Source organism: Thunnus thynnus, chromosome 4, assembly GCF_963924715.1.
Source record: "Thunnus thynnus chromosome 4, fThuThy2.1, whole genome shotgun sequence".
NCBI lineage: Eukaryota > Metazoa > Chordata > Actinopteri > Scombriformes > Scombridae > Thunnus > Thunnus thynnus.
In genome coordinates, this window is record NC_089520.1 from 16,610,935 (window position 1) to 16,730,527 (window position 119,593).

General features: G+C 40.8%; 10 protein-coding genes across 12 annotated transcripts; 9 read left to right on the plus strand and 1 right to left on the minus strand.

The window, feature by feature from the left end:
• The first annotated feature begins 5,490 nt into the window (after positions 1-5,490).
• Positions 5,491-11,780, plus strand: mrps16 (mitochondrial ribosomal protein S16). Its single transcript, XM_067586955.1, has 4 exons — positions 5,491-5,650; positions 6,631-6,661; positions 9,637-9,903; positions 10,711-11,780. The coding sequence occupies exons 2-4, from the start codon at positions 6,649-6,651 to the stop codon at positions 10,845-10,847; spliced, it is 417 nt and encodes a 138-aa protein (XP_067443056.1). The 5' UTR covers positions 5,491-5,650; positions 6,631-6,648; the 3' UTR covers positions 10,848-11,780.
• Positions 11,781-20,941: 9,161 nt separating this feature from the next.
• On the plus strand, positions 20,942-23,560 carry LOC137180801 (uncharacterized). The gene is made up of 6 exons (XM_067586047.1): positions 20,942-21,236; positions 21,464-21,588; positions 21,742-21,806; positions 21,911-22,113; positions 22,255-22,499; positions 23,381-23,560. The coding sequence occupies exons 1-6, from the start codon at positions 20,972-20,974 to the stop codon at positions 23,558-23,560; spliced, it is 1,083 nt and encodes a 360-aa protein (XP_067442148.1). The 5' UTR covers positions 20,942-20,971.
• A 7,284-nt stretch (positions 23,561-30,844) lies between these two features.
• LOC137180802 (mucin-21-like) lies at positions 30,845-36,423 on the plus strand. Its single transcript, XM_067586048.1, has 8 exons — positions 30,845-31,191; positions 31,418-31,542; positions 31,696-31,760; positions 31,865-32,067; positions 32,208-32,887; positions 34,684-34,843; positions 35,337-36,001; positions 36,241-36,423. The coding sequence occupies exons 1-8, from the start codon at positions 30,927-30,929 to the stop codon at positions 36,421-36,423; spliced, it is 2,346 nt and encodes a 781-aa protein (XP_067442149.1). The 5' UTR covers positions 30,845-30,926.
• Positions 36,424-43,603: 7,180 nt separating this feature from the next.
• Positions 43,604-46,950, plus strand: LOC137180803 (uncharacterized). The gene is made up of 6 exons (XM_067586050.1): positions 43,604-43,868; positions 44,096-44,220; positions 44,374-44,438; positions 44,556-44,758; positions 44,901-45,124; positions 46,768-46,950. Exons 1-6 carry the CDS (start codon positions 43,604-43,606, stop codon positions 46,948-46,950), a joined length of 1,065 nt encoding a protein of 354 aa, XP_067442151.1.
• Positions 46,951-49,382: 2,432 nt separating this feature from the next.
• Positions 49,383-51,517, plus strand: LOC137180804 (uncharacterized). The gene is made up of 6 exons (XM_067586051.1): positions 49,383-49,982; positions 50,210-50,235; positions 50,488-50,552; positions 50,670-50,872; positions 51,016-51,236; positions 51,338-51,517. The coding sequence occupies exons 1-6, from the start codon at positions 49,535-49,537 to the stop codon at positions 51,515-51,517; spliced, it is 1,143 nt and encodes a 380-aa protein (XP_067442152.1). The 5' UTR covers positions 49,383-49,534.
• Positions 51,518-58,647: 7,130 nt separating this feature from the next.
• Positions 58,648-60,652, plus strand: LOC137180805 (uncharacterized). The gene is made up of 2 exons (XM_067586052.1): positions 58,648-59,669; positions 60,473-60,652. Exons 1-2 carry the CDS (start codon positions 58,683-58,685, stop codon positions 60,650-60,652), a joined length of 1,167 nt encoding a protein of 388 aa, XP_067442153.1. The 5' UTR covers positions 58,648-58,682.
• Positions 60,653-60,846: 194 nt separating this feature from the next.
• LOC137181336 (uncharacterized) lies at positions 60,847-66,242 on the plus strand. Its single transcript, XM_067586957.1, has 9 exons — positions 60,847-63,645; positions 63,874-63,998; positions 64,152-64,216; positions 64,322-64,524; positions 64,666-64,831; positions 64,953-65,117; positions 65,315-65,385; positions 65,492-65,574; positions 65,704-66,242. The coding sequence occupies exons 1-9, from the start codon at positions 60,849-60,851 to the stop codon at positions 65,746-65,748; spliced, it is 3,720 nt and encodes a 1,239-aa protein (XP_067443058.1). The 5' UTR covers positions 60,847-60,848; the 3' UTR covers positions 65,749-66,242.
• Positions 66,243-69,673: 3,431 nt separating this feature from the next.
• Positions 69,674-111,765, minus strand: errfi1a (ERBB receptor feedback inhibitor 1a). Of its 2 annotated transcripts, XM_067586961.1 has the most exons (5): positions 111,681-111,765; positions 109,573-109,864; positions 73,348-73,554; positions 73,083-73,174; positions 69,674-72,758 (listed from the first exon to the last, which is right to left on the minus strand). In XM_067586961.1, the coding sequence occupies exons 2-5, from the start codon at positions 109,698-109,700 to the stop codon at positions 71,650-71,652; spliced, it is 1,536 nt and encodes a 511-aa protein (XP_067443062.1). In that variant the 5' UTR covers positions 109,701-109,864; positions 111,681-111,765; the 3' UTR covers positions 69,674-71,649. The 2 variants fall into 2 exon arrangements, with proteins under 2 accessions (XP_067443062.1, XP_067443063.1); XM_067586962.1 differs by lacking the exons at positions 109,573-109,864; positions 111,681-111,765 and adding an exon at positions 76,142-76,374.
• On the plus strand, positions 103,832-109,584 carry tas1r3 (taste receptor, type 1, member 3). Its single transcript, XM_067586960.1, has 6 exons — positions 103,832-106,757; positions 106,905-107,205; positions 107,571-107,927; positions 108,043-108,459; positions 108,561-108,764; positions 108,967-109,584. The coding sequence occupies exons 1-6, from the start codon at positions 106,555-106,557 to the stop codon at positions 109,141-109,143; spliced, it is 1,659 nt and encodes a 552-aa protein (XP_067443061.1). The 5' UTR covers positions 103,832-106,554; the 3' UTR covers positions 109,144-109,584.
• Positions 111,766-111,800: 35 nt separating the features above from the next.
• On the plus strand, positions 111,801-118,444 carry odad1 (outer dynein arm docking complex subunit 1). 2 transcript variants are annotated; one of them, XM_067586958.1, is made up of 15 exons: positions 111,801-111,896; positions 112,239-112,327; positions 112,435-112,534; positions 112,626-112,815; positions 112,932-113,057; positions 113,202-113,315; positions 113,433-113,500; positions 113,585-113,772; positions 115,013-115,147; positions 115,360-115,442; positions 116,818-116,986; positions 117,070-117,233; positions 117,344-117,447; positions 117,550-117,640; positions 117,729-118,444. In XM_067586958.1, exons 2-15 carry the CDS (start codon positions 112,261-112,263, stop codon positions 117,831-117,833), a joined length of 1,704 nt encoding a protein of 567 aa, XP_067443059.1. In that variant the 5' UTR covers positions 111,801-111,896; positions 112,239-112,260; the 3' UTR covers positions 117,834-118,444. The 2 variants fall into 2 exon arrangements, with proteins under 2 accessions (XP_067443059.1, XP_067443060.1); XM_067586959.1 differs by having other exon boundaries at positions 111,802-111,896; positions 112,438-112,534.
• The last annotated feature ends 1,149 nt before the right edge of the window (positions 118,445-119,593 follow it).

A 119,593-nucleotide genomic window follows, 5' to 3' on the forward strand; every position in this document is an offset into this window, starting at 1 on the left:
GCAGATGTGCGAAAAGGCAGACCGAGCACTATTTTCACAACACCACAGTTTGCGTCAGTAAAATAACATTCTTACTACATAATTATTGACCAATACATGCTTCTCAAAATAACTAAACCAGTGAAACCCTTAGCTCAAAACAGAGTATTAGAACTTTAGTGAGTTCGTCAAATCAAAGTTTGCATATTACCCACAACATTTACTACTTTGTTGACTGAGACAAGCAACCACATGCTTCTTAACTCCAAAGAACACAGAGCATTTTGCTTTAACCAGTGGCTGCAAGAGTAGACAAATCTTAGGAAAAAAGTAACAGAAAAAGAAAAAGTCTCTTTGTTAATGAAGATAAAAGTAATGCCTCCATTTTGCATGCTATCACAATTAGTCTCACCACAACCATCTGAAAGATCCTTCCAGAGAAGGGAGATCACTTGACCCCCCATCTGTGACCAAATCCTGTCTTTCCATTAGGTGCTCTCCGCAACCATAACGTCTATCTCTGCTGAAGCTGGACACAGATGCTTAAAAAAGCAGAGGGCGTCACAAAGAGCTCACAGACTAGAAGTCACATGGCGCCTGTGATTGAAAAGATCCATTATTCCGAGTAACCGAGCTGAGGAATCTTATGCATATGTTTCTTTCAAAAAAAAAAAAATCAACTTAAAACAACATAAAACTGTCATGTGGTTGAAAAATGCACAAGTTTAAATGTAAATTGACATGCACGCTTTCTTTAAACTGCATGTCAATAGAGCATCGTAAGTTTAGACCAACACCTGCATAACAGCCTTAAAAAATTCAAAACCATGCTGCTCTGAAAAAATATCATTTTTTAAATGTAAATTTGACAGAAAAATCCTATTCTGTGTAGTCAAGTCTTTGATGTGTCCGACAAAGTCTTGGAGATAAAGTAGGCAATTTGTTACTGCTCAGTGAAATCCATCTATGTCCAAAATTGGTGATAAACTGAAGCATTTAGTATTTATTTTAATGGGTTGAGAAATTCCCCCATTCCTTAAGCGACATAAACAGTTTAAAAAGCTGTTGGATTATATGAAAATGAATTGTCACACAGCTGAACACAGATTGGGTTTTTTTTCCTAGTTCATGAAATTTTGACATTTTGGAGGTTTCATTGGATAAAAAAACAACATGTAACTTCTTTCTAATAACCTTAAAATCAATATGGAGGTTTCCGTAATGAAACATAAATCTTAACAGAGGAGATAATTTCATTTTAATAGGGCAATCAGAAAACTTGATCATCACTGAGCACAAGCTCTTTGGCCCTCTGTTTTCCTGATAATCTACCTTAGAAAATGTATTATTTGGTGCAGAGATGGTGGTTAAAAGTAAGTAGCATAAAATAGTTTAAGCCATTAAAGAGGTTGGGGTGACACAGTGATTCAGTGGTTAACATAAGGACGCAGGTTTGAGCCCCAGCTGTTTGTACTGTATGTGGTAATTCACATTAAAATTCTTGTCAACATTTTAGAAAATGGGATTTAGATCATTTCTCATGCCTTCTCTTGTGGTGGTCTGGATGATGTTGGGATCTGCACCATTTTGAGTAGTGCATGTAAGTGTTTCCATGATCTCCTGGTGTTTATGTGGGTCTCATGTGCGTACTCATATGGCTTCATACCACATTTCAAAGACATGCTAGTGAATTGGAGAGTCAACATTGCTCAGCCTGCAGAAAAAATGTCTTTATAGTATTTCTGTGTTGGGAAGTCCTGTCCACGGTGTCTTCTTACCTTTCATTTAATTGCTTTGAGTTGCTTCAACTCCTTGCAAGATTCATTTTTTTTGTAGATTTCTTCCTTTTGTTAAGATTTTATTTTCAAGCTTCCAAATTTGAGCAAAAAACATCAACAAATAAACAGACACTGTTCCAGACACTTTCCAACCCACATAAAACAGAAAAAAGGGGTCATACAGAAGAAGAGACACTACAAAAAAAAATTAAAGATGATGATCAAATTTGTGTCACTGATATACAGTAGGTAATGTGTCTATATAAATACTGTTTCAATTGTTTAAGAAGGTATTCCTTTGTAAAAATGTACATTATCTTTTTAAACAGGAAACAGTTGATCACATCAATATTTGTAAAATTTCCCAATAAACAAAAGTTCTGCACCTAGTAGAAGATTAATTCTTGTGATTTTCTTGTGATTCTTGTGTTATAGAAAAAAAAATCATACTGAAAAGTGTAAACTTTGATGCACAACCAGGTGTATAGAAGATTCGCCCTCAGTTCCACATCTGAGACACATTTCTGGTCATTCAGGTTTGAATTTATTTCTTCTGGGTGTGAGGCAGAGTTGATGAAGGAAGTTGTACTGCATAAATCTTCATAGATACGAGCTGACACACTATTTTTACACAAGTCAAAGAACAAAGTTCCGCATCAGTTGGAATATTTAGGTCAAGATGTCCCCTTATGTGAACAAATATCTCAAACAGATCATATAAATGTCTTCAATTTTAGAGATACCTGCCAAAACTGATTTAAAACGAACCAATTCTGATGTTCTGTACTCAAAGAAAGGTCTATTATGTTTATATTACATGCAGAGACAACGGACATATCAATTTCCCTGAAATCCTACAAATCTACACTAAGAGCTATGAAAGAAGATGTATGTAAGTATGGGATATATGATGACCCCATGACCCCAGAGCATTAAAATGTTGTTTTAAACCAGCTAACAGATGTAGTGAGAGTTGTTTGTAAGCGCCCAGTGTAATAGCAAGCTCAGTGTTTAGAAGATATTAGTAGCATCTTCCACATAATCAAATTAAATTCAGACATCTTCAAATACAATGTCTCAAGGAGGCTTCTTGGTTTAAAGCAGACTGCTGTTGCTTTTTTCCTAGTAAAATATCTGGTCATCTGAGCGTCTCTAACCGAACTGTCACAGATGATTAGAGGAGGAACAACTCGTATTGGTATCCCAAAGAGCATGGGGTCCTCACGAGAGAGTGAGCCACAACTAGAATCAATGTCACCGTTCAGATAATCACGCATTGCAGATTCACCATGTAAGATGCATTTTGTTTGCTGCCTTACTGTGTAAAGCCTCTATTCATTTTCAAATTTTTCCGAAGAAACTTGGTCAACCTAATGATGATGCTTTCCTCTTGAAATCTCAGCTCTGGCTGTTAAGAAGAAAGTATTTTGTGTCACGTTGTTTGTCTGGTTGCTGAAATTACTTCTGTGACAAACCAAACTGACAAAATTTTCAAATCTTTTTAAACTAATAGCCTTGTAATTTTGTTATTCTTTTCAATTAAAGATGTGTGCAAGTGTGTAAATAGTGTCAAACAATAAGTCAATTAGATCTATTTTAAATAACGCTGAATGTGATCAACAGCGCTGGTCATTAAAGTATTTTGTCTTTAACCTTTCTTATGTTTCCCTTGAAAATTTGTTATATAACCTCTAATAACATCACAGCTTTGCTGTATTCAGAGTTCATTATTTTGTTAGACTACATTGAAACAGACAATGTATAGTTTAAAATGGCAGCAATACAATCTACATACGTATATACACATAGATGTATAAAGCCTGTCAAATAAATTTGATCAAACAGGGGTATAATCAATTCAAAGAAAAATGAATATTTTACAATCATGTTTACACATTACTAGCTTTATATATGAAGAGTCACGCAGGGACAGTAGGATATTTTCAGAATTACAAACAAGGGCACATCTCTTTTGTGTGTCTTCAGTGACCTCTCCTCACAGATAACCATGTGTTTGTCATACACACGCACACACACACACAGAAAAACAAGCTTTACACAACAGGAGTGTGAAATCACCATGTTCCAAGACTGGGGGGGTAGTTGTGCTCCCGGTGGGTAGAAATCTCTGTGCACTTGGATGACATCAGGCAAAGCAATGACCCCTGAATTCATGACCGCAGTGTTTCATTACTGCTGGGGTCAGCAGTGGAAACTGATTTAAAACTCAATGCGTTTGCTGGCGTAAGACACACAACACATGATGAATAGAAATGACAGAAAAGAGAATGTGAAAGATTACATTTCTGACAGCACAGCTGAAAGTGAAAGAGTCCCTACCTCAAGTGATAGCTCATAATATTACGAAACATATCATTATAAACTTGTAAGCTGGGTTGGGTTGTTTTTGTCATGTTTATGATGTTTATTCCATTACCTGGAATAGAAACTGGATTATTCATGTGTTTGGAGCATTACATTTGAGTGCATTGACACATTTAAGGCATTTATAGCTAATCTACTTAACTTCACTGAGACATTAAATGAGTGCAATAGTAGAATAAATGTAGCTACTACACACTAGTAGGGCACCAAAATATGTTTATTTATCACCAAAAGGAGCAGGAAAAAGTATACATTTAGCCAAGGACTGTACACTACATTTCAGAGAGTAATATTGTAAAAATATTATATATTGTGTTAATACTGTACTTTTTATCCTACTATCTATCTGACAGCTGTAGTTACAAATTAATTTACTACGTATGTTACAGACGAAACATATGATCAGTTTAAGAAATATGACACAAATTAAACTACCCAACAGCATGATTTGTAGTTTAAATTAGAGCTGCAATGATTAGTCAATTAATAGATTAGTTGCCAACTATTTTGATAATTGATTCATCTTTTTGAGTAATTTTTTAAGAAAAAAATGTCCAAATTCTCTGATTCAAGCCTCTCAGTTGTGAATATTTTCTGGTTTCTTTAGTTTTCTATGACAGTAAAGTGAATATCTTTGGGTTGTGAGTGGACATTTGAAGACAGTGGGCTCTGGGAAACAATGATCAACATTCCTCACCATTTTCTGACATTTTATGGGCCAAACAACTAATCGATTAATCAAGAAAATAATCTACAGATTACTCGATAATGAAAAAATCGTTAGTTGCAGCCCTAGTTTAAATTAGCGTCACCTTCACCAGCTATAAGGTTAAAATACGGCTTATATGTTAAAGCTCTGATAAAAATAATCTAATAGTGTAATGTTGTAGCTATAATATATAATAGATGCCTAACATTCGATATAATGAGTTGTACTCTAGATACTTAAAGTATATCTGGCATGCTGGTAATATTTCTGTACATTTACTTGAGTAAAAATAGTAAATGCAGAACTTTTATTTGTAAATGGTTATTTTTTACAGTTTCATTTTGTCTTTTAGCCTACTTAAGAATCTGAGTACTTATACCACCTCTGACCAAAAGAGATGAAAATGAAAAGTATAAAAAAAAAACTTGTGTTTAATTTCCAAGAGACATTTTAAAAGCTGACATTTATTCATCAAAATAGTTGTAACGAGTCAGAAATTACTTCAGACTGAAACATAAACGTTTACATTGGAAATGTTAACATCCTTGCACAGTATGAGTACATGGATGCATTGTACAAGTAATGAGCGATGCAGCAGCGCCATCTTGCGTCCCGGAAATGCAATAATCCGAGGATGCATTCACATATGTCACTTCCTGTTAAAACATGGCTGCGCACTGACAAATGTGACATTACTTCATCTGCTGAGACATATATGAAACAACGTTAATAATATCATCTGTTCCAGCGAATAAAAAACAGGGAAGATTCTGCTTTACTTCGTTCAACGTCCTGAAAGGTATTCCGCCAAATTTGGCTTATTTCTAAACAGATGATACTGTTGCAGTTAGCCGTTAGCAGCAGCTCCGGAGAGCCCCTTATTTCACTGTCGATGTGATAAACAGTGTTGGAAGAAGTATTCAAATCCTTTACTTAAGTAATAGTACAAATACAGCAATGTAAAAATTATCTATTACAAGTAAAAGTCCTGTAGTAAAAATACTTAAGTATAAGCATCAAAATCTACCTAAAGTATTGCAGTAAGAGTAGTGGTTTGGTCCCTCTGACTGATATATTATTATATATGACATCATTAGATTATTAATACTGAAGCATCAGTGTTAGAGCAGCATGTTACTGTTGTAGCTGCTTGAGGTGGAGCTAGTTTATATACAGTTAGCGAGTTTAATCCAGTGGTTCCCAACCTAGGGGTCGGGGTCCCTCCAAAGGGTCACCTCTAATCTTTGATTTTTGATGAAATATTGGATCATTTGAACATTGATTGAAATGAAACCATGTGAGAAGTTTAGAGGGAAAAAAATCACTATTTGGTGGAGCTGTTAACAACTTTCAGATAGACATCTGAAATGTGACCCTGACTACACACTGCTTTTTGTAAGACGTCAAAAGCCAAAAAGGTTGTAAACCACTGGTTTCATCTTTAATAATGTGTTAAAGATGTTATATGGTTATATTATCCATTGTGTCAAATCTGCATCTGAAAAGTACGTAAACTGTCAAATAAATGTAGTGGAGCAGAAAATACAATATTTCCCTCTGCAGTGTAGTGGAGTGGAAGTATAAAGTAGCATCAAATAGAAATGCACATGTAAAGTACAAGTATCTCAAAAGACTTTAGTACAGTACAGAGTAAATGTACTTAGTTACTTTCCACCACTTGTAATACATGTGCAACAATATGAGACTTACTGATGTTGTTGTGTATAAGTTAAATATAATATACACTTTGTTTTAAAGGTGACTTTTTGTTTGTTGCAGGATTATTCAGCTAGCATCATGGTCCATCTATGTAAGTACACACTTGGTCCCAGATCGTGTTTTTCTTGTATTACTTAGTTACACATCCCCCTTTTTCTGAAAAACTTATATCTGGCGATGAGAAACCTATAAGGCTGTTTAATAAAACTGTTATGATGGTTTTTCCAAAATCAAAGACTCTTTCATCTAAATGTAAAAATATTGTCTTTGCTGCACGATAAAAGATTTTTAACCATTCTCAAGTTGCACCCGTATTTCATAATCCAGGTAGCCTGAAATGACATTTCCTTGCGTTTTTTGTAAAATACAATATCAGGACATTATGTAGTGTGAACAAAATAAAAACAATAAAATATTGAAAGGAAACATCAATATACAGTACTGTGCAAATGTTTTAGGCACTAAAAGTAAAGTGCTTTCAAAAATAATGCTTTGAATAGTTTTTATTTATGTATTGCATGATGTATAAGAATCAAACGTCTTAACTGCCTGAAACTTTTGCACAATACTTTACATGCCAATATAAGTGATAATATTCTTTTTATATTGATATTTTAGTTGGTGATGAAGAAATTGAATAGGAAATATGTCATTTTTGACACTTCGTTTGGATCTGGCAAAAGGGTTACACAACTTGGGAAAGGGTTAAAAACTATTAAAAAAAAACTTTTTTTTCCAATTGGTTAGAGGATTTGGGGGATTCTGGAAATACCTTCAATACAGTGTAAGTGTTGTGAAACAATTGTTTAATTTTCTGAGTTTTTTCAGTTCTAGGCACAGACTGGTGTTCACATCCTGATGTTTTTGTCAGCAGGTCCTGGTTTAGAGTTTTATCAAGATAAATAAATATAACATCTAAAGTAATACTTTTAGCTACATGTTTCACATGTATTTTGTAAGAAGTATTACATTAAGCATAAGCAGCAGGTATAGAGAGCTTTGCTACACGTTGCTTTCTCAACAGTCAAAACACATTAGCTTTCGAAATGTCATTTGCTGTAGGCACATTTTAAAGAAGAGCCCACTCACTTGTTTTGTCTGGCCAACAGTCCAAAATCCAAAGACATTCAATTACAACTAATACAAAAGGAGCAATTCTTGACATTTGAAAAGATGGAATTATATCATATTTGCCATTTTGCATGATTAAGCAAGAGTAATGAATACTCACTTTTCAAAGTCGTTTCATCTTAATTTTCTGTTGACTAATCAGGTGATCAAGTCATTGCTTCAGCTCTACATGAACATATGATATATTTAAATGTACACTCAGTTGCCAGGTTATTAAATACACCTAGCTACAACCATATCATAAATACATTTATTTATTATGTATGTATGTATTTATTTGCACAGTAAAACAAAGCAGCATAACATAGCATAGCAGCAAACACAATAACAAAAGAGAAGAAATAAATTGTGCAGGTGAGAGTTAGAAAACTCCTATACGCTTATGGAAGGAATCTCACCTCATTACTCATTATAAGTAAATACAAAAGCCATGTAATCCACAAAAATAAGCAAACAAGCAACCACAGAATCAAAAATCAAATATAAAGTAGGCAGCATAAATCAAGCTGTCAAAAAGAAATAAAAGAAATAAAATAATGTAATGAGGGTGTGTGTGTTTTAGTGTACGTGTGAGTGTGAGTGTGTACGTGAGTGTGTGAGCGTGTATGTCATTGAGTGCGCACGCTCACTGAAGCACACTTGTGTTAAGTCAACTCGTTACGACAGAGAGAGAGAGAGAGAGAGAGAGAGAGAGAGAGAGAGAGAGAGAGAGAGAGAGAGAGAGAGAGAGAGAGAGAGAGAGAGAGAGAGAGAGAGAGAGAGAGAGAGAGAGAGAGAGAGAGAGAGAGAGAGAGAGAGAGAGAGAGAGAGAGAGAGAGAGAGAGAGAGAGAGAGAGAGAGAGAGAGAGAGGCCATTTATATTCAAATATGATCAGTTTGAATAGTTAAGTTTGGTTGATCAGACAGATACTAAGCTTATATTTGAAATTCTGGAGAGAAGTAGACTGACACGCAATTTGATTATAACTGTTCCACAGCTGAGCCCTCTTATATCTAATGGAGAACTGACAGAGCCCAGTACAGAACACTGGGAGATGTAAACATTTGGCATGTCTTGTATTATAGTTTTGGCTGGAAAAATGCTTTACAAGGCAAGGGAAGTGAAGCAGACTGATGCAAAATTTTTAAAACGAAAATGCAGGTTTGGTATTTGTTTATGTTAAAAATTGTCAGGATCTTGAGCTGATTGAAGAGAGGGGCTGAGCGGTCAGCCCGTCTGCTTACTGTAGCAATTCTGCAAAACTTTTTTTGCAAAATATAAAGCTAACAAAGGTAAGCTTAATCCTACCCTCATAAAGGTTATGATGGTTATGAGAGGTGGTGATTCAACTTTATGGTAAATCAGATCATAAATCAGATCAGACTACATCAGTTTTTGTTTGGTGTACCTAATAAACAGCACCTTTCTAATGCAGACATAAGTACTTTGCAATAAAAGAGAAAAGCAATAGACAGAGTATAAGACTCAAAATTAAAATAAATAACTCTAACCTAAAGCAAGTGGTAATATTGCTCCTCCCCTCACTTCTCTTCCCTCCATCTTGTTCAAAGAAACTGTGAGTGGGGCAGCATGGAATCAATTAATTAATCCATCTGTGGTGTAAACAGGATTTCATGCTGTCAAAATTTGGGTTGCATCTAATTATGAGTTTTAAATCATTGATAAACTTGCCATTTAGTTTCCCAATGAATATAATTATCAATCAGTTCATTATTTTAGCTGTAATAAAAAAAAAATCTTCTCAGAAAATGCCTTGCACAACGTAGTTAAGGCCTTTGACAGTACAGTCTTTACTTGGCTAAATGTTGATAACACACAAAATGGAAAAAGCAGGTTATGAACCTTTCACTGATGCAGAGAAGTGTTTAACAATCACAAGATACTCATTTTGTTCTCTCAGTCAATTCTTACTGTCCTTTCATTTCCTTCTGCAGCATCACACCTGCTGAAGAAGTACCACGGGGGGTACGTTGTCATCCGATTTGCTCTTGCAGGCCACAAACAAGCAAACAGACCCTTTTATCGCATTGTGGCAGCATTCAATAAAAGGGCAAGAGATGGTAAATATATAGAACAACTGGGCTCATATGACCCCCTGCCAAACATCTACAACGAGAAACTTGTCAGCTTCAACTACGACCGAATCAAGTACTGGATCGGCTGTGGCGCACATCCCACAAAGCCAGTGGCCAAACTTCTAGGTGTGTATTCAGTGTTGTGTTAACATGTTCTTTTAAGGTGGATCAACATTGCACAATTTTATTTTGTTGACCTGTTCAGAGAATTGTGTTGGTCATAGTAATTTGTTTAATCAAGGAGGTCCATATAGCTTTAATGAGTACCTCCACCTTTTCTGCAATATTCATGTAAAGATATTCTTCTTTGTATTGACTCTTAATTGACATCTTTGACTTGCCTCTAATGCATCACTCAGTTGATTTTCCAAAAATCCATAAGTTGGGGTAATGACATGTTTATCATTCAATTAAATTTAGAAGGGCTTCAAGGATTTCAAATGATCTTAAAGAATAAGGCTGCTGATTTTCTATATTTTTCTTATTCTTACTAACTAACTAACTAACCAACAATTAACAATCCTATTAACAAGTATTGTGTGCATCTCTAAAGCCTGATATATCATATTCCTTTGTGCCGTAGAGCTCCATTGTCCAAAAACTACAAAACAAAAACACCGTAGCACTCGGTGAAATGTTCCTTCACCATGAAGATTATGGTCACGTCAGTTTGTTTCGAAACTGCTCCGTTTCTGTTCCATTTACAGAGCTTTGCTAGCTTGTTGTGCTATATATCATATCCTCTTGACTTTGTACTACATTGTATATTTCTCAAAGAACTTAGAGACAAAGTCAAGAGGTAGAAAATTGCGAGCCCTATTCTTTAAAATGACAATGTATTACCTAAATATTCCTAAAACATTTTGGCAACCCTGGGCAACGACTCTGTAATGAAAGATGTATTCTTCTCCTCTTATTTCTCTCTTTCTGCAGGGTTGGCAGGGTTCTTCCCTCTGCATCCCATGACGATAACTGAGGCCGAGCGTCGCAGAGCCCAAATGGAGCCGACAGACACAGTGACAGAATCGGAGGAAGGTCCGGAGGAAGGACAGAAGCAGGCTGAAGTGTGAGACTTACAGCTGGGGACTGTGTGTCACTGTCCAGGACAAAAGGATCAGTCACAGTTATTTGGAATGAGAACTGATCAATTTGTTTCCTGACTCGTTGGATGGACCTCTTGTAGCAACTTCAGATATTGCATATTGTACAGTAGTTCTTGTTTCTTCAATGGTCTCTGTGAACTATTCATATTAAAAGTGATGTTTCATAAAATTCAAAAGGTTCGGGTTATGTTTATTAGTGTGGAGTGTTATAACAGTCATTTGTTTGTATTTACTGACTTATGTGACTTCATTTAAGTATTTCAATATTATTGCATTTTTGAGTTGAGGTGCAGATTTTTTCTGTCATTTATCATTAAATGGATGATAGATGAAGAATGCAAAGAAATTGATTCATTGTTTGGTTTCTCTTGAACCTGACTTGTGAACCTTGTAACCTTTCCTCCTTTCTTTTGTCTTTGTCTTTCTTTTTTTAGACTGCATGTATTTGCCTATGCACACATTTATCAGAAGTGTACGTCAATGATGTCAAACAAGAAAAGAAAGAAATCAGAAGTGGGTGGGTTTGTTTATTTGATTATTGGCAAGCTTTTCAGCATTTTCCTTTTTGGTTCAATATCACGTTCTCCACCTTTACTTACACTTTACTGGGTGTGATGGCAGCCTTTGTCAACTGGAAACTTACTTTTCATTTAGAAAAGTTACGTTATGTGTTCAACAGTGCTTTATAAATGATATAATCAATCATCTGTTTAATGTTTCAAAGACAGGTGCGAAGCCTTGTGACATTTTTTCACAGATCATTTACAGATCAAATTCAGGTATCATCTTGGCCATACTGGGAGCTCTAACTTGTATCAGTGACCACCAAAATGCAGTAAATATATAATCTGTTTCAGAATAGATTTTACCAAATAAATATGGAACTTGGTTCAATTTGCATCCTGATCAGCAAATGTTATCTTGTATGAACTCATATTGTACAAAAAAGCTTGCAGACAACTCCACATGCACACATCTTGTTAAACATAATGCAGAGAAAGCATTCACTTATATACAATATGTATATGTTCATTTCTGCACTTAATTTTCTTCTCACAAAAAGGGGTTCACTGTCAAGGTGACTGTTCTACAAATCATTTAACGAACTATCACAAAACGCTGTAACTGAACTGAAATATAATTCATACTTCGATGATGAATTTTCTTCTGTGTGTATAAACTGCTGTCTGGTGTGCCTGTCACGAGGTTGTCCTTGCATGCTTGTTTTATCTCAAACACATCTGTATTCCAGACCTTTTGTGTCGCTTGCGTCAATCAGTAAGTGATAAAAAGACTAATTTGAGCCAAGATACACTTGACAACACCCAGGTTTCCATATGAAATACTGCAGAAACAAATATGAAACTTAAAATAGTTCTGCTGTTTATATTGTGTCATTTCCTTTGTGATTGTGCAAGAAAGGTCAGTTTGATTCTTTAACCTTTTGGTAAACTAAGCGTCTGACAGTAACTAAATTACAAAGCAGAAAAAATGTAGATCAGTAATTCCTGTCAAGGTAGTTGACAATCAACTGATCTAATTTATGTATTTCTAGCACACAATAGATTAAATTTAAAAACATGTCCAAAGTAATTTCAACTCTATAATGAAATTATTGCTACTGTATCTAGTATGACATGGTGAGCAGGAAATATTATGGTTTTTTTTAGTTGTTTTTTTCGTTGCCTAGCATTTCAGAAATGAACTTCTATTAAGCAAACAGGGGTGTGGAGAGCTTTACCCAAACCGCCTGAGGTTTCAAGATCAAGAGAAATTTTGAGTTTAACTTCATCACAGCGCATTTCTTTCTGGTGCTATTGAGTCCGCTTATTAACCCTGCTGGTATCATGACTAACAGTCTATTTATAGCATGACTTTTCAGTTCAGTTTAATATGTTATCAATAAATTGCTCAATGTCATTTCTTAAGTCAGAGTCATATGACCTTCTCAATCAAGTCCAGCTGATTGCCACAGTGCTGTCTGTAAATAATGGATTGAAATAAATGTCAGTAGCAAAGAAAACAAAATACTATTTGCCACCTTTATTGTAATAGAACAACTAATTCAATACATCTTTAGAAAAAGCAAAACAATACATGTACAGTTATATGACACTATTTTCATATTACATTCTATTAACTATTTGAGCTCTAAGATATTTGCAGTAAAATAAATGATAGGATAGCTAAAATGTTAGCTGTTTATTTTCAGATGTGTAATAGATGTAATAGAATATCACACAATTTCAGTATAAACCTAGACCACTTCAATGCTATGTGACACTGAACGCAGAGTTTATTGCAGTAATGCAAATTGAAACTAATGACTTGTGGATGAAAGCATCACAAAATGTATCTTGGGAGACAATGTAATATTTTGTGCCAAATTAAAGAACATTTAATGTAAAAAAAAATATGAACATAATTATTTGGGGGAAAAGAATAGAATTACTGATTAATTAACATTTATATTTTACAAATTAAAAATGCAGTGTCACCCTTAGTGAGAATATTTGCTCATACACTATGCTTGTAACTGTCACCCAGTACTGCAATTCTTTAGATTCACAAACCCCACCTCACACACTCAACCTTGTCCACTTTAACGTCACCATGATCTGGACCTTTGTAAACAAGCATGTACAGGGTGTGAGTGTACTTTCAGGGGATTACACAAATCGCTGCAGTGCCATTCCACAATACATCAAAAGTTTGCCTAGGGAGGGCACTACATCAGTAATAGCCTCAGTTTACCAGTTGATCATTGATGACACATCAAGTAGATCTGATACTGATGCTGAGACAAATGCTTATATGGCCTACAGGTGCCAACAGGATAAAACATAACTGCCAATTCACAGACGATAATTAGGGGAGATTATAGGAAGTTACTGCGAGACTGAAATCTGCAAAACATCTTGACCATTCTGCTTCAGTGTAATGCATACATGTGGATGGAGTGAAAGATATTGCAGCATTTGAAATATTTCGGCTTTGGATGATTACCTGAATATACAGGAAAATGAAAAAGTGGATTTATTTGGGATCCTGTAACTGGAGGAGGCTTTCCACCATACTTATCATCAGCTTTGTGGTCATCGTGTTGATGGCATCCTGTGTGTTCTATGCACAAAAAAGAGGTAAGTCTGTAATTTCTGTAATTCTTTATTGCACAACCAGGTGGGCCAGGTGAACTCTAATTAATTTACTTCAGAATTAGTTTGCATGTAACCCTCTTAGCACTGATATCATTAGAAATCAGGATATTTACTACCATTAAATTTTGATGTCATGAGTTTTAGTCTTGACAATCCCTCAGGAATAACTGCAAATAATGCTTAAAGTACAAACAGAATGACTCTGCCGCTCACTTTTAATGTGCACGCTAATACTCACACAGTAATTAAAGGTCATTTGTACTCACCATATGAGTTATTGTTTGAACATTATTGTTCACAAAAAAAATCTTACTTTTGTTAGTCATTTATTAGTTATTTTGATTCATTATTCAGGTGGAGTAGAAGTTTTGTCAAGATGCTAACTCAAAAACCTGTGTAAAATCTAAATCATTCCTCATATTACTCATAAATTTTCAATTGTGAAGTTTTTTCAGTACATCTTTATACTGATATGTTTTTACAATTTTCAGTTATATCCTTTTTTAACAACCATACATATTCTCAGGACTGGGCTGTATTTTTCTTTTTCCTGGGTGCAACCTTAATTCCATGACAGCAATAGAGTTAACATTAAAGGGTAATAACGGATGCTGACTGTCATATTCAGTTAATAATTGCAGAAACTGAATAGTGTACAAACATTACACAGACATTAAATATTTGACCAGATAGATAAAATAAAGCCTATTCAAATTTGTGTGACCTTAGTTATTGCATTAAAACTGAGTCTAGATGCCAGACTCGGCATGACTGAAGATAAACAAAGCAATGGAAGACAATGTTAAATTAATGACATGTTGTTGTGATGTGAGTTGCACTAAGACATGTCTTTATCATGTCCAAATATTATCTTGTTTAACAGGGAATCAAAATGCAAAACAAGATCAACCTGAGGAAATGTGGAGGAAAGAACAGGACAAACATAGCGAGATGAATCTATCAAATATAAACATGGCTACGAATGAACTTTCAGTTTTGGAAATTAGAACAATATTGAATGACACAGGCCACAGATTGAATTATCATAACAATTCACATATGACTCAATCACAGTCTACATCTGTGACAATGGTGACACCCACAGGAACAACTGAATCAATGTTGTCAACCTCAACACTCACCACAAATGAAGTTATTAAATCTACCAACCCTAATCATTCCACAACTTTCAGTTCCCCTACAAATACAGAGGTTTCATCCAATTCACCCTCTTCATCCCCTACAATGCGTACTCACACAAACACAACTCAGCTACCACCTACCAGCCAGGAATCTTCTACAACAAAAATGTCCTCACCCACAGAAACACAGTCTACATCTGTGACAATGGTGACACCCAGAGGAACAACTGAATCAATGTTGTCAACCTCAACACTCACCACAAATGAAGTTACTAAAGCTATCAACCCTGATTACTCCACAACTTCCAGTTCCCCCATGAATACAGAGGTTTCACCCAATTCACCCTCTTTATCCCCTACAATAGCCACTCACACAAACACAACTCAGCTTCCACCAACCAGCCAGGAAACATCTACAACAAAAATATCCTCACCCACAGAGCCACAGTCTACATCTCGGACAATGGCGACAACCACAGGAACAACTGAATCAATGTTGTCAACCTCAACACTCACCACAAATGAAGTTACCAAAGCTACCAACCCTGATCACTCCACAACTTTCAGTTCTCCCACAAATACAGCAGTTTCATCCAATTCACCCTCTTTATCAACGACAATAGGCACTCACACAAACACAACTCAGCTTCCACCAACCAGCCAGGAATCTTCGGCAACGAAAATGTCCTCCCCCACAGAGCCACAGTCTACATCTGTGACAATGGTGACACCCACAGGAGCAACTGGATCAATGTTGTCAACCTCAGCACTCACCACAAATGAAGTTACTAACGCTACCAACCCTGATCACTCCACAACTTCCAGTTCCCCTATGGATACAGAGGTTTCACCCAATTCAACCTCTTTATTTCCTCCAGTAAGAACTCACAGGAACACAACTCACCCACCACCAACGAGCAAGGAATCATCTACGACAATGATGTCCTCGCCCACAGAGCCACAGTCTTCATCTATTACGACAGTGACACCAACAGGAACGAGTGAATCAATGGTGTCAACCTCAACCCTCACCACAAATGAAGTTACTAAAACTACCAACCCTGATTATTCCACAACTTCCAGTTCCCCCACAAATACAGAGGTTTCATCCAATTCACTGTCTTTATCCCCTAAAATAGGCACTCACACAAACACAACTCAGCTTCCACCTACCAGCCAGGAATCTTCTACAACAAAAATATCCTCACTCACAGAGCCACAGTCTACATCTGTGACTATGGCGACACCCACAGGAACAACTGAATCAATGTTGTCCACCTCAACAATCACCACAAATGAAGTTACTAAAGCTACCAACCCTGATCACTCCACAACTTCCAGTTCCCCCACAAATACAGAGGTTTCATCCAATTCACTTTCTTTATCCCCTAAGATAGGCACTCACACAAACACAACTCAGCTTCCACCAACCAGCCAGGAATCTTCTACAACAAAAATATCCTCACTCACAGAGCCACAGTCTACATCTCGGACAATGGCGACAACCACAGGAACAACTGAATCAATGTTGTCAACCTCAACACTCACCACAAATGAAGTTACTAAAGCTACCAACCCTGATCACTCCACAACTTTCAGTTCCCCTACAAATACAGAGGTTTCATCCAATTCACCCTCTTCATCCCCTACAATGCGTACTCACACAAACACAACTCAGCTACCACCTACCAGCCAGGAATCTTCTACAACAAAAATGTCCTCACCCACAGAAACACAGTCTACATCTGTGACAATGGTGACACCCACAGGAACAACTGAATCAATGTTGTCAACCTCAACACTCACCACAAATGAAGTTATTAAATCTACCAACCCTAATCATTCCACAACTTTCAGTTCCCCTACAAATACAGAGGTTTCATCCAATTCACCCTCTTCATCCCCTACAATGCGTACTCACACAAACACAACTCAGCTACCACCTACCAGCCAGGAATCTACTACAACAAAAATGTCCTCACCCACAGAAACACAGTCTACATCTGTGACAATGGTGACACCCAGAGGAACAACTGAATCAATGTTGTCAACCTCAACACTCACCACAAATGAAGTTACTAAAGCTATCAACCCTGATTACTCCACAACTTCCAGTTCCCCCATGAATACAGAGGTTTCACCCAATTCACCCTCTTTATCCCCTACAATAGGCACTCACACAAACACAACTCAGCTTCCACCTACCAGCCAGGAAACATCTACAACAAAAATGTCCTCGGCCACAGAGCCACAGTCTACATCTGTGACTATGGCGACACCCACAGGAACAACTGAATCAATGTTGTCAAACTCAACACTCACCACAAATGAAGTTACTAAAGCTACCAACCCTGATCACTCCACAACTTCCAGTTCCCCCACAAATACAGAGGTTTCATCCAATTCACTGTCTTTATCCCCTAAAATAGGCACTCACACAAACACAACTCAGCTTCCACCTACCAGCCAGGAATCTTCTACAACAAAAATATCCTCCCCCACAGAGCCACAGTCTTCATCTGTGACTATGGCGACACCCACAGGAACAACTGAATCAATGTTGTCAAACTCAACACTAACCACAAATGAAGTTACTACAACTACCAACCCTGATCACTCCACAACTTCCAGTTCCCCCACAAATACAGAGGTTTCATCCAATTCACCCTCTTTATCCCCTACAATAGGCAATCACACAAACACAACTCAGCTTCCACCTACCAGCCAGGAAACATCTACAACAAAAATGTCATCGACCACAGAGCCACAGTCTACATCTGTGACTATGGCGACTACCACAGGACCAACTGAATCAATGTTGTCAAACTCAACACTCACCACAAATGAAGTTACTAAAGCTACCAACCCTGATCACTCCACAACTTCCAGTTCCCCCACAAGTACAGAGGTTTCATCCAATTCACCCTCTTCATCCCCTACAATGCGTACTCACACAAACACAACTCAGCTACCACCTACCAGCCAGGAATCTTCTACAACAAAAATGTCCTCACCCACAGAAACACAGTCTACATCTGTGACAATGGTGACACCCACAGGAACAACTGAATCAATGTTGTCAACCTCAACACTCACCACAAATGAAGTTATTAAATCTACCAACCCTGATCACTCCACAACTTCCAGTTCCCCCACAAATACAGAGGTTTCATCCAATTCACTTTCTTTATCCCCTAAGATAGGCACTCACACAAACACAACTCAGCTTCCACCAACCAGCCAGGAAACATCTACAACAAAAATATCCTCACCCACAGAGCCACAGTCTACATCTCGGACAATGGCGACAACCACAGGAACAACTGAATCAATGTTGTCAACCTCAACACTCACCACAAATGAAGTTACCAAAGCTACCAACCCTGATCACTCCACGACTTTCAGTTCTCCCACAAATACAGCAGTTTCATCCAATTCACCATCTTTATCAACGACAATAGGCACTCACACAAACACAACTCAGCTACCAACAACCAGCCAGGAATCTTCGGCAACGAAAATGTCCTCCCCCACAGAGCCACAGTCTACATCTGTGACAATGGTGACACCCACAGGAGCAACTGGATCAATGTTGTCAACCTCAACACTCACCACAAATGAAGTTATTAAATCTACCAACCCTAATCATTCCACAACTTTCAGTTCCCCTACAAATACAGAGGTTTCATCCAATTCACCCTCTTCATCCCCTACAATGCGTACTCACACAAACACAACTCAGCTACCACCTACCAGCCAGGAATCTTCTACAACAAAAATGTCCTCACCCACAGAAACACAGTCTACATCTGTGACAATGGTGACACCCAGAGGAACAACTGAATCAATGTTGTCAACCTCAACACTCACCACAAATGAAGTTACTAAAGCTATCAACCCTGATTACTCCACAACTTCCAGTTCCCCCATGAATACAGAGGTTTCACCCAATTCACCCTCTTTATCCCCTACAATAGCCACTCACACAAACACAACTCAGCTTCCACCTACCAGCCAGGAATCTTCTACAACAAAAATATCCTCCCCCACAGAGCCACAGTCTACATCTGTGACTATGGCGATACCCACAGGAACAACTGAATCAATGTTGTCAAACTCAACACTAACCACAAATGAAGTTACTACAACTACCAACCCTGATCACTCCACAACTTTCAGTTCCCCCACAAATACAGAGGTTTCATCCAATTCACTTTCTTTATCCCCTAAGATAGGCACTCACACAAACACAACTCAGCTTCCACCAACCAGCCAGGAAACATCTACAACAAAAATATCCTCACCCACAGAGCCACAGTCTACATCTCGGACAATGGCGACAACCACAGGAGCAACTGAATCAATGTTGTCAAACTCAACACTCACCACAAATGAAGTTACTAAAGCTACCAACCCTGATCACTCCACAACTTCCAGTTCCCCCACAAATACAGAGGTTTCATCCAATTCACTTTCTTTATCCCCTAAGATAGGCACTCACACAAACACAACTCAGCTTCCACCAACCAGCCAGGAAACATCTACAACAAAAATATCCTCACCCACAGAGCCACAGTCTACATCTCGGACAATGGCGACAACCACAGGAACTACTGAATCAATGTTGTCAACCTCAACACTCACCACAAATGAAGTTACCAAAGCTACCAACCCTGATCACTCCACAACGTTCAGTTCCCCCACAAATACAGCAGTTTCATCCAATTCACCCTCTTTATCAACGACAATAGGCACTCACACAAACACAACTCAGCTACCACCAACCAGCCAGGAATTCTCTACAACAAAAATATCCTCACCCACAGAGCCACAGTCTACATCTGTGACAATTGCGACACCAACAAGAACTGAATCAATGTTGTCAAACTCAACACTCACCACAAATGAAGTTACTAAAACTGCCAACCCTGAGCACTCCACAACTTCCAGTTCCCCCACGAACACAGAGGTTTCAGCCAATTCACCCTCTTTATCCCCTCCAATAGGCACTCACACAAACACAACTCAGCTTCCACCTACCAGCCAGGAAACATCTACAACAAAAATGTCCTCGACCACAGAAACACAGTCTACATCTGTGACAATGGCAACACCCACAGGGACAACTGAATCAATGTTGTCAACCTCAACACTCACCACAAATGAAGTTACTAAAGCTACCAACCCTGATCACTCCACAACTTTCAGTTCCCCCATGAATACAGAGGTTTTGCCCAATTCACCCTCTTTATCCCCTACAATAGGCACTCACACAAACACAACTCAGCTTCCACCTACCAGCCAAGAATCTTCTACAACAAAAATGTCCTCCCCTGCAGAGCCCTCCCCCTCCACACCTGCTGTCAGTATTCAAACAACAATAGCAACTGAGAACACATCTCAGCTTCCTATAAGCAGTCAGGGAAAATCAAGTGCAACTTCTACAATCCCTCCAATTACCACACTGTTGACAACCAGACAGGAACTCTCTATATCAACCAGTACAGTAACACCTACAGCAACTGTATCCACAGAGTCACATCTGCCAACTGAGTTCGCCTCATCGCTGTCCACGGCTTCCAAGCACACCTCACAGACAACTAATGTCGTGACACAAACTTCTTTTCCACCTACTCCTACTGTCAGACCACAATCAAATTCTACAGTTACAAGTCATACACCTACTACAGTTTCCTCGAACACAACACCTTTGACAAAACCTACTTCTGCATACACAAGTGAAGAGACAACTAATGGAAAAACAAGTAGCAATCCACAAACATCTTTACCAATGACACAAACTTCAAAGGCTTTGACATCAGCAGAAATCATCAGCTCAAACACAGTTAAAACATCTACCTCTATACCTCCCTCAAATGCCACTGTCACTGTGACAATACCATCTACAACTCCTCAGTGCAGAGATGAGGACTGTCAGTGTAACGGGGGAGAGTGTATATTCAACACGACACTAGGCAGATGTCACTGCCATTGTCAAGAATCAGTCTATGGAGATTCCTGTGTTTTTGGACAGAACAACACCAACCCTAATATTGGTGAGACTTTTTCTTCCCAACTACAGTTCTCCATAATAATGTTTAAGATGAAAATAACTTTTGAACGCAGAGATAAGTTTTAAGCTTTTAGCAATATGGTAATTTAAAATTTATTTTCTGTTGGAAGTGATATTTCTCACAACATTGAATGTAAAATGTTACTGAAACGAATATATCATGTTATTTCAATGTTAATATAAGGGTGTTATCTATCCTTTTTTTTTCAGATACCGGAGCAATACCAATTCGACAAGTAAATGTTACAATGAAAATCGACATCACTTTTGTGGATGCTTATAAAAATTTAAACTCACCTGAGTCATTGAAGTTCATCAATACGTTAACAGAGGAGGTAGAGAATTCTTTATTGTGGCATGACTTAATGATTTTTACACAATAAGTGATCTCACTTCAGAGTATTTACCTCTGTCTTACAACTACTAACTAAATATTATTTACCAGGCAATAATAGCAAATGTCACATCTGTCATGTTATCATTTCCAGCTCGAAGCTCTGTGCAAAGAAGCGGATCCACTGGCCTTTAAAAAAGTACAAATCAAAAAATTAATGTAAGTTTGTTTTACACTTTTCTGATAAAATTATTTGAATGATTACTTTTTATTCAAGTAGAAGTTGTTTTCATTGTTAATATATTTCTATTTTCCTGTTGTAGACCAGGAAGTGTTGTTGCAGAGAGTGTAGCGGAGTACAACTATCTGAACAATGAAACACAAATCCACTTTGTCAACAATGAGCTAGATGGTGTGTTGACCAACATCTTGAAAGACACAAGCAACCTCAATAAGATTTCTCGGGCATTTGATAATGCCAGTGTGCAGTTAAATGGACTCATTTTCCAGTCACCTGAGATTAAAAGTAAGTGACTATAAGTCAACTCTGAATGTGTATTTCACATATTGCTTATTTGATTCTAAGTTCAATTTCTCAAAATTTCTAATTTGTGTGATGATACTCATACAAAATGATTAATACGTAACGTTTTTTTTTATCAATCAGATATCACAGACCTGAAGCCTTTTGTTAACTGCAGTCGGTTTGCTAATTACACTGCTGAGATTAGTAATGGTCAATGGCAGTGTGTCGGACCTTGCAAAACAAACCCTGATTACTGTCATCAACATGGGGAATGTGTTAATGACATTCACAAAGGGCCCATTTGCCTGGAAACATTTACAACACCAACCAGCCAGGAATCTTCTACAACAAAAATATCCTCACCCACAGGGGCACAGTCTACATCTGTGACAATTGCGACACCCACAAGAACTGAATCAATGTTGTCAAACTCAACACTCACCACAAATGAAGTTACTAAAACTGCCAACCCTGACCACTCCACAACTTCCAGTTCCCCCACAAATACAGAGGTTTCACCCAATTCACCCTCTTTATCCCCTACAATAGCCACTCACACAAACACAACTCAGCTACCACCAACCAGCCAGGAATCTTTTACAACAAAAATGTCCTCACCCACAGAAACACAGTCTACATCTGTGACAATGGCGACACCCACAGGAACAACTGAATCAATGTTGTCAACCTCAACACTCACCACAAATGAAGTCACTACAACTACCAACCCTGATCAGTCCACAACTTCCAGTTCCCCCACAAATACAGAGGTTTCATCCAATTCACCCTCTTTATCCCCAACAATAGGCACTCACACAAACACAACTCAGCTTCCACCAACCAGCCAGGAATCTTCGACAACAAAAGTGTCCTCCCCCACAGAGCCGCATTCTACATCTGTGACAATGGCGACACCCACAAGAACAACTGAATCAATGTTGTCAACCTCAACACTCACCACAAATGAAGTTACTAAAGCTACCAACCCTGAGCACTCCACAACTTTCAGTTCCCCTACAAATACAGCAGTTTCACCCAGTTCACCCTCTTTATCCCCTACAATAGGCACTCACACAAACACAACTCAGCTTCCACCAACCAGCCAGGAATCTTCTACAACAAAAATATCCTCACTCACAGAGCCACAGTCTACATCTCGGACAATGGCGACAACCACAGGAACAACTGAATCAATGTTGTCAACCTCAACACTCACCACAAATGAAGTTACTAAAGCTATCAACCCTGATTACTCCACAACTTCCAGTTCCCCCATGAATACAGAGGTTTCACCCAATTCACCCTCTTTATCCCCTACAATAGGCACTCACACAAACACAACTCAGCTTCCACCTACCAGCCAGGAATCTTCTACAACAAAAATATCCTCCCCCACAGAGCCACAGTCTACATCTGGGACAATGGCGACAACCACAGGAACAACTGAATCAATGTTGTCAAACTCAACACTCACCACAAATGAAGTTACTAAAGCTACCAACCCTGATCACTCCACAACTTCCAGTTCCCCCACAAATACAGAGGTTTCATCCAATTCACTTTCTTTATCCCCTAAGATAGGCACTCACACAAACACAACTCAGCTTCCACCAACCAGCCAGGAAACATCTACAACAAAAATATCCTCACCCACAGAGCCACAGTCTACATCTCGGACAATGGCGACAACCACAGGAACTACTGAATCAATGTTGTCAACCTCAACACTCACCACAAATGAAGTTACCAAAGCTACCAACCCTGATCACTCCACAACTTCCAGTTCCCCCACAAATACAGAGGTTTCACCCAATTCACCCTCTTTATCCCCTACAATAGCCACTCACACAAACACAACTCAGCTTCCACCAACCAGCCAGGAATCTTCTACAACAAAAATATCCTCACTCACAGAGCCACAGTCTACATCTCGGACAATGGCGACAACCACAGGAACAACTGAATCAATGTTGTCAACCTCAACACTCACCACAAATGAAGTTACTAAAGCTATCAACCCTGATTACTCCACAACTTCCAGTTCCCCCATGAATACAGAGGTTTCACCCAATTCACCCTCTTTATCCCCTACAATAGGCACTCACACAAACACAACTCAGCTTCCACCTACCAGCCAGGAATCTTCTACAACAAAAATATCCTCCCCCACAGAGCCACAGTCTACATCTGGGACAATGGCGACAACCACAGGAACAACTGAATCAATGTTGTCAAACTCAACACTCACCACAAATGAAGTTACTAAAGCTACCAACCCTGATCACTCCACAACTTCCAGTTCCCCCACAAATACAGAGGTTTCATCCAATTCACTTTCTTTATCCCCTAAGATAGGCACTCACACAAACACAACTCAGCTTCCACCAACCAGCCAGGAAACATCTACAACAAAAATATCCTCACCCACAGAGCCACAGTCTACATCTCGGACAATGGCGACAACCACAGGAACTACTGAATCAATGTTGTCAACCTCAACACTCACCACAAATGAAGTTACCAAAGCTACCAACCCTGATCACTCCACAACTTCCAGTTCCCCCACAAATACAGAGGTTTCACCCAATTCACCCTCTTTATCCCCTACAATAGCCACTCACACAAACACAACTCAGCTACCACCAACCAGCCAGGAATCTTTTACAACAAAAATGTCCTCACCCACAGAAACACAGTCTACATCTGTGACAATGGCGACACCCACAGGAACAACTGAATCAATGTTGTCAACCTCAACACTCACCACAAATGAAGTCACTACAACTACCAACCCTGATCAGTCCACAACTTCCAGTTCCCCCACAAATACAGAGGTTTCATCCAATTCACCCTCTTTATCCCCAACAATAGGCACTCACACAAACACAACTCAGCTTCCACCAACCAGCCAGGAATCTTCGACAACAAAAGTGTCCTCCCCCACAGAGCCGCATTCTACATCTGTGACAATGGCGACACCCACAAGAACAACTGAATCAATGTTGTCAACCTCAACACTCACCACAAATGAAGTTACTAAAGCTACCAACCCTGAGCACTCCACAACTTTCAGTTCCCCTACAAATACAGCAGTTTCACCCAGTTCACCCTCTTTATCCCCTACAATAGGCACTCACACAAACACAACTCAGCTTCCACCAACCAGCCAGGAATCTTCTACAACAAAAATATCCTCACTCACAGAGCCACAGTCTACATCTCGGACAATGGCGACAACCACAGGAACAACTGAATCAATGTTGTCAACCTCAACACTCACCACAAATGAAGTTACTAAAGCTATCAACCCTGATTACTCCACAACTTCCAGTTCCCCCATGAATACAGAGGTTTCACCCAATTCACCCTCTTTATCCCCTACAATAGGCACTCACACAAACACAACTCAGCTTCCACCTACCAGCCAGGAATCTTCTACAACAAAAATATCCTCCCCCACAGAGCCACAGTCTACATCTGGGACAATGGCGACAACCACAGGAACAACTGAATCAATGTTGTCAAACTCAACACTCACCACAAATGAAGTTACTAAAGCTACCAACCCTGATCACTCCACAACTTCCAGTTCCCCCACAAATACAGAGGTTTCATCCAATTCACTTTCTTTATCCCCTAAGATAGGCACTCACACAAACACAACTCAGCTTCCACCAACCAGCCAGGAAACATCTACAACAAAAATATCCTCACCCACAGAGCCACAGTCTACATCTCGGACAATGGCGACAACCACAGGAACTACTGAATCAATGTTGTCAACCTCAACACTCACCACAAATGAAGTTACCAAAGCTACCAACCCTGATCACTCCACAACTTCCAGTTCCCCCACAAATACAGAGGTTTCACCCAATTCACCCTCTTTATCCCCTACAATAGCCACTCACACAAACACAACTCAGCTACCACCAACCAGCCAGGAATCTTTTACAACAAAAATGTCCTCACCCACAGAAACACAGTCTACATCTGTGACAATGGCGACACCCACAGGAACAACTGAATCAATGTTGTCAACCTCAACACTCACCACAAATGAAGTCACTACAACTACCAACCCTGATCAGTCCACAACTTCCAGTTCCCCCACAAATACAGAGGTTTCATCCAATTCACCCTCTTTATCCCCAACAATAGGCACTCACACAAACACAACTCAGCTTCCACCAACCAGCCAGGAATCTTCGACAACAAAAGTGTCCTCCCCCACAGAGCCGCATTCTACATCTGTGACAATGGCGACACCCACAAGAACAACTGAATCAATGTTGTCAACCTCAACACTCACCACAAATGAAGTTACTAAAGCTACCAACCCTGAGCACTCCACAACTTTCAGTTCCCCTACAAATACAGCAGTTTCACCCAGTTCACCCTCTTTATCCCCTACAATAGGCACTCACACAAACACAACTCAGCTTCCACCAACCAGCCAGGAATCTTCTACAACAAAAATATCCTCACTCACAGAGCCACAGTCTACATCTCGGACAATGGCGACAACCACAGGAACAACTGAATCAATGTTGTCAACCTCAACACTCACCACAAATGAAGTTACTAAAGCTATCAACCCTGATTACTCCACAACTTCCAGTTCCCCCATGAATACAGAGGTTTCACCCAATTCACCCTCTTTATCCCCTACAATAGGCACTCACACAAACACAACTCAGCTTCCACCTACCAGCCAGGAATCTTCTACAACAAAAATATCCTCCCCCACAGAGCCACAGTCTACATCTCGGACAATGGCGACAACCACAGGAACAACTGAATCAATGTTGTCAAACTCAACACTCACCACAAATGAAGTTACTAAAGCTACCAACCCTGATCACTCCACAACTTCCAGTTCCCCCACAAATACAGAGGTTTCATCCAATTCACTTTCTTTATCCCCTAAGATAGGCACTCACACAAACACAACTCAGCTTCCACCAACCAGCCAGGAAACATCTACAACAAAAATATCCTCACCCACAGAGCCACAGTCTACATCTCGGACAATGGCGACAACCACAGGAACTACTGAATCAATGTTGTCAACCTCAACACTCACCACAAATGAAGTTACCAAAGCTACCAACCCTGAGCACTCCACAACTTCCAGTTCCCCCACAAATACAGAGGTTTCATCCAATTCACTTTCTTTATCCCCTAAGATAGGCACTGACACAAACACAACTCAGCTTCCACCAACCAGCCAGGAAACATCTACAACAAAAATATCCTCACCCACAGAGCCACAGTCTACATCTGTGACAATGGCAACAACCACAGGAACAACTGAATCAATGTTGTCAACCTCAACACTCACCACAAATGAAGTTACCAAAGCTACCAACCCTGATCACTCCACAACTTTCAGTTCCCCCGCAAATACAGGAGTTTCATCCAATTCACCCTCTTTATCAACGACAATAGGCACTCACACAAACACAACTCAGCTTCCACCAACCAGCCAGGAAACATCTACAACAAAAATATCCTCACCCACAGAGCCACAGTCTACATCTCGGACAATGGCGACAACCACAGGAACTACTGAATCAATGTTGTCAACCTCAACACTCACCACAAATGAAGTTACCAAAGCTACCAACCCTGATCACTCCACAACTTCCAGTTCCCCCACAAATACAGAGGTTTCACCCAATTCACCCTCTTTATCCCCTACAATAGCCACTCACACAAACACAACTCAGCTACCACCAACCAGCCAGGAATCTTTTACAACAAAAATGTCCTCACCCACAGAAACACAGTCTACATCTGTGACAATGGCGACACCCACAGGAACAACTGAATCAATGTTGTCAACCTCAACACTCACCACAAATGAAGTCACTACAACTACCAACCCTGATCAGTCCACAACTTCCAGTTCCCCCACAAATACAGAGGTTTCATCCAATTCACCCTCTTTATCCCCAACAATAGGCACTCACACAAACACAACTCAGCTTCCACCAACCAGCCAGGAATCTTCGACAACAAAAGTGTCCTCCCCCACAGAGCCGCATTCTACATCTGTGACAATGGCGACACCCACAAGAACAACTGAATCAATGTTGTCAACCTCAACACTCACCACAAATGAAGTTACTAAAGCTACCAACCCTGAGCACTCCACAACTTTCAGTTCCCCTACAAATACAGCAGTTTCACCCAGTTCACCCTCTTTATCCCCTACAATAGGCACTCACACAAACACAACTCAGCTTCCACCAACCAGCCAGGAATCTTCTACAACAAAAATATCCTCACTCACAGAGCCACAGTCTACATCTCGGACAATGGCGACAACCACAGGAACAACTGAATCAATGTTGTCAACCTCAACACTCACCACAAATGAAGTTACTAAAGCTATCAACCCTGATTACTCCACAACTTCCAGTTCCCCCATGAATACAGAGGTTTCACCCAATTCACCCTCTTTATCCCCTACAATAGGCACTCACACAAACACAACTCAGCTTCCACCTACCAGCCAGGAATCTTCTACAACAAAAATATCCTCCCCCACAGAGCCACAGTCTACATCTCGGACAATGGCGACAACCACAGGAACAACTGAATCAATGTTGTCAAACTCAACACTCACCACAAATGAAGTTACTAAAGCTACCAACCCTGATCACTCCACAACTTCCAGTTCCCCCACAAATACAGAGGTTTCATCCAATTCACTTTCTTTATCCCCTAAGATAGGCACTCACACAAACACAACTCAGCTTCCACCAACCAGCCAGGAAACATCTACAACAAAAATATCCTCACCCACAGAGCCACAGTCTACATCTCGGACAATGGCGACAACCACAGGAACTACTGAATCAATGTTGTCAACCTCAACACTCACCACAAATGAAGTTACCAAAGCTACCAACCCTGAGCACTCCACAACTTCCAGTTCCCCCACAAATACAGAGGTTTCATCCAATTCACTTTCTTTATCCCCTAAGATAGGCACTGACACAAACACAACTCAGCTTCCACCAACCAGCCAGGAAACATCTACAACAAAAATATCCTCACCCACAGAGCCACAGTCTACATCTGTGACAATGGCAACAACCACAGGAACAACTGAATCAATGTTGTCAACCTCAACACTCACCACAAATGAAGTTACCAAAGCTACCAACCCTGATCACTCCACAACTTTCAGTTCCCCCGCAAATACAGGAGTTTCATCCAATTCACCCTCTTTATCAACGACAATAGGCACTCACACAAACACAACTCAGCTTCCACCTACCAGCCAGGAAACATCTACAACAAAAATGTCCTCCCCCACAGAAACACAGTCTACATCTGTGACAATGGCAACACCCACAGGGACAACTGAATCAATGTTGTCAAACTCAACACTAACCACAAATGAAGTTACTACAACTACCAACCCTGATCACTCCACAACTTCCAGTTCCCCCACAAATACAGAGGTTTCATCCAATTCACTTTCTTTATCCCCTAAGATAGGCACTCACACAAACACAACTCAGCTTCCACCAACCAGCCAGGAAACATCTACAACAAAAATATCCTCACCCACAGAGCCACAGTCTACATCTCGGACAATGGCGACAACCACAGGAACAACTGAATCAATGTTGTCAACCTCAACACTCACCACAAATGAAGTTACCAAAGCTACCAACCCTGATCACTCCACAACTTTCAGTTCCCCCACAAATACAGCAGTTTCATCCAATTCACCCTCTTTATCAACGACAATAGGTACTCACACAAACACAACTCAGCTACCACCAACCAGCCAGGAATTCTCTACAACAAAAATATCCTCACCCACAGAGCCACAGTCTACATCTGTGACAATTGCGACACCAACAAGAACTGAATCAATGTTGTCAACCTCAACACTCACCACAAATGAAGTTACTAAAACTGCCAACCCTGAGCACTCCACAACTTCCAGTTCCCCCACGAACACAGAGGTTTCAGCCAATTCACCCTCTTTATCCCCTCCAATAGGCACTCACACAAACACAACTCAGCTTCCACCTACCAGCCAGGAAACATCTACAACAATAATATCCTCCCCCACAGAAACACAGTCTACATCTGTGACAATGGCAACACCCACAGGGACAACTGAATCAATGTTGTCAACCTCAACACTCACCACAAATGAAGTTACTAAAGCTACCAACACTGATCACTCCACAACTTTCAGTTCCCCCATGAATACAGAGGTTTCGCCCAATTCACCCTCTTTATCCCCTACAATAGGCACTCACACAAACACAACTCAGCTTCCACCTACCAGCCAAGAATCTTCTACAACAAAAATGTCCTCCCCTGCAGAGCCCTCCCCCTCCACACCTGCTGTCAGTATTCAAACAACAATAGCAACTGAGAACACATCTCAGCTTCCTATAAGCAGTCAGGGAAAATCAAGTGCAACTTCTACAATCCCTCCAATTACCACACTGTTGACAACCAGACAGGAACTCTCTATATCAACCAGTACAGTTACACCTACAACAACTGTATCCACAGAGTCACATCTGCCAACTGAGTTCAACTCATCGCAGTCCACGGCTTCCAAGCACACCTCACAGACAACTAATGTCGTGACACAAACTTCTTTTCCACCTACTCCTACTGTCAGACCACAATCAAATTCTACAGTTACAAGTCATACACCTACTACAGTTTCCTCGAACACAACACCTTTGACAAAACCTACTGCTGCATACACAAGTGAAGAGACAACTAATGGAAAAACAAGTAGCAATCCACAAACATCTTTACCAATGACACAAACTTCAAAGGCTTTGACATCAGCAGAAATCATCAGCTCAAACACAGTTAAAACATCTACCTCTATACCTCCCTCAAATGCCACTGTCACTGTGACAATACCATCTACAACTCCTCAGTGCAGAGATGAGGACTGTCAGTGTAACGGGGGAGAGTGTATATTCAACACGACACTAGGCAGATGTCACTGCCATTGTCAAGAATCAGTCTATGGAGATTCCTGTGTTTTTGGACAGAACAACACCAACCCTAATATTGGTGAGACTTTTTCTTCCCAACTACAGTTCTCCATAATAATGTTTAAGATGAAAATAACTTTTGAACGCAGAGATAAGTTTTAAGCTTTTAGCAATATGGTAATTTAAAATTTATTTTCTGTTGGAAGTGATATTTCTCACAACATTGAATGTAAAATGTTACTGAAACGTACATATCATGTTATTTCAATGTTAATATAAGGGTGTTATCTATCCTTTTTTTTCAGATACCGGAGCAATACCAATTCGACAAGTAAATGTTACAATGAAAATCGACATCACTTTTGTGGATGCTTATGAAAATTTAAACTCACCTGAGTCATTGAAGTTCATCAATACGTTAACAGAGGAGGTAGAGAATTCTTTATTGTGGCATGACTTAATGATTTTTACACAATAAGTGATCTCACTTCAGAGTATTTACCTCTGTCTTACAACTAATAACTAAATATTATTTACCAGGCAATAATAGCAAATGTCACATCTGTCATGTTATCATTTCCAGCTCGAAGCTCTGTGCAAAGAAGCGGATCCACTGGCCTTTAAAAAAGTTCAAATCAAAAAATTAATGTAAGTTTGTTTTACACTTTTCTGATAAAATTATTTGAATGATTACTTTTTATTCAAGTAGAAGTTGTTTTCATTGTTAATAAATTTCTATTTTCCTGTTGTAGACCAGGAAGTGTTGTTGCAGAGAGTGTAGCGGAGTACAACTATCTGAACAATGAAACACAAATCCACTTTGTCAACAATGAGCTAGATGGTGTGTTGACCAACATCTTGAAAGACACAAGCAACCTCAATAAGATTTCTCGGGCATTTGATAATGCCAGTGTGCAGTTAAATGGACTCATTTTCCAGTCACCTGAGATTAAAAGTAAGTGACTATAAGTCAACTCTGAATGTGTATTTCACATATTGCTTATTTGATTCTAAATTCAATTTCTCAAAATTTCTAATTTGTGTGATGATACTCATACAAAATGATTAATACGTAACGTTTTTTTTATCAATCAGATATCACAGACCTGAAGCCTTTTGTTAACTGCAGTCGGTTTGCTAATTACACTGCTGAGATTAGTAATGGTCAATGGCAGTGTGTCGGACCTTGCAAAACAAACCCTGATTACTGTCATCAACATGGGGAATGTGTTAATGACATTCACAAAGGGCCCATTTGCCTGGAAACATTTACAACACCAACCAGCCAGGACTCTTCTACAACAAAAATGTCCTCCCCCACAGAGCCACAGTCTACATCTGTGACAATGGTGACACCCACAGGAACAACTGAATCAGTGGTGTCAACCGCAACACTCACCACAAATGAGCTTAGTAAAACTACCAACACTGATCATTCCACAAGAGCCACCAATTTACCAACAAATACAGAGGTTTCACCCAGTTCACCCTCCACGTCCCTGCCTTTAACCACTGATTTTAGTCAAACATCTCCTGGACTCAAATCCGAAACACCAACTAATCCAGATACAACTCAGCTTTTGCAAAGCAGCCAGGAAACATCTTCAACAAAAGTGTCCTCCCCTGCAGAGCCACAGTCTACATCTTTTACCACGGTGACACCCACAGGAACAACTGAATCAAAGGTGTCAACCTCAACTCTCTTCACAAATGAAGTTACCAAGAGTACCAACTCTGATCATTCCACAACTGTCAGTTCCCCCACAAATACAGAGGTTTCACCCAGTTCATCCTCCACATTCCCTCCAATAAGCACTCATATGAACACAACTCAGATTCTGCTAACAAGCCAAGAATCATCAACAACAATAATGTTCTCAACCACAGAGCCACAGTCTACATCTGTTACGACAGTGATACCCACAGGAACATCTGAATCATCAGCATCATCCTCAGTACTCACCACAATTGGAGTTACAGCAACTATCAACACTGATCATTCTACAACACCTAGGAATTTCCCGACAAGTACAGAGGTATCAACCAGTTTACCTTCCAGAATCCCAACAACCAGCACTCACACAAACACAACTCAGCTTCCACCAAGCAGCCAGTTATCATCTACAACAAAAATGTCCTCCCCCACAGAGACACAGTCTACATCTCGGACAATGGCAACACCCACAGGAACAACTGAATCAATGGTGTCAACCTCAACACTCACCACAAATGAAGTTACTAAAAGTACCAACACTGATCGTACCACAACGTTCAGTTCCCCCACAAATACAGAGGTTTCACCCAGTTCATCCTCCACATTCCCTCCAATAAGCACTCATATGAACACAACTCAGATTCCGCTAACAAGCCAAGAATCATCAACAACAATAATGTTCTCAACCACAGAGCCACAGTCTACATCTGTTACGACAGTGATACCCACAGGAACATCTGAATCATCAGCATCATCCTCAGTACTCACCACAATTGGAGTTACAGCAACTATCAACACTGATCATTCTACAACACCTAGGAATTTCCCGACAAGTACAGAGGTATCAACCAGTTTACCTTCCAGAATCCCAACAACCAGCACTCACACAAACACAACTCAGCTTCCACCAAGCAGCCAGTTATCATCTACAACAAAAATGTCCTCCCCCACAGAGACACAGTCTACATCTCGGACAATGGCAACACCCACAGGAACAACTGAATCAATGGTGTCAACCTCAACACTCACCACAAATGAAGTTACTAAAAGTACCAACACTGATCGTACCACAACGTTCAGTTCCCCCACAAATACAGAGGTTTCACCCAGTTCATCCTCCACATTCCCTCCAATAAGCACTCATATGAACACAACTCAGATTCCGCTAACAAGCCAAGAATCATCAACAACGATAATGTTCTCAACCACAGAGCCACAGTCTACATCTGTTACGACAGTGATACCCACAGGAACATCTGAATCATCAGCATCATCCTCAGTACTCACCACAATTGGAGTTACAGCAACTATCAACACTGATCATTCTACAACACCTAGGAATTTCCCGACAAGTACAGAGGTATCAACCAGTTTACCTTCCAGAATCCCAACAACCAGCACTCACACAAACACAACTCAGCTTCCACCAAGCAGCCAGTTATCATCTACAACAATAATGTCCTCACCCACAGAGACACAGTCTACATCTCGGACAATGGCAACACCCACAGGAACAACTGAATCAATGGTGTCAACCTCAACACTCACCACAAATGAAGTTACTAAAAGTACCAACACTGATCGTACCACAACGTTCAGTTCCCCCACAAATACAGAAGTTTCACCCAGTTCATCCTCCACATTCCCTCCAATAAGCACTCATATGAACACAACTCAGATTCCGCTAACAAGCCAAGAATCATCAACAACAATAATGTTCTCAACCACAGAGCCACAGTCTATATCTGTTACGACAGTGATACCCACAGGAACATCTGAATCATCAGCATCATCCTCAGTACTCACCACAATTGGAGTTACAGCAACTATCAACACTGATCATTCTACAACACCTAGGAATTTCCCGACAAGTACAGAGGTATCAACCAGTTTACCTTCCAGAATCCCAACAACCAGCACTCACACAAACACAACTCAGCTTCCACCAAGCAGCCAGTTATCATCTACAACAATAATGTCCTCACCCACAGAGACACAGTCTACATCTCGGACAATGGCAACACCCACAGGAACAACTGAATCAATGGTGTCAACCTCAACACTCACCACAAATGAAGTTACTAAAAGTACCAACACTGATCGTACCACAACGTTCAGTTCCCCCACAAATACAGAGGTTTCACCCAGTTCATCCTCCACATTCCCTCCAATAAGCACTCATATGAACACAACTCAGATTCCGCTAACAAGCCAAGAATCATCAACAACAATAATGTTCTCAACCACAGAGCCACAGTCTACATCTGTTACGACAGTGATACCCACAGGAACATCTGAATCATCAGCATCATCCTCAGTACTCACCACAATTGGAGTTACAGCAACTATCAACACTGATCATTCTACAACACCTAGGAATTTCCCGACAAGTACAGAGGTATCAACCAGTTTACCTTCCAGAATCCCAACAACCAGCACTCACACAAACACAACTCAGCTTCCACCAAGCAGCCAGTTATCATCTACAACAAAAATGTCCTCCCCCACAGAGACACAGTCTACATCTCGGACAATGGCAACACCCACAGGAACAACTGAATCAATGGTGTCAACCTCAACACTCACCACAAATGAAGTTACTAAAAGTACCAACACTGATCGTACCACAACGTTCAGTTCCCCCACAAATACAGAGGTTTCACCCAGTTCATCCTCCACATTCCCTCCAATAAGCACTCATATGAACACAACTCAGATTCCGCTAACAAGCCAAGAATCATCAACAACAATAATGTTCTCAACCACAGAGCCACAGTCTACATCTGTTACGACAGTGATACCCACAGGAACATCTGAATCATCAGCATCATCCTCAGTACCCACCACAATTGGAGTTACAGCAACTATCAACACTGATCATTCTACAACACCTAGGAATTTCCCGACAAGTACAGAGGTATCAACCAGTTTACCTTCCAGAATCCCAACAACCAGCACTCACACAAACACAACTCAGCTTCCACCAAGCAGCCAGTTATCATCTACAACAATAATGTCCTCACCCACAGAGACACAGTCTACATCTCGGACAATGGCAACACCCACAGGAACAACTGAATCAATGGTGTCAACCTCAACACTCACCACAAATGAAGTTACTAAAAGTACCAACACTGATCGTACCACAACGTTCAGTTCCCCCACAAATACAGAAGTTTCACCCAGTTCATCCTCCACATTCCCTCCAATAAGCACTCATATGAACACAACTCAGATTCCGCTAACAAGCCAAGAATCATCAACAACGATAATGTTCTCAACCACAGAGCCACAGTCTACATCTGTTACGACAGTGATACCCACAGGAACATCTGAATCATCAGCATCATCCTCAGTACTCACCACAATTGGAGTTACAGCAACTATCAACACTGATCATTCTACAACACCTAGGAATTTCCCGACAAGTACAGAGGTATCAACCAGTTTACCTTCCAGAATCCCAACAACCAGCACTCACACAAACACAACTCAGCTTCCACCAAGCAGCCAGTTATCATCTACAACAATAATGTCCTCACCCACAGAGACACAGTCTACATCTCGGACAATGGCAACACCCACAGGAACAACTGAATCAATGGTGTCAACCTCAACACTCACCACAAATGAAGTTACTAAAAGTACCAACACTGATCGTACCACAACGTTCAGTTCCCCCACAAATACAGAGGTTTCACCCAGTTCATCCTCCACATTCCCTCCAATAAGCACTCATATGAACACAACTCAGATTCCGCTAACAAGCCAAGAATCATCAACAACGATAATGTTCTCAACCACAGAGCCACAGTCTACATCTGTTACGACAGTGATACCCACAGGAACATCTGAATCATCAGCATCATCCTCAGTACTCACCACAATTGGAGTTACAGCAACTATCAACACTGATCATTCTACAACACCTAGGAATTTCCCGACAAGTACAGAGGTATCAACCAGTTTACCTTCCAGAATCCCAACAACCAGCACTCACACAAACACAACTCAGCTTCCACCAAGCAGCCAGTTATCATCTACAACAATAATGTCCTCACCCACAGAGACACAGTCTACATCTCGGACAATGGCAACACCCACAGGAACAACTGAATCAATGGTGTCAACCTCAACACTCACCACAAATGAAGTTACTAAAAGTACCAACACTGATCGTACCACAACGTTCAGTTCCCCCACAAATACAGAAGTTTCACCCAGTTCATCCTCCACATTCCCTCCAATAAGCACTCATATGAACACAACTCAGATTCCGCTAACAAGCCAAGAATCATCAACAACAATAATGTTCTCAACCACAGAGCCACAGTCTATATCTGTTACGACAGTGATACCCACAGGAACATCTGAATCATCAGCATCATCCTCAGTACTCACCACAATTGGAGTTACAGCAACTATCAACACTGATCATTCTACAACACCTAGGAATTTCCCGACAAGTACAGAGGTATCAACCAGTTTACCTTCCAGAATCCCAACAACCAGCACTCACACAAACACAACTCAGCTTCCACCAAGCAGCCAGTTATCATCTACAACAATAATGTCCTCACCCACAGAGACACAGTCTACATCTCGGACAATGGCAACACCCACAGGAACAACTGAATCAATGGTGTCAACCTCAACACTCACCACAAATGAAGTTACTAAAAGTACCAACACTGATCGTACCACAACGTTCAGTTCCCCCACAAATACAGAGGTTTCACCCAGTTCATCCTCCACATTCCCTCCAATAAGCACTCATATGAACACAACTCAGATTCCGCTAACAAGCCAAGAATCATCAACAACAATAATGTTCTCAACCACAGAGCCACAGTCTACATCTGTTACGACAGTGATACCCACAGGAACATCTGAATCATCAGCATCATCCTCAGTACTCACCACAATTGGAGTTACAGCAACTATCAACACTGATCATTCTACAACACCTAGGAATTTCCCGACAAGTACAGAGGTATCAACCAGTTTACCTTCCAGAATCCCAACAACCAGCACTCACACAAACACAACTCAGCTTCCACCAAGCAGCCAGTTATCATCTACAACAAAAATGTCCTCCCCCACAGAGACACAGTCTACATCTCGGACAATGGCAACACCCACAGGAACAACTGAATCAATGGTGTCAACCTCAACACTCACCACAAATGAAGTTACTAAAAGTACCAACACTGATCGTACCACAACGTTCAGTTCCCCCACAAATACAGAGGTTTCACCCAGTTCATCCTCCACATTCCCTCCAATAAGCACTCATATGAACACAACTCAGATTCCGCTAACAAGCCAAGAATCATCAACAACAATAATGTTCTCAACCACAGAGCCACAGTCTACATCTGTTACGACAGTGATACCCACAGGAACATCTGAATCATCAGCATCATCCTCAGTACCCACCACAATTGGAGTTACAGCAACTATCAACACTGATCATTCTACAACACCTAGGAATTTCCCGACAAGTACAGAGGTATCAACCAGTTTACCTTCCAGAATCCCAACAACCAGCACTCACACAAACACAACTCAGCTTCCACCAAGCAGCCAGTTATCATCTACAACAATAATGTCCTCACCCACAGAGACACAGTCTACATCTCGGACAATGGCAACACCCACAGGAACAACTGAATCAATGGTGTCAACCTCAACACTCACCACAAATGAAGTTACTAAAAGTACCAACACTGATCGTACCACAACGTTCAGTTCCCCCACAAATACAGAAGTTTCACCCAGTTCATCCTCCACATTCCCTCCAATAAGCACTCATATGAACACAACTCAGATTCCGCTAACAAGCCAAGAATCATCAACAACGATAATGTTCTCAACCACAGAGCCACAGTCTACATCTGTTACGACAGTGATACCCACAGGAACATCTGAATCATCAGCATCATCCTCAGTACTCACCACAATTGGAGTTACAGCAACTATCAACACTGATCATTCTACAACACCTAGGAATTTCCCGACAAGTACAGAGGTATCAACCAGTTTACCTTCCAGAATCCCAACAACCAGCACTCACACAAACACAACTCAGCTTCCACCAAGCAGCCAGTTATCATCTACAACAATAATGTCCTCACCCACAGAGACACAGTCTACATCTCGGACAATGGCAACACCCACAGGAACAACTGAATCAATGGTGTCAACCTCAACACTCACCACAAATGAAGTTACTAAAAGTACCAACACTGATCGTACCACAACGTTCAGTTCCCCCACAAATACAGAGGTTTCACCCAGTTCATCCTCCACATTCCCTCCAATAAGCACTCATATGAACACAACTCAGATTCCGCTAACAAGCCAAGAATCATCAACAACAATAATGTTCTCAACCACAGAGCCACAGTCTACATCTGTTACGACAGTGATACCCACAGGAACATCTGAATCATCAGCATCATCCTCAGTACTCACCACAATTGGAGTTACAGCAACTATCAACACTGATCATTCTACAACACCTAGGAATTTCCCGACAAGTACAGAGGTATCAACCAGTTTACCTTCCAGAATCCCAACAACCAGCACTCACACAAACACAACTCAGCTTCCACCAAGCAGCCAGTTATCATCTACAACAATAATGTCCTCACCCACAGAGACACAGTCTACATCTCGGACAATGGCAACACCCACAGGAACAACTGAATCAATGGTGTCAACCTCAACACTCACCACAAATGAAGTTACTAAAAGTACCAACACTGATCGTACCACAACGTTCAGTTCCCCCACAAATACAGAAGTTTCACCCAGTTCATCCTCCACATTCCCTCCAATAAGCACTCATATGAACACAACTCAGATTCCGCTAACAAGCCAAGAATCATCAACAACGATAATGTTCTCAACCACAGAGCCACAGTCTACATCTGTTACGACAGTGATACCCACAGGAACATCTGAATCATCAGCATCATCCTCAGTACTCACCACAATTGGAGTTACAGCAACTATCAACACTGATCATTCTACAACACCTAGGAATTTCCCGACAAGTACAGAGGTATCAACCAGTTTACCTTCCAGAATCCCAACAACCAGCACTCACACAAACACAACTCAGCTTCCACCAAGCAGCCAGTTATCATCTACAACAATAATGTCCTCACCCACAGAGACACAGTCTACATCTCGGACAATGGCAACACCCACAGGAACAACTGAATCAATGGTGTCAACCTCAACACTCACCACAAATGAAGTTACTAAAAGTACCAACACTGATCGTACCACAACGTTCAGTTCCCCCACAAATACAGAGGTTTCACCCAGTTCATCCTCCACATTCCCTCCAATAAGCACTCATATGAACACAACTCAGATTCCGCTAACAAGCCAAGAATCATCAACAACAATAATGTTCTCAACCACAGAGCCACAGTCTACATCTGTTACGACAGTGATACCCACAGGAACATCTGAATCATCAGCATCATCCTCAGTACTCACCACAATTGGAGTTACAGCAACTATCAACACTGATCATTCTACAACACCTAGGAATTTCCCGACAAGTACAGAGGTATCAACCAGTTTACCTTCCAGAATCCCAACAACCAGCACTCACACAAACACAACTCAGCTTCCACCAAGCAGCCAGTTATCATCTACAACAATAATGTCCTCACCCACAGAGACACAGTCTACATCTCGGACAATGGCAACACCCACAGGAACAACTGAATCAATGGTGTCAACCTCAACACTCACCACAAATGAAGTTACTAAAAGTACCAACACTGATCGTACCACAACGTTCAGTTCCCCCACAAATACAGAAGTTTCACCCAGTTCATCCTCCACATTCCCTCCAATAAGCACTCATATGAACACAACTCAGATTCCGCTAACAAGCCAAGAATCATCAACAACGATAATGTTCTCAACCACAGAGCCACAGTCTACATCTGTTACGACAGTGATACCCACAGGAACATCTGAATCATCAGCATCATCCTCAGTACTCACCACAATTGGAGTTACAGCAACTATCAACACTGATCATTCTACAACACCTAGGAATTTCCCGACAAGTACAGAGGTATCAACCAGTTTACCTTCCAGAATCCCAACAACCAGCACTCACACAAACACAACTCAGCTTCCACCAAGCAGCCAGTTATCATCTACAACAATAATGTCCTCACCCACAGAGACACAGTCTACATCTCGGACAATGGCAACACCCACAGGAACAACTGAATCAATGGTGTCAACCTCAACACTCACCACAAATGAAGTTACTAAAAGTACCAACACTGATCGTACCACAACGTTCAGTTCCCCCACAAATACAGAGGTTTCACCCAGTTCATCCTCCACATTCCCTCCAATAAGCACTCATATGAACACAACTCAGATTCCGCTAACAAGCCAAGAATCATCAACAACAATAATGTTCTCAACCACAGAGCCACAGTCTACATCTGTTACGACAGTGATACCCACAGGAACATCTGAATCATCAGCATCATCCTCAGTACTCACCACAATTGGAGTTACAGCAACTATCAACACTGATCATTCTACAACACCTAGGAATTTCCCGACAAGTACAGAGGTATCAACCAGTTTACCTTCCAGAATCCCAACAATTAGCACTCACACAAACACAACTCAGCTTCCACCAAGCAGTCAGTTATCATCTACAACAATAATGTCCTCACCCATTGAGTCACAATCTACATCTGTGACAATGGTGACACCCACAAGAACTGAATCAATGTTGTCAACCTCAACACTCACCACAAATGAAGTTACTAAAGCTACCAACCCGGATTACTCCACAACTTCCAGTTCCCCCATGAATACAGAGGTTTCACCCAATTCATCCTCTTTATCCCCTACAATAGGCACTCACACAAACACAACTCAGCTACCACCAACCAGCCAGGAAACATCTACAACAAAAATATCCTCACCCACAGAGCCACAGTCTACATCTGTGACAATGGTGACACCCACAAGAACTGAATCAATGTTGTCAACCTCAACACTCACTACAAATGAAGTTACTAAAGCTACCAACCCTGATTATTCCACAACTTCCAGTTCCCCCATGAATACAGAGGTTTCACCCAATTCATCCTCCTTATCCCCTACAATAGCCACTCACACAAACACAACTCAGCTACCACCAACCAGCCAGGAATTCTCTACAACAAAAATATCCTCACCCACAGAGCCACAGTCTACATCTGTGACAATGGTGACACCCACAAGAACTGAATCAATGTTGTCAACCTCAACACTCACCACAAATGAAGTTACCAAAACTACCAACCCTGATCACTCCACAACTTTCAGTTCCCCCACAAATACAGCGGTTTCACCCAGTTCACCCTCTTTATCCCCTACAATACGCATTCACACAAACACAACTCAGCTACCACCAACCAGCCAGGAATTCTCTACAACAAAAATATCCTCACCCACAGAGCCACAGTCTACATCTGTCACAATGGTGGCACCCACAGGAACAACTGAATCAATGTTGTCAACCTCAACACTCACCACAAATGAAGTTATTAAATCTACCAACCCTAATCATTCCACAGCTTTCATTTCCCCTACAAATACAGAGGTTTCATCCAATTCACCCTCTTCATCCCCTACAATAGGCACTCACACAGACACAACTCAGCTACCACCCACCAGCAAGGAATCATCCACAACAATGATTTCCTCACCCACAGAGCCACAGTCTTCATCTATTACAACAGTGACACCCACAGGAACAACTGAATCAATGGTGTCAACCTCAACCCTCACCACAAGTGAAGTTAGAAAAATTAGCACGACTGACATTTTCACAACTAACAATAATCCAACAAGTACTGAGGCATCAGATAGTTCCCCCTCCAAATTTCCTCCAATAAGCAATCACACAAACACAACTCAACTCTCACCAACCAGACAAGAATCATCCACAACAATAATGTCCTCAACCACAGAGCCACAATCTACATCTGTAACAATGGCAACACCCACAGGAACAACTGAATCAATGGTGTCAACTTCAATCCTCACCACTAATGAAGTTACCAAAACTACCAATGCTGATCATTCCACAAGAACTATCAATGTCCCGACAAATGCAGCGCTTTCACCCAGTTCACCCTCCACACTCCCTCCTTTAGCCACTCATTTCAGTCAAACATCTCCAGGACACAAATCCGAAACACCAAAAAATCCCGATACAACTCAGCTTCCACTAAACAGCCAGGAAACTTCTACAACAAAAATGTCCTCCCCGGCAGAGCCCTCCCCCTCCACACCTGCTGTCAGTATTCAAACAACAATAGCAACTGAGAACACATCTCAGCTTCCTATAAGCAGTCAGGGAAAATCAAGTGCAACCTCTACAATCCCTCCAATTACCACACTGTTGACAACCAGACAGGAACTCTCTATATCAACCAGTACAGTTACACCTACAACAACTGTATCCACAGAGTCACATCTGCCAACTGAGTTCAACTCATCGCTGTCCACGGCTTCCAAGCACACCTCACAGACAACTAATGTCATGACACAAACTTCTTTTCCACCTACACTTACTGTCAGACCACAATCAAAAACTACAGTTACAAGTCATACACCTTCTACAGTCTCCTCGAACACAACACCTTTGACAAAACCTACTGCTGCATCCACGAGTGAAGAGACAACTAATGGAAAAACAAGTAGCAATCCACAAACATCTTTACCAATGACACAAACTTCAAAGGCTTTGACATCAGCAGAAATCATCAGCTCAAACACAGTTAAAACATCTACCTCTATACCTCCCTCAAATGCCACTGTCACTGTGACAACACCATCTACAACTCCTCAGTGCAGAGATGAGGACTGTCAATGTGACAGGGGAGAGTGTATATTCAACACGACACTAGGCAGATGTCACTGCCATTGTCAAGAATCAGTCTATGGAGATTCCTGTGTTTTTGGACTGAACAACACCAACCCTAATATTGGTGAGACTTTTTCTTCCCAACTACAGTTCTCCATAATAATGTTTAAGATGAAAGTAACTTTTGAACGCAGAGATAAGTTTTAAGATTTTAGCAATATGGTAATTTAAAATTTATTTTCTGTTGGAAGTGATATTTCTCACAACATTGAATGTAAAATGTTACTGAAACGAATATATCATGTTATTTCAATGTTAATATAAGGGTGTTATCTATCCTTTTTTTTTCAGATACCGGAGCAATACCAATTCGACAAGTAAATGTTATGTTGAAAATCAACATGACTTTTGTGGATGCTTATGAAAATTTAAACTCACCTGAGTCATTGAAGTTCATCAATACGTTAACAGAGGAGGTAGAGAATTCTTTATTGTGGCATGACTTAATGATTTTTACACAATAAGTGATCTCACTTCAGAGTATTTACCTCTGTCTTACAACTACTAACTAAATATTATTTACCAGGCAATAATAGCAAATGTCACATCTGTCATGTTATCATTTCCAGCTCGAAGCCCTGTGCAAAGAAGCGGATCCACTGGCCTTTAAAAAAGTACAAATCAAAAAATTAATGTAAGTTTGTTTTACACTTTTATTATTTATTTATTATTTCAAATTATTTGAATGATTACTTTTTATTCAAGTAGAAGTTGTTTTCATTGTTAATATATTTCTATTTTCCTGTTGTAGACCAGGAAGTGTTGTTGCAGAGAGTGTAGCGGAGTACAACTATCTGAACAATGAAACACAAATCCACTATGTCAACACTGAGCTACATGGTGTGTTGACCAACATTTTGAATGACACAAGCAACCTCAATAAGATTTCTCGGGCATTTGGTAATGCCACTGTGCAGTTATATGGACTCACCTTCCAGTCACCTGAGATTAAAAGTAAGTGACTATATGTCAACTCTGAATGTGTATTTCAAATATTGCTTATTTGACTGTTCATTCAATTTGTCGAAATTTCTATTTTTGTGTGACGATGCTCATACAAAATTATTAATATGCAACATTTTTTTTAATCAATCAGATATCACGGACCTGAAGCCTTTTGTTAACTGTAGTCGGTTTGCCAATTACACTGCTGAGATTAATAATGGTCAGTGGCAGTGTGTTGGACCATGCAAAACAAACCCTGATTACTGTCATCATCATGGTGAATGTCTGAACGATATTTACAAAGGGCCCATTTGCCTGGAAACATTTACAACTTCATCATCCATTGAGTCACAATCTACATCTTTTACAATGGCTGTACGCACACAAACAACTGAATCAATGTTGTCAACCTCAGCACTCACCACAAATGAAGTTACCAAAACTACCAACATTGATCATACCACAACGTTCAGTTCCCCCTCAAATACAGAGGTTTCGCCCAATTCACCCTCTTTATCCCCTACAATAGGCACTCACACAAACACGACTCAGCTACCTCCAACCAGCCAGGAATCTTCTACAACAAAAAATTCCTCCCCCACAGAGCCACAGTCTACATCTCGGACAATGGCAACACCCACAGGAACAACTGAATCAATGGTGTCAACCTCAACACTCACCACAAATGAAGTTACTAAAAGTACCAACACTGATCGTACCACAACGTTCAGTTCCCCCACAAATACAGAAGTTTCACCCAGTTCATCCTCCACATTCCCTCCAATAAGCACTCATATGAACACAACTCAGATTCCGCTAACAAGCCAAGAATCATCAACAACAATAATGTTCTCAACCACAGAGCCACAGTCTACATCTGTTACAACAGTGATACCCACAGGAACATCTGAATCATCAGCATCATCCTCAGTACTCACCACAATTGGAGTTACAGCAACTATCAACACTGATCATTCTACAACACCTACGAATTTCCCGACAAGTACAGAGGTATCAACCAGTTTACCTTCCACATTCCCAACAATTAGCACTCACACAAACACAACTCAGCTTCCACCAAGCAGTCAGTTATCATCTACAACAATAATGTCCTCACCCACTGAGTCACAATCTACATCTGTGACAATGGTGACACCCACAAGAACTGAATCAATGTTGTCAAACTCAACACTCACCACAAATGAAGTTACTAAAGCTACCAACCCTGAGCACTCCACAACTTCCAGTTCCCCCACGAACACAGAGGTTTCAGCCAATTCACCCTCTTTATCCCCTCCAATAGGCACTCACACAAACACAACTCAGCTACCACTAACCAGCCATGAAACATCTACAACAAAAATGTCCTCAACCACAGAGCCACAGTCTACATCTGTGACAATGGTGGCACCCACAGGAACAACTGAATCAATGTTGTCAATCTCAACACTCACCACAAATGAAGTTACTAAAGCTACCAACCCGGATTACTCCACAACTTCCAGTTCCCCCATGAATACAGAGGTTTCACCCAATTCATCCTCTTTATCCCCTACAATAGGCACTCACACAAACACAACTCAGCTACCACCAACCAGCCAGGAATTCTCTACAACAAAAATATCCTCACCCACAGAGACACAGTCTTCATCTGTGACAATGGTGACACCCACAAGAGCTGAATCAATGTTGTCAACCTCAACACTCACCACAAATGAAGTTACTAAAAGTACCAACACTGATCGTACCACAACGTTCAGTTCCCCCACAAATACAGAGGTTTCACCCAGTTCATCCTCCACATTCCCTCCAATAAGCACTCATATGAACACAACTCAGATTCCGCTAACAAGCCAAGAATCATCAACAACAATAATGTTCTCAACCACAGAGCCACAGTCTACATCTGTTACGACAGTGATACCCACAGGAACATCTGAATCATCAGCATCATCCTCAGTACTCACCACAATTGGAGTTACAGCAACTATCAACACTGATCATTCTACAACACCTAGGAATTTCCCGACAAGTACAGAGGTATCAACCAGTTTACCTTCCAGAATCCCAACAACCAGCACTCACACAAACACAACTCAGCTTCCACCAAGCAGCCAGTTATCATCTACAACAATAATGTCCTCACCCACAGAGACACAGTCTACATCTCGGACAATGGCAACACCCACAGGAACAACTGAATCAATGGTGTCAACCTCAACACTCACCACAAATGAAGTTACTAAAAGTACCAACACTGATCGTACCACAACGTTCAGTTCCCCCACAAATACAGAAGTTTCACCCAGTTCATCCTCCACATTCCCTCCAATAAGCACTCATATGAACACAACTCAGATTCCGCTAACAAGCCAAGAATCATCAACAACAATAATGTTCTCAACCACAGAGCCACAGTCTACATCTGTTACAACAGTGATACCCACAGGAACATCTGAATCATCAGCATCATCCTCAGTACTCACCACAATTGGAGTTACAGCAACTATCAACACTGATCATTCTACAACACCTACGAATTTCCCGACAAGTACAGAGGTATCAACCAGTTTACCTTCCACATTCCCAACAATTAGCACTCACACAAACACAACTCAGCTTCCACCAAGCAGTCAGTTATCATCTACAACAATAATGTCCTCACCCACTGAGTCACAATCTACATCTGTGACAATGGTGACACCCACAAGAACTGAATCAATGTTGTCAAACTCAACACTCACCACAAATGAAGTTACTAAAGCTACCAACCCTGAGCACTCCACAACTTCCAGTTCCCCCACGAACACAGAGGTTTCATCCAATTCACCCTCTTTATCCCCTCCAATAGGCACTCACACAAACACAACTCAGCTACCACTAACCAGCCATGAAACATCTACAACAAAAAAGGCCTCAACCACAGAGCCACAGTCTACATCTGTGACAATGGTGGCACCCACAGGAACAACTGAATCAATGTTGTCAATCTCAACACTCACCACAAATGAAGTTACTAAAGCTACCAACCCGGATTACTCCACAACTTCCAGTTCCCCCATGAATACAGAGGTTTCACCCAATTCATCCTCTTTATCCCCTACAATAGGCACTCACACAAACACAACTCAGCTACCACCAACCAGCCAGGAATTCTCTACAACAAAAATATCCTCACCCACAGAGCCACAGTCTTCATCTGTGACAATGGTGACACCCACAAGAGCTGAATCAATGTTGTCAACCTCAACACTCACCACAAATGAAGTTACTAAAGCTACCAACCCTGATTACTCCACAACTTCCAGTTCCCCCATGAATACAGAGGTTTCAGCCAATTCATCCTCCTTATCCCCTACAATAGCCACTCACACAAACACAACTCAGCTACCACCAACCAGCCAGGAATTCTCTACAACAAAAATATCCTCACCCACAGAGCCACAGTCTACATCTGTGACAATGGTGACACCCACAAGAACTGAATCAATGTTGTCAACCTCAACACTCACCACAAATGAAGTTACCAAAACTACCAACCCTGATCACTCCACAACTTTCAGTTCCCCCACAAATACAGCGGTTTCACCCAGTTCACCCTCTTTATCCCCTACAATACGCATTCACACAAACACAACTCAGCTACCACCAACCAGCCAGGAATTCTCTACAACAAAAATATCCTCACCCACAGAGCCACAGTCTACATCTGTCACAATGGTGGCACCCACAGGAACAACTGAATCAATGTTGTCAACCTCAACACTCACCACAAATGAAGTTATTAAATCTACCAACCCTAATCATTCCACAGCTTTCATTTCCCCTACAAATACAGAGGTTTCATCCAATTCACCCTCTTCATCCCCTACAATAGGCACTCACACAGACAAAACTCAGCTACCACCCACCAGCAAGGAATCATCTACAACAATGATTTCCTCACCCACAGAGCCACAGTCTTCATCTATTACGACAGTGACACCCACAGGAACAACTGAATCAATGGTGTCAACCTCAACCCTCACCACAAGTGAAGTTAGAAAAATTAGCACGACTGACATTTTCACAACTAACAATAATCCAACAAGTACTGAGGCATCAGATAGTTTCCAATCCACATTTCCTCCAATAAGCAATCACACAAACACAACTCAACTCTCACCAACCAGACAAGAATCATCCACAACAATAATGTCCTCAACCACAGAGCCACAATCTACATCTGTAACAATGGCAACACCCACAGGAACAACTGAATCAATGGTGTCAACTTCAATCCTCACCACTAATGAAGTTACCAAAACTACCAATGCTGATCATTCCACAAGAACTATCAATGTCCCGACAAATGCAGCGCTTTCACCCAGTTCACCCTCCACACTCCCTCCTTTAGCCACTCATTTCAGTCAAACATCTCCAGGACACAAATCCGAAACACCAAAAAATCCCGATACAACTCAGCTTCCACTAAACAGCCAGGAAACTTCTACAACAAAAGTGTCCTCCCCTGCAGAGCCCTCCCCCTCCACACCTGCTGTCAGTATTCAAACAACAATAGCAACTGAGAACACATCTCAGCTTCCTATAAGCAGTCAGGGAAAATCAAGTGCAACCTCTACAATCCCTCCAATTACCACACTGTTGACAACCAGACAGGAACTCTCTATATCAACCAGTACAGTTACACCTACAACAACTGTATCCACAGAGTCACATCTGCCAACTGAGTTCAACTCATCGCTGTCCACGGCTTCCAAGCACACCTCACAGACAACTAATGTCATGACACAAACTTCTTTTCCACCTACACTTACTGTCAGACCACAATCAAAAACTACAGTTACAAGTCATACACCTTCTACAGTCTCCTCGAACACAACACCTTTGACAAAACCTACTGCTGCATCCACGAGTGAAGAGACAACTAATGGAAAAACAAGTAGCAATCCACAAACATCTTTACCAACGACACAAACTTCAAAGGCTTTGACATCAGCAGAAATCATCAGCTCAAACACAGTTAAAACATCTACCTCTATACCTCCCTCAAATGCCACTGTCACTGTGACAACACCATCTACAACTCCTCAGTGCAGAGATGAGGACTGTCAGTGTGACAGGGGAGAGTGTATATTCAACACAACACTAGGCAGATGTCACTGCCATTGTCAAGAATCAGTCTATGGAGATTCCTGTGTTTTTGGAGAGAACAACACCTACGCTAATATTGGTGAGATTTTTTCTTCCCAACTACAGTTATTGAAAATATTGTGTTAGCGGAAAATAATTTTTGAATGACGAGATAAGTTGTAAGTTTTTAACAATATGTTAATATTAAAATTTGTTTGCTGTTGGAATTGATATTTCTCACAACGTTGAATGTAAAATGTTACTGAAACGAATATATCATGTTATTTCAATGTTAATATAAGGGTGTTATCTATCCTTTTTTTTCAGATACCGGAGCAATACCAATTCGACAAGTAAATGTTATGTTGAAATTCAACATGACTTTTGTGGATGCTTATTCTAAGTTAAACTCACCTGAGTCATTGACGTTCATCAATACGTTAATAGAGGAGGTAGAGAATTCTCTAATGTGGCATGACTTAATGATTTTTACACAATAAGTGATCTCACTTCAGAGTATTTACCTCTGTCTTACAACTACTAACTAAATATTATTTACCAGGCAATGATAGCAAATGTCACATCTGTCATGTTATCATTTCCAGCTCGAAGCCCTGTGCAAAGAAGCGGATCCACTGGCCTTTAAAAAAGTACAAATCAAAAAATTAATGTAAGTTTGTTTTACACTTTTATTATTTATTTATTATTTCAAATTATTTGAATGATTACTTTTTATTCAAGTAGAAGTTGTTTTCATTGTTAATATATTTCTATTTTCCTGTTGTAGACCAGGAAGTGTTGTTGCAGAGAGTGTAGCGGAGTACAACTATCTGAACAATGAAACACAAATCCACTATGTCAACACTGAGCTACATGGTGTGTTGACCAACATTTTGAATGACACAAGCAACCTCAATAAGATTTCTCGGGCATTTGGTAATGCCACTGTGCAGTTATATGGACTAACCTTCCAGTCACCTGAGATTAAAAGTAAGTGACTATATGTCAACTCTGAATGTGTATTTCAAATATTGCTTATTTGAAAGTTCATTTAATTTTATCGAAATTTCTATTTTTGTGTGACGACACTCATACAAAATGATTAATTTGTAACATTTTTTTTAATCAATCAGATATCACGGACCTGAAGCCTTTTGTTAACTGCAGTCGGTTTGCCAATTACACTGCTGAGATTAATAATGGTCAATGGCAGTGTTTTGGACCATGCAAAATATACCCTGATTACTGTCATCATCATGGTGAATGTCTGAACGATATTTACAAAGGGCCCATTTGCCTGGAGACATTTACAACTTCATCATCCATCGAGTCACAATCTACATCTTTTACCACGGTGACACCCACAGGAACAACTGAATCAAAGGTGTCAACCTCAACTCTCACCACAAATGAAGTTACCAAGAGTACCAACTCTGATCATTCCACAACCGTCAGTTCCCCCACAAATACAGAGGTTTCACCCAGTTCATCCTCCACATTCCCTCCAATAAGCACTCATATGAACACAACTCAGATTCCGCTAACAAGTCAAGAATCATCAACAACAATAATGTTCTCAACCACAGAGCCACAGTCTACATCTGTTACGACAGTGATACCCACAGGAACATCTGAATCATCAGCATCATCCTCAGTACTCACCACAATTGGAGTTACAGCAACTATCAACACTGATCATTCTACAACACCTACGAATTTCCCGACAAGTACAGAGGTATCAACCAGTTTACTTTCCAGAATCCCAACAACCAGCACTCACACAAACACAACTCAGCTTCCACCAAGCAGCCAGTTATCATCTACAACAATAATGTCCTCACCCACTGAGTCACAATCTACATCTGTGACAATGGCAACACCCATAAGAACAACTGAATCAATGGTGTCAACCTCAACAGTCACCACAAGTGGAGTTAGAAAAACTACAGCAACTGACATTGTCACGACTATCAATAACCTGACAGGTACTGAGGTATCACCCGGTTCAACTTCCACATTCCCTCCCATGAGCAATCACACAAACACATCTCAGCTACCACCAACCAGCCAGGAATCATCTACAACAAAAATGTCCTCCCCCACAGAGCCACATTCTACATCTGTGACAATGGCGACACCCACAGGAACAACTGAATCAAAGGTGTCAACCTCAACTCTCTTCACAACTGAAGTTACCAAGAGTACCAACTCTGATCATTCCACAACTGTCAGTTCCCCCACAAATACAGAGGTTTCACCCAGTTCATCCTCCACATTCCCTCCAATAAGCACTCATATGAACACAACTCAGATTCTGCTAACAAGCCAAGAATCATCAACAACAATAATGTTCTCAACCACAGAGCCACAGTCTACATCTGTTACGACAGTGATACCCACAGGAACATCTGAATCATCAGCATCATCCTCAGTACTCACCACAATTGGAGTTACAGCAACTATCAACACTGATCATTCTACAACACCTACGAATTTCCCGACAAGTACAGAGGTATCAACCAGTTTACCTTCCAGAATCCCAACAACCAGCACTCACACAAACACAACTCAGCTTCCACCAAGCAGCCAGTTATCATCTACAACAATAATGTCCTCACCCACTGAGTCACAATCTACATCTGTGACAATGGCAACACCCATAAGAACAACTGAATCAATGGTGTCAACCTCAACAGTCACCACAGGTGGAGTTAGAAAAACTACAGCAACTGACATTGTCACGACTATCAATAACCTGACAAGTACTGAGGTATCACCCGGTTCAACTTCCACATTCCCTCCCATGAGCAATCACACAAACACATCTCAGCTACCACCAACCAGCCAGGAATCATCTACAACAAAAATGTCCTCCCCCACAGAGCCACAGTCTACATCTGTGACAATGGTGACACCCACAGGAACAACTGAATCAGTGGTGTCAACCGCAACACTCACCACAAATGAGCTTAGTAAAACTACCAACACTGATCATTTCACAAGAGCCACCAATTTACCAACAAATACAGAGGTTTCACCCAGTTCACCCTCCACGTCCCTGCCTTTAACCACTGATTTTAGTCAAACATCTCCTGGACTCAAATCTGAAACACCAACTAATCTAGATACAACTCAGCTTTTGCTAAGCAGCCAGGAAACATCTTCAACAAAAGTGTCCTCCCCTGCAGAGCCACAGTCTACATCTTTTACCACTGTGACACCCACAGGAACAGCTGAATCAAAGGTGTCAACCTCAACTCTCTTCACAACTGAAGTTACCAAGAGTACCAACTCTGATCATTCCACAACTGTCAGTTCCCCCACAAATACAGAGGTTTCACCCAGTTCATCCTCCACATTCCCTCCAATAAGCACTCATATGAACACAACTCAGATTCTGCTAACAAGCCAAGAATCATCAACAACAATAATGTTCTCAACCACAGAGCCACAGTCTACATCTGTTACGACAGTGATACCCACAGGAACATCTGAATCATCAGCATCATCCTCAGTACTCACCACAATTGGAGTTACAGCAACTATCAACACTGATCATTCTACAACACCTAGGAATTTCCCGACAAGTACAGAGGTATCAACCAGTTTACCTTCCAGAATCCCAACAACCAGCACTCACACAAACACAACTCAGCTTCCACCAAGCAGCCAGTTATCATCTACAACAATAATGTCCTCACCCACTGAGTCACAATCTACATCTGTGACAATGGCAACACCCATAAGAACAACTGAATCAATGGTGTCAACCTCAACAGTCACCACAAGTGGAGTTAGAAAAACTACAGCAACTGACATTGTCACGACTATCAATAACCTGACAGGTACTGAGGTATCACCCGGTTCAAATTCCACATTCCCTCCCATGAGCAATCACACAAACACATCTCAGCTACCACCAACCAGCCAGGAATCATCTACAACAAAAATGTCCTCCCCCACAGAGCCACATTCTACATCTGTGACAATGGCGACACCCACAGGAACAACTGAATCAAAGGTGTCAACCTCAACTCTCTTCACAACTGAAGTTACCAAGAGTACCAACTCTGATCATTCCACAACTGTCAGTTCCCCCACAAATACAGAGGTTTCACCCAGTTCATCCTCCACATTCCCTCCAATAAGCACTCATATGAACACAACTCAGATTCTGCTAACAAGCCAAGAATCATCAACAACAATAATGTTCTCAACCACAGAGCCACAGTCTACATCTGTTACGACAGTGATACCCACAGGAACATCTGAATCATCAGCATCATCCTCAGTACTCACCACAATTGGAGTTACAGCAACTATCAACACTGATCATTCTACAACACCTACGAATTTCCCGACAAGTACAGAGGTATCAACCAGTTTACCTTCCAGAATCCCAACAACCAGCACTCACACAAACACAACTCAGCTTCCACCAAGCAGCCAGTTATCATCTACAACAATAATGTCCTCACCCACTGAGTCACAATCTACATCTGTGACAATGGCAACACCCATAAGAACAACTGAATCAATGGTGTCAACCTCAACAGTCACCACAGGTGGAGTTAGAAAAACTACAGCAACTGACATTGTCACGACTATCAATAACCTGACAAGTACTGAGGTATCACCCGGTTCAACTTCCACATTCCCTCCCATGAGCAATCACACAAACACATCTCAGCTACCACCAACCAGCCAGGAATCATCTACAACAAAAATGTCCTCCCCCACAGAGCCACAGTCTACATCTGTGACAATGGTGACACCCACAGGAACAACTGAATCAGTGGTGTCAACCGCAACACTCACCACAAATGAGCTTAGTAAAACTACCAACACTGATCATTTCACAAGAGCCACCAATTTACCAACAAATACAGAGGTTTCACCCAGTTCACCCTCCACGTCCCTGCCTTTAACCACTGATTTTAGTCAAACATCTCCTGGACTCAAATCTGAAACACCAACTAATCTAGATACAACTCAGCTTTTGCTAAGCAGCCAGGAAACATCTTCAACAAAAGTGTCCTCCCCTGCAGAGCCACAGTCTACATCTTTTACCACTGTGACACCCACAGGAACAGCTGAATCAAAGGTGTCAACCTCAACTCTCTTCACAACTGAAGTTACCAAGAGTACCAACTCTGATCATTCCACAACTGTCAGTTCCCCCACAAATACAGAGGTTTCACCCAGTTCATCCTCCACATTCCCTCCAATAAGCACTCATATGAACACAACTCAGATTCTGCTAACAAGCCAAGAATCATCAACAACAATAATGTTCTCAACCACAGAGCCACAGTCTACATCTGTTACGACAGTGATACCCACAGGAACATCTGAATCATCAGCATCATCCTCAGTACTCACCACAATTGGAGTTACAGCAACTATCAACACTGATCATTCTACAACACCTACGAATTTCCCGACAAGTACAGAGGTATCAACCAGTTTACCTTCCAGAATCCCAACAACCAGCACTCACACAAACACAACTCAGCTTCCACCAAGCAGCCAGTTATCATCTACAACAATAATGTCCTCACCCACTGAGTCACAATCTACATCTGTGACAATGGCAACACCCATAAGAACAACTGAATCAATGGTGTCAACCTCAACAGTCACCACAGGTGGAGTTAGAAAAACTACAGCAACTGACATTGTCACGACTATCAATAACCTGACAAGTACTGAGGTATCGCCCGGTTCAACTTCCACATTCCCTCCCATGAGCAATCACACAAACACATCTCAGCTACCACCAACCAGCCAGGAATCATCTACAACAAAAATGTCCTCCCCCACAGAGCCACAGTCTACATCTGTGACAATGGTGACACCCACAGGAACAACTGAATCAGTGGTGTCAACCGCAACACTCACCACAAATGAGCTTAGTAAAACTACCAACACTGATCATTCCACAAGAGCCACCAATTTACCAACAAATACAGAGGTTTCGCCCAGTTCACCCTCCACGTCCCTGCCTTTAACCACTGATTTTAGTCAAACATCTCCTGGACTCAAATCTGAAACACCAACTAATCCAGATACAACTCAGCTTTTGCTAAGCAGCCAGGAAACATCTTCAACAAAAGTGTCCTCCCCTGCAGAGCCACAGTCTACATCTTTTACCACTGTGACACCCACAGGAACAGCTGAATCAAAGGTGTCAACCTCAACTCTCTTCACAACTGAAGTTACCAAGAGTACCAACTCTGATCATTCCACAACTGTCAGTTCCCCCACAAATACAGAGGTTTCACCCAGTTCATCCTCCACATTCCCTCCAATAAGCACTCATATGAACACAACTCAGATTCTGCTAACAAGCCAAGAATCATCAACAACAATAATGTTCTCAACCACAGAGCCACAGTCTACATCTGTTACGACAGTGATACCCACAGGAACATCTGAATCATCAGCATCATCCTCAGTACTCACCACAATTGGAGTTACAGCAACTATCAACACTGATCATTCTACAACACCTACGAATTTCCCGACAAGTACAGAGGTATCAACCAGTTTACCTTCCAGAATCCCAACAACCAGCACTCACACAAACACAACTCAGCTTCCACCAAGCAGCCAGTTATCATCTACAACAATAATGTCCTCACCCACTGAGTCACAATCTACATCTGTGACAATGGCAACACCCATAAGAACAACTGAATCAATGGTGTCAACCTCAACAGTCACCACAGGTGGAGTTAGAAAAACTACAGCAACTGACATTGTCACGACTATCAATAACCTGACAAGTACTGAGGTATCACCCGGTTCAACTTCCACATTCCCTCCCATGAGCAATCACACAAACACATCTCAGCTACCACCAACCAGCCAGGAATCATCTACAACAAAAATGTCCTCCCCCACAGAGCCACAGTCTACATCTGTGACAATGGTGACACCCACAGGAACAACTGAATCAGTGGTGTCAACCGCAACACTCACCACAAATGAGCTTAGTAAAACTACCAACACTGATCATTCCACAAGAGCCACCAATTTACCAACAAATACAGAGGTTTCACCCAGTTCACCCTCCACGTCCCTGCCTTTAACCACTGATTTTAGTCAAACATCTCCTGGACTCAAATCTGAAACACCAACTAATCCAGATACAACTCAGCTTTTGCTAAGCAGCCAGGAAACATCTTCAACAAAAGTGTCCTCCCCTGCAGAGCCACAGTCTACATCTTTTACCACTGTGACACCCACAGGAACAGCTGAATCAAAGGTGTCAACCTCAACTCTCTTCACAACTGAAGTTACCAAGAGTACCAACTCTGATCATTCCACAACTGTCAGTTCCCCCACAAATACAGAGGTTTCACCCAGTTCATCCTCCACATTCCCTCCAATAAGCACTCATATGAACACAACTCAGATTCCGCTAACAAGCCAAGAATCATCAACAACAATAATGTTCTCAACCACAGAGCCACAGTCTACATCTGTTACGACAGTGATACCCACAGGAACATCTGAATCATCAGCATCATCCTCAGTACTCACCACAATTGGAGTTACAGCAACTATCAACACTGATCATTCTACAACACCTACGAATTTCCCGACAAGTACAGAGGTATCAACCAGCTTACCTTCCAGAATCCCAACAACCAGCACTCACACAAACACAACTCAGCTTCCACCAAGCAGCCAGTTATCATCTACAACAATAATGTCCTCACCCACTGAGTCACAATCTACATCTGTGACAATGGCAACACCCATAAGAACAACTGAATCAATGGTGTCAACCTCAACAGTCACCACAGGTGGAGTTAGAAAAACTACAGCAACTGACATTGTCACGACTATCAATAACCTGACAAGTACTGAGGTATCACCCGGTTCAACTTCCACATTCCCTCCCATGAGCAATCACACAAACACATCTCAGCTACCACCAACCAGCCAGGAATCATCTACAACAAAAATGTCCTCCCCCACAGAGCCACAGTCTACATCTGTGACAATGGTGACACCCACAGGAACAACTGAATCAGTGGTGTCAACCGCAACACTCACCACAAATGAGCTTAGTAAAACTACCAACACTGATCATTCCACAAGAGCCACCAATTTACCAACAAATACAGAGGTTTCACCCAGTTCACCCTCCACGTCCCTGCCTTTAACCACTGATTTTAGTCAAACATCTCCTGGACTCAAATCTGAAACACCAACTAATCCAGATACAACTCAGCTTTTGCTAAGCAGCCAGGAAACATCTTCAACAAAAGTGTCCTCCCCTGCAGAGCCACAGTCTACATCTTTTACCACTGTGACACCCACAGGAACAGCTGAATCAAAGGTGTCAACCTCAACTCTCTTCACAACTGAAGTTACCAAGAGTACCAACTCTGATCATTCCACAACTGTCAGTTCCCCCACAAATACAGAGGTTTCACCCAGTTCATCCTCCACATTCCCTCCAATAAGCACTCATATGAACACAACTCAGATTCCGCTAACAAGCCAAGAATCATCAACAACAATAATGTTCTCAACCACAGAGCCACAGTCTACATCTGTTACGACAGTGATACCCACAGGAACATCTGAATCATCAGCATCATCCTCAGTACTCACCACAATTGGAGTTACAGCAACTATCAACACTGATCATTCTACAACACCTAGGAATTTCCCGACAAGTACAGAGGTATCAACCAGTTTACCTTCCAGAATCCCAACAACCAGCACTCACACAAACACAACTCAGCTTCCACCAAGCAGCCAGTTATCATCTACAACAATAATGTCCTCACCCACTGAGTCACAATCTACATCTGTGACAATGGCAACACCCATAAGAACAACTGAATCAATGGTGTCAACCTCAACAGTCACCACAGGTGGAGTTAGAAAAACTACAGCAACTGACATTGTCACGACTATCAATAACCTGACAAGTACTGAGGTATCACCCGGTTCAACTTCCACATTCCCTCCCATGAGCAATCACACAAACACATCTCAGCTACCACCAACCAGCCAGGAATCATCTACAACAAAAATGTCCTCCCCCACAGAGCCACAGTCTACATCTGTGACAATGGTGACACCCACAGGAACAACTGAATCAGTGGTGTCAACCGCAACACTCACCACAAATGAGCTTAGTAAAACTACCAACACTGATCATTCCACAAGAGCCACCAATTTACCAACAAATACAGAGGTTTCACCCAGTTCACCCTCCACGTCCCTGCCTTTAACCACTGATTTTAGTCAAACATCTCCTGGACTCAAATCTGAAACACCAACTAATCCAGATACAACTCAGCTTTTGCTAAGCAGCCAGGAAACATCTTCAACAAAAGTGTCCTCCCCTGCAGAGCCACAGTCTACATCTTTTACCACTGTGACACCCACAGGAACAGCTGAATCAAAGGTGTCAACCTCAACTCTCTTCACAACTGAAGTTACCAAGAGTACCAACTCTGATCATTCCACAACTGTCAGTTCCCCCACAAATACAGAGGTTTCACCCAGTTCATCCTCCACATTCCCTCCAATAAGCACTCATATGAACACAACTCAGATTCTGCTAACAAGCCAAGAATCATCAACAACAATAATGTTCTCAACCACAGAGCCACAGTCTACATCTGTTACGACAGTGATACCCACAGGAACATCTGAATCATCAGCATCATCCTCAGTACTCACCACAATTGGAGTTACAGCAACTATCAACACTGATCTTTCTACAACACCTACGAATTTCCCGACAAGTACAGAGGTATCAACCAGTTTACCTTCCAGAATCCCAACAACCAGCACTCACACAAACACAACTCAGCTTCCACCAAGCAGCCAGTTATCATCTACAACAATAATGTCCTCACCCACTGAGTCACAATCTACATCTGTGACAATGGCAACACCCATAAGAACAACTGAATCAATGGTGTCAACCTCAACAGTCACCACAGGTGGAGTTAGAAAAACTACAGCAACTGACATTGTCACGACTATCAATAACCTGACAAGTACTGAGGTATCACCCGGTTCAACTTCCACATTCCCTCCCATGAGCAATCACACAAACACATCTCAGCTACCACCAACCAGCCAGGAATCATCTACAACAAAAATGTCCTCCCCCACAGAGCCACAGTCTACATCTGTGACAATGGTGACACCCACAGGAACAACTGAATCAGTGGTGTCAACCGCAACACTCACCACAAATGAGCTTAGTAAAACTACCAACACTGATCATTCCACAAGAGCCACCAATTTACCAACAAATACAGAGGTTTCACCCAGTTCACCCTCCACGTCCCTGCCTTTAACCACTGATTTTAGTCAAACATCTCCTGGACTCAAATCTGAAACACCAACTAATCCAGATACAACTCAGCTTTTGCTAAGCAGCCAGGAAACATCTTCAACAAAAGTGTCCTCCCCTGCAGAGCCACAGTCTACATCTTTTACCACTGTGACACCCACAGGAACAGCTGAATCAAAGGTGTCAACCTCAACTCTCTTCACAACTGAAGTTACCAAGAGTACCAACTCTGATCATTCCACAACTGTCAGTTCCCCCACAAATACAGAGGTTTCACCCAGTTCATCCTCCACATTCCCTCCAATAAGCACTCATATGAACACAACTCAGATTCCGCTAACAAGCCAAGAATCATCAACAACAATAATGTTCTCAACCACAGAGCCACAGTCTACATCTGTTACGACAGTGATACCCACAGGAACATCTGAATCATCAGCATCATCCTCAGTACTCACCACAATTGGAGTTACAGCAACTATCAACACTGATCATTCTACAACACCTACAAATTTCCCGACAAGTACAGAGGTATCAACCAGTTTACCTTCCAGAATCCCAACAACCAGCACTCACACAAACACAACTCAGCTTCCACCAAGCAGCCAGTTATCATCTACAACAATAATGTCCTCACCCACTGAGTCACAATCTACATCTGTGACAATGGTGACACCCACAGGAACAACTGAATCAATGTTGTCAACCTCAGCACTCACCACAAATGAAGTTACCAAAATTACCAACACTGATCATACCACAACTTTCAGTTCCCCCACAAATACAGAGGTTTCGCCCAATTCACCCTCTTTATCCCCTACAATAAGCACTCACACAAACACAACTCAGCTTCCAACAACCAGCCAGGAATTCTCTACAACAAAAATATCCTCACCCACAGAGCCACAGTCTACATCTCTGACAATGGCAACACCCACAGGGACAACTGAATCAATGTTGTCAACCTCAACACTCACCACAAATGAAGTTACTAAAGCTACCAACCCTGATCACTCCACAATGTTCAGTTCTCCCACAAATACAGAGGTTTTGCCCAATTCACCCTCTTTATCCCCTACAATAGGAACTCACACGAACACAACTCAGATTCCACCAAGCAGCCAGAAATCATCTACAACAATAATGTCCTCAACCACAGAGCCACCGTCTACACCTGTCACAATGGCGACACCCACAGGAACAACTGAATCAATGCTGTCAACCTCAAGACTCACCACAAATGAAATTACTAAAGCTACCAACGTTGATCATTCCACAAGAACCATCAATTTACCAACAAATGCAGAGCTTTCACCCAGTTCACCCTCCACACTACCTCCTTTAACCACTCATTTTAGTCAAACATCTCCTGGACTCAAATCTGAAACACCAACAAATCCGGATACAACTCAGCTTTCGGTAAGCAGCCAGGAAAGATCTACAACCAAAATGTCCTCCCCTGCAGAGCCACGATCTACATTTTTTACAACGGTGGGACCCACAGGAACAACTGTAACAAAACAAATAGTCACCACAAATGAAGTTCCTCAAACTGCCAACACTGATCATTCCACAACTATCAGTTCCCGCACAAATACAGGGGTTTCGCCCAATCCACCCTCTTTATCCCCTACAATAGGCACTCACACAAACACAACTCAGCTACCACCAACCAGCCAGGAATCATCTACAAAAATCTTGTCCTCACCTACAGAGCGACCGTCTTCATCTGTCACGACGGTGACACCTACAGGAAGAACTGAATCTATGCTATCAACTTCAACAGTCATTACAGGCGGAGTTAGAAAAACTACTGCAACTGACATTTTCACAACGGTCAATAACCTGACAAGTACCAAGACATCGCCCAGTTCAACCTTCACATTCCCTCCAATAAGCAATCACACAAATACAACTCAGCCACCACCAACCATCCAGGAATCATCTACAACAATAATGTCCTCACCCACAGAGCCACAGTCTACATTTGTTACGACAACAACACCCACAGGGACAACTGAATCATCAGCATCAACCTCAACACTCACCACAAACGAAATTACAGCCACTGTCAACATTGATCATTCCACAACAACAAGCACTTTCCCCACAAATACAGAGGTTTCACCCAATTCACCCTCCTTATTCCCTTCAATAAGTACTCATACAAACACAACTCTGCTTACGCAAACAATCCAGGAATCATCCACAATACTGTACTCTCCCACAGAGCTGCAGTCTACATCTGTGACAACACCGCCACCTACAGGAACAACTGAATCAACAGCATCTACCTCAACTATTACCACAAATGAAGTTACAGCCTCTATCAACACTGATTATTCCACATCAAATATCAATTTCCCGACAATTTCCAAGGTTTCATCTAATTTACCATCTACAGTCACTCCATTGATTAGTCATTTCACTCAAACATCTCCCGGACCTTCTTCCTCAACACAGAGTATGCCAGTCACTGTAACAAGTGAATCTATTAGATCATCACCATCATCCACATCTACAACTGTTTCACAACCATCAACCCTTCAGAATACAGAAACAACTGGAATGTCTGAGCAAACAGCATCAACTCAGAAAGATTCAATGACTAACTCAACCTCACCAGTAGCACAGACAACAACAACTGCATCATCAGCTTCAAGTTCAGTAATTCCCTCAACTGGATTTACACTATCTACCAATTCCAACGTAACCACACCTGCTGTCATTATTCAAACAACAACAATATCAACTGAGAACACAACTCGGCTTCCAATTGACAGTCAGGGAACATCAAGTGCAACCTCTACAATCTCTCCAATTACCACACTGTTGACAACCAAACAAGCACTTTCTACATCAACAAATACAGTTACACCTACAACAACAACTTTATCAACAGAGTCACAGCTGCCAACTGAGTTCACCTCATCGCTGTCCACGGCTTTGAAGCACACCACACAGACAACTAATGTCATGACACAAACTTCTTTTCCACCTACACCTACTGTCAGACCACAATCAAATTCTTCAGTTACAAGTCATACACCTTCTACAGTCTCCTCGAACACAACACCTTTGACAAAACCTACTGCTGTATCCACAAGTGAAGAGACAACTAATGGAAAAACTAGTAGCAATCCACAAACATCTTTACCAATGACACAAACTTCAAAGGCTTTGACATCAGCAGAAATCATCAGCTCAAACACAGTTAAAACATCTACCATTATCCCTCTCTCAAATGCCACTGTCACTGTGACAACACCATCTACAACTCCTCAGTGCAGAGATGAGGACTGTCAGTGTAACGGGGGAGAGTGTATATTCAACACGACACTAGGCAGATGTCACTGCCATTGTCAAGAATCAGTCTATGGAGATTCCTGTGTTTTTGGACAGAACAACACCCACCCTAATATTGGTGAGACTTTTTCTTCCCAACTACAGTTCTTCATAATAATGTTTAAGATGAAAATAACTTTTGAACACAGAGATAAGTTTTAAGCTTTTAGCAATATGTTAATTTCAAATTTATTTTCTGTTGGAAGTGATATTTCTCACCCCATTGAATGTAAAATGTTACTGAAATGTATATATCATGTTATTGCAATATTAATATAACGGTGTCATCTGTTGTTTTTTTTTCCAGATTCCGGAGCAATACCAACTCGACGGGTAAATGTTACAATGAAAATCGACATCACTTTTGTGGATGCTTATAAAAATTTAAACTCACCTGAGTCCTTGAAATTCATCAACAAATTAAGAAAGGAGGTAAGGCATATTTTATTGTGGCATGATTTAATGATTTTTGCACAATAAGTGATCTCACTTCAGCATATTTACCTCTGTCTTATAACCACTAACTAATAATTATTTACCGGGCAATAATAGCAAATGTCACATCTGTCATGTTCTCATTTCCAGCTCGAAGCCCTGTGCAAAGAAGCTGATCCACTGGCCTTTAAAAAAGTACAAATCATCAATTTAACGTAGGTTTTTATTAAACTTTACTGATAAAATTATTTAAACGAGTACTTTTTATCCAAGTAGAAATTGTTTTCATTTGGTAATATATTTCTATTTACCTATTGTAGACCAGGATCTGTTGTTGCAGAGAGCGTAGCAGAGTACAACTATCTGAACAATGAAACACAAATCCACTATGTCAACACCAAACTAGATGGGGTGTTGACCAACATCTTGAATGACACAAGCAACCTCAATAAGATTTCTCGGGCATTTAATAATACCAGTGTGCAGTTAAATGGACTCACCTTCCAGTCACCTGAGATTAAAAGTAAGTGAATATATGTCAACGCTGAATGTGTATTTCTCATATTGCTTATATTAGTGTTTATTCAATTTGTCAAAATTTCTATTTTTGTGTGATGATACTCCTACAAAATGATTAATACGTAACATTTTTTTTATCAATCAGATATCACAGACTTGAAGCCTTTTGTTAACTGCAGTCGGTTTGTTGATTACACTGCCGTGATTAGTAATGGTCAGTGGCAGTGTGTTGGACCATGCAAAACAAACCCTGATTACTGTCATCATCATGGAGATTGTCTTAATGACATTTACATAGGGTCAATTTGCAGGTAAGCCCAACCATCCACTTTTTACTTTATTTTAATTGCAAAGAGCTTAGATACATCTAATATGCTTGTTCATAATAATAATTTTGTCAACGTACTTCACTTTTGTGGCCTTTCGACATAGGTGTTACGAGTCTAGCCTGGAGCAGTTTTATGGCCCACAGTGTGAGCTCTTCCGCCGGGGTCCAGGTTTCTATGGAGCACTGTTTGGATCACTGGCAGCAGCACTCCTGCTCTTGATTATCATTGTCATTGCTGTTGTGGTCAAAAAAAAGTATACAGGCATTTGGTAGGTTTTGATGCCTAAAATGCATCTTCCTACAATACCAGTCAAAAGTTTGGACACATGTTCTCATTCATGTAAATGGGAAGGTGTGTCCAAACTTTTTACTGGTGCTGTATAGACAAATTAATCTTCCTCATAGCCTGTAGATATACAGTAATAAACATTGTCATGTGAAACTGATGAAGCTGTCTTTATTTTAGGAGAAGGAACAATTCCTATAACAGAAGACTGTCTGCTTTTGAAGAAGATTTCTTTGACTTCTCAGATACAGGTATATCTGTTTTTTAGTAATCACTGATCTTTTTCAATGATGTAAACAAATGCAGAGCAAGGACATGCTGTACACAGTTTCAAAATTATCATATTATTTTGTCCAGGAGAGCACAACTTGGGATTTGCGGGCACTTACACATCACGTGGTTTTTGGCCACATCTAGAAAATGTTGACACCCGATTGCAGGTATTCTTGTTTATTTTTCTGTACATATAGTACCAAAAAAGTGTTAGATTTTAGAATCCAAGAGCAGGTAAATGTGAGATCATAGTTTAAATGTTGATTTAATATGCTGTCCTTCTTGTGTTTCTCCAGGTCACAACAAAACGACCAGACGTTTGGAACATCAACCCTAGATGAAGGCTACAGACTGGAGAATTTTGTTCTAATTAAGAAGTTTTCCATGCATGCAATAGAGATAATTACAGATCAGTCTGAGTGTTGTTTGAGCTATCAGCTATGATTTGCACATAAATTAATTATTAAATTAAATTATTAAAATAATTAAGCAAATAATGCTGTTATTTCATTGCGTACATTTTTGTACTGGTGTCTTTTGCTGCAAGAATTTTACATCTACACCCACAATATATTTTTGTAAATGGAGAAAATGAAAAAATGCCATGAATTCACTCAGATGCAATTGAGTAAACTACAGTACAAGAACAAAATTCAAGGTAGCTTAGATGAGTGTAGTTCTTATTAAAGGCTAGGTTCACAATTTATCAAGTCTGTCTTAAAACATCAGTCAGGGGCCCATATTAACACTGAAAGAGGTTTTCCTCGCTGTAATCATTCCTCCTGTTCATACTGGCTGTTAAAAGATCCCCTTCAAATGCACTTTCAATTTAAGTGATGGGGGCCAAAATCCACAGTGTGTCCACACAGTCATTTTGTGAAAAAATGTATTTAAAAGTTTATCTGAAGCTTATATGAGGCTTCAGCAGTCTGAGTTAATAATATCGATCTTTTTAGCATCAAATTCCCTCAGAAAACGAGTGAACCAGTCCTTTAATGTTGATCCTGGGTGTGGCCCAACTTGATTTTGAGACCACTTAATATCTGCAGGTGATTTTTGTAACAGAAAATCACAATAACATATACAATAATCTGTAGCGATCAAATACATGGGGTGGACACAATTAAGAACCTCCAATGTCTAATTCTATTCAATCCAATACAGTAGCCACACAATACTACTTTGACTATGTCAGAGAAGTGTTGATTTTTAAAATCACAATCTGGAGTTTCTGTAACTGTGTAATTGTCTGCATTGTATATGTAGTGGCAGTACTGACAACTCTGTGGCCTTCCCCCAGAATCATTACAACATCCTGTCACTAGATGGTAGACATGTTCTCCTTTTAATATTTTGCCTTCTCAATATGTGAAGGCATAAAGACAGTGAAAGGCAGGAGGCAGAGAAACCAACACGTGTTTAATACTAATTTCTGTGATATTTAATGAATGGTCTGAGAATGCTCCATGGTTTAATCAATGACTATCTCTTCTCTGTTGTAGAATTGGGACTGTGTACTATCAACATCATGTAACAACAGCTATATCAGTACAATATTAGTCCAATATTATTGCTCCTGCCAATGTCTGACTAGTTGTGATACTGACATTGGTGAGATCTTCTTTGAACGGTGCCTTTGCACTTCAAAATGTCGTGCACACTCCTGCTGCCGGTCTACAACAGCAATACAAAGTTTATTGATATCTTTTTATTTGAACTATTGATGGCTATTTGTCTCCACCTCGTGGCTGACTCAAAAGACCGGCTTCTTTGCCTTCTCTTGATGTCCTGTATTTACCACACAACCACTCTGACCTGAATAAAATTTAACCAGCAGCACTTCAGTCTTAGTTAAATATTCACAACTCTGTCCACCCCTCACAGCAAATGACATGAAAAGATACACCAAAACAAAACGTCAGTGCACTTGCTTTAAAGCAATTGCTAATTACATATAAAAAGGGGATTAATTAACTCTTTGGTTTGTTGTGATTTTTATCCAATTTAGCTGCATGTTTTTGAAATGTAGGGTACAGTAAGAATCAGAATACACATAGAAAACCCAAGCAGACACCAGGGAATGTACAAACTGTACTGGCAGATATGCATTTTCATGCATATAAAGATAAGAGCCAGTTGAACATTCAGGAATCATTTCAAGAATACCATCTTTGTTTCACATATTTTTACTTCATTATTTATGACAAGATTAGAATGTTGAGCATTCTCGTGCTATGTGCCTTTTAGATATATTTTCCCAGTTCAACTCTTGTTCAGATGCTCATTATTTGTTGGGTATTATCCTAACACAGCCTGATATCATTTTAGAAATGAACTACTCTATTCTGAATAACAATAACTTACATGTAAGTGACTAGTGAGCACACATATCATAAATAATAATACAACAAGTACATACATGCCACATTTTTAAAATACAGTATACTGTATAGTTGATTGTGGACTAAAATTACAGATGTTAGAACTGAAAGGAGATATGGTGTGAATACTCTTAAACCTGTGAGCTTATATTGTTGAATATTTTTAACAGGATATACAGAAATCTATAGCCTCATGTCTGCAGAGGAAGCTGTTTTGACAGTATAAGATTTTAAATCAGCCTATTTATTGCCAAAAGTTGCATTTAACCAATTAATATTTCATTTTATTTAATTATTTCTCCGTGCTGCAGTGCAACAGCAGCTGCTTACTCAAATTTAATTTCTGGACCTCAGAGTGAGATCCATAAGTGTTACAATCATATCTGCATAAACTGTCAAATAGGTTTTGTTTCTGATCAACATACCTATTTGTTCTTCCCAAATTCATAGCAACATTTGATGTAATTTTAGGTTCTTTGCCTGAAATTACATCTTGCTTTTTTTTTTAAATATCGCACCAGTAGAGCCAGTAGATTCCTGCATTATGTTATCATTATTATGATGTCCATTTGACCTATTTAGGGTTGGGGGGGGTTATATTATTATTATTTTCTAAACATTACTCCAACTACCACTGCATCTGTGTACAATGCAGATGCCTTGCTGACTTATGTTAAGAGCCAGACACAGAAAACAGACTCTGCTCTCTTCCACACAGACAGCTTCAGACCAAACAGCAGAGGCTGTATAGCAATTAATGAGGCAATAATCATAATGACTATAATAATTCTTATCATTTAAATGAGTTTGTTCCATTTGTTAATCCATCAGCAGTGCCAACCAGTGACTTCTATCAAATTAACTGATACCATAAATATGTTGGATGTAAAGTCACGTTTAAGACTCAAGTTGTGTTGACAAAATACAACTCATTCAGGAGACAAAAGGGTTTATGTGTAATGGTGGCTTTAAGAAGAAACAGAAAGAGGACAGAAACAGCGTCAAAAACATTTTGGGACACAAAGTGACTGAATTTCACACAGAGTCATAATGAGGCCCTTTGCCTTCATTCTTGACTTGTGAAAAGAAGTTTCACAATTATGAAAAAAGTTTCACATGTCAAGTCAAGAGTCATGAAAATGGTGAAAAGAGTCAAGTCACAGGTCTAAGCTCTGGCCTAGAGCACAGCAATGCCTTTTAGTGCCACAATAGTGCAATATTGTGTTTGTCTTTTCATTTGGTAAGAAGCTAATCTTAAACCACTCGCCTTGTTTATTCATTTGGCACTTGATCTTTCTCACCTCCAACAGACTACTTTAAAATTGAGCAGCCTGTGTCTAGTTGCCATAGTCGCCACCTATGCTGTCGCCTAGCAGCTCATCTAAGAGTGAACCAGGTGAAAGGGTTTGCAGGTGGCCTAGATGTTCAAACTGTTGCCTTTTGTTCCCATGAGAGGATAATACAAAATCGGTTACTATCAGTGCAGCAAACCTACATAGTGGATATTGTAACTGCAGCTGAATTCCAGTTTATTTAGTAATCATTTCACCTCTAATTGTGGTTTCGGCTCCATGCCCAACCACATGGACGCTAGTCAAGATTAAAACACTTGCAACATTGTTAAATGCTTAAAAACCTGTGGGTGCAAAAGCTGGCTAACACAGTGCATCTAAGCTGTCATGCAGGAGGAGACCGTGTTATAACCAGGAAGAGGAAGGCAATATACTGTACACCTGTCAGTCGACCATTATAAGTGACTTGTCTTTCTCTGGATAGAGGCCAGTCACAATAAGGCACAGCATGAGGGTGTGTGGGTGATAAAACAGGCCAAGCAGCTGAGTTGAGAGTTCACTCTGACAGATCCAAGAAACAGAGTGAAGCAGGCTCATAAATAAGTCATTTTATTTTGCTTTCTTTTTAAAGACTATATACTTAACAACTATTCATAACAACAAAATGGAATCGTTAAATACTGTACACAGCATACTGTACTCTCCCAGTGCATGTCTTCACCACAGCAGAGAAGTTATTTTTTTTGATAAACTTGTGTTCATTCAGTTTTATTATTCCTAATAAGACATATGAATACCTTAAGATTAAATAGTATCAGTGTATGATGTAAACATTTTTTCAGACGTTTAAGTCAAAGCAACATTGTGTTGGCAAGGGTTTGTGAGCAGGAGGGAGAGAAAAAGTATACTTCAATGACCGTTTGACCTTAGCAGTTATCTGTTTCCCCAAACTGAACACCGTGTTCGATACCAAGGGTTACTTCAATACATGTGCTACATTTACTATACCATCCTGATGTTTCTTGAATAATCTACAACAATAAAATTCATATATTTTCTTGGCTGCCAGCAGCCAAAGTCTCTCAGACCACACCCGCTGCAATCATGTAAGGCAGGAATGCATGAGCAGAACAGGAAAGTCTGTGTCAGGTCGGTATAACCCTGCACTGTCTTTGTAATGCGTCTGTATTAACAGGTTAACATCTGTGTGATCTAAGATCTCTATTTAAGGATATCCGGTTAGACTTGACTTTGTTTCTCTTAAATCTAACAGTTTTGTTTTTTTTTAATTAAGTGATACTTAATAAAAAAATTGTGTCGGGTCAACTATGGAGCTAGTTAGCCACTCTTTTGTTGATTATAAATTTAGATTTTGCCTTATTTAAATGGGGAGTATATGAAATATAGGATTAATATCAAGGGAGGTAGCAGTTGAGGCAAATTTGCTCCATGCATTGACTCAAAAATAAGCTCCTCCAACTATTTGACTGAAGTGAGAAAAGCATACATTCACTTATGTTCAACAGGCCAATTTCCGTGCAACAAAACAGACCCGGACACTGAAAAGAAAGCAATTGAATGTGTGCACTTCAGACGGCTGTACTCAAAAGCAGGCGCTGCAAACAAGCAGAGCACAGTAACAAGTATGGTTGACAGATTTCTACTAATTGTTCACTATATATAGTATCACCAGAACAACTTTTCTGTCTGCTGTTCACATTCACTTATGCACAAACACGTCCACGCACCTACATATGCACAAACACACTCATCCACAGACAACTACACCATATAAGCTGCACTAGACATTCCAATGGAAACATGCATAGCTACCAGTAATGTACCCACCTCTTAGTACAAAATGTACCATGACAACATGTGGGAGGCACAAATTTTACACAGATATATTGGCCTGAGTAAGACTGAAACTTCACAAAGGCAGGGAGACCATGCCAGCGTTGACATGTACTCTATAAAGCATATCCCCACACACAGAATAGCAGACAGAATGGAGATTTGTGTGCTAGCATCCTTCATTTTGTTAAAAATTAATTGGCCTTGTATTTAGACTTCATATATTAAGTGACACATGGTTACATTACTGACCTTTCGTCCCTTGTGAGACACAAAAGCAGCATCAAAAAGCCCCAATGTATCTCACTGACACATACTCCAACTCCCACACACAAAACACTGAGCACATGAGGTTCAAGGCCCGCTTGTACCTTCTGACTGTACCATATATCAGCAAAAAATGGCACAACATTGAGTGTCATGACATAAAAATCATATCAAAAATATACTTTACAATGTTGAATTTTGCCCACTATCTAAATTCAGAGATACAGTTTTAAGTAAAGGATCTCAGTTGTGATAGCTATTCCAACATTACCAGTAACTCAATACAGTGTGCACATACCCTGTGTGTTCAGAATACATAAGGGGTTAAAAAAAAAACAAAACAGTAAAAGCAGCAGTTTGAGGGTTGTTAGCATCCAGTTTCACCATTTTGTCAAGTGGTATTTGCTCATATACAGTAAGAGTCCTCTGCTACTTCAACTAAAACCTTTCAAACTAGATCCACTTGTGCTTTCCTCCTGGTGTGGCAGTCCCAGTCTGAGTCTGATACATCGGTATTGCGAGCCGCTGGGCTGTCCATGACCCGAAGAAATCTCTCTACACAAGGTGAGTCCACGAAAGCCGGCCGCTGAGGCAGAAGGTAATAATGTGTGGTGCTGGCCTTCTTGCCGTTCTCCATAACAGGCAGGATACAGGGGGAGCCCTCACTGTTCTGTCTCTGTAAACCCCGACAGCTTACATACTTAGGGTCCGGTGCAAAGCTTTGGGTTGGGGGCATCACTCCATTGATGTATGTTGGGAGGCTCTTGGGGCTGGGGGTGCGGGAGCTGCCTCTGGACAAAGGATCCCTCGGGGGCACCTTGGGTGGTTTGTCCTCATCGCTATAAGCCCCAGACGAGACCTCTGCTGACCAGCGGCGGTAGTCTACTGTCTTGATTGCTCTTGGAGGGATAGGGGGTGGCACCTCTGGCTTATCTGTACTGTGGGTGTGGCGTTTGTGGCAAGTGAGGCGCAGCACAGAGGGCTTGTTAAATGATCCAGCTGGGCCGGAGTGAGAGCGCCGTAGCCTCCTCTGACTCTTGTCCTGCTGTCTCTGACAGACCACTGGCAGTTCCTGTCGCTGCTGCTCATGCTGTTCCCGCACTTCCTGTGGAGGATGTGCCTGGTGTTGCTGTTGCGGCTGTCTCGGGCTCGGTGGTCCTAAAGGACCATCATAATAAGCATAATTAATCTGCCCGCAGTCCCTGAAGCTCCTTCGGCTGGGGACTCCATGTCGAAAAGGCGACGATTTGGGAGACTGATCAGACACCAGGCAGCAGCTATCGTCCGAACTTGTGAAAAATTCTACCTCATTATCCATTGCCTGCTCAGGGGAGATGTCTGTATGTAGAGGGATGGGGGGCAGAGGCTTGGAGCATCTGCCTGGTGTCTGTGGTGGACTGCTACACTCGTACACAGAGAGCCTCTGGAATGAAGGGACCACCTGGTCGTCATCAGCAGGACTCGGGGTGGATGGTTCAGCGTTGCAGGACAGGGAGAGATGGGAGGGCCGGGATTTCTTGGGAGGTAATATCTGTGTGCTGGGACTGTGTTTATGTCCTGACAGAGAGGAAAAATTAAAAAAAACAACGACATTACATTAATGGCACAGTATTAAACTATTATGGCTGATTAACAACGATGGTAAAATTTACAACTACAACTTAATCGTATCCTGTAGAAAAGGACAGAAAAATGTTTTTATGTGAATTTATATGTTGCCATTGGACATTTGGATTAGAACCCTTTGCTTTATCTATATTTCTGGAAAACCACTTACTATATCCAGTATGTAGCAGATGATTCAAATGCATAATACATGCAATGCAGCATTTGTGTATTTCAGAAGAAATGCACTGTGCAGATGACAGATCATGCACTTACTCTCATGACTTAGAGATGGTGGAGGTGGCCCCTTTTGCTGGGCACGAGAGCTGTTTGTGTCTGCGTGTGCAGTGTCCATACTGAAGTAGAAGCTGTTAAAAAGAAGAAAATTCTGATTTGTTAAAGTTTCAAATAAGCCATGTTCATCATAATATACAAGAATTTTCAGAGTGACCTGAACCATAAAACTTCAGCATTTCATGCAGATTTAAAAAATTGCCCCCTTCCCCTAATGGATTGCTAATCCTGACACCTGTACACTCACTTGTCCAGCTCATGGCGATAGCTCCAGGATGATTTGGATCCAGCCATGCTGTGACAGTAGCTGCCCCGCAGGAAGGGGTTTTCTATGGGAAAAGATGTCTCCTGGGCAGTCAGGCCCACTGTGGACATGCTCCAGGCACACTCGGGTCGCATCAAAGCCAGGAAACACTCAGATCGCCCCGGCTGGCTGCCCCTACTTCTGGTGTACCTGTAACACAGCCAAAACACAGCCATGAATGACAGTGAAAGGAGGCTGAAAGCAAAAGCAGATGAAGAGAAACAGAACATCTAGTGGCACACTGAAAAATACTCTCTGAAAGCAGAGCCAACATACTCAGGGGAAGCCAGGAAAGAAAGACAATACTGATATTAGAATAGAAAGCAAATAACAGAAATCTCCCCCCTCTCTGCTGCCCAGGTAGTTATGACCTGGTCAATGTGAATTTCTTTTTCTGTGAGGAGATGAGGCAACAATCTTTTATAACAGAGGAATGACCAAAGCTCAGTTTGACATGACACCCTGAGGACAGAGCAATCGGTCATTCATTATATTCTAGTCAGAGTGAAACTGATACATAAGAATAAAAGTCCCTTATAAAGCTCTTCTTCTAAAAAAATGTTGTTTTATTGCACAGATTGTTTTTTGTCAAGCAAGATTGGATGTGGACACATTGGTTATGTATTAATTTTATGACATGGAAAAAGTAAGATCAATGGGTGCTTAAATTTTGACTTCTTTGACTTATTTACAGTGCAGGTTGATAAATAAATGCAAAGCCCAACAGTGACTTTTCAAAAGCTTTTGTGTTTCTATAGTCCATGAGCCAGAGTCTTTATAAGTTTAACATAACAGTTTTAGGTGTTGACTAATAACAAACTTTCAGATTTCTGTTCCTACAAACTTTCCCTCTACTCTAATAAGTTAACAGTATATTTTAAAACTTGACTGTGTGCTTCAGTGCTGCAATCTCGCTTGGCCTGAACAGCAGAGGAAGGGGCTCCTCCTGTTACCAGAGATGTACCTGATGTTGCAAGAACTCCTCATGTCAAATGACCTGAATGTTTGTGTCATGTCAAGTATGTGTCAGGGCTGAGTAAACAATGTATACAATATTCAGAGAGAAGGAAACCTGGCAGCATATTGATATTTCTGGGGTCAGAAATACACTGCAGGCAAAATGTGATCCGATTTTACTGGATTAACCTGTTCAGTATGTCACAATCTCTAGAGAAAAAGTGTAGAAAGTTTAAGTACAGAGAGCCTTTATACTTTAAAGCAAGTGTATCTGAGTATGTCTATGTTCACTGTGACGCCAGCCGTGCCTTGTTGCAGTAAATCCCCAAACAACGTCAGCTCACTAGCGGTAGTCTTAACACTATCCATCTGATTTTTCAGAATGCAGGAAAACAGGTGCATCCATAACCTTGTTGGTCAACTCTTCTGGAGACCACAAATGAGGTTCACGCACACCCAGAGTCATGCTGTCCTCCTTATAATGCAGGACTGATGACTGAGAAGAACACGCCCCCCCCCCCCCCCCCCCCCTCTCTCTCTCTCGCTCCTGGTCTCCTATGAGCCATATTTATGTGCTGCCCTGACAGCTGGTGAGAAACAAAGCTCTAAAACAACAGGAAGCCTGGGGCATCAGCCTGAGCCAAACTGCCCAACAAGGCATGCAATCCCCCTGCCAGGGCCGTCGATTCGGTTCGGCGGGGACGGGAAGCAACATGATCCTTGATAATGAACCCCCAGGGGCTTGTGCTTCCTCTTGCAACAGGTGCAAAGACAGTTCATCCTGGCAGTTAACCATAGGAGCATTTACAGGCAACAGGATTAAAACAAATGATGTGTAGTCATGCAGAGCATTAACCCTCTGCAGGAGGAATTCTTTAAGTCACTTAATTCAGATCATTTGACCAGACAATGTGGCTCTTTTTTATGGTCAAGTTTGACTTCTGTGTTTACACAATAGGTGCAGAGAAGCAGAGTGTGTGAGGACCAAACAGGGCCCATGGGTGCTAGGAGAAAAAAAAAAAAGGAGGAGGTCTGGCTGTGTCAGCAGTGATGTAAAACATCAGCAGATAGCTTAGCTGTTGATAGCTCTAGTAGTAGTCACACACAGACCTTGAAAGAAGGAGTTCACACCCCGCTCATGACACCCCTGCAGCGGTTTCCGAGCAACCATACCCGCTCTACCTGTGCGGCAAGCAAACAGCGCGCACACCCCCTCACTTTACCGGACTGAGATAATAATGGTTAAAAGCCCTCTAGCAGGCAGGTGACTCACACCACAACACACAAGTCAGCTCTTTGGCCAGGACATGTAATGATGATACAGAATGAATTGTAATTTTCCTTTTTGTGTGAGCGGAAAAGATCAAAATTGATATAAGTAAAATCGAAGAATCAAAGCAGGTTATAGGCTAGTCTTGCAAGTTGAAAGCATATATAAAAAGGGATAGGAAACATCTTCCAATTTTAGATTGATTGTAAAAGATTGTAAACCTGGTAAATGTTGGCAAATGTGTTCCCAGTTTCTGGTTTGTTTTATCAGAACATTTTAAATCCTCTCGACTTCGGTTAAAAGACTATTTCTCCTCTACATGGCTCTATGCGTCAAAAGCAAAAACAAGATATATAACACACACATGATCTCAACAGGACCTGAAGTGACATCAATCAGCGTCTGTCTATGTCGTGCTGGCACCCACATACAAAACACTAGTGACTAGACACAGACATGGGCTCATACAGAAGCCAACAGCACACATTTCTAATTACTTTCTCAACTCACCTAAATCACCTCGCACTTCTCCTCCGCTGACTGACCCCTCGTGAGTCCTCTTTGGTCAAATATAGCTCCTCACTTTCTTTTGGGGGGTGGGGGGGTTGATTTGAGTCTGTAAATCTTCAGGTCTCTATTGTATCAGGAAGGACGCCAGCGAATTGGTGGCGCTCTGGCTATAATGTGACACTTTTAGATAAGTCTTGTATTGTAGTGAGCAATGTCTTATAGGCTCCACCACACTACAGAGACGCTCTGACTCCGCCTTGCACACTTGCCCTTAAAGGCACAGCCCTCATCTCTCTCTCTCTCTCTCTCTCTCTCTCTCTCTCTCTCTCTCTCTCTCTCTCTCTGCATTGTACGTGCAGCAGGACAGGCTGACTGCATATGCATTGCAGAATCACCCTTGCACATATATACACAGCCCTCATTTAAAAGCATAAGTTAACTCGATGTGATCAAAGTCTGCAGTGCTTTATTTATCTGCTTTTAACCTCAGAGGACAGAGCAGGTGTGAACACAAAGATACAGTCAGCTGATTAACTGTTCCAGTGGGATGGGGGGGACATGCAGTGTGCAGTAAACACCTCAACTATTAGACATGCAGCAGCTCTGTGAGTAGTCGATCAGAGCTCAAGGAGATGGGCTTGTTCTGTACATGCTTGCAGCTCATTTCACAGAAAAGTTATGTTGATTCTGTATCTGTAGCATATTAAACTGGTGCAACTAAGTCCCCCTGCTGCCTTAAAAGTGTGACTTAACTGAATTAAAGTTTAATATAAGTTCAAAGTTGTCTCATGAGTTTTCAAAATGTAAAACCAACTAAGTTGAACTCAGAAAAGTTAACTCAACTGGAGATATTAAGCTCAGTAAATATAAAGTATTAAGTTGAATCAACAAATGTTCAATCAATTAACAGGGACAATATAGTTTAACATTGTTATAAACAGATAAGCAATGCAACAGATATAATGTATGTAGTACATCTAGCTGAGGGGGTGGGGACTGAAATCGTCTAACTTTCATCGTGGTTAGCATTGTTGTCATTATTATGAAGAAGAAACAACCATGACTGATCTTAACATGTATTTTAGACACACAGCAAGTTCCAATCATGTATGTTTTCTTCAAACGACAAACAAAAAAGAGAGTTTTTACTCTCAAACAATGAATGCTGGGAAGTCTGTTAATATGCTGATGATGTTTCTTCAGAAACTTAATTTAAAGAGTTGAGTGAACTCTCACCATCCATATAACTCATTATTTCAAGACAGGAGAATTCATGTTTATACATTCTGAAATGAAAAGTAGAAATGACAAATTGAGTTTATATTATTCATAATATTAGTTGATCCCACTCAATTCCTGTTTGATGTTTGACAGAATACTGTTTGCACTATTTCTTTGCAGCCTTTGCAGCATCAAAGTGAGAATTATAACGTGAAGCTTAGCCTTTCAAAACATCCTATTGCATTACCTGTATTTTCTTAAAATGTGTCTCCTGCATGGCCTCATAAACAACAAGTACACAGGCTGCAGATCTGCATGGGGACAGGAGGAGTAATGGGGATGGCTCCAGGGTAGATAACACAGACAGCAGGCAAAGAAACACTCTTATCTGCACAAACCCTGCTGCCAGCTGAATGGAGCCCAGATTGTTTAGTTACTCGCTTATCAGATCACCCGAGGCATTTTCTTTAGCTGAACCTTTCCTCTGTTTACCTGACATAATGTTCACTTAAACACAATGTATTTAGGTAGCCTATGATACAGGATTGAAATACATACTGTAGACTATTTTGTTTCAGTTTAGGGTAATATATGTAGGCTATAATCTGGGAGGTGGGAGACAATCTCACACACTCTCTGCTTCCAGTAACTACTTAGACCTTAAGTGGTGTTGTATTAACTATGTCACCTAACCAAACTGGGCTAAACAAACCCAACACTGACATGCACACTATCCAAACACAGCAATACAAAAGCTACAAACAACTCGAGTGTTGAATCAATAGTGGCAGAAAGCAGAGGTGCACAGAGAGAACAGAGTGTTCTTGTCCCTGAGTTCGTAAATCCTTTACAGCTTGGGCAAGGGGCCCCCCAAACCCAAAAGGCTTATCATTACATATTTGGCCCCTTCATGGACCAGGCTCTCTCTAATCCCCCTTTATAATTTCAAGCACATTTCTGGGATTCCTCTGGGCCAGTTGTGACCAGCAGGGGGAGGGGAGGGGGTGAACTTTCTACAAGGTGAGATTTACAGTTGACAGAGATTTACAAGTGACAATTTAAAGTTTAATGTGACAGATGGTGCAGGCAATACCGACTTGGAAAGATTTATCTGGAAAAGGCAAGATTTCAAAAGTGGGAGAAATGAAAATATAATCAAATCCAGTTCAAAAAGCATGTATCTATGTGTATTCCTAAATCTAGCATTCAGCTTTTCTTAACTGAATCTGTTTCCACCAAACAGACACATTCACTAGGTTAAATAACCTTCATGTCCAAACTATCCCCCCTTCCCCTTCCCCTCCTCTCCCTTCCCCTCCCCTCCCTGCCTGTGAGCCACGTCGTGATGTCATCACTCACAGGAACTTCCTTATAAAGTTAGTCAGGGAGGGAGATAAGCAACCACAGCCAGAGGCAGCTCTGATGTGAGTTTGAGATGGCAGATGAAAGAACTTGTATCACAGAGGATATCCTTCTCAGGAAAAATGACTGTTCTTTTTCTTTGGTTCTGCCTCATGACTCATGCTGAGCTCTATCCAAAATATCCCCCAAAAAACCAAGAAAAGAAAAATGACACCTTCAGCTCACTTTCCTCTCAGCTGCACTTGGAGCAGAAAGGAATTTCCCTTTGTGGTTCACGCTCCAACACACTGGTATACTTATAAAGTGACGCTACAGTCTCTCAGCTGATTACTATGAATCCCTTACCAACCGGAAGGATGGAGTTTAGTTGGAAGCAAGGCACAAAAAAAACCCTTCTTTATCATCAGTGTAAATGATTTATTCACTCTGGAGGTCACAGCATTGATTGCCCCTGCCTGCTGAGGTAATTAAATTACATGCATATTCAGCCTGCGACCAAAGTTCATACTGATATAAACACAGCAGCAAAAGGTTGAGTTTTGTAGTAAGGTGACGTCAAGCCTGTTAAAAGAGTTCAGTGAATAGGTGTTATACTTGTGTTTGTATTTGCTTTGTTTACATTTTTCATTTGAACAAAAGATTGGTTTTCTGTCTGTCCTTACATCTAGATTAAAAATGGAAGGGGATCAAAAATCTGAGGTAACCTTCAACTGTCTTCATTTGGACATTATGAGCAACCTGTTGGAACCTTAAGTAGTTCACCCACATTACTAAAAGTTTTTTTCACTTAACCGTAATCATATCTGGCCATGCAATGTTTTTTGTTTAGTCTGCAGATATCTTGAGATATCTGTCTCAACTCCAATGCAATGGAGGTGAATGGAATTTAGATTTTGGTGCTAAAAGCAATGAAAATTTTTTAAAAAGCACAGCAGCAATGTGTCGTTGCAGAATTAATGTCCCCATACTGGTGACAAACCACAGATCTGAACAGTTGACATTGGGATTAAATGTAGCTCCAATGAAAAGTGTTCACAGTGAGGTTATTCAGAGTCAGTGGAGCATGTTGTTGTTATTTTTTGTCAAACATGCTGCTGTTGGACAAAAATGTCTTATCAGGGGGTTTGTTTAGTTGTCATGGAGATGATTTAGATGTCATCATGTGATATAAGTATGGAATTTTGGTCACATGACGACAGGTTGGTCATATGTAGGGAAGAGATCGAACTCCTGTCTCGGTTCAGCAGTGATGGTCTCTGGCATCCTCCATCAAACCCCATCTGCTCATGAGGGCCAGATGTGGTTGAAAGCTCCAGTATAACCAACCAAGTCAGTGGACCTTGTGAATTTCAACCCTATCAATTCTCCTCTATTGTATTTGGGGTGGTGGCAGAAACCTCAGAGATGGACATACATTTTGGCAAATACAAGTAAAACTATCTCCATGGCTAGATACCACTTGGAATAAATGAGAAAATATAGATTTATAATATTAATATGACAAAAATGATTTGACTTGTTTTTATGTATTAATTTTGCTCCAGAAAGGTGCTAAATACAGTAAATAACTTAAATTACTGTGAGTCTATGAATGTGAGTCAGTGCCTGTTGTTCACACACACACAGTGTGTGGACAGTAGCCCACAGAAAGAATACACTTTTCATTTCAATGTGACTGTTTCCCGCCCTCGTGGTTCACACTGCAGATGAGCTGTGCGTCCAGCCGGTGCAGCTGTGAGCCTCACAAACGAGGCTAAGGCTGACACATCGTCATGTATTACTGCTGGATGGTGGTTTCATCTGGCAGACCCACACACACTTGGCTCCTGTCGTGGAAACAAAACACAAATCCCCAGGCAACGGGTCTGTCATCTCTCACTACAATGTAAATACGACCATATTAAAGCACATTTTCTACTTGTTAGCCATACCAAGCTCCTGAGAGTCCTCCAGCTGCCTAAGTTATTAATCACTTCCTTTATTGGTACAAAGGCTTCTGGGAAATGGAGGGATTTTAGGGTAAATTGTCTCACACACAGGTATTTTTCTATTTTGGTGCACAATATAATCAAAAGCAGCAATAGCGAGTCATCATTGCATCATTCCTCAACATTGTTATGTTGAGTGGTTCAAGTACAGCCGCAGCCTGCTGTTAGTAATAGGTGAAGCGAGCCAGTCCGCCTCCTTGATGATGACAGGGTGTGTTTAGTCTCCAGGACCTGAGGATTGCTTTAGACATAGACCGGGGGAGTTCCTGGCGAGCATATCCTATGACTGAGACTGAATCAAAGTTTTGTTTGTAATTACGATGGCTGATTATTATTATTAGTTCACTGGTAACATGCTGTAATAATTCTTCTTCCTTTTGATTTTCTGAAATAGTGAAGAGAATGCACTCACAGTCACACAAATTCACATACGCAGACACCCACACAAACACTCTCATTGGTGTCTGATGTTTGGGGAGAAGCTGTGAAAACGACAGCTGTGGTGTGATGGAGAACGTCACGCTGGTTCGACTCTCTCCAGCTGCTGGTTCAGAGCCAACTCCGTACACAGGCTGCTCCACTGGAGCTCTACAGAATTGACTGACACAGATGGAAAACGGTTCCTAATATGCCTTGTTTCCGGCACATTTGGTCCCACAACTAATATTCAGTGTACAGAACATCAGTTATCTTCTGCCTACATTTTCATTTTCTGTTCTGGCTGCATTACTGAATCCTAAAGGGTATCATGAAGAAATACATGATACCTGTTTCCACGAAGTAATGCCTGTATTGTATTTCAAACGGCCAAAACAGGAGTTTCTGGCATTTGGCCGATGAGTATCCCAGGTTTCCGGTGTTCCTGGTGTCAGCCTGCAGCACAGAAGGTTAAAGCTTTACTAAATGTAGCAATCTATTAATCTTAAGTAACAACTGATTGCTGGGGGAGTTCAGTCTTCCCCTGATTTCCTGGTTAAGCCCCTCTCATGGGAGATATTAGAAGCACAGCACACAGCAGGTCCCAGGGCCCTCGGCTCTGCTGATAAAGATTTCAGATGTTGTCTGGTTTGGTTGTCTACCAAGGAGATCTGCAGGCTTGCCATCAAAGGGGGCACTTCTGATGCAGTATAGGTCAGTATAGGAATAAATCAATAGCCACAGGGTTAAGAAAGCATTGCTCTCTAGGTACAGTAAGTGTACAGAAAAACACGAGTAATGAAGGATGCAGTGGAAGTCCACAGATGAACTACTGTCAATGAGCTGAACAAGTCCTGTTTCCCCATTTGTGTCTGTCTGTGTAAGTGTGTATGAATGTGTGCTGATGACAGAGGCTGAGTCACTCCAGGCAGATTATGTGCTTTGTCAGGGTGCCTTTTGTTTCATTCACACATGGATTTAGGGCCCCTGATGAAGTCAGCCTGGCCACCTGATCCGGTGCTGGGCAGCAGCCACATTAATTCCTCACAACAGAAATGCTCTGGATCACTGCTCACACAAGCCTCTTAACGAGCGAGCCTACTGGTTCAGGAGAATGCAGACGAGGCCCAGCTCCCATTTTCCATTCCCTACGAGCAGGTTGGCTGTGCAGACGCATATGTTTGGGGCAAAATGTGGCGCTCCAGGGAGAGAACCAGGCGTGGGTGGAAATACACAGTGCTCTCCTAAATTCAATCACAGTGGTACAAGGACTGTTAGAGCCTTGAGGCTACATGCTAAAAGCCAAGCCAGATGAATAACTAAACTGCCATCTAATCTGCACCACAACATCATTTAAACCTTTTCTCACAAGCTAATGCAAAGTCACACCATGGCATTATATTGAAGAACAATGAGTTCTGGACAGACAGCTTCACCAACAAGTATATTAGAGTTATTTGTTCATAGTATACAAAAAAATCCTGCATTAGCATCATTTTACTGCTTCATGTAATGTATCAATATACAATATCCAGACAAATGAAAGGAAAAACCTGAACAAATGAGTAGATACATAACGAATGTAGATGCTTCCATACAGGGCAAAAGGGGTCACTGAAAGTGACAAGTGTGAAAATGATGTTAAATTATGTACTGAGGCCTTCACAGCCATCAGATCACAACCTAGTTGAACAACAATGGGAGATTTTGGAGTGATGTTGTAGACAGTGCTCCCCAACACCATCAAAATACCAGATAAGTGAAAATTGCATTAATTTATTTATAAAGACAACACACATCAATCAACATTTCTAATTTTCAATTGCAGTCCTTTAGCAAGTTGTTCTAAAACGATATGTTTTGGAAGCATTTTGTTCATACCCCTGGTAGAGTTCAAGATCTGTAGAGCCAAACAACACTGAATCTGACAGCTCGTGGTGGCCCAACACCCTACTTTATGTTGTTTTGTGATTAATTTGTCACCAGTCTGTATATTTATATTTCTAAAAACAACTGAAAATGATGGAAAATCACATATTCTGATACTGCCAAGACAAAACAAAAGAAAAATAGAGGTTTCACTTGGGCCACCTTCCCTGCTTTGTAAATTTAGCTCTGGGTGGAAAGAACACTCAGTGTCAAGTTCAAATAAGGACTGTAATTATCTTGGAGCCAGCAGATTATCCTCAGCTCGGCAGAAAAATAATGGGTTATCGCTTCTGCACAACCTATTTTTAAATCATGTAACAAGTGAAGCTGGTTATGTTCAAGGTCTTACTTTGGTTTAACAGTGTAATTCTGATTTAGCATCTAAAACACAGGTTGTGCTTTGTCCTGGAGGTTTCTCATACATTCAGTGAGCTAGCAGTTTATAGAGCAGTGGGGTCGCTGAGATGGGCAGCTTCTGTTTGAAGACGCAATGAAATGTAGAATTAACGGTTGTAAGGTCTTGTAAATTAAACAAAAATCTCAGTTTACCAGTGCCTTCTTTCCGCCTCCCGGCAAAACCCTGGAAACGCTGTCCTCCACACACACTGCTGTGGTCCTTGGCAGGAAGTAAATCAGCCAGGGAGCCGCCCCAGACCAAACACTGCAAGGGCCTCTGGAGCCTAAGGGCGTGTGGGAGGTGTGCACCAAGCTCACGGGGCACAAAGTGCTTGTTACTTCCTCGTCAAGTAAAAAAACAGACTCTGCTGTATACACAGACATGCACATAAAATCATATTGACTCATGAAAAAAATCTGTGCACAGATGCCTGCACACACTTGCAGACACATACACACACATACATACATACATAGGTAAAAGACAAGCACAGAAACTTTCAAATTCAGTTTTATCATTTTTCCACACAGCAAACAACACTTTCAGGGCAATAGCCTATACTTAAGACACTCTACCCAAAAATCCTGCTCTAAAACTGTCAAGTCTCTGACATAATTACTCCATCATTTGGAGCCCTCCCTGAATACCCTTACTGAAAAAAACCTTTGAGATATCCACTACAGGAAAAGAGTATCATTTTACACTTCTCTAAGAGATATCACACTCACATACGTGTCCCTGTAACCTCCGACTGCCTTTGTTGAAGGACTGGCTTTAAATAGGGGCTCACGTCGAAGTGTTTAAGACACATTGTGACACTCTGCTTGTGTCAAAAGAGCCTTGTATGTTATCTCTTATAACCTGAGCCAGGCCCTGAATGTGTCTGTCTTCAGAAGACATTTTCAAAAGAATAATGTTGTGAACAATTTCTCTAGTTTTACAAAAGAAAAAAAAAGATTAGTAGAGCATGTGTAGCAATACTAGTTTCTTGGAACTTGGAGAAAGTATTGCGAAAACATGCTCAGCCCATGTAAGCTTTCCACTATGCATTTTTAGGGAGATCAAGCATATTAGACATCACACAATGGCCCTTGAGCACGTCTGTGTCTGACTAACTACCGCCTGATAATTAGCATTGCCTAATTAAAATGCAGCCATAATACCCTGTAATAACTCTGCAAAAAATACACTTGAGCACAAAGCTTCAGATTAAAGTGTGGGTAATTTTCCATGAGCGTGTCTGTGACGTCTGAGACATCAGTATCAGTGTCCTTCATTTGTAGGCGACAATAGCCGGCCATCCAATTACCAATCATGTTTCCTTGACAAGGATAAGCTCGGCTATCCTGACTACCAGTGATAGTCTAGTCCCATCTGTTCCTCAGCTCGTTATTTAATCATATCCATTTCCGTAACTCTTATCTGCTGGCTGGACCTGGAGGAAGAGGAGTTTGCATTTACACCCACCACAAACATACAACAGTGTTTTCCCACAGATCGAGCCTCTCAGGCTGCCATTGTGTCTTAAGCGAGAGAGAGGGACAACACAGTGGTAGACAGACTAGACAGACGAGGAGGCGGCCTGTCTTCGAATGTTTACTCAGATTAAACTGAAAGTAAGCATCTTAAAATGCAGCACAGGTTGACAGGAGAACAAGATAGCAGAGTGTGTCACGTTGAAGTGTTTGATGTGAGAAAAAAAAAGGATGCGTGGCACAAGTAATCACACATACCTGACTATGACCGTAAGAAAGAGAGTAAAGAATGGTTGCACAAACAGTTAGCTGGCATAAAAAAGATAGTACATGAATATTAAGGAATATTTTAGACTCCTGTTGTTTATATAAAACAATATGCTGCTGTTCAGTGAGTGTGCTTTGAGCTTATCCTGCATAGCTGTAATCTTTTTTTCAAGTGAGCCTGCAAAGTGTTCCCAGCAGGACCCGCTAATTAAGTCCATGCTCATTAAAACGCTGAAAGTAGCTCCTTTGAAATACAGTTTGGAATGCTGCAAATACCAAACAAATCACTTCGAAATCTCAAGTCTTTTCAGGGTAAGACTCAAACAGTCAAAGGTTGAAATGAGCAAACAGGTGCTGTGTGGTAAGAAAGCATGATAAAATTCTGAATCTTAAGGTGTTTTCTTGTATTTTGTATTGTATTGTATTCTGCAGCTCTGCAAATTGTTTACTATTTGTAAAGGAGAGGGGAAGCAGGGAGGCTCTAACACATTCTCCCAAACTCTGCCCAGCACTAACTAGTGGATGCATACCAAACTCCGGCCAGATAAGATTGTAAGTCATTGAAAGGGGTCCAAGTCCCCCAGCTACCCCCCCTTGTTCCAACAGCTCCTTTCAGGGATATCTCTACTTGTCCCTCTATCAGGACAGGAAGCACCCAGCCAAGAGAGACAACAACAGCTCTGCTTCCTCTGGCTTTTCCCTGCCCTGGGAAATTGAGCTAATAGGAAGTAGATAAAGGATCTTAGGAGCTGAAAAGTGTTGAGTTTGTGTTTATGAGTGTTCATGTGCATGTACAGTATGTCCACATGCACTCGTGCCTGTGTCATCGCAAGCGTAAAAGCAGGGCAAATAACGTCAGCGCAGGATGAAGAGCAGAACTCAGAGTACAGGCAGGACTTCTTGGGAGTATGTAAGTGTGTTGTTGGCACTCGGTGTGAGAAGAAGCAGACATGACACTAGATGTGTTTTCCTACTCCCCGGTTGCCTGTTGCTCAGAACAGCAGACACACAGGAGGGATGGATTTTGTAATGGGAAAGACGTAAGTCTGATGGACGTGCTGGCCTGCAACGAACACCTTACTTGTACAACAGCACAAACACCACTCCCTGCTGTCTGCTGGCCTTTTGTGTTTGCATAGGCACGTGTCCATGTGACATAATGCAGATCTCTCATGTGACACGGCTGTAGCTTGGCAAAGAGACCTGTGTCATGTTCCAAACCAGTGTAGTATTGGTGATATTTACAACTTCATGGTCAAATCATGGTCAGGAAGTGAAGAGGAATTTCTGGGGCTGAACATTCATCACCTAAATCGGCTCGATGATTCAGACGGAAAGAGGGAGTTAGAGAGGAAGAGTGTGAGGGAGTTTGAGAGATGGGTCAGGGAGTAGTCACAGGAGAGAAGCCACCCACTCTTACCACAAAGGCTTGACTCATGCGGTTTGGTTGGCACACGGCTGTGGGACGGGGACACAACACTGGGTCCCCTCCTCTCCAGGATGTGCTGCCTGACCCTGAGCCAGAGCAGAGCGGATCGCCCAAATCACTGGCAACAGCGTTCGCGAACGGAGCCGCGGTGGCTGGCGGCTGATTACAGTAGACCACAATGATCCAAATCATGACATACAGCCCCGCAGAGAGCACACTGTCAAAGCTTGTAGTCATGCACGTTGTCATCAGTGTCACTCCTGCTGCAGTGAGGGTGTGTAGCATGCTTTACTAGTGAATAACTGAGCTCTGCAAGACTTTTGTTTCATTTTCCACATTTAAGAGATCATCCCCGCCTTTTGTTATTCTACCAATAGTGACATTTAAGATTTCTGTTTTGTGCTGTCTGGACGGTAGTTATATGCATTGTTGACACTGTTTGGAACATTGTGTGCTTCTTATTACTCTTTTCTTGCAATCTCTAATCAATCATGTTGCAAAACAGGATCATTAATTTCTGTGAGATGGGCAAAAAAAAAGAGACAAATTTTCTTCCTGAAAGGGATATAACTTTCCTTCACATGTCAAAGTAAGACATCTGAGAGAACTTAAGGAAAGTGAGCTGTGGTACAATGTCCTTAGAAGAGTATTAATGTTGTCCCGAGTTAGCTATCAACATGTGTGGTAATGATCACATATAACACCTGATGTTTTGTTTTGTTTCCTGCTTTTATCTGACTGTGTCCCTGGTCACTTTGCGTACACTCTGTCTCCCTCCAGCTTGTATAGCCAAGCTGATAAATCCTCCCTCCTATGGACACTAAGATAAGAGCTTGTGATTACGACAGACGGAATAGTTAGTGTGCACTCTTACCCGGGCACGACACACATGTGGTGTGTATAAATCTGTTCTTACAAGCTCTGCTGGGGCTTAAGGGAGTTTCCTGATTGGATATGTTGAAATCGTCTCTACCTACGGAAGCCACACAGTGACACACAAAGTAAAAACTTTCCTGAAGAGTGGCCTGTGTATGACTTGATTACTCAACAGCCCAGGGGCCAAGTTGTGTTTGTAACCACTATAAGCGCAGGTACCAGCTCTAGCATTAGTCAGCGTCAGGGTCAGATACACAAACCAATGACTGATGGCAAGAACAGTAAAGCAGTGGAGGTTTAGAGGTATATTTAGAATTTAAACACCTGCACAAAAGGTTTTAAATACTGGCAAGCATAAACAGATTACTGAATTATCATCCCAAAGTTATCGTGATCAGTCATTGTTCCATGTCACAATGTTACCAAAAGCCTGGGAAAAGTTAAACAGTTAGGAGCCACCTCATTCCAGAGTCAAATCAGCCCCACATTGGAAAGACCTCAGTGAGCCGTGGATCCAAGCACGCCGGCTTGTTGGAATAATGTTGTGGCAAACCCTGTGTTTACAGAGTTTCCCATTGTGGTAAACATGGATTAAAAAAAGTCTGACAGCTTTTAAATCCCACCACCCACACTGTCTCGTAAGGGCAGGACGTGGTCGAGAGTACAGTTAGAACTGGGCGCAGACCTCCTCCTCTTCCCACAAACTGTATTTTGTGTGGCTGACTGATTTAAGTCTAGTGTTTCATACACATACAAAACCCACACATTGTTTGTTTTACTTGTTGCCGTAGTGATAGTGGCATCTCTTAATAGTTGACCTGAATAGATGGCGTGGGGGTAGCACTGGCCGGGCACAGGCTTAATTGTTTGCTCTGCTTCCGCTCAACTTATGAGAAGAGATATGGATCAGACATACTGTAGTCTACGATAACGGAAAATCAATCCTGCCGAATAAATCATGCTGGGTATGTTTGCTTTTGGTAGCAATAAGTACACAGTGTCTTCTTTGTTAAGATTTAGTGTCAGCCGCAGATATACACATAAAGATTCAGAGCAACAGCTTTGTCTTAAATAAGACCTTTCTAGAAGTTACAGTCAAAATTAGATGGTCACTCTCTGTGCTGAGTGTATGAGTGGTAACTTTACCCAATTTGGAGGAAGGCAGGAGTGTCTGTATGTGGCATTGGGAGTCTGTTTCTGGAGTGACAGTGATGGAGAGAGACCAAAACAGATCATCCTGGGCCAGATGGGGAGGGGTGAAGGCTGAATGCTGTTTGTTTCTGGATCAACAGGCTGTTCCTTTTCTGCCCTGTTAGCTATTTCATAGGTAGAGGGATATATTACCTCCCTCTAATTGCTTTACAACCCATTGGCACCAGACCGTCTGCCTCAGGTAGGATCTGCATCTGTGTGTTCAGCAAGACTGATAGGGCACAAACTACACACAGGTCTGGAGACAGCCTTCCTAGCCTTCAAAGCTGACTGTGTTCTGAGTCAGAGGAGTAAGATACTTTATGAGTAAGTGTAGATGTGGAATCAGACGAACTTATACAATATCATCACACCTTAGAGACAACAACCTGTGCTACTGTGCTGACAATATGAACATAAATAATCTTAAGTATGAAATTACAGGGCCTCCTCACCTTTTCTCAAACTATGTTTCAAGCCATTGGCAAGAAATGTACTCTGTTGAACAAAATAAATTACAAAATAATGCAGGAAAGTCAATTAGGTTTCAAGGTTTTTGTACTTTTTAAGGCTTTTGGACTGTAAAAATGATGGTTACGTTATCAAGAAATCAAAGGGTTTCAAACAATGGCTCTTGCAGAGGGCTCAAACGTTTTGTCAGATAATCGTGGGGCAACTCTGAAGGTTTGTCATCTGTGACTGGTTGGACCTGATCTGTCACATGTATCTCTGTCCTTTCACAGAGCACAGAGGGTGGGGTTTACCCCTGGCCTGTCTGTGCTGAAGTGTAAAAAAATGATTTACACTGAACATTCATATTTTTTGTGTTTTGGAAAAAAAAAACCCAGCACAGCATCTCCTCTGTTTCTCAAAAGAAATGGGTAAAATATCGAACTCGTGCAGATTGTGTAACTAGTAAAATTATATTACTAAAACTATAATGTTGCTACTTACTTTTTATATCAACAGGCTTCTGAGAGAGGAGGTCCGACAATACACTTACCAGCCTGTAGTTTATAAAGGTGTCACATGTACGTATTTCTAGCAGCTGTGTTACACTTTATCTTCACCATCTTTGATGCATGACTTAGATCCCCACTGCATGCATTCACTGACGAAAGGAAAAGCAGGTCAGCATATTGTGCAACCTATTGGCACTGAGATTGTTGTGTGCTCCAGGTCATGTAAGTAAATGTATGCATACACATATGCAAAACTGCATTTATTAATCTGAGTGCGCATACGTGTGCATCACGGATTCTGTGTCCATGTACATGCTGGATTTTTGTCTCACTGGAAAACTTGTTTCATTTGACAGATTTTGTAGATTGAAGTACTACTGAGTGACTCAAACTTTGCCTCTCTCTACACTGAGCATGCATTTAAAGAAAAAGAAAAAAAAAAGAAACTTGAAACGTCAAACAGGAAAGTCAGGATTTATGAAAGCAGAAAAATGTGTGGCTGCAAGGTTAACCCAACGTTGTACCAGAGAAAACATACATACTGATCTCAAACTGAGCACCTCCTTTCATGTTACCCATCATCGCCCACCTCCTAACCTCTGGACATGAGTACATGTGTTTCCACCACCTGTGCATCTGTGCACATACATGTGCACTGCAGACTCTGTGTGTGTCAAATGGCCACGGTTTACAAACAGAGTCTGTATCCCGTTACCGGACACCGGAGCTATTCTGGCCTCCTCTTCCGATGCACACCATCCTAGTGTCCGGTCTCCATGTGGAAGTCTGCAAGCCAAGGTCACCGGGTCACATTCCTCCAGCGCTTTGGCATTCTGCCCCAGGGTTCAAGTAGTGTGGAAGTGTGTGTGTGCCTGTGTAGTGTGTGTGCGTGTATGTGTGCATGAGTTGTTTGTCTTTCATGCCACAAACTGCATTCTGTTAGAGGAGAAGCACTGCCAGAAAGTTCTGCACATGGTGACAGATAGAGGTGCACACACATACACACACGGAGGTTGTATTTGAAATATAGAGCTGTAAAAGGACATGTTATACAGGAATGTGATTAATGTGGCTGTCTCCAGTCCTCCTGGCTGGCTGGGAGGTGAGCACTATGAGAAACTGCTGTTTGCTCCGGGGTGGACAGTGATCCTTCAGGATCAATTGCGGATAGACATATTTTAAGTCTATCTGGTTGATTTAGATTCTGTGTGCTTGACACTTGAGAACACCAGCGGAAGTGAGGAAATTCAGTACAGCACTATAGTGTGAGAAATTCAACACAGTTTGGAAACTAATCTAGTCACAGAGATCCACCAGAGGCAGAGACTTAAGAAATAAACATGTTTTTTTATGCAGGGAGCAGGACTACTCTGTAATTAACCAATTTCAGAGGTTTTTTAAAAAGAAGTTAAGACATGGTAAATCATCTTTAGGTACCACTTGTGGTGAAAGAAGTACTCAGATCCTTTACTTAAAAAAGCATTTATATAGCCAGTTGGGTTAGAGCTAACTTTAACTACCTGGTATACTGATGTATACAGTTTAATCATATTTTATAAGATGGTCATTTATTCTTATTCTTTAAAATATAGATGATACATAAATGATACATAAATGTAGTGGAGCAAAAAATGCAATATTTGACTTTGAAATATATTAAATTCAAAGTAATGAAATAGGAGAAAGTGGAAATGCTCAATTAAAGTGCCACAAATGTACTTCAGTATAGTACTTGAGTAAGTGTCATTCCACCACTGGCTACCAGCTTGAGATCTTGGTATTCACCATTAATGCCAAATCAGCAACACTTCAACTTGATATACATGCGGTATGAGAAGTGAGTCTTTCCTCTGAAGTAACACATTTGTTTTGATAGCCCTGTGAGGGAGAAGAGGCCCAGGTAATCCCAGGATGAAAGATACCTTGTCCTGGTCTTGTCTTCTTCCCTGGCCAGCATCTAGAGATGATGAGCCCACAGAGAAAAGACACACACACACACACACTCCCTGTCTGTCTGGACAGGGTGGGACGAGGAGCGTGGGAGGCCAAGACAAAGCCTTTTCTCCTGCAACAACTGTGATTACATGACAACACCAGTCACTCACTAACATGAGACGCATCTGATTGCCACAGACAGACGAGCAGTGCCGTGAGGGTTCTTGTTGGGTAACTCGCTAATTTCAGTGGAAGGATCTGTGTTCCCTCCAGGAAATAGTGATTTTGCGATCACAATAATTAATGCAAATTCAAGGAATCTCTTCAATATTTGCAAGAGCTTGCGTTAAGCTAACTCCGGTGCAGTGCATATTTTTTATGTTAAAAACTGTACACTGCCCCAACAAATAAATACAATCAATCAATCAATTTTGCTAAATTGCTACAACTTTTCCGCACAAAATGGCCAAATCAACAGACTGCTTGTGATTGGGACCAGTTGTCGCATTTTATGTAATGGTGACTTACGTCAACAAAGCACAAATTCAGCAAGGATTCAGACGTGTATTCGGGTGGGAGATGGACAAATATCACCTGCCAACAAAAATTACTGCCATAGACCATGCAAAAAAAGTTCCCAAATGCAAAACAATTCCCAAATGTTTTGTACGACAGTGGAGGGAAACTGCGGAGGGCCGTTGATCGACCACAAGTGGAAACTTTCACTGGACAGTGAGTTTTCTACTGCAAAGCAATTTTTGCAAAATCAAGCATTTTTGGCCACAATAATCACAAAAAAATCAAAATCCTATGGGAAACCTCTGCTACTAAATCTTCTGTTCTTTTACCTCTAGTGCGGCAACAATGGGTGTTTGGTTTAGAGCTACATGGACAAACACATTTTTATCTAATTAAAAAGGGCTTATCTGCCCTACATTGTGCATTTTGGGACATCTAACTCAGCTTGTCAGGCTCAGCCCCACTTTTAACTAAACATAGCATGTTAGCATGTCCTCCGTTAGCAAGATAATTACTGGTTAATATGCTGATGTTACATGTCAACATGCCAGCATGTTGTGAGTATGTTATAATTTTTAACTATGTAATAGGCCTATGAATTTAGCATTTTCAAAATTATAATGTTACCACCATACTAACCAACAATTAGCAATATAGCATGTAGCATGTAATGTTTTCCATGATAGCATGATGAAATGCTAATGTTTTACATGTTAGGGTAATTCTAACATTAGCATATTAGCACATATTAACTACTATGTTGGCATTAATACCAAAAGCCTTAAAAAGTTTAGAAGAACTGGGTGATCAATCCCATCATTTCACCTCAGTTTTCTGTAATTTCCTCAGAATGCACAAATACTTCTAATACTAACGGCAGCAATGCATGAAATAGCATATTTTAGCAGCTTGAGATTGTCTGCTGTTGATGTTTTACTCACAACAGGAAAGTGAAGCCTGAACCCAAACAAGGCCATACCCCAAAACTTCTTGGAGTTCTGTTCCCTGAAATTCCAAGAGTCCTGCCGGAAATCCGACATGAGGCAACAGGCCGCCCCCCTGAAAGGGTCGCAGAGTGTGAATAAGTCCACAGAACGAACATGGCCGAGGCTGACAGACGGACTGAGTCAGCGCCACATTCCAGTGGAGTCAACCATCCACTTTACCCTCAGCACACGCACCCCTCTGCACACACACACGCACATGCATCACCTCTTTACTCTATTTTTCTCTTGCTAATACATACTGTACTCTATACAGGTGTAATGGGTTTATACTGTTCCACTTTACCCTAACACCACATTACTCATGACTAATCACAAGTACATACTACTCAGTCTGTCGTGTGCACATATACACTGTTTGCCCAACACACATGACTATTTTCATAACTGCCTCAATCTTATTGCTACCATCCAAATGTAAACATATGAGGTTTGAGATTTGTTTTGGATATGAAGTTGAATAGTAGCTCCTCCCTTTCTTTTTTCCACTGTAGCCTCCTGGTTTGTCCACTCAGCTGGAAAACTCACTCACACACACACACACACACACACACACACACACACACACACATAGCTCAAGCCAGGGGGCAAAAGCAAGTATAAGAGAGCTGGGTGGTTTGCTCTCTCACATACTGACCTCATAAACACCAGCCATACGGGAGTAAGCAGGAGAGGCTGACTGCTCACCTCTGACAGAGCGACCTGGCATTAATGTAAAATGTGGACAGTCAGTACAGTATATCCCACGCAGCTGCTAATGGATGTCTGGATGCTGGGCTGCCAACCATCCTGCCCTGATTCCTCTGCTCACAGACTAATCCTTCAATCAGTCAGTACTGCAGGGATTAACATGTAGCAGAGTTTTATCAACTGCAAGAACTCAATGTGTCTTTGTAATTAAAGTTAAGCTACACTACATGGCCAAAAATATATGGACACCTGAACATATGTGATAGTTGAACATGAACACTGTTGTCAAAGATATGTAGAAAAGTGTGTCCATATACTTTTGGACATTTTAGTGCACTCAAATCTCTCTCTGTCTCTTTCTATTGCTTTCTTGCTTAAAGTGAATTTAAGTTTAAAAATTCAAAAGTGAATGAATATTGATTTAAACTGACTTTAGAAAAAACTCACGCACAAGTATGTAAGTATATAACAATCAAGATATCAAAGAAAAGTGCTTTAAATATGTAACTGCAACAACCTTACATCAAACTTTTTTAATGTCAATAAAAAAAGACCAATCATTTTTTTTATGTGTAGGCACATGTGAGTTACCAATAGGCATTAATAATAATAATAATAATAATAATAATAAATAAATAGTCAATGGCTACAGAATGATAAAAATAAAATAAACAATGTAGATCAAGTAGATCAGTCAGTGTCCGTCTCATTGTTCTCGCTGTCTTTCTCTTCCCACAGTGTGGAACAGTGCAGAGCTGTTCCGCTGAGCCGTAAAGGTGTGTGATTAACTCTGCATGAGTCAGATACAGGTGTTTTGCAATTTAAGGGAGGCCTCTAACACCACCCCCTTCCCCAGGTTTTTTAGGTTTATAGTCGTGAGGCAGCCTGCATCTTCACACGCAAGCTGGCTGTCAGTCAGGAGGGGCTGCGGCACACAGGTTATCATTCATCACGCTGGAGACAGTTGGAGGGGTCTGCAGCTGGGGTGTCTGTGTTTACACGTTGACAGATTTAGACCAGGCTTAGATATGACTGATCTCTCTCATGGGAGGAAAGTTGATAGCAGACACAGGTAGAGTTTGCACTTACTATGGTTAAGGATAACAGCCGCTGATAAAGGTTGTATTAAGCACCATAACAGAGAAACAGAGAGTTAAATCTAGGTCTTCAGATAAGATAAACAGACTCTTGAGGATCTAAAGAACATCCTGCAGACTAACAGGTCATTCTTCCTAATTTAGGCTTAAGTAGTTTGAACAGAGCCTGGGGTCCTCAGTCCAATCCAGAGCCCTGCCCTGTATCACAGTACTAGCTTGTCATCATGACGGCTATTACCAATGCATGATAATGGTGACGACTGTTATTGTCACCTGCCTGGAGTAATGCAATGTGGATTTTCCTGTAAGGTCACCAGAGTGACGCAAAACCCGTGTCTCAAGAGCACAAACTGAGTCATCTATCCAAATAAAATACAATATAACTGGTGTGAGTGCAGCACTTTCAGATGTCTGTCACGTTGAATTTGAAACAGAGTGTCGCCAAACCTGGTATATACTGTGTATGATAGACAGATAGACAGATCCCCCTTCTCCGGTTTTCAGTTTTTGTAGATGTCCTGTTTTAGGTCATATATTGTTCCACTTTGTAATATTATGATGGCTCACAGCAAGAAGTTCCTTCAGATCTGACCAGGTTTAACTGGGGTGTTTATGTGTAGAGTTTACATGATCTCCTCATGTGGGTTTCCACTTTTCCTCCAACAGGTCAGATGACCCATATATGTATAGTATACTGTATTACACCTTCCACGATTCGCAATATGTATAAACAAATAGGACAGTCGACATCTTAAAGGACAGGTTTGTATTTTTTCAAGTCTTGCTTATGCTCATGTGGCAATACTGTATATTGTGTACATGTGTGAAAGACACATGCATGTATGAGTTGCTGTAATTGATCCTTTTCTCCATTGTGGCTCTGAAGTGATCACTTCTTAGAAACACTCTGGTGTGACAGATGGGAGACAAAATCCATAGTCCCTGTTCTGTGCAAAAATGCATTAAGCTACTAAAATTCCCTCCTTGTGTTACTAGCTGTAAGCAAACGCTCCTGGGAAATGTTGTACTCAAAAGACTGTAACTTTGCAAGATATTTATTTGACTGACCGCTGAAGCCTCGTAGTAACTTCAGCTGAACTTTAGAACATATTTTTGTACAGAACAAGCAGACTGGATTTTGTCCCCCATCACTTACACTGGAGTCGAATTAGGAAGGGGTGTCTTCACTGCCAGTATGAACATGCAGGACAATTACAGCGAACCTTTTCAAAGTACACTTGAGTATTGTTCTTAGACAGACTTCTCCCTTCTTCTTCTCTCCCACATGGCTGCGCTAAGGCTGGCGGCACTAAAAATAATTGAAATAGTGATACACTGTCAAGCAGCCTTAATGAGCAGCTGGAAACTGACTACAGAGGTACTGCCTTCATCTGCAACTCATCAGTGAATGCTGGAAAATGCAGGCCAGTGATGGAGTGATAACAGTAATGTGAAGCCTCTAGTTAAACGACGCTATGGGGTTAATTGCTTTTCTCACTGATGAGCAGGTAACTAGCAGCCGGTGTTTGCATTCATGTTTAAAAGATGCGGCATGTCTGGCAAAAATCTATTAAAAAATCTAAATGGCTTTTTTTGAATTTAGAGAAAAACATTCAACATATCTCAAGTATGCATTTCATCCTGCCACTTCTCAAAAACTAATGAAATCCTCAAAAAAGGTTGACACAGAATTATTCTACTCTCATTCTTTCTGGTGCATTGTATGATTTCAATGAACTTTGTAGTGTACTTTTTTCAATACAAGTGGCAAAACTACCCTACAACATCAGATATACAGGCACTGACCAGGAAAATGCAACTGAAAGCACAAGCTCTACCTCTTTCACTTAATGATGAAATCTGTCTTTATACTCGCTGTGTGAACCATGAAAAGGACTATGACTGGAGACAGAGTCAGGTTCCCTGAAATGACTGGGCATGTGGGCTGAGGCAGCTCCTAACCTGTGCTTAGGAGAACAGACACCCCGAGGGTCGGACTGTGGCAGCTGGTATGTTTCTAAAAACAGGCAACCCCCCCTCCCACCTCAACCCTTCCTCCTCCTACTCCTCCTCCTCTTCTGTTCTTCATAGCAGATGCTGAGCTCTGTCTGTCTTCAGAAGGAAGCAATTATTGAGTCAGAGGGAAAGACGCACCTCCTTTTAATAAACCCGCATCAAATCATCCGATGACTGACAGCCTCAGAGCATGACTCACGTGTTGGACGGAAACGGAGAGTGAAAAGGTTCAACAATGACAGAAAGAAAACTGAATTAGAGGTCTTAAGAGAGTCATGCTGTCGGGCCAGAGCTTTAGGCAAGAGACTTCCCAAACCTCCTCCTTTATTTCTCTCCTCATAAACAGCATTACCCTCCTCCACAGTATCCTCTATTACTACCTCTCTTGTCTGTCTAGCTGCTCTCCTTTCTCTCTTCTCTCTCTTTCTGTCTGACTCTGCATATGACTCTTATCCTCTGTCCTGTGGCAGCTCAGCCTCTTACATAAGGTTGACCTGGTAAAATTCCACAGTACTCGCTTGCTCCCTGCTCCTCTAACTTCCAAGTGTTTCACCCTGTAGCGACAACAATTTCTTACTGTTCAAATCCAGCCGCCCACTCATAGGATGTTTCTCCAGCTGCTCACAAACAGGCTACCTAACTTCAAATGAGGCTTGAAAAAGAGAGGTTTTACCTTTAAGAGAGTCCATCATCTGAAAACACTGTGCGTCATTGTTGTGAGTGGTTTTGTATCTCACTCTGGAGCATCTCCTAAAGCTACTCATGTGAACGGGGAACGCTTTGGCTGCCATTGATCTGAAGAACATGAAAAAGCACTTTTATCTGTAGGGAAATTTATAGTTATCTTTGGCTAAATGTGCATATAATGAGCATCAGATGCTGGATTTGATATAGCAGTATAGTACTATTTTTATCTGTCCTATTAAAAAATAATTGATTACTACAAGTAAAATAGAATAAAAACAAAAAAGGAACAAAAACTATCATTATTAACAAAAAAATATTATGTCCTCATACAAAATAATCTGTTTAAACATTTTTAGCACATCTCCACCCCAATGCACCACATCATCTTTTCAGTATTTAATTGCTGTGCAAATTAAATCAAATTAGATTGTAGGAAATGTCTCATACCACCAGTTCCAGCAGGTAAAAACCACAGGAGGAGAGCAGTCTAACTCAGAGATCACAGATAACTCGTCTGATGAGTCACAGAGCAGAGGATGACAGATGAGACCTATCAGTTAGCTTTGGGATGTAACACAACACCACGACACGAGTGCGCACACACACACACACACACACACACACACACACACAGTCAAACATGACAGATATAAAGTCAAGAATAAATTGCTTTCTGCTCCATTACTTATGTCCATTTGAAATCCAAAGGGTCAACAGAGTGTAACATCAATAAAATGGATCAGTTACAGACATCCTGACTCATGCAATTTGCCAACAGACTGTGTTGTCTCAAAGAAAGAACACTTACGCAAAGTACTGTGACATCTCTGTAGTAATTTCTTTGTGGTCACCATAGATATAAAACACCAGATGCTTCATGTCATAGTGATTTGCCATTCTGGGATGGAACCATATGGCAGCCATCTTACCTGGGTCCAGTTTTTAACTTGCTGTAATTTGAACCTATGGTGAAAGAGGCTTATGTTGTCCTTATAATCTTTGTATTTTTCTACCAATACTGATTTTTATTCAAAGTAATGACCGTAAGACAAGTGCGCCTGAACCAAAACAAAAACAAAACAAACAAAAAAAACTGTGATTCTGGTAGAATTTTGATTATTACAGGTCCAAGAGAACAAATCATGCTTTCAATCATGAAGATAATCTCGAAATTGTGCATTTATATTGCAGACGATGATTTTATCAATTTTGCCTGAACTCAATATGTGAGAACTGTGGTTTGGTATTGTGAATGACTAATATTCTACATTAATCAATACTTTTCATGTAGAAATCCTAAATAGATTCAGCATTATGACCTATATTGGCAGGCAATTAAAATGAGAAACACAAGAGAGAAACCCACCTACTGTAATATATTAATATATTGATTGCCATAAATTGCACATAAGGCAAGATAACACACTAAGCTAACAGATCAATGCTGTTGAGAGCTTGCAATCAGCAATAAGTTTGACTTAGAACTCAGCTGGTCTGTTACTTGGAAACTAACAGTAAAGTTACCTAGTTCATTAACTTTTTGTAGTTTTAGTGGATCCGTATGTAAAAAAATAAATCTATCAACTCTATACTGATGTGTGGAAAGTAACACCAGCCTCCCTGGTCTCTTAGGTCCTTTAGTAAAGCAATTAGGTGCTGCTACAGCTGACAACCATAGTTGCTGCTCACAGGTGGCGATTGTAAACAACACCCAGGTAAGATGGTGGACGGTTATCCCATGAGTTATGACGTAACATCATATCTAGTGTTTTATATCGGTGGTCACGTCTGAAAAATCTCATCTGAATGTGTTTGTATGCTATTATCACAGTGACCTTCCTTATCAGACATCTCAATAGGTATATACGTTGATTGTATTAAACTATTGCTTTGTGCAGGTCTGACATTGGTTGTATAACACAGATCACAGGAACAAAACTTCTCACAGGTTCATTTGTCTATAATGTCGCCAAAGTTTACACAACTGTGACCTCTGGATCTCTGGACACCAAAATCAATCAATGCAGTGATGTAAGAATTCAAGGTCTGCGATTAGTCTTTAACTCACCTCTCCCCCTCCAACTTTCTGCCCTCACAATCTGAATAAATCATGAAATATGTCCAACACTGAAAATAGGAATGCTTATTTTTGTGTGACAGCTATGCAAGTCAGCCGTTTGCTGATCCCTTTTCAGTTCATTTCGTAACACAGTATGAGCCTCCAGCACAAGGTAAAACACTTTCTTACTCAAATTATTCAACAAGCTCATAAAATTCCTACTGCCCAAAGCCCATGGGCCACCGTGAGTCAGTCATTCACTGCTGTGTAAGTAGCAGAGCAGACTGGCATAGATCAAGCCAAACACTCTTGTCCCCAATTTGAACTGTAAATGGTTTTCAGAGTTGAACAGCAAAGAGTTTTTTTCCCTGACCTGCAGGTTAGTTAATCCAGAGTGCAAACATTATTGCTCCAGTCCTTGGACAGTGCTAACATGGTTCTAAGAATCAGGTTAATTTGTAGATATTTTTTGTTGAATTTTATCAAAGTTTTCTCACTGCTGTGTTCAGCAAAATTTTGTAACTGTGAATAAACCTCTATTGCAAACTAAGATTGCAAAATAAGTTACAAAATAAATTTAAGCTGTGGCTGGTGTAAAACAAAGCAAAAGCCTAAATAGTAAACTTACTGAAAGTAGACTAAAACAATGCACAAATATGTGCACCTTTGTTTATATATCTCTGCTTATGTGGATGTATGTACAAATTCAAGTTGCAACACACTTGTGAGCCACACACACACACACACACACACACACAGGTTAAAGACACGAAGAAGAACAAGTTTTACTGCTGGAAGGGGGAGGATGAATCCTTTATTTAACCCTTCAAGGTGAGGTAAAAACACCTCCTAATACGCATGTGTTCAGGCTGCGATAACATGCATAGTTTTTTTCTGCAGGAACAGTCTGATGTTGTAAACTGAGTGATGTTACACCACCACAGCTGGTTCAACCCGGACCAGCCGCCCCCGCCGTCAAGCAACAAGATCTCGTCGTTCCCACATTTTCCTCCAACATCATTGCCACAGAGCTGATCATGACAGATGGCCTCATGTCCAGCAGCACAGTTTAGTATTCTGCTGCCTGGCTGCATGGACTCGCTGGCTGGCTGTCCTCACTCTGCACAGCGAGGCTGGCTAATAATTTGTCAGCCCCTGTGGGGTATGAGGCCAGCATGTCAACAACGGGCCCAGTGTTTCTCAGGCCAGCGATGGAGATTAGAGAGCGAGGCTGATCCGGCCACTCTGCAGGCAAGGGGGGGAGCAGTGGGAGGGAAGGAGGGCAAAAGGAAGCAAGGGAGAGCGGGTGGTATTCTTGGTTCTCTCTCAGAGAGGGAATGTAGCTGAGACAGTGTTTTGCAACAGTCACAGACATTTGGGACAGATAGAGAGGGCATATCATGTTTGCCAGCCACACCACATTAACACTGGCACAAAGGATCAAAGGCACCTAACGTGCGAGAGTATCTCTTTCTTCACATCAGGACATTTATGGTGTTCCCTTGATGCAAACAACATCTATGTTGTTTCAATCTGACAGGTATTGTGCAACAATGTTCCTTCCTTTGCAGGTCATAAGGCTAACCCATGGAAATCTACAGAAAAACATGGGGGAAATGGTTTCAGGCTTGCAGGACAAAACATGTTTCTTCATAATCAAAGTGAACCAAAACATAAGAACCAAGAAAATCATTTCAGCATTTACGCAGGTTGACTCCCCTCTGTTATCAGTTGTTCAAACAGCCCTTTGCTACACAATGTACCTGCTGCCCACACAGCTGCGAGAAGCTCCACCTTCCCCTCATCTCCAGCAACACAATATGTCTCGAGTTTTCTCACCTCAGGCCTACAGCTTCCAATAACATAAATATTCTGTGTGTATGTACAAGTAAAAGCGCTGAGTGCCAGATTACAGCTGCCCTACAGGCAACAAACAGTGTGAGCGCCATAGGTGAAACCAATAAAATACACACATCTGACATCTAGTGGCTGAGCTATGGAAATGTCCACACTGATGAGCTGGTGGACTTCATATGCACCAAAATGAATAAAATGAACATACTGTACACTGTACAGTTTATATATGTAATACACAGATGAATATTCATATTTAATCACTGTAGTGGGTATCTAGCTATGTTAGCTAGCTATATTTTGGTTTTAATTTGTCCACAGAACACACTGTTAGCAGTTTTATGGGAACTATTTCCTCAGCAGAAAGCAAATTTCAATGAAAACAGTTGAGAGCAAAGCCTGTGGATTATCCAAAGTAACTGAATCACTGCTTACTGAGTTTATATTTTATTGTAATTTTTAATGCTGTAAGCACAAGTTATATTCTATTAATTCCATCATTTTGGGTGGAGGCAGAAATCTCTGAGACTCGTATCTCAAAACCTGGACAACAGCTGAGCAAACACTTCCACCTGATGTTCAAGCCTCCATCAACAAGCATTCATCCAGCCAACAAATGAAGACACCACATTCAAACTACAACATCATTGTACATTAACTGTTCTAAACAACCCAGAGAAAGATTACTTTAATGACCACCAAGCATTCCAGTGCACTAATGATACTGATTCTCCAAATGCCGGTTACTTCCTATAAAGTGTGTGTGCGTGTGTCTATCAAGTGTGTGTTTGTGTCTATGAAGTGTGTGTGCGTGTGTATGTGTGTCTATAAAGTGTGTGCCAGGCCAAAACTGTAAACAGAAAATGTGTTTGCATGTGTGTGACGTTGGTGCAGATTATCAATGAAAGTTTAGCTACAACACACGAGAAGGCAAAAGGTGAATTCATGCTTGACAAAGAAAGCTGCTCAGACATAAACAAGATGTTAATCTAAATCCACGCTCTGTACACAAGAACAGCACAAAACACTGAGCCCACATTAATCGTACACAAGATCCAGTCAGAGACATGTAAGCAGTTTTACGTGTTTCTTAAAATTAAGTGATCCTGATTGCTCAAAGAGAGGAGAGTCATACCAACTAATGGTAAAAGAATGAACTGTAGGTGGAACGAGCAGACAGGCTGTACCAAAGAAAAACAGTGTGTTTCATCACCGGTCTTCTTACGTCAAGATGTCTAACAAGATAGGCAACAGAATACCTTCTTTATGTCCCTGAACAAACCCTTCCTGGAGTTCCTCAAATCCGGCTTGTACACCTCAAAAGATACAAAAGAAAATAGTAATGGCTGCACAGAAAAGTTGCAATCACATTATGATTTAAAAGAACCCGCAGCATTGAATACTTTTATGTTTACATTTACTGTTGTAATACAGTACAAAAGATAATTGTGTGTGTTGTTCAGTGCAGAACTATTGGGGAAACTTGACATTCTGTATTGTTTCTTATGGAAAACAAGATGAAAATGCAACATCAATTAAAAAAAAACGGTGTTTTAAAAATGTCTTTTTCAAGTAACATCATGACTGAAAGACAAATACATCTAGAGAGCATTTTAAAACATCAAAACCAATGTAAGGAACATCTAGTCACAACCCAAAGTGTACTAGAATTGGACTCAAATGATTGATGAGAGACAACTAAAACGAAAAGTTGCAAGGTAACCTAGGTAATAGCTTTGCACTGTGACTTTCTTTGCTAATTTTAATCAACACATGCTAACTTATTAATCAAACTAAGATCGCATGTGTACCAAATAAGAACTCAACCTCTCCAATTAACGCTGTCTTAACATTAAACTGAAAACCAAGACTTAAATACAAATTTAACTGACGAGGGGATGAGATGCAAGCTGATAGGCTGGGGAAAGCACAGGGAGTGGGGCATGGCTAACGAGACTGATGCAGGGCAGGTGAGAACAGAAGTGTGGAGGGAAAAACAGACTGGGGACAGAGGAGGAAAAACTCAGGGCAAACGGAAAACCAAGTACCCAGAAACACAATCCTCTTATATACATATCCAATAAGCCCATCTTAGAATATACATGAATAAAGTTAAATAAAAAAGTACACAATAATCTGCAAACTCTCATGATGATGCAGTTCTTCTAACATGGCACACCGAGGCTGTAAATGCAAATTATTCAAAGCTACAGAAACAAGTGTTAACAAACTCCTGTTTCATAATCTGTTGAGGATAAGTTACAGAGAATCCAGCCATTGAACAAACATCTGTCCATCTCTAGATAAGAACATCTGCTAAATGCCCTGAATGTAAATACAGAAGACATGTTGAATGAATTGCTTGGTGTATCAATTGCTGCATGTCTTACATCTAACTAGGTGTGTCAAACTCGTCAGTATGAAAGCAAACTTCAGTGTCAACTTCAAGGGCTCACTCCCACTCAGTCAAGTTTAACAAACAGGGAAAAAATCCAAGGGCATCCGGTGGATTGGTGGAAAATGGCAACCAAGGAACACAGAGTCAGACTGCGACAGGATCATGACAATCAAACACAACTGCTCAGGAACTAGACTGACAAAACCAAACTCTTCCTTATAGTATAATACTATGATTAAGTTTCTCTTTCATATTTGTTTTTGCCTCCGGACTCTCGTGCTGTCAGCAAAGCTCTGACTTTTAAACTGGTCATCTATACTGTAGGTATAGACCGGGCTGCAGTTAAGTAGTTCACCTGAATGGTTCTGTAACATTTCTAACCTGTGACCTTAAGCATGACAACATCAGGGGTAGATAACATGTACTAAAAAATGATTAACCTACTTTTTCCTAATATTTCCCTCCCTATTGCATTTCTTAGTGATGTAATATACAGTAAAGGTCTGTGCCAATCAAATGCTGCTTCCAGGTAATCACTGACACTTTTTTAACATATTTAACTTATTCAGCCTTCCAGACTTGTTCATGACAAGTCTGCCTTGTTCAGTAGATTCCACTTAAATTTGAAAAGATGACATTTGAGCCAACCCATTGGGAGTATTCTAGTTTATTAAAAAAAAAAAAAAAAAAGATCTTATTTCCCTGACAAACCAGTGGTTTGGTGATTAGCTCTGTCACAGCAAGAAGGGCTGTGCTTTAACTGATTTCCAGCTAGTGTTTTCATGTTTCTCTGAAATGTACAACTTCCGACAATAAAGACTTTATCTATGCAGTTCAAAGTCTTTTACTAGATAATAAAACAAACAAAAAAGCTACTTGTTTTCAAAATTCTGTGACCAAAGAACTCTGAAATCGAGTGGCCTGGACCTGCGTTAGCAAGACAACAGTGACAGTTATGAACAAAAAACTTCATCAGAAAGAAAGAAAATTTAAAAGAGTAAATGTCTACTTTAGGTTTATGTAAATATCTTGGGAGGAAATATGTCAATTTGCTTGTATGGATGAACAACATTGCATGTAAATGTTCATGCAAAACCAAAACTGAGGTGAATGCAAAACATGATGACAAATAATGAAAACATGCCATAAAACATACATTTAAACATGTATGTTATACTAACATGACCTACATCAGAGTTAATACTTATTACTGATTTTCATAACAGCAGACTGGCTGCAGTAACTGGAATAATGCAGCATAAATGTTCACTAAAATGGCACAATAAGACACCAACAAAAACTAATATTTGCAAAGTGATAATCATGAGGTTCGGCTGTGATAACAACCCAGTTGGCCAAAAGGAATTTACTGCATGTGCTCATCTCCTGACAGATAGTTACACCAAAGAGAATCAAACGGCAAACCACAAGCAAATGTCAGGAAAATGCTCCGGAAAGATGAACACCACCTGCACAACACACACACACACACACACACACACACACACACACACACACACACACACACACACACAAGGCACAAAGTGACTCTTTCCCTCTTACATGCAATATCTTAATGTGAAAACAACTATCAATTAGTACAATGAATACCAGAATTACTGCTTTTACAAATAATAGTGAAAATACTGTCAATATCTTCATCATTATGAAGGCGACGATTGTGTACACACGGTGAAATACTTTGTGAGTTTTTGTTTATTAAGTCTCAAATGACCACCATGGAAGTACGCATTCTATGTGTTGTATTTTGTATCATTATTATCAAGTGGGTTTATTTTCTATCTTATATTATGTGTGTGCTGAGGTCAGTGATTGATAGGTCTGAGAAAAAAGACTGTGGTGTGTGTTTTTAACCCCCACAGCACCACCAAGGGTGTTTTTTTATGGGGCAGTTTCAGGATGTGCCCAACACAGATGAGACCCACAGTGAGGTTAAACCTGTGGGAAGACATTCTGGGGTAAGTTGAAGGAGGCTTATTTTGGTTAATCAAGACTGGTGGTGAGTCTGTGTCCATTGGGAAAAGGGAGTTTCCGTTATGCTCATGGCTTAAGAGACCTAGGCGCCGATTTACAGATTGTGTACACATGGTGAAGTACCTTAATGGTTTTCGCTTTCCCAAATGACCACCACTGAGGTACGCATTCTATGTACTGTATTTTCACTTTATTTTATCTTATGTTCAGTAATATTATCAAGTGGGTTTTATTTTACATCTTATGTACATTCACAAGTTTTTATGTTCATTTTGTCTTTTTTTTGATATGAAGCACTTGGTGCATGTAATTTCTTTTGTTGTAAAGCACTTTGAGCTGCAGTTTTTTGTATGAAAGTTGCTATACAAATAAAGTTATTATTATTATTATAAAAGGAAAACTACTGTATTTCATGTCCATGGGTACCACAAATGTTAATGTAGGTGAATATTATAAGGACCATTTCACATAATTTGTAGTTACTTTGAAGTGCAATTTCAGGTGAATAGGGAAGGGAGGGGCCAAGTGCGGCAACTATCTTTGAGGCTTACAGATGAGTTTGCATACAAAAACATTTCAGGATGTACTGACACATATGCATGCTGCTATCATCTCACTAGCCTCAGTCTGTAGCTCGTATGCAACATGGCTGCACCTTTCCGTGTGCTGGTTCTGTACTGGGCGTTTAGACTGAGCTGCGGTGTGAGTCCGCCTGAATGGTTCCAGAATATTTCCACCAGCCTCTTCAATTTATCTGGAGACATTATGCTCGGAGGGCTCTTTCCCATCAACCTGTTGACCAGCAACCTCAGCCTGAGGAGTGAGCCTAACAACATGAACTGTGAAAGGTACCGGGTAATGAAAAACAGTTGTTTCCCCTTTCTAGCAAAATAACAATCTATTATGTCTGTCAGTATATGAAATTATGCATCACTACGTATGCTTAACTTGACTAACAAGGCTTTTAATTCTTTTTTCTACCTGAACTCCTACAGTTTAAATAAGCGTGGACTGGGCCTTGCTCTTGTGATGAAATATGCAGTGGATGAGATCAACGGAAACCAAATGTTGCTCCCTGGCATCAAGTTGGGTTATGAAATCTATGACACATGCAGACAATCTGCTGTCATTGTGAAGCCTACTATCTCTTTCCTCACTGAAAAATATAGCAGAGTGCTATCTGTGGAGTGCAATTATACTGACTATGAGACCAGCATGGCAGCTGTTATTGGTCCTGAAACCTCAGAAATGGTGTCCGTCATAGGAAAACTCCTGGGATTCTTTCTGATACCACAGGTTTGGTTACAAATATGTCTAGTCATATGTCATCATGTATCTTCTTCCTGAGCTGGTTTAACTTTTCCTCAAGAATATTCCTAATGCTCAAAGTAAATCCTAAAAGTAAAATATTTGCTTCAACAGTGTCCCATGAGTCTTAAATTGTTAGCAAAAAATATTTTCAATCATTAAATTGCTTTTTTTGTGTTTTTGAAAAAATAATTACTTAAAAAACAATCACCCACTTGCAACGCAGTTTAAACAGCTTCCTCAGTAAATGTGCATTAAACCTTGTGTTTCAATAATGGGCAGGGCTGGATAATATTAATATAGTAAAATGTCTTTTTTTCAAATGTGGTATGATATGACTCTTCTCACTTCAGATTAGCTTTGGTGCCACCAGTGACAAATTCAGTGACAAGCTTCTCTACCCATCATTCTTCCGCACGGTGCCCAGTGACAAATATCAAGTGAAGGCCATGGCGCTTCTGCTGAAGGAGTTTCAATGGAACTGGGTGGCAGTGGTGGGCAGTGAGGAGGAGTTTGGGCAACACGGTGTGCAGGAATTCTCCAAAATAGCACAGAATATGTCTATCTGTGTGGCCTATCAGGGGCTGATTCCAGTATACACAGACCCTGAACCAGTGGTCAAAACCATCATCGACAATATCAACAAAACGAAGGTTGGAGCAGTAGTGGTCTTTTCTCTCCCAGAGCCTGCAGTGGTTTTTTTTAAAGAGGTTAGTAAAGAATAATTATTATGTGGGACATCCCTTTAGACAATCAATATATGATAATACAATATATGTGGACAAATTATATTCAGTTCTGCACAAATCATTCAATCTATTCCAGGTTATCAGGAGTAATACAACTGCTGTGTGGATTGCCAGCACAAGCTGGTCCATCCATAATGAACTGACTTCCCTCCCCAATATCCAAAACATTGGTACCGTCATTGGATTCACTGAAAATACAACGCATCTGGATCTGTTCACTGCCTACATGAAGGAGCTCTTCACCAAAATGAGTAAAGAGAGGGTGAAGATATCCCCTCTAGCATCAAAGTCCAGCATCCCAGACAACCCCTGCCCACAATGCTGGAGCTTGTCACCTGCTAACATTAGCTTGGTAGAAGATCCCTCAGTGCAGGCCTCAGCTTTCAGTGTGTATGCTGCCATCTACAGTGTGGCACACGCATTGCACAACATGTTGGGATGTGATTCAAATGCCTGTATGTGGGGAGCTGAAACCAAAATCTATCCCTGGAAGGTGAATGTCTTTGTCTTTTATGTGGGTGGCTGCAGACAATTTTGAATTATTTTTCATTTTTACCAATCTTGTTAAACAATGAATAAAATCTTCTTTTGCAGCTGCTGGAGGTTTTAAAGAATACTTCTATGGACATAAATGGCAGACATGTAAAGTTTGACAAAAATGGCAACCCAAACATAGGATACAGTGTGATTGAGTGGGTCTGGAATAGCTCGGATGTAAACTTCATGGATGTTGGAAGCTTTTATAATGAACTGTCCATCAACATGTCCCTCTTAAAGTGGCACACTGATAACACAGAGGTAATTTAAGAAACACATTAGAAAATGTATATAAACATTTATATACGCACGAGAAAACCTCTGATGATTAAATTCCACAAAACCACAATCCAGTCTGGGTTCCTGAAGCACTGTGGGTTTGGTTTTTTTTGTTTTTTGGGCTTATACATTTTTTAAGTATACAAATCCCTTTACAATAATTGTAATGCCACAACTGTTGCAGATCCCTAATTCCACCTGTTCAGCAAAATGTGGGACGGGCCAGGTGCTCAGAGTGAAAGGCTTCCATTCCTGCTGTTTTGATTGTATTGACTGTAAGCCAGGCACTTTCCAGGCTAATGAGGGTAATGTGGTTGTCCATACATCTCTCAAATACTTGACCTTCATTGGATTAGTTTGACATTTTGGGAAATAAGCCAATTCGCTTTCATAATGCAAATTACATGAGAAGATTGATTCCAATCTCATGTTTGTACAGTACATATGAAGCTAAAACTAGCAGCTACTTAGCTTAGTTCAGCAATAGCATAAAGACTGGAAATGGGGGGAACAGCTAGCCTGCTGTCCAAAGGTAGCAATGTCCGCCTACCAGCACCTCTAAAGCTCAAAATCAATGAATTATGTGAATTTCCCAAAATATCAAACACTTCCATTAATGAGGAAGAAATCAAATCATGCATCACACATAATCATGGTTTGAGTTAGATTTTTAGTGTTAATGAAACCAAACCTCATATTGTGCTTTCTGACTCATAGAGGATATCCAGTGTTCCAAGTGCCCTGACCGCCAGTGGTCCCTGACCCGCAGCACTAATTGCACTGCACCCACCTTTGACTTCTTGTCCTGGGACACGCCTGAGGCCCTGGTAATGACACTGGCTGGGGTGCTGCTCCTGGTATGTCAGGGGTCAGTGGGTGTTGTGTTCCTGAGGCACCGGGGGACCCCGTTGGTAACATCCTCGGGGGGAACTCTGACTTTTGTGGCTCTACTCAGCTTGATGGGAGCCTGCCTCAGTCTGCTGCTCTTCCTGGGGAAGCCAGGGGACGTGGTGTGTCGTCTTCAGCTTCCCCTCATCTCCATTTTCCAAACAGTCGCACTCTCCATTATCACGTTGATCTCACTGCAGGTGAGGAATGAGAGTTAAAATGCACTGAATAGTAGAACGAAGTAAAGAGGACACATTGTCATCATGCTGCAAACCCCTCTTTTCACACAGATACTCTACGTGACCGAGTTCCCAAAGAAGGCCGCCTCTCAACTGCATATACTAAGAGGTCCTGTGAGCTGGCTGTTTGTGATAACCTGCTGTGCTGTGCAGGCTGGTTTCTGTGGCTGGTTTGTTCATCAAGGGCCCTCACTGTCTGAACATGTGGCAAATATGACAATAGACTTTGTGAGGGCCTTCCTCTCATGTCCAGTATTACCCTCCATCGGATATGCTTTGATGCAAGGGTTCAATACTATAATGGCCCTTATATCATTCATGTGCACCTTCATGGCAGTGAAACCACTTCATCAATATAACCTCGCCAGGGACATCACCTTTTCCTCCCTGATCTACTGTGTAATTTGGGTGACCTTTATTCCAATCTACATAGGCTTGACTGAAAAGACAAGGTCTATTGTCCACATTTCTTTCAGCCTGGCAAGCAACTTGGGACTGGTAGCAGCTTACTACTTCCCAAAATGCTACCTGCTGTTGAGAAAACCTGAGCTCAATACCTCAGAGCACTTCTGTACCTTCCTAGAGGGAGTCCCACCAACACCATCTCAGGAAGAGCCCCAGACACAGCCAGAGGCAGCGCAATAAACAGAGAAAAACAAATCTGTAAATATAAATTGTAAAGTTTACATCTGCATGCTTTGTATGATTATGGTTACCTTCATTATGATTGTATACATTACTGTAGTTATAATTGTAGCAGTGATATATTTAGTAGCTGCTACCCCATATATTTTGGCTTATGTGACATTTACAGTACATATCCTAATGAATATGTGGGATTGAATTAATTTAAGCCTATATGTCACAAAACATACTGTACATAAGGCTATAATAAGTTGAAAGATGTTGTCATATGAATCTGTAACCATGCAAAATGCAAGACACATATTGCTCATGTACAGTATAGATAGGCCTACAGTAGCATAAATTTTGTATAATTTCATTATAATAAATAGTCTGCAAAGAGCTGATTCTTGAAGTTGATTTTGAAATAGAAAATTATTTTTCAACCAAATTCTCTGGTTGATAGTGTTAACACTTGCATAACTTGTATAACAATAAAGGTTCAATGAAACAGTGTAAGATTTTTTCTTTGAATTTTCTCCATCTCTGCTTTCAACAAGGCACTGATGACTCTCATTTGGAAAAACAATTCGTTTTGGGAGAAATATTTGGACCCTTTAATAAATAAAAGTAGTAAAAACACTAAGTATCTAAGTATTGCAAGTAAAAGTGTTGCATTCAGAATGTTTTTGAAATATAAGTACATAAGTATTATCAGCAAAACGTATCTGCTGTAGCATCAAAAGTATAAGTACTTATGCCGAATGAATATTACACTGTGGAGCTAATTTTAATGTATCCTGTCGAGTAGCTGGTTCAATGTATGAGTAAATGCGATAATGTAATATTTAATATGATAAATATGCACATTTTATAAGTTTTGCACCTTAAACCATGCAAATATACTAGTTATATAGTCGTCAGATAAAGGTAGTGGAGTAAAAAGTGCAATATTTTCCTCTGAAAAGTATCTAATCGCGTAACGTAGGCATAAAATGAGTTGACGTTATTAGCTACTTTAACATTAGCAGGTGCCTAAAAAATACTCTAATAAGTACTTCAAATTTGTTCCAGGCTACTTATGAACATGAACTACTTTGTTACTTTCCTCTACCAAAATACACAATTAGAATAAAATATTCCTTACTGTGAAACTCTCAGTTTTTTCACACTAGACGTTATTTTCTTGACTTTTCGTTGTCCCAACGGCCTCGTATCACCACCGTTTCACTTTACCACCACATCGATACGTCACTGCAGGGACAGGAAGTCTCACTGCGCTTAGCAACGGTTGCTAACAACTCAGGCTGCTGTGTGAACCTGAGAGGAGTCACTGGGTTTTAACTTGCAAAACTTTCAGCTGGTGAGATGAAATCCAAATATTAACTGCCCAACTGTAGAAAAGCTTGCATAAGAGCTAGAAGAACTGTAGCTACTGTTTTTTGTTTGTTTGTTTTAGTGTTTTTGTTTGTTTAGCTTGGTGTGTGTCATGGTGGGCAACTTAAAGCTAGTTATTTTGTACCTTTAGTTGATGCCTTGGTTTTAGCTTACTGACTAGTCAACAAGATGGGGTGTATTGATGCCAAATCAGATTTAAATATTTAAGTTTGGTTAAACCTAATGGTCAGAAGATATTGCAATTTCCACTAGTAAGGTACAAATTCAATATTTTCTGTAAACATCTTAATTTAATTTATATTTTCAGCCCACTAAAGCTCAGTGTGATAATGCCTCGAGGTAGATCTGCCAGAAGTGCCCATTCAGACAGCAGCGAGATGGATATTGATGGCACAGGTAATATTGGTTATGCTGCGATTATTGGTAGGATTAGGTGTTGATGTTCTCTCATTTTTTTTTAACAGTAGCAAAGTTTAAATAATGTACATATGATGTTCTTTAAGCAGAATCAGAGATAGCCAAACTGCAGAGACAGTTCAGGATCATGGAAGGAGACCGGCAGGCCTACAACATTCAGGCTCGGGAGCAGATTCGCAAACAACAGTAAATGAGAACTACACCTACATTACATTGTCAACATTGTGTGTGTGTGTTTCTGTTCATCTGACTGGCCGTTTGTGTGTTGTGGATGAAGGCAGGAGATACAGAAGCTGCTGAGGGAGCAAGAGGAGCTGCAGCAAAACCTTGGTGCATGTCAAAGCTTGTCCCGTCAACAGCAAGACAGTGAGGACACCCAGAGTCTTAATGCTCTATTGGAGCAGAGAGACATGCTAGAAGAGGAGTTGGAGAAAGAGAAGCAGTGTCAACAAGAACTAAAGAAAGAGGTTAATGAAGTTCTTTGCACTCTCTATGGTACTAATTTTGGTTTCACCTCATGTTTATTGATATTGAAGGTCATGAAACCACAGTTTATGTCTTGTGTCTTCTGTAATGTGGGCAGATCTCAAACATAGAGATGAAGCTGGCAGAGCTGAGAAAAGGGGAGGTCAACACTAGTGACACGCAAAGATCTGAAGTACAGCGGACTCAGAAGGCCATACGCACCTGGGAATACAAACTAGATAGAGTGAGTAACAAAAGATTTATAAATATTATCTTGGTAGATTGTTGAGAGCAGCGTTTTTGTCCAGTTAATAGTACACATTTTCACAAGTCCATATCTTTAGATGGTATTAGAAAATGTTTAAGTTTATGTCAATGTCCTCTTCAGGCCTTGACCCGCTTCAATGAGCAGTTGACCAAAAACAGCCACCTGAGAGAGGAGTTGCAGACTCTTCATATTGAACGTGTCCGTTTCCAGCAACTACACAACAGGCTCGATAAGGTCAGAGTCACACCCATAGATGATTCAGAGTTCAAGGGAAAAAAAAGACTTTTTTTGTTTAACTTTTTTGCTTTAAAACTCTGCAAATGTCTCTGCACCGATTCTTGTGTGTTGTAGGAACTTCGAGAAGTCCGCAAGAAGATCGGGGAAATTATCAATCTGTCTACTGCTGCTTACGATGCCAGGTGACATTTGAGATAGTTGTGTAATGTACAGTAGAACAAATCTGCATGATATGCAACTCATATTTCTAATCTTTTGTGCATAAGGGTGGAGGCTCAGTCCAAGATGACCATGATGAGAGAGAAGGCAGTGAAGGACCTTGCCCAGTATAACGCTGAGATGAAAGAACTGGAAAGGGTTATTGCACATGAGTGTAGCCTGAAAGATTTCATGACCACCAAGTGCAGTGAGAGGTCCAGTCAGGATGACGGCCAGGAGATGGGACACAGACAATGTAAGACACAGCCATTGTAATCTAGCTAACTTGCTGTTTTGACATAATAATAATTATAATTATGACAAAAGTATTAGTGATGCTATCAATGGTGATAATAATACTGACAACTTATTTAATATTCAACCCCACTAATTTTCAGAGTAAGCTATGTGAATGTCCAGGCCCAGTCTCCTACAATATATCCTATGACTACAAACTTAAAGGAAGAACCCCATCCGGTTTACATGTAGTGCAAATCCATATATGAGATGACTGAGACGATTGAAAAACCTTCTGCAGCCATATTGAGAATTGTTTTAGGGAATTATGTTGTATGTTCTGCTTCTGAACTGAATGTTGGACAATCACAAAAGTACAGATCTTGTTTAATCTGTTTGTCATTCACTATCCGTCTCAATTTGTATATTGGCAAATACAAATAGTATTGACTAGTTTAACTTGCAGTAAGTTAAATGCTCAAATGATACCTCCTGTGTTCTTGGATGTATCACTAACATACATTTTAAAATGTATTCTTTGTATTCCTCCTCAGTCAAGAAAAATATGAACAAATTCTTCTTTACAGTATTACAACCGCCTGCTAAAAGGTTTTTAAATGACTGGATTTAAAATATGCACATTGCTGAACGCAAAAAGACAAAAACACACATCATCATCATAGCATCATAGCTATTGAATAGCAAATAATAGGCAAAAAAAACCCATTTGTAGCAACATAAACACAGTTCAACTGACCAGCCTAGCTAACAATTATTTAGGATGATACCACAGAAACAGTAAGGCTGAGGCCAGAGTAAATGTTGCATAACCACAGCTTAAATCAATAAAATGTAAAAGTAGAAGAGGAAAAAACATTGTTAACATTGCTATTTCCTTCAAAACCAACTCCAAGAGTGTGGCAGTACAGTCAGTCTTTCCAGTGAGTCCTCGAACACTGTAAGTGATCTTTTTCACAGTGTTTGTTAACTTGTTTAAGCCACTAGTAGAAGCACTGTTGCAAAAGAAAAAAAATATATTGAATTAACTCTGGAACATCTACAGTATAAGACTGTGATACATAGATTTGGCATTGTTGATTAAAGTTTGTCAAATATGGGCAGTTAGACCAAGGAGGAATATGTGAATAATAAACATGGTTATGATGATAACGATGAAAGTGTGGACGATATTGGTGACGGTATCTATTATACAGCCCTGATGACATTGATATGATGGTAGTGTTTCTTGTATGTCGCAGTGTCAGAACTGAGGGAGCAGAGGAGGACAGACTCAGGGGAAGAGTCACTGGACGCTTTGGAGGAGGTGTTTGAGAGGATTCAGACTGTGACAGGGGAGGACAACCTGGACATGCTGGTCACCAGGTTCATCCAGGGTAGGTCTCCCCAATAAATCCTGAGTCTCACAGCCATACACAAAGACAATGCAATACTTTTTGGGGATATACTTTATATACCTTTTCTCTAGCTTTGGAGAGACATTACAGCTACATGAAAGTAAGGTAACATTTTGATCGTGAGAATGATCAGTCTCAGGTCTGAGGATTTGAATGTGTCTCACTGGTGTATTTTTTGTTGCACTGTATAGTTGAAGACCGGAACTTTGCACTCTTCAATTTTGTAAATGAGCAAAACAACGAGGCTGAGGCACTGAGGGATCAAATAAGCCAGGTGAGTATGTTTTCTCAAATCCATGGAAACACTCATCTTTAATTTTTTCCTTTATTAACTTTGAAAAAAACATTGCATTCAATGTTCAATTCAAACATTTGCCTATAGTCCAACAGTAGAATACACTTAATTCTTTGCTCACAACAGGGAAACAGTAAATGAGGGAGGGGTCATTATATCACTGTGTAGCACTGTGAACGCGCATCAGTGCCACACTTGAAAGCTCTCGATGCAGTTAGCATAGTAGTGAATGTGCTCCTTCATCTCTCCCCTCTCAGCTTCACAGGTTATCAATCTGTGTGATGGAGGCACCGGTATTTTGGTGTGTTGCTGTTTAGCTAATGTTTCATGTGTGTTTCTGTGATAATACTCTGACTAAATGAACTCTGAGCCCATTAGCTTATGTTATGTAACGTAATCTACAGTTTTTGATAAGGTGACCTGGCGGACAGCAGGGCATCAGACAGATGAGATTACAGCCCAGGTGTTGATTTCATCATGGCAGAGATTGCTTCATTCATAATTATGATGCTTTATTTTCTAATGAACAAATTAGTTGTTTAAAGTTTTTCTAAAAGTTTCTGATAGCCATGAAATGTATGCCTTTTGTTTTATAGCTAAGGGTTAATGTATAGTCTACAAATGCAGAATTAATAATCAGAGGAGGTTTGTAAACATTTCATTTGAATACGTGATATTCCCATAATATTAGGTATTAGTAGCAATGTCAATCATTGTCAAGCAGCCTCCAGATCAAAATAAAAGGAAGAGTGAAGGAATGAAGACTACAGATTTTGTTAACAATATTTATTTATCCTAAGTTCAGTATTTTCAAGGGACACTTTGCTTGCAACTATTTTTTAATTTGCCAGGATTAGCATTTAAATTTGATTCGCCATGAGCCCTGTGAAGTATGCCTATAATCATCTTTGGATACTATTTGGAGACCAACAGCACATTTGGAAACATTTCGATCAGTCAGTATTCTCTGAAGTGTGTGCTTTCATTTGGTAGAGGCATTTCTTCATCAAAGGTCATACGATGTAGACATGTTGCCATAGGCTTTAATAGAACTGGCACCCAAGTCTGGCACCAAGCAGATCTAAGACCGTTGATATTATGACGTAATGAAACTTCCTTCTTTTATAGTTTCCTTGGTTCACAAAGATTACAAGCAACCAACATTAAGAACTTCAAAGGCCAGGGTCATATAACCCTTACTATTATTAAATTAATGGGAATTAAATGAAAGCTAAGGAGATAGAGGTGATTTTTAATTTTGCAGTAAGAAGAAATGTAAGATTAAATGTGAAGAAGGTTTGTGAGCTCATGTCTTTTATATGTTTTCACTGAACACAAATTTGTGAATAAACAGATCCAAGGAGAGATGGAGCAGTTTCATGTGGAAGGTTTGCAACAGGAGCGAGATCATCGCTCTTTGCTGAGAGACATTGATGAGCGACAAAACAAAACCAAGTCCCAAGCTGAGGACTATGAAAACCAAGCCAGCATCATAAGCAAAGTCCTGGACCAGATTAAAACAGGTTTTGGGTGTAACTTTTTTTTTTCTTAAATACATTCAGATGCAGTTTGGTAGTCCTGACTGTTTGTTTCTCCCTTCTCTCAGGAGTGAACAGCATCTTCTCTAAGATGGAGTGTGACCGTTCAGTGATAGAGGATATGCTAGGCTCCTCTTCAGGGATCAGTGAGAACAACATCATGTCCTATCTGGGTCTGGTGGAACAGAAGACCAATGAGCTGCTCACCATACAAGCTTTCCTCAATTCTAAAGTAACTTGTCAACCTGTGGCTCTGCCCTGCCCTCTCTGACATACTGTGTATGCAGTACTTTCACTTCTGATCGATAATATAATGTCTATCTGTCTATCTAACTATTACAGGATCTGGAAAAGGACTACAATCCAAAAGATCTGGCCAAATTCCTTCTGGGTCAAAATCCAGAAATGCTTCAGGAGAATATTAGCATCCAACCTGCAGTCAATAGGTCAGCCTTTTATCTGCTAATTTTGATTTGACATTTTTGATTAAACCTAAACATTTAAACACATGGGGTTGATGAGTGTGTCTCTGTGTTTGGATCTCTCAGTGTGGAGTATGACGCAGAAGAGTCTCCTGTCACTGATGAAGAAGAACGTCCACTTTCACAGGGGGAACTTCGCAAAAAAATTATGAAAGGGGTCAGTGTAAGAAAAAGAAAAGGTGGCTATTTGTACAGTTTTTTTTAGTGTGCTACACTTCAACCGATTTTCTTCATATGATTTATAGGTTCTGTTAAAAGAGAGTTCAGTCCGGCAGGCGGCAAACAAAGCATCAAAGACCAGTCAGCAGTTCGGCAGCAGGCAGCTCTCCCTGGAAGAGGCAGCAATCTAACACATTGATCCGATCAGCGAAGTAAAGTGGAAATATTAAACATTGGATCCTCGTCGGCTGCCATCATCTGCAAATGAAGGGCCTGCTTTCAGTGTTAACTGTCATAAAGATCAATGGAGGCCATGACTGCTGATGGAAACAACTTGACTGGCCAGCCTGAAATGTTGCATCTTGCACGCAAATATTTAAAGCTCAATTATGTTTTGTGTATATTACCTTTTATGATGAATCATTGGCCTGGTCTCTTATAATCCTGGTGTGATTTGTTTAGTGGGAACTAATTAGGTTTGGGGCTATAATGATGCCTTTTCAGACTCTGGTAACCAGCTGTCCTTTTGATGTGTGACTAGCCATCTGGTTTTGACTATACAATCTGGTTTTAGTACAGCCCACCCTCACTGGCAGCGTTTCATTACATGATACTTGCTGCTATGCTCAAACAAAAAGGTTGGGGGCAGCAGAACCTTTTGTAATTCTAATTGACATGCTGAGACCTTGGTTCTCTGTTTCCAAAAAGGAGGTGAGGAGCTTTTGGCGCTTCACTATAAGCACTGAATATGAACACACAGTGTCAATATTTAAATAAACTGTCCTCTATGACCTTTCCATTATATCAGTTCTCTATAATCCTCATGCACACCACAAATCAGTACTCTTTCAGACATCAGTTTATGCTCACTGCTTATATTATTTTCATGTCTACCAGTAATATCAGGGTCATCTGTATCCTTTTTGTAAAACAGTCATTGTGGTTTGTAGTGCACGAGGATGAAAAAAAACTTTACTTTGATGTTCAGGAGTTTCAAATGTCATCTTATCCAAACATCCTGGAGTGAGTCTGTGTTGGGGCAAAAATGGCATTCACTGCTGCAGAGAGCAACTTCCTCTTTTCAAAAGAGAAAATCAGGATGGGACACTTATTTTAAGAAACATATATTTTTACTACTACAGTTCAGTGAAAACAATTAACAAAGCATGTTACTATATTTAGGTTTTAAAGGTCACACTGATGCCATCATACTTTTTTTTTTCTCATGGGCTGTACAAAAAAAGGGGGGTGATTTAACAGAAGCGTACAGTGTACCTGACTAAACACGAAAGAGACACAATTAGGTCATTATGTTAATTATTCAGCTTGATTTTTAAAGGTTTTTTTCCCAATGAGGTTTCAACGGCAGCGATTTCGGGAAGTGAAACTGCTACTCTGTAAACATTTATGACTGATCCACCAATGACTTGGTTTGCCCAAGATAATCCCCCTTAGTCTCAACTGTGTGGCTATGAAAACAGATTATCAGAGATAAAAGGGCGCTGTGGAAAAGCAGAGGGGTGGCGGTGGTGGGAGATGAGATGGAGGAGGCTGCTTTCTTTGAAATTCTACTCTCACTTAGCCCCCTCCACTCCCAACAAATTCTCTGTGCACACGGCTCTCTGCATTGCCATAGAAACCTTCCTTTTAATCACAACAGAAACCTCATTTCCTGCTCCTGACAAAGAGTCCTCATTGCCTGTAGAGACCGCCTGCACCACCATTTCCAAGGCCCACCTCCTTCAAGCTGTACCTACCAGCAGCAGCAGCCACCCCAGCCGGTCCTTTTTACCCCTCCTCTCCATATAAGCACATTTTCCACCTTTTCTCTTCCTCTTGCTGAACAGTCTTCCCATTTGCTGCACAAGTTCTATTTGGCACCTCATCATCTCTTGTCCTTCTAGTCTTCTGGTTATGTAGGATTCTTCTGTAAACGCTGTGGACTTGTATG

Coding starts and splice junctions, on each gene's coding strand:
- mrps16 (XM_067586955.1), top strand. Junction 9,904..10,710: donor GCCAGTGGCCAAACTTCTAG/GTGTGTATTCAG, acceptor CTCTTTCTGCAG/GGTTGGCAGGGTTCTTCCCT.
- LOC137180802 (XM_067586048.1), top strand. CDS start 30,927: ATGACACAAACTTCAAAGGCTTTGACATCAGCAGAAATCATCAGCTCA. Junction 31,192..31,417: donor CAACACCAACCCTAATATTG/GTGAGACTTTTT, acceptor CTTTTTTTTCAG/ATACCGGAGCAATACCAATT. Junction 32,068..32,207: donor CCAGTCACCTGAGATTAAAA/GTAAGTGACTAT, acceptor TTTATCAATCAG/ATATCACAGACCTGAAGCCT.
- errfi1a (XM_067586961.1), bottom strand. CDS start 109,700: ATGTTACCAACGGGGTCCCCCGGTGCCTCAGGAACACAACACCCACTG. Junction 73,555..109,572: donor CCCAGGACAAGAAGTCAAAG/GTGGGTGCAGTG, acceptor GCTGTGTTACAG/GTACACCAGAAGTAGGGGCA. Junction 72,759..73,082: donor ACCATCTCTAAGTCATGAGA/GTAAGTGCATGA, acceptor CCTCTCTGTCAG/GACATAAACACAGTCCCAGC.
- LOC137181336 (XM_067586957.1), top strand. CDS start 60,849: ATGTCCTCACCCACTGAGTCACAATCTACATCTGTGACAATGGTGACA. Junction 63,999..64,151: donor TCAACAAATTAAGAAAGGAG/GTAAGGCATATT, acceptor TCTCATTTCCAG/CTCGAAGCCCTGTGCAAAGA. Junction 65,386..65,491: donor CTTTGACTTCTCAGATACAG/GTATATCTGTTT, acceptor TATTTTGTCCAG/GAGAGCACAACTTGGGATTT.
- LOC137180801 (XM_067586047.1), top strand. CDS start 20,972: ATGACACAAACTTCAAAGGCTTTGACATCAGCAGAAATCATCAGCTCA. Junction 21,807..21,910: donor GTACAAATCAAAAAATTAAT/GTAAGTTTGTTT, acceptor TTCCTGTTGTAG/ACCAGGAAGTGTTGTTGCAG. Junction 22,500..23,380: donor CAGGGGCACAGTCTACATCT/GTGACAATTGCG, acceptor CACAACTTCCAG/TTCCCCCATGAATACAGAGG.
- LOC137180805 (XM_067586052.1), top strand. CDS start 58,683: ATGTCCTCACCCACTGAGTCACAATCTACATCTGTGACAATGGCAACA. Junction 59,670..60,472: donor ATTTCCCGACAAGTACAGAG/GTATCAACCAGT, acceptor CACAACTGTCAG/TTCCCCCACAAATACAGAGG.
- LOC137180804 (XM_067586051.1), top strand. CDS start 49,535: ATGACACAAACTTCTTTTCCACCTACACTTACTGTCAGACCACAATCA. Junction 50,236..50,487: donor GAGCAATACCAATTCGACAA/GTAAATGTTATG, acceptor TATCATTTCCAG/CTCGAAGCCCTGTGCAAAGA. Junction 50,553..50,669: donor GTACAAATCAAAAAATTAAT/GTAAGTTTGTTT, acceptor TTCCTGTTGTAG/ACCAGGAAGTGTTGTTGCAG.
- LOC137180803 (XM_067586050.1), top strand. CDS start 43,604: ATGACACAAACTTCAAAGGCTTTGACATCAGCAGAAATCATCAGCTCA. Junction 44,221..44,373: donor TCAATACGTTAACAGAGGAG/GTAGAGAATTCT, acceptor TATCATTTCCAG/CTCGAAGCCCTGTGCAAAGA. Junction 45,125..46,767: donor CTACATCTTTTACAATGGCT/GTACGCACACAA, acceptor TACAACACCTAG/GAATTTCCCGACAAGTACAG.
- odad1 (XM_067586958.1), top strand. CDS start 112,261: ATGCCTCGAGGTAGATCTGCCAGAAGTGCCCATTCAGACAGCAGCGAG. Junction 113,316..113,432: donor TACACAACAGGCTCGATAAG/GTCAGAGTCACA, acceptor TGTGTGTTGTAG/GAACTTCGAGAAGTCCGCAA. Junction 117,234..117,343: donor AAGCTTTCCTCAATTCTAAA/GTAACTTGTCAA, acceptor TAACTATTACAG/GATCTGGAAAAGGACTACAA.
- tas1r3 (XM_067586960.1), top strand. CDS start 106,555: ATGGCTGCACCTTTCCGTGTGCTGGTTCTGTACTGGGCGTTTAGACTG. Junction 106,758..106,904: donor AACAACATGAACTGTGAAAG/GTACCGGGTAAT, acceptor GAACTCCTACAG/TTTAAATAAGCGTGGACTGG. Junction 107,206..107,570: donor GATTCTTTCTGATACCACAG/GTTTGGTTACAA, acceptor TTCTCACTTCAG/ATTAGCTTTGGTGCCACCAG.